Below are 132,839 nucleotides of genomic sequence, written 5' to 3'. Positions count from 1 at the left end.
TAGCCAATTGGAAGCCGTGCCTTGGTTGTCAAACGTTTTTGGAAGTCGAACAGACTTCCGGAAAGGATTTCGTTCGACAACCAAGGTACGACTGTACTCGTAAACCAAAGCCATCCTGACAAGCAAGCATCATATAAATAGATGATTATAATAGCAAGTGTGTGGTCACAGCAAACTAGAGCCACAGTTGCAAGGCCTTCTTCCTCGGGAATAAATCCTGTGTTCAACGGCGCATATTCCTTCAGGACTGCAGCCTAATTTCTTGATGGGTTACTGTAGCACACTGGGAAACAAAGGACAGCTCGAGGGACTGTGAAAGCCTTGCTCGGAAGCTCAGTGAGATGTGACTATGAGGCGTTGCCAAATACAGAAGTGGAAAGGAGAAGAACTGTGAACTCTGACCTTTTGAGCTGGGTCCTGGAGAACTAAGTGTCTTGCTGGCCCTTTCCTGGTGAATAGTAAGAGGGGAATGGGTGGGGAAACAAAGGGATTATTGGGGCACTGTGAAATACAGTCGTATCTCCGCTTACGTATCCCTCTGGATATGTAAACTTCGGGATGCGAACGTGGCAAACCCGGAAACCTTTTTCCGGGTTTCGCCATCCGCAGAAGCGCTCCTCCAGTTGTGAATTCCTCGGGATGTGGCCGGACCTCCAAAACGGATTCCATTTGCAACCGGAGGAAAAGGTAAAGGGACCCCTGACCATTAGGTCCAGTCGTGGCTGACTCTGGGGTGGCGGCACTCATCTCGCTTTATTGGCCGAAGGAGCCGGCATACAGCTTCCGGGTCATGTGGCCAGCATGACTAAGCTACTTCTGGGGAACCAGAGCAGCGCACGGAAACACCGTTTACCTTCCTGCCGGAGTGGTACCTATTTATCTACTTGCACTTTGACGTGCTTTCAAACTGCTAGGTTGGCAGGAGCTGGGACCGAACAACGGTTGCGGGGATTCGAACCGCCGACCTTCTGATCGGCAAGTCCTAGGCTCTGTGGTTTAACCCACAGCACCACCCACATCCCGAGGTACCACTGTATTATTATTGGATGACAAATGCCACTCTATTCTGCCTTGGTCAGACCACACCTGGAATATTGTGTCTGGTTCTGGGCATCACCATTGAAGAAGGCTATTGACAAGATGGAACGTGTGCAGAGGAGGGCAGCCAAGAGTTTGGAAATGAAGTCTTATGGGAGATTGAGGGAGTTGGGCATGTTTAGCCTGGAAAAGAAGAGACTGAGAGGAGATGATAGCCATCTTCAAAAATCTTAAGAGCTGTCACATGGAGGATGGAGCAAGCTTGTTTTCTCCAGAGGCGGGCCCCCAAACCAGCGGCTTTCAAGTTACAAGGAAGGAGATTCCAACTGAACATCAGGAATAACTTTCTGATAGTAAGAGCTGTTCGACTGTGGAACAACAGGCTCCCTCGGAAGATGGTGGACTCTCCTTCCTTGGAGGTTTTTAAGCAGAGGTTGGGTGGCCACCTGCCACGGATGATCTAGTTGAGATTCCTGAATTGCGAGGGGTTGAACTATATGACTTGAGGTCCCTTCCAACTCTGCAGTTCTATGATAAGGCTATGAGTGGCCTACCTCCACTTTCGGAAGCAGTACGTGTCTGAATACCAGTAGCTGGGAACTGCAGGTGGGGAGAGGGTGGTTATGCTCAGGTCCTGCTCAAGAGGCTTCCCACGATCATCTGTCTGGTTGGCTACTGTGAGACCAGGATGCTTGGCTTGGTGGGCCGCTGCCTTTTTTTTTTTTTAAATAAATTTTTATTCAAAGTTATAACAAAACATATTTTCCAAAAACATATCCTTATTTCCCCCCATTTTTCCTCCCTCCCCCCTCCCCCCCATAAAACCCATCCCCCCACCCCACCCCACAACTTCCCTCAGTTCCAGTCTTTGGTTTCTCCAATAAAGCTATTTTCTGCATGTTACTGAGTTGTATAGATCCTCCAACAGTTTAGCTAATTATTATCAGTAAGAAAATTGTGAATGTTTATTCAAAACCTGCCAAGGAGTCCAGTTCGCTTTGTTGCGTCTTTAGATACTTTGTGAAAGGTTCCCATTCATCCTTAAAGTCACAGTTATCCTTATTTCGTAGTTTATATGTCAATTTTGCCAGTTCTGCATAGTCCATCAATTTTTCTTGCCATGATTCTTTAGTTGGGGTTTCTTCAGTCTTCCATCCTTGTGCTATCAGAACTCTCACGGCCGTTGTCGCATACATGAAGATGTTTTTCAACTTTTTTGGCAGGTCTTTCCCTACAATCCCCAACAAAAATGCCTCGGGTTTTTTAACAAATGTTAAATGGAACATTTTCTTCAATTCGTTGTATATCATTTCCCAAAATTTTTAAATTGCAATCCCACCGTATATGATAAAATGTTCCCTCCGGTGGGCCGCTGCCTTGACCTAGCAGGTCTCTTCGTACACTCAAATCGCCCAAATTCGTGATTTACTTATGGGAAAGGAATCCCTTAAACCGGCCTTCAAAAGACGTGTTTTTAGAAAGCCAAGCCATCTGACGCAAGGGGAACGTCGGGCCTGAGAGAGCCCCGCGATCCAATCTGCATATTGTCCTGAGAGCAGCCAGCAGTTCAAATCGCACCGGGTTCCTGACGCGAACTCTTTTGACAGCCCGTCGTCCATCTTTGGCTAGCCCCAGGAGCGGTTAAAAGATCTGTATCTGAACATTCTCCCTCTGGGGAGATGTTACCCAGCCCCCTTCCCAACACACACACACTCCTGCCACGCTTCCTGACCTAGTTTAGAATAGAGCTTGTCTTGTCAAGAAAACTGGCCGCAGATGGGGCCCGGCTCTTAGAGGCAGAAAGATTATAATTAAAACTCCCAAACTCCCTTTGAGTAGGTGCCTCTCATTAGGAAGTGATGGGAAGCAGAAAGTCCAATTTCGTATCCGCTCGCTAAAGCAACGGGCATATTTTTATCCCCCCTCCCCCCGATAATTTTCCACCTTTGATCTCGTCTTGCGTAGGTGCTGTGGAGCAAAGAATATTCAGGGGAGATTTAGCTGAGATTCTTGCCGGTCACCCCAAAGACCTCCTTCCCCTTCCCAGCCCTCGTTCTTAATATGCTCCCGCTCTTCTTCTTCACATGCCAGGCCTCGCCTCGCTCAAGTGCAAAGCCGTCACCTCAGAGATAACAAGCCTGGTGAAGCAGAAGAGAGGGACGCCTGTCTCGGTTCAGGCCTCCACCTACCTGTTCGCAGTCTGGAAGCGTTGCAGGCATGCAATTAAACACCACGCAGCTCTGTGTGGTCGAGGAGAGAGAGTGGGAGGGAGGGAGACCTGTTTGTGCTCTGGAGAAGTCTGATTTATTAGTGAAACGCAGGTGCGAGCTCTGGTTGAGTTCGGTGCTTCATTCCCTCAGTGAAATTGATTGATTCCCCCCACCCCCAATAAAAGGCTTGACATGGTATAAACTGGGGAGACCTGTTTTCAAACCCTTGCTCAGCCATGAACCTCCCCAGGAGACCTCGGACCCTTAGTTATCTCTCTGCCTAATATTATCACCTCACAAGGTTGTTATGAGGAGAAAATGGGGGTTTGACCATGGGCATAGCCAGGATTTATGTTAGAGGGGGGCAGGACACCAACAGCTGTCTGGCTGTGTCCAGAAGATTTGGAATAATAATAATAATTTATTATTTATACCCCACCCATCTGGCGCAGTTTCTCCAGCCTCTCTGGGCAGCTCCCAGTCAAGTGTTAAAAACAATACAGCACCAAACATTAAAAATTTCCCTAAACAGGGCTGCCTTCAGATGTCTTCAAAAAGTCAGGTATTTCCTTGACATCTGATGGAAGGGCATTCCACAGGGCGGGTGCCACTACCGAGAAGGCCCTCTGCCTTGGTTCCCTGCAACCTCACTTCTTGCAATGAGGGAACCGCCAGAAGGCCCTCGGTGCTGGATCTCAGTGTCCAGACTGAATGATGGCTGTGGAGATGCGCCTTCAGGTATACAGGACCGAGGCCGTTTAGGGCTTTAAAGGTCAGCACCAACACTTTGAATTGTGCTCGGAAACGTACTGGGAGCCAATGCAGATCTCTCAGGACCGGTGTTATGTGGTCTCGGCAGCCGCTCCCAGTCACCAGTCTAGTTGCCGCATTCTGGATTAATTGCAGTTTCTGGGTCACCTTCAAAGGTAGCCCCACGTAGAGCACATTGCAGTAGTCCAAGCAGGAGATAACCAGAACATGTACCACTCTGACGAGACAGTGTGCAGGCAGGTAGGGTCTCAGCCTGCGTACCAGATGGAGCTGGTAGACAGCCGCCCTGGACACAGAATTCCTGCGCCTCCATGGACAGCTGTGAGTCCAAAATGACTCCCAGGCTGCACATCTGGTCCTTCAGGGGCACAGTTACCCCATTCAGGAATGAAATATGTTGACAACAGTTGTTTTAAATTGCTTTCTTTTGACTCCCAAGTGCTCAGAAAAACCTGTCAAAATCTTTCTACAATTTCTACTTTTAGTTAAGTATTTTTATTTATTTACTGGGCTTTTTTGGGGAAGGAGAGCTGCTACACCCATGGGTTTGATACATGCACACTGACCCATACACAGCTCTGAGCTGCTAGGAGGGAAGGCAGGGTGGAAGGATGATAGATTGTAAATTGGTGGCTTGGTTGCATGGCTTGTAGGCTATGCCTCTGCCGGTCCCCTCGTCCCCTGGAATGGATGGCAGTACATCTGAACACAGGTGGCACTGTGGTCTAAACCACTGAGCCTCTTGGGCTTGCCAATCAGAAGGTCGGCAGTTTGAATCCCTGCAACGGGGTGAGCTCCCATTGCTCTGACCCAGCTCCTGCCAACCTAGCAGTTCGAAAGCACACCAGTGCAAGTAGATAAATAAGTACCACTGCGGTGGGAAGGTAAACAGCATTTTCGTGTGCTCTGGTTTCCATCACTGGTTGCACCAGAAGCAGTTTAGTCATGCTGGCCACATGACCCGGAAGCTGTCTGTGGACAAATGCCAGCTCCCTCGGCCTGAAAGCGAGATGAGCATTGCAACCCCATAGTCGCCTTTGACCGGACTTAACCATCCGGGGGTCCTTTACCCTTTTACCTTGCATCTGAACATGCCAAGACATCTGAGCAGAGGAAGAGCCAATGGCCCATCTAGTCCAGCCTCGTGTTCTCACAGCGGCCAGCCAGATGCCTGAGAGAAATGCTCAAGCAGGACTCCTACACAAGAGCACGCTCCGTAAAAGGCGAAAGATTTATACGATCTGAGGAGAAACCAGAGTAAATGGGCACAAGACGTTGGACATAATATTATGTTTGCTGACTGGGAACAGTTGTGGACCACCGGGATTAAATTCACGGCATGTAATGCCTTAAGAGAGAATATTATGAAAATGATATATAGGTGGTACATGACCCCAGTCAAGCTTGCAAAAATTTATCATTTGCCCAATAATAAATGTTGGAAATGTAATGAAACTGAAGGTACTTTCTATCACCTTTGGTGGACGTGCCCAAGGATTAAGGCCTTCTGGGAAATGATATATAATGAAATTAAGAAGGTGCTTAAGTGTACCTTTCACAAAAAACCAGAGGCTTTTCTCCTGGGCATGGTAGGCCAATTGGTGTCAAGATAGGATGTTTTTTATGTATGCCACAACAGCAGCAAGAGTTCTACTAGCAAAGTATTGGAAGACACAAGAACTACCCACACTGGAAGAGTGGCAGACGAAGGTGATCGAGTATATGGGACTAGCAGAGATGACGAGCAGAATCCGTGACCAAGGGAAAGAGACGGCGGAAGAAGATTGGAAGAAATTTAAACTTTATCTTAAAAATTCTTGTAAAATTATTGAGTGTTAAAATGTCATGGGTAAAGCATAACAGATTTGCAGCGATAAATGATTGGTTAAGAGGAAAGAAAGAGGTTAAAGAAAGGAATTAATAAGTAATCTGGACCAGGGGTTGCTGAAAAAAAGCTCAAAACAGGGATGCAGAAAAGGGAGGCATGGGGAAGTCGCTGAAATTGGGTATATGAAAAAAAAAATTATGAAATTATACATGTTTATATGTTTGTTTGTTTGTGTTTGTCTTTTGTATTGTTTTATATTATATGTTGAAAAACCAATAAAAATTTTCATAAAAAAAACAACACAAGAGCGCGCTCCGCTCCTCCAATTTCCAGCCCCTGGAATTCAGAAAACCATGGAGGCAGAGCACAGCCATCACAGTGGGTAACCATGGGCAGCTTTATCCTCCACGAATCTGTCCTATCCTCTTTTAGAGAGCCAGCGTGGTGTAGTGGTTAAGAGCGGTGGACTCGTAATCTGGTGAACCGGGTTCGCTTCCCCACTCCTCCACATGCAGCTGCTGGGTGACCTTGGGCCAGTCACACTTCTCAAGTCTCAGCCCCACTCACCTCACAGAGTGTTTGTTGTGGGGGAGGAAGGGAAAGGAGAATGTTAGCCGCTTTGAGACTCCTTCGGGTAGTGATAAAGCGGGATATCAAATCCAAACTCTTCTTCTTCTTCTTCTTTAGACCCATCCAAGTTGATGATCCTCCCTGCCTCCTGTGGGAGTGAGTTCCACGGTTTAACTATGTGCTGCATGCTCCCAACAGTTGTTTGGGCAAAGGGCTTCCTCTGGCATCCAAGGATGACAGCTACATTTGCTTACTAATGTTCCAAATTAAGGAAGTGAGCTTCTGAGCGCTTCTCTTCAAGCCTAGGAGCGCTTCATCCCAGGTGGTTGCTGCTGGGGGAACGAGTGGATTGTGCCAACCGGTTGTGCCTGACATTGTTAGGAAATGCTATTTTATTTACCGGTAGTTTGGTGGTTTTTTGTTTTCATTTTTTGAATAATTTTTATTTGGTTTTACAAAACAAAAAATTATAACATTACATAGCCTTCTATTGAGATTTATCAGAATCTCCCTCACTTCCCACCATCCGCTCTGTGGGTCCAAATATCAGCATCTTCAACTACATATTATTTCATAATCCATATAAAGTGGTACCTCAGGTTACATATGCTTCAGGTTACATACGCTTCAGGTTACAGACTCTGCTAACCCAGAAATAGTGCTTCAGGTTAAGAACTTTGCTTTGGGATGAGAACAGAAATCATGCTCCGGCGGCGTGGCGGCAGCAGGAGGCCCCATTAGCTAAAGTGGTGCTTCAGGTTAAGAACAGTTTCAGGTTAAGTACGGACCTCCGGAACGAATTAAGTACTTAACCTGAGGTACCACTGTATATTATAACTCTCCATATTATCCATAGTATTTATTACACTGCAAGTGTTATTAAAATCATGCTAATGTTTTTATCTGCTTAAATAAATTATGAATGTTTCCCGTTCTTAAAGTTTTTGTCTTCTTGGTTCCTTAGCTTTCCGAAAAATATGGAACTCTTCACGAATTTGCATTCATCTTTGTGCAGGGGCCATGCTAATCATCTCTGTGTCATTCCAATTTTAGTATTTTACTGGTTCTTAACAGTGGTTATACTAAGGACTGTTGTGGTTTGCTGCTTCTATGTGGGCAATCCCAGCACCAGGTGTTTCTTCCATGTTATTAAATCAGCTACGCAATTTGTCCTCCGTGGCTGCAATGTGTGTTCACTTGGAGGAAGATTGTGCATGAAGGCTTTCTTTGACGTTTCTGCTTCAGCCATTCAGACAGCAGCTTTTCAGTTTAAACAAAGCACAAGTTCCCTCTTTCTGATGGGGAATAGGGAAATTTCATGAGAGAGAAACTTTAAGGAAGCACAGTGGTACCTCGGGTTGCATACGCTTCAGGTTACATATGCTTCAGGTTACAGACTCTGCTAACCCAGAAATAGTACCTCGGGTTAAGAACTTTGCTTCAGGATGAGAACAGAAATCGTTCTCTGGCGGCGCGGCGGCATCAGGAGGCCCCATTAGCTAAAGTGGTGCTTCAGGTTAAGAACAGTTTCAGGTTAAGAACCAACCTCCAGAACGAATTAGGTACTTAACCTGAGGTACCACTGCATTCGGCTCTTCAGCCCTGCCAGGGACTTATCGGTGCCTCTGGACCATGGTTTAAGTCTTGCCGCTTTAGAGTTTATTCTTTAGTTGCTGTGATCTTAGAGCTGAACAGTAGTTTTCAGGTTTTCCCTGGTATTCCCTGTTAGTAAAATTAGTTCTCTTACATCCAGCATCTCTCTGCCTGGCAGCTCAGGTTTAGCATAGTTTATCATGATTTGCAAAGGAGTAGAGGTGTTGCAAAGAGCCGCTGTGGCAGCCGAGCGGCTGTGCAATGTGTAATTTGCACTTAAACATTACAAAATGGTTTGCTTTGGTCCAGCGAGCTCTGGCGCCGCAGAATTTATTTTAACAGCTGATAGCGTTGTTAGAAGGAATCTCAGCGTACGTGGGCACTGACCAGACCAAAAAGTGAAAGCAGGAACCTTTCATTTAGTGCAGGCTAGTTGGCAGGTTTGCAAAATATCCTTGCGGTGCAGACTTTGGTTATGGTAAGGAGAGCCTGGCTGGTGACTGAGTGAAGTGAATCGCGAAGCACGTCAGCCCCCACCAGGCGTGGCTCTGGAGTGGAACTAATTCCTTCGCAATGCCCATTTGATCAACGGAGGCAATTAAGTACCCTGGCGACAGCCGAAATCAGTAAACAGATTGATGTGAGTCTTTTCTTCTTTCCAAATGAGGCAATAAGCAATCAAAGCGCTTCAAGAGGCAGGTAAGGTTGCATCTGATGGCCGGGGGGGCGGGGCTGATAATTGGAGAGAGGGTGCCCTCTCTCCCCCTCATATTCTCCCTCTGGTGAGCTTTCTGACGCTACTGAGAGAGGCAGAGGACCGCATTGCATGGGTCTTCATCCTTGTTCAACATCACTTTCATGCCCAGGTAGCAGACCATGGAAAGCCACCAGCACTCAGAGCAGACATTTCTGGTTGGATTGACCGTTGGTCTCTGCCTTGGTAGCATGGCACCTTCATAAGTCTTAGGTGCAATAGTTGATAACACAAAAAGTTGCACTTCCTATAAGGCTGGGATGGGGAGCCTGCAGAGCGCATTAAACATGGGGAAACAATTCAGCAAATTTCTTCTTCTTCTTCTTCTTCTTCTTCTTTGGCGGTCACTCGTAGCCGAGTAAGATTGTCTTCCATATCACAAGATTGTCTTCCCTGTCACACTTGACAGGGCTCTCATTCTGTGTTTGTTAAAGTATGAATCCTTACCAAAGCAATCTGTCGACTACAGAATGCCAGGATGATCCCAGGACATAGTCAGAAGGGAGATGAAGTGACCACTTTGCCGAAGTTGCACAGGTCTGGCCATAACCTGGATGGGGCCACAGGTATGCTGCTTTCAGTTTCATGGTGAAAGAAAGGCGAAATCTAAATGTAAGAAATGAATAAACGAATCCCGGGGAAGGGGTGGAGGAGACATTCAATTCTGTTCCCGTTCTGATACAAGATGCAAACAGAACAGAGCTGTTATGTACTGAGTTGAATAGGATCCAAATTGCAGCAGTATGATTGGTCCTAAAACAATAGGATTCAGAATGCAGCAGTATGATTGGTCTTAGAACAAGAGGATTCAGAATGCAGCAGTCTGATTGGTCCTAGAACAATAGGATTCAGAATGCAGCAGTCTGATTGGTCCGCAGGAGCCACCCAATCCAACTCCAGGTGGAAGTGAATCCGCAACCTGATTGGCCTACAGGAAAATCCCGGAATTAGCCAATCACGTGGGGCCTATTGTGTAAACAATGTACCGTATTTTTCGCTCTATAAGACGCACCAGACCACAAGACGCACCTTATTTTTTGGAGGAGGAAAACAAGAAAAAAAATATTCTGAATCTCAGAAGCAAAAAATACGGTATATAGAGCAAAAATATAGAGCAAAAAATACGGTATATAAAGCAGACAGTTCGGGGAAACTTCCATTCCTCACTACTATGAGCTGAATAAAGAGCATGAAATCCACACTCGGTTCTGAGTATATTTCAAGAGCCAATCTTCAAAACCCTCACTTCTCTAGTTCTCCAGCTGAGTAGCGTGAATAACAGTGCAACAGACCACTGCAAAGTGTGCATATCAATAAATCCACTGGTGAAAATAACGTACAAAAACACAGTATATTGGCGGGGATTGCTTTGCACAAGGATGCATATGGTGAAAATGTTTAGACACAAGTGTGTATATTGGGGGAAGCTCCAGCCGAAATGCTGATGAATTTTCATGAGGACTTTTCGGGCCCCCAACGCAAACTGATATGGAAATGTGGAGGACTGAAGTCAAGACTTGAGAAATGAGAGAAACCCAGTTTGACATGTTCAGCTATCGCTGGTTCCAGGGCAGATTCTCAGTAATGCAGAGCGCAGAGACCAGACCTGCCGGGCCTAAGCATTGCTCTGTGTGACTTGCATGTTGCAGGGGAAGATCGGGAGTGGTGGGCAAAGCAGCCTTTCGTGGAAGCTCGTCTGCCATTACTGATCTTGTCACTGAGGAGGGCCCGGTAATTCTGGGACGCAGTTTGAAAACTGCTGGGCTAAGCCAAATAGACCAAGCCCTTGCTCCTGAATTTTAATCTGCATTCCTGCAGAATAACTGTGAAAGCTTGTGGGTGTGGGACAGGGAGACATACGTACATCATGTTATAGAGTAAGTAATGCAGGGGTAGGCAACCTAAGGCCCGGGGGCCGTATCTGGCCCAATCGCCTTCTCAGTCTCAGACCGGCCCACAGCTGAAAAGGTTTGCTGACCCCTGAACTAATGCATTGTGTCACAATCCTTCCTAGGCTAGAATTGATTTCATGCTTGCGTGTGATGGCTTCTCTCCATTTCTCATCGTTCTAATCTTAAATGCAGTTTGCCCCATTTCTGCATCAGTTTGCAATTAAACAAAATCTGCAGGGAAATGTATGTGCATTTGTGTGCGAATTTATTCCAGTATACACATCATTGCATGAAATCTTGCCTAACTTGGACATTTTTGCATGCTGTTTTCCCACATAAAATACAGGCTTGTATGCTATTTTCCTTTTTTAAAAAAGTGTACTTTCCTCTAATATATGTGTTTTTGGGTTGGATAACGGCTGTGCAAAATTCAGAGAGCTGAAAATTCCAAAAGAAATTTGTGTTTTGGTTTACGTACAGGTTCAGGATGTGTGGTTCGATGGGCTCACGTGAAAATGTGAACCAAACACATTTTACCTCCATTCATCATTTCTGGGCATAGCAGCTAAGCATATAAGCAACAAGGCTAGCAATCCTGGGTTCGAATCTTCCCACCTAGCCTGGGAATGCACAAAACAGCCTGTGTGAAGCAAGTCGTCGTCTCTTCATCTCAATCCTACCCCTGCCATTTGCAACACGGGGATAATTCTGATAGCAGCCTACTTGATTCATTGGAAGGATTGCAGCAGAGCAATCTGAAGTGTGCTGTTTCATTTGTTTGCTATTATTTGTTAGCTCTGAGCGCCTCTTTTTAGACAGAAAGGCAGCATATGCATATTTGAATTAAGATACAGAGAACTGTAACTGCTAATTAGCATGATGCTTTAACAGCATAGAGAACCCATCTCCCTTTCCTGACATCATTTCTCAAGCTTTTTTCCCTTTCTTTTTTTGTATCTATCCTCCCCAATGGGTCAGAGGTTAGTTGGCAGCCCTTGGTAGACTCTCTTCTTGGAATAAGGGTCAAGTCACAGCCGCCCGGAGTTCTGATCTGCAGTCAAGCCTTTCCCAAAAGGCACTTTGATCCAGAGCAGAGCAGGTGAAATGTTCGATACTGACGACTGTTGGCTGCCACCTAGCGCTCGTCTGAAGATCCTGCTCATAATTCCATGCCTTTCCATCCAGGGCAGTAAATAGTGTTGCGGCCAAATAACCCAGCTGATATTTTGCTTTTTGGACCAATTACTAGAAAGGGGGATGGGACCCGGGTGGCGCTGTGGGTTAAACCACAGAGCCTAGAGCTTGCCGATCAGAAGGTTGGCGGTTCGAATCCCCGCAACAGGGTGAGCTCCTGTTTCTCGGTCCCTGCTCCTGCCAACCTAGCAGCTCGAAAGCACATCAAAGTGCAAGTAGATAAATAGGTACCACTCCAGTGGGAAGGTAAATGGCATTTCCGTGAGCTGCTCTGGTTCGCCAGAAGCGGCTTAGTCATGCTGGCCACATGACCTGGAAGCTGTATGCCGGCTCCCTCGGCCAGTAAAGCGAGATGAGCGCCGCAACCCCAGAGTCAGTCATGACTGGACCTAATGGTCAGGGGTCCCTTTACCTTTACTAGAAAGTGGGGGGATGAGTATATTTTTTAAGAAGCCCAAAACGTTTCTGTTGGGGATTATAGGGGCAGAAATCGCCTGCCCGCCCCTCAAAAATGTTAAAGTTGTTTATGTATGTAACAACAGTAGCTAGGATTCTATATGTGCTTAAAATGGAAAGAAGAAGAAGTTCCAACCAAACAACAGATAAGTAAGATAATGGACTATGCAGAACTGGCAAAATTAACAGCAAAAGTAAGTGAATCTAACGATTATTGCTTTATGGAAGAATAGATGCCTTTTTCGGACTATTTAAAGAAATCTTATAGTATGATGAACTCATAAGCAAGATTTGAGCTATGAGCGGCAGAAGTAATTAGATTATAATATTGTGGTTATTATTTGATAGATGTGAGACATGAACGCTGTATACAGTATAAGGTTGCAGGGAGGGGAGATGGGTATGTGGTAAAGTTTTATTCTTTAACTTAGGGCTGCCATACGTCCAAAACTTCCCAGACATTGCCTGGATTCATCCATTTAAAATGTCGTCCAGATGGAATTTTCAAAAATTGGTTAAAATGTCAGGGAAACCCCGGGTGTATGGCAGCCCATATTGGAAGTGTTGCTTTTTTACTGAACTTCCTAAAAAACAGAGGGTGTTGTTGTTGTTGTTGTTTAGATTTTGCCAAAGAAGCTCATTAACTTTTGTGTCCGGATTTTCACTTTTTGAAATATGGCAGCCCTAGCAGGGGTCAGCAAACTTTTTCAGCAGGGAGCTGGTCCACTGTCCCTCAGACCTTGTGGGGGGCCGGACTATATTTTGAAGGGAAAAAATGAACGAATTCCTATGCCCTACAAATAACCCAGAGATGCATTTTAAATAAAAGGACACATTCTACTCATGTAAAAACACGCTGATTCCCGGACCGTCCTTGATCTGGATTTAGAAGGCGATTGGGCCGCATCCGGCCCCCGGGCCTTAGTTTGCCTACCCATGCCTAACAGTGTACCTGTGGGGGTTTTGTGTCAGCGTCACTCAGGTAGGTTCTCTTTCTATTCATTACAGTGGTACCTCGGGTTAAGAACTTAATTCGTTCTGGAGGTCTGTTCTTAACCTGAAACTGTTCTTAACCTGAGGTACCACTTTAGCTAATGGGGCCTCCCACTGCTGCCACGCCACTGCCACACGATTTCTGTTCTCATCCTGAGGTAAAGTTCTTAACCCGAGGTACTATTTCTGGGTTAGCGGAGTCTGTAACCTGAAGCGTCTGTAACCTGAAGTGTCTGTAACCCGAGGTACCACTGTATTCGTTTTCATTGGCAAGTGAGAGAGGTTGGGGGGCCCAGGGCATGCTTGGTTTTCTTCAGTTGGCTGTGGTGAGATTTGTTTGCGTGTGTGACGTGGGGAAGGGATTGTCAGGTCAAGTTAACCATATTGACTCGTATGCTTTCGGTGGGTTCTTGTTGTTGTCTTGCAAGTATTTCTATTTAAGTTATCTTAGCATATTTGGCTAAATAGTCTTTGAATTTCATCCATTCCTCCTGGTACTCCTCCTTCTGGTCGCGGACTCTTCTGGTAAGGTCAGCTAGCTCCCAAAAGTCCATCATCTTCATCTGCCATTCCTCCACTGTTGGGACTTCTTGTGTTTTCCATTTCTTAACTAACAAAATCCTAGCAGCTGTTGTGGCATACAAAAACAATCTAACATCTTTCTTGGGCAATTCCAGACCTATTATTCCAAGAAGGAAAGCCTCTGGTTTCTTAATAAATGTATATTTCAACATTTTTTTCAATTCATTATAAATCTTCTCCCGGAAGTCTTTCACCTTGGGGCAGGTCCACCACATATGATAAACGGTACCTTCTTTTTCCTTACATTTCCAACATAGATTATCACTATTGTGATAAATCTTTGCTAATTTTACAGGAGTTATGTACCATGGGTTCTTGTTGTTGTCTTGTTGGGCTGTGTATGCAATGCAGGCGAGCTGTACCGGTAGGAAACAGCCGTACTAGAAAAGCTAACCAACAGACTGAAACTATAAAATCAAGCAGCAGATTAATCAACCAACGCTTTAGTTGATTAACCAGCAAGGAGTGAATTTGAATCAGTCTGGCAGAAAATAAAGGGCAACTGTGTCTGAGCAGGTATTTTAAGCTATTTTGGAGACAGTGTATTTCTGCCACAGGGACTGGCAATGTTAAAAGAGCCTTTTCATCGAACGACGAGGGGCGGTTCTTTGCTAAATCCTCTTCCATTAGTTCAAGCACTTGTACCGAAGTGCTGGCAACGGTAAAAAAACTGTTTAATGGATTGAACATATTAAGGGCAATTAAATTTGATTGATTGAATGGAAGGTATTAAAGGCACGAAAACGATCCTCGGTTGGTTTCTATAAATTAGTTGGAGCTGGTTCTTCTTTCACAAATCCGGGGGGGCTCTCTATTCTCTTGGTAGCGCAACCAACTTCCAAAGCCCCACCTCTTCATATCTGGCACCTTCGCTGAGCCCCCCACCAGCTCTGCCGCCCAGGAGGGTACAGAAAAGAGGCCATTCCCTGCGTCATTTTGGCTGGGAATAAAGAAAGCCTTGTGCTCTCCCTGCATCCTCATTAGTCCTTCGGATTCCCTTCAGCTGATTCTGATGTCATGGCGACCCCCCAGGCTCCCTGGCTGGGCTGCTACTATACACTATGGGGCTAGCGTAGGACACAGGCTCCACAAGACTCAGCGGAGGGAGCGGCCGGCTGGCCCCAAGGAGAGCCCCCCTCCCACCCCGGGTTCGAAATCCATCTGAACTCCGTCCTGAGGAAGGCCCAGCCTCCGGGTCCAGCTTGGCGCTAGTCTTTTTGCCCAACGCTGGGTTAAGAGGCCTCTCAGGTCAACAGTTCAAATCTAGCCCCAGGTAGTTGCAAAGAAAAGCCTGTTCTCCGTGGCTGCCTTTCAGGTTAAGCTAATTGGTCCCGGAGTGGCCATGGCAACTGTGAGACTGCCAGGATTAAAATGTTGAAAAACACAGCACTGTTCGTGTAGAAGCGATGGGGAAGATGGACAGGCAGAGAGGCAGACAGAGAGATGTGACTGGTCACTTTGAATCAACACACAAGATTCAGCTCAGCTGCTGTCGACACAGGGCTTGTCCACATTCCTGCTACGCCCTCCAATATTTCTCTGATGAAAATAGGGATGTCCTATTCATAATAATAATAATAATAATAATAAATTTAATTATTTTTTATACCCCACCCATCTGACTGGGTTGTCCGAGACACTCTGGGCTGCTTCTAACATATATAAGAACAGAATAAAACATTAAACAACTTCTCTATAGAGGGCTGCCTTCAGGTGTCTTCTAAACGTTACTGATCTCCTAGGTTCAGGGGTTGCATAACTCCATACCCTCCAACATTTCTCCAGTGAAAATAGGGTCAACCTAAGGAAAAGCGGAACATTCCAGGATCAAATCATAAACTGGGACAGCTTCTGTAAATCCAGGGTTGTCCCTGGAAAATAGGGACACTTGGAGGGTCTGTTCTTCTTGTCTGTTTGCCCCATGCTTTCTAGACATGGATCCAAGCTGTTTTGCCTTTATGCTGCTGCTTCCCCTTGGAAAACTCCTGGGTTCTCATCTAGCTATACAGTTCTATGATTCCTTAAGTCTGGGGTGGGTAGCCTGTAGCCATCCCAACTGCAAGTCCTATCATCTCTGACCATTGGCCATGCTGGCTGGGCAGATGGGAGTTGGGGTCCAATAACTTCTTGAGGGTCGCAGGCTCCACATCCCTGCTATAATGCATCACATCTTTAATCACTTCCTAGCGCAGGTCCCTGTTTCCCCCCACTTGATGGCATCACCCATCCCAACTGTTTCCCTTGGTGCCTGTTCAAGACATTTTGCCGCCTGAGGGAAAGGACTCCCATATTTCAGGTATAGAAACCAGTTAGACTGGCAGTGAATCCTGCATCAACACCTTCTGCTGCATCAGATACTGTCCTCCAGAACATTGCTGTTGTTTCCCATTGATGTCCAAACACACCCAGCATCTACCACCCGAGGCAGCCCAATGCCTCACTCTTCCTAATAGTAGAGCCGGTCCTTCTATCATTTTAGGAACAAAAGCAACCCAACCACAATTCCGATGCCCCACCCAACCCTTGTGATGACCAGTTTCACTATGTTCCTAGTACTCTCTGGGACTTAAGTCTCTCGTGTTCTCCTCACTCACCCCCCTCTTTTATTCAGCCAGTGCCCCTGCATACAAATCATCCCCGCACAATGACGCCTTCTCTGTAGCTCCCTCACCTTAAGCCAGGCTATGTAATGTTCCAGGATCCATGAATAGTCTTTGTGCTGTAGAAATGGAAGGGGTCATAAAGACATTGCCTTTTCCAGAAGAACTCCTGCTGCGGGTGAACGAGGTGGTCAAAGTTTTAATGAGTCCTGTAGCACAGGCAGATTATAAATCACCCCCTCCGCCCTGTCCCTACCATACGATCTCCCTGGGTAACTATTAGATCATAGGGAGGTCAAGCCAGCCTGATGGAGTCCTTGCAACTCAGCAGTGGCATAGCATGGTTTGCTGGTGCCAGGGGCGGCATATGCATGCACCTGGTCAGGGGGCGTGGAGGGTGAACAGAACCCACAGCACCAGCCCTCACCGCTGCTGCCACCAGAGTGACCCCCCAAAAAAGCCAAGCAGGGGGGAGCCCAGCCGGCCAATGCGGCCCTTGGGCGAATCCTCTTGATCCCTGCAGAAAGCAGTGCCGAACTTTGCCATGCTGGGGTTGCCCTTTGCCCACCTCCCTTTTCCCATGCCCACTCACCGTCCAGGGAGCACACCAAAGGGGAGCGAGTAGTACTGGCTGGACAGCCATTCAGCGAGGGGGCTGACGACACAGTGGTCAAGCCAGGCCAGGCCAGACTCGGGGGCCCAGAGACCCCTGACAGCAGGCAGGGAAGGATGGGGGGCCGGGCCCACGAGGATGTGCCTGGGCAGGATGGGGATCCCCACAGAAGCTTGGGGGCGCCCTGATTCATGCCTCCTTAAAATTGTGCACTTGGGACCACCTGCCCCCCCCCAAAGCTACGCCCTTGCAACTTAGTCTGTCCTGGCAATGTAAGGAAAACTGTGTGGTTAGGAGATGATAGATAGATGATAGATAGATAGATAGATGATAGATGATAGATAGATGATAGATAGATAGATAGATAGATAGATAGATAGATAGATAGATGATAGATAGATGGATGGATAGATAGATGATAGATAGATAGATAGATAGATAGATAGATGATAGATAGATAGATAGATAGATAGATGATAGATAGATGATAGATAGATAGATGATAGGGCAAGTGGTAAAGGTAAGGGTAAAGGGACCCTGACCATTGGGTCCAGTCGTGACCGACTCTGGGGTTGCGGTGCTCATCTGACTTTATTGGCGGAGGGAGCCGGCATACAGCTTCCAGGTCATGTGGCCAGCATGACTAAGCCGCTTCTGGCGAACCAGAGCAGCACACGGAAACGCCGTTTACCTTCCCACCACAGCGGTGCCTATTTATCTACTTGTACTTGACGTGCTTTCAAACTGCTAGGTTGGCAGGAGCTGGGACCGAGAAACGGGAGCTCACCTCGCGGGGATTCGAACCGCCAACCTTCTGATCGGCAAGCCCTAGGCTCTGTGGGTTTAACCCACAACGCCACCCGCGTCCGTATGACAAGTGGAACCTGCAACAATTTTTTCGCAGAGTTGGATGCTCTTATTTAGAGTTCCAGCCAGCCAGCCATGCCCTTTTCACTAAGTAGCCACTGAGCATATTTAGTCCCTTACGAGGCTGTCTTGGATTTCCCCCCACCAACACCACCCCATTTTAGGTTTTCTGTCCCTGAATTTTTCTATACTTTTCCAAAACTCTGGTTTTCTCCAGAACTACTGATACTTCCTTTTTGTTCACAGATGTCACAGGTGCTTGCCGGTCAGTAATCACACAGTTCAAATTTGGAGTTAACTCTTTCTTAGCAAGAACATGATCTCCACAGACTTGGTAGAGTGCCATGCCTCATGAGCACAGCAGCTCATTCCCTGTGGGTCTGACTCCATGAAATCAGTTGCCGCGATTGAAAGTCCCCACCTCCTCACAGTCGTCTGAGTCCCCTCCTCTCCAGCGCTTTTTCCAAGCAATCGGAGACTGCGCCTGCATGAGGCCAAACTCTCCTCCGCCCTTTGCATGCCTCTTCTGGGTCTGGGAGCCAGGAAGGGAGGGGAGTTTGTCACAGCAAGACACACACATGACTCTTGACCAGCCTGACTTATCTCTGCCTCTTGGCCTCCATTGCTTCAGCTTCTGCCCCGAGTCTGGACTTATCTCTGCCACAGATTTTCCCAGCTCACTAAGCCCTGTTACCTCTTCAGCTTCCGACACCTGCTCTTCCCAGTCTTCTCCCTCTGACAATGCATCGTTGTCCAATCACCACTCCCCGGGCTCTGAGCCCGCCCACTCTGTGTCCAACCAGCCCTTGACAATGGATGGTAATGTTTTGCCTACCATATTCAGAGGATCTGCACTCACAAAACGGAGTTCACTCTTTGTATATAATCTAGTAGGGGTAGCCAATGTAGAGCCCTTAAATATTCTTGGACCGCACTCTCATCAGGCTCAGCCAACCTGTCCAATGGTCGAGGATTTGTTTATTTATTTCATAAAATTTATACGCCACTTTGATTTAAAAAAACCACAACTCAAAGCGGCTTACGAAAAGATAAAACAAGGAAATCCAGACAAAATTACAATAAAACTTTAAAACATACAAAAGTTGAAATACTGAAACAGATTATAATCACCTCAACTTTCTAAGTATCCGGGTAAGGTTGCCTAAACGTGAATGTTTTCCGCAGGCATCGAAAGGAGAACTGTGGATTCTCAATAGGCAGGGAGTTCCCAAGTTTAGGTGCTGTCACACAAAACGATTGAGTTCTTACAAATGTGGAACAAATACTTTCATTGCTATGTACCGTAATAGATTGGGGGAGTGTTTCTGGAGAGTAGAAAATGTAGGGGTTTATTGTTTTTTGTTTAACACAATTAACACCCCGTTGCCCCAATCCCCAATCCCAGAATACTATTTTAGAGCTGAAGAAGGTCAATTTCCTCTGTCCTCTTCTCCCTCCTGACACCCCAACGAACTGTGGATTCTGTAAACTCACAATAACTTCTGTATCCAACTTGGTTTTTAATGACTTTTTCTTTAAATTTGCAAACTGATATATTTCTGCACACCAGACACTACCCCAAGTATATTTTTGGGGTGGTCCTGTTTCATTTCCAAACTACTGTGAAGCTTGGTATTATTAGAGGGAATTACTAACCCCTTTCTCTAGAACTGTAAGAGGAAAAACCCGTTGTTCACTCAGTTTTTATGCAGATCATTATAGTCCAGTGTTTTCTGTGTTCTTCTCCCGTTTTCCTTTGCCTTCAGAGCTTCCTGCTTACAAAATCAGACTGTTTTATTGATTCCTGTCGAGTTTGGCTGAGGTGTTACTGATCAATACCTCCTAATTGCACCTTGAATAGCCCATTCATATCAGTTTCTTTCCGACAAGAGATGAGTTTTACTTAGTTATTTCTTCCCATTTTTCTTCTTCATTTTTTAAAAGTGAAAGATCACCATTTCACAATATAAACATTAAAGAACTAAGAATAGAAAGGAATTGTAAGAACAGGAACTGATGTCAAAGGCCAATGAAGAAGGGATAGAATAACAGAACCATAGGGTTGGGAGGGACCCCAAGGGTCATCTAGTCCAACCCCCTGCAATGCAGGAATCTCAGCTAAAGCATCCATGACAGATGGCCATCCTACCTCTGCTTAAAAACCTCCAAGGAAGGAGACCCCTACAACCTCCCAAGAGAGTCCATTCCACTGTCAAACAACTCTTACTGTCAGAAAGTTCTTCCTGACATGCATAACGCAGACTAGTGTGATATCACTCATATGAAATATGAGAATAGCAGATTTTGAGTATTTCCTACCAACTGTCCATGATCACAGCCACTGTCGACAGCTGTGCCGTCTCCTTCCATCGGCCCGTGCTCCGACGTAAATCAGCGACCTGGGCTTCACAGCCAGGGCACACTATCAGCAGAGAGAACTGCGCACACAGAATAGGTGTGAGGCTTGTGGAAGCATACTACAACTACAGATTTATTAATCATAAATCAGGACAAAGAAGCATGTCGTCTCTCTCTCATGTGGTCTCAGAGAGAACGGGAAAAGCAAAAGCTATACACAATGGAAGTTCCCAGCATACTGTGCTGGAATGTAAACAGACATGTGACACATAACAATTCCACACATCTGTTCCTTAAGGTGGAATAGAAATCTCAACAGCCACACCTTACTGGGTACTGGTGAAGAGAAAGAATGCGCATTGTTATTGTGGCCCCTAGTGTGGATATTCACAATGCTCTCTCTCTCTCTGTGTGTGTGTGTGTGTGTGTGTGTGTTAAACATCTGGTTTGTGCACATTTCAGTATTTTTACAGCACAGAGAGAAATCTCACCATGGACAGCTGGATAACTCAGTGCTGATAATAATGCCAAGGTTGCAGGTTCAATCCCCGTATGGGATAGCTGGATTGCAAGGGGTTGGACAATGATGACCCTTGGAGTCTCTTCCAACTCTACAGTTCTATGACTCGACCTTTCTCGCTCCTGTGGCTGCAAAGCTTAGCTTGAAAAAATGTGTAGAAAGTGCCTGGTGACATCTCAGAAGCTAGAGGGTGGTCTGAGCAGGACTTGTCATGGTCAAGGAGGAGAGGGTTAAGGTTCCCACTCTGCTTTTGACACTCATTCAGATGCTGAACCAGATATAATAGCTGGGCTTGCACTCCACAGCACACTATGCCCAACCATGTTGTTGTTGTTTAGTTGTGTCCGACTCTTTGTGACCCCATGGACCAGAGCACGCCAGGCACTCCTGTCTTCCACTGCCTCCCGCAGTTTGGTCAAACTCATGTTGGTAGCTTCAAGAACACTGTCCAACCATCTTGTCCTCTGTCATCCCCTTCTCCTTGTGCCCTCCATCTTTCCCAACATCAGGGTCTTTTCCAGAGAGTCTTCTCTTCTCTTCTCTTCTCTTCTCTTCTCTTCTCTTCTCATGAGGTGGCCAAAGTCTTGGAGCCTCAGCTTCAGGATCTGTCCTTCCAGTGAGCACTCAGGGCTGATTTCCTTCAGAATGGATAGATAGGTTTGATCTTCTTGCAGTCCATGGGACTCTCAAGAGTCTCTCCTCCAGCCCTATGCCCAACCATGGCATAGTGCAAATGGCTGGCACCCAAGGAGGAGATCCCTGCCCTTCCTCATGACTTGTTGAGGGAGACCTAATTATGCAGGCTAAACAAATCTATACAAATTTGCACCACTGATTCATGTCACAGAATCCTGCTGCTCTTGATGCCACATTTGCATTCTATGGGTGTAAAGATTTCTGACACACACACCCTCAAACATGATGCAAAACACACACACACCAAAAAACCCACTTCCAGCTGCCTCAAAGAAGCATCCTTGAGCATCTGAGTTATCCCTCCATTGCTGAGCCTCACCTGATGGACCAGTCTTGTACCATTGTACCTGATGAAGTGGAGAGCAAGTGCAGGGGAGTTTCTCTTGCCCCCTAAAGTCGGCCTCTTTCTCTCTGCGGCTTAAGTCCCATTGTTTCCCAGAAGCAGACTGCGTTGTATGTGCTCTCCCTGTGGCGTGCCAGCTCCCCAGACATGCGGGATAAAGAAGGCTTCATTGCTATGCACAGACGCCTCATTCCCCTCCTGCCATCCCTTTCACCGCCCCGAACTCCTGTCTAGCAGCCAAACAACAACCTTTTCATTCTGTTCCAATGGGCGACACGGATTAAAAGACTCGGGAGCTGGCAAGCAACTACTTTGGCCTCTGTGTGCCAGGAGAGGGGACTTGGGCTGCAGCAGGCCAGGGACAAGGGGGATCCTGCTCATCCCAAGAGTTGTAGGGTTGTAAAACTCCGAGGGGACAGCACACCCGTCACCGTGGCGCTGGGGATGGGTTGACATGTGCGTGGGGCAGCCATGTCACGTTACGGATGGTGTACAGGGTTGGGCAAAGGCACAAGTGTCTATATGGCAGCAAGCCTGTGAGTGTGTGGGTGTGAACACCAGCAGGCGTGGAACAGTATTTGCAGCGTCCAAAAGGGCAGTTAGGGCTAAATGCTCTGATCTGAATGGTTTAAAATTGGATGGGGGGCACCTAGGGGTGAGGGAGACCATGGATTCAGCTTGCATTTAAAAGCGAACTCAAACTCATGTTCACTTTCCAAAACGATGCGCAAACTGAAACTCATCCACCCTTTGCAACGCACACTTCTCGGAATTTTGCGGTACATGGGACTACAACTCCCATCATCCCTAGCTAACAGGACCAGTGGTCAGGGATGATGGGAATTGTAGTCCCAAAACAGTTGGCGGGCCAAGTTTGGCCACCACTAATGTAATGTGTACAGAAATGCATCTATGCAAAGGGGAAGTATGCATATAAAATGCATGTTGGTGAAAATAACAAAGGGAAATGTTCTATATTGGGGAAACATGCCCTGGCAAAAACATGCGTATTAAGGGAAATTGCGTACAAAAAACGGGAGAAATTCACATAAAAATGCGGTTGAATTTTCACAGGGACTTTAGAAACAATAATGCGGGGATGCGGCAAAGTGAATTTAGAACTGGAACTATGAGAATCACGACCCGCGCACATGCAGACGCAGGTTGCGTTCTGCTCAGGATGCGAACGGGGCTCTGGAATGGATCCCGTTTGCATCCAGAGGTACCACTGTATTTCCTTTCTCCATGAGCCTGGGCAGCCCCTGAGTTGTTGGTTCTTTGGTGGTGGTGGGGAAGCGGTGCATGGTGGGTCAGGCATGGAAGGCGGAGAAGGAGGGCCGAGAGCGGCAACAGTGGCGAGGCTCGGGCAGTGCAATGCCTCCCTTCCCATCAGAGCAGCCCCAATCCCATACCTACTTGCGTGCAAGCAGGAGGGGCAGGGATCTCTCAGGCAACGTGATGCCTCCTTTCTCTGAGCCTGGCCTTGGGGGGGATACAAATAAATAATAATAATAATAATAATAATAATAATAATAATAATAATAATAATAATAATAGTGACTTTGCCATTCTGGAATTTTCTTGAGGAGTAATTTTTTTAAAAAAAACCCACCACGTGAGAGATGTGCTTTCTTCGGAGCTTGTATGAGAGCACGGTGCCCCCAAAACACACATTTTTGGGCGCCATGTAAAAAAGCCAGATATCCCAGTTTTATCAGAGCAGCTGAGGGATGCAAGAGAGCACCTTCCATTTGGAATTGCAACCCTTAGTCACCCACGAGGCCGGGCCACGATCCCACGTGTGCCCCCTGGAATCGCTTGCTGGGTCACGTACCCCCTGGGGGGGGGTCCAAAAGCTCCGCTTCTCAGAAGAACCTTCCAAGGCTGCTTTTAAACGATGGCTTTTTTTCTTGTTCACTTTGCGTTTCTTTTGTGTACCCAACCCCTTCCCAGGCCGGGGCTTTCAGGGACTGCGTGTTCCTGCAGCGGACCGCACTCCTCGCGGCAGAGCCGGCAGGGGGTATCAATCTTGCCACGACGAGCATGAAAATGGGACACCTTGAGACAGCGGCCAGAGCACAGAGCCCCTTGTGTTCTCAGCCAGGGGATGGCGGCATGGCCTCGGGCCCATTAATAAGGCCCTTTTGTGGGGATGACGGCTCCCGGCTCCAGAGGGACGCGCAGGGCTTGGTCAACAGAGGCTGCTTTCGCCAGGGGAGGGGAGGCCGAGCGAGGGGCTAGGGGGCTGGGAACCTGGCTGTGGGCCAGAGGTGTGGCAGGCGAGGTCATAAAAAAAAAATAAAGGTTTGGAGGCGGCTGGCCCGGCAACTACGAATGCTCCCCCTGCCCTGTGCGACTGCAGTGGCGTCTGGGGTGTGCCCAAGGCCTGTCCTCAGTTGAGATGCCATGGCAGCGAGGCTATCGTTAAATAAGTTGGAGTTCTTGTTATTAAATATACCAAGAAAAAAGCACACCAAGAACTCAGGCCAATATAAGTTTCAGTATTGGGAGTCGTATCTACTCGCAAATCAATAGTCAATTGTAAGACAAATTAATCCATTCAAAAGTATGTAGAATCATAGAATCATAGAGTTGGAAGAGACCACAAGGGCCATCGAGTCCAACCCCCTGCCAAGCAGGAAACACCATCAGAGCACTCCTGACATATGGTTGTCAAGCCTCTGCTTAAAGACCTCCAAAGAAGGAGACTCCACCACACTCCTTGGCAGCAAATTCCACTGTCGAACAGCTCTTACTGTCAGGAAGTTCTTCCTAATGTTTAGGTGGAATCTTCTTTCTTGTAGTTTGGATCCATTGCTCCGTGTCCGCTTCTCTGGAGCAGCAGAAAACAACCTTTCTCCCTCCTCTATGTGACATCCTTTTATATATTTGAACATGGCTATCATATCACCCCTTAACCTCCTCTTCTCCAGGCTAAACATGCCCAGCTCCCTTAGCCGTTCCTCATAAGGCATCGTTTCCAGGCCTTTGACCATTTTGGTTGCCCTCCTCTGGACACGTTCCAGTTTGTCACTGTCCTTCTTGAACTGTGGTGCCCAGAACTGGACACAGTACTCCAGGTGAGGTCTGACCAGAGCAGAATACAGTGGCACTATTACTTCCCTTGATCTAGATGCTATACTCCTATTGATGAGGCCCAGAATTGCCTTGGCTTTTTTAGCTGCCGCGTCACACTGTTGGCTCATGTCAAGTTTGTGGTCAACCAAGACTCCTAGATCCTTTTCACATGTACTGCTCTCAAGCCAGGTGTCACCCATCTTGTATTTGTGCCTCTCATTTTTTTTGCCCAAGTGCAATACTTTACATTTCTCCCTGTTAAAATTCATCTTGTTTGTTTTGTATTCTGACAAGGATTACAAACTCAAATAGAGATTACAAATTCAAACACAGATTACAAACTCAAACTCATAAGGATATGCATAACACAATAATTCATTACAGAATTAGAGATAAGAGTTTATGAGTAGAGATAAGTTCATGTTAGTCCATACTGTAGTCAGATTCGAAGTGAAGGTCTTAGTTTCAATCACTGAGCAGAAGTCAGAAGTCAATTATGGATCAGAAACTAGGACAGGGGCCTGTTTCGATGTATTCACCTTTATCAGCTAATTTTTAAGGGGTCGTGTAAGTTTGAAGAATTCGTATAAATATATCCTGTTATTTTCTACATTTCTCAGAGATAACAACTAAGTGTGGTTAGATCAACGTGTATCTTAAGCTTTTCTGTGAGAAACGTGAGTTTGTAATCTCTGTTTGAGTTTGTAATCTCCATTTCACATAATCCTCCTTACAAAACTTCTTGCAGTCCTACTAGCGTGATCTGTTTGTTGCAATTGCTTTTCAGATAATTCAGATATTTACTCCAGTCCTCTGAGAATCTCTGGTCCCACAGGTTTTCAATCCTTCCTGTCATCTTATCTAATTCTGCATAGTCCGTTAATTTCGTCTGCCATTCTTCTTTCGTCGGTAATTCTTCTTGTTTCCATTTCTGTGCCAGTAATATTCTTGCTGCCGTTATTGCATATAAAAACAATTTACTATTCTGTTTGTTAATATCCTCCCTCAACGATAAGCATCCTAAGGAGCCCAAGGAGAAAAAGCCACATTGCCTCCCCCCACTACTCCCCTGTAGAAAGATTCCCTGCCTTGCACTTGGGTGTAGCCAGGGGTTTTGTTAGGGGTGGTGGGACTTAAGTTAGGAGGGGCAGAACTGATGTGATTGGTCGGTTAGTTAAACATTTCTATTGTTTTACTTGATGTGGGGAGGGGGACTGCCCACCCCACCCCACCCCACCCGCTTGGCTGCACCCATGCCCTTGCACAATTACTGTATTTTTCGCTCCATAAGATGCAGCTGACCATAAGACGCACCTAGTTTTAATAATAATAATAATAATAATAATAATAATAATAATAATAATAATAATAATAATAATTTTTTATTTATACCCCGCCCTCCCCAGCCAAGGCCGGGCTCAGAGCGGCTTACAAGCAATAATAAAACAAGAATTTAGAGGAGGAAAACAAGAATTAAAAAAATATTCTGAACGAAACAGTGGGTGTATGGTTTTTGTGGTTCATGCTGTGGCCACAGACATGATATGTGATTTGACGGTGAGTTTGGGGTAGCCCAATGCAAAAATCCTGAGGATCCATGTGGATCCGTGCTTTGCGCCATTGCAGCCCCACACAACAGTGGGTGCATGATTTTTTGGGTGCAGGCTGTAGCCATGGGCATGCTATGTGATCTGATCGTGAATTTGGGGTGACCCAATGCAAAAATCCCGAGGATCCATGGGCTTTTACCTCCCGCCTCCGAGGCAGCCTCCTTTATCTCTAGCGTCCCTTATCTCCCTCCTGTTCGCTTGCCGATCAGCTGCTGTCTTTCAACACCCCCTTCCCACTTGTTTGCCTTAGTGTCTTTTCCTTAGCTGAAGCAGTTTTTTGTTCCTCCTTTGTCTTCTAATTTCTCTCCTCATTGCTTGTTTTAGTATTCCTGTGCCCTCTGCTTGCAACTTCGCTGTCTTTACCTCCCCCCTCCCAGGCAGCCTCCTTTATTTCTAGCGTCCCCTTACTTTTTAGGAGGGAAAAACTGTGTCTTGTGGAGCAAAAAATACGGTAAATGTTTTTGGTCACAGAGGCTGGAGGTTTCCGGGAATTAGAAGGGGGAATTCTTGACAAAAGAGAGTCGTGTTTTGTTGCTCTACTTTGCCCATCAGAGCCTTAAAGAGTTCTGCCAGCTTAGAAGCAAAGACTGATACACAGCTCTGAGGCACATCATCAGACTGTCCTACATCTTAGGTGCAGATAATTGGGGGGGGGCGGGGTGGAGATGCTTTAACCACTCCACTCTGCAGCCCTCTCTGAGCCAGGAATCCAGGAGTCTGCTTTAACCACCCTAATCTCCATCTACACGCAAACCTCTAAAGTTCAAAATTCTCCTTTCTGGGAACCTGACAGGGGGAACCTTGGTTCTTCAAATAACTAGTTTGGATGTCATTTCTCCCAAGCTTCACCTGATTTCTGTGAAGTAGTCAGTGCCTCTGAACATGTGCAGAGTGCTTTTTGGCAACCAGGCCCTTGCACCTTTGGGCTTAGCATAGAGGGCAGCTAAGTGAGGGGGTGCAGCTTTCAGGCAAGTGTTAGCTGCTCTGCTCCCCTCTGTTTATAAAACTCTTTAAACCCAGCATCTCTGCCCCTCCTCCCCCCCCCAACCTCTCCTCCAGCCTTGTCTCCTCTAAACAGCCATAAATGCATTTCCTGCTGACGCATCAAGCTGAAAAGAAACCAAGAAGTTTGCGGGAAAGAGTTTTTGGAATTTGCTGTCTTTAAAGAACCACTGGAGTGGAAAGCCAGTCAGGGGCTTTGAAGAGACATTTAATTGAAATCTTTCTTAATTAGCGTCTCAGCTGCCTGACTCAACCTGCCTCTGAGATGAATCAAAGATCTGTCATTTGGGCGCTTTTGGTAAGAACAGGCAACAGATTACCGGGGAAAAGGCAGCTGTGTGCTATGCTTCATGTCTCAAAAGATGCTGAAACACCAAGTGGAAGATAATACTTTCTGCCATGGAAGCCCTTTCCGTCCAGGCACTTTGAAAGCCAGCTGCAGAAAGTTACCCAGTGGAAAAGACACTCTGCACAAGCACAGGGGCATCCTTATATTATTATTTTTTACCTTTCCCTTGAGCATATGTAGAGTGCCTTTTCTTTTTTCCAGTTTTATTTTTCTTACATTTTCAAAAAAAAATCACATATACACTCCAATACATAATAATTTTTTTCTTTTGCTTTGTCAACTTCCTACCCCGTTCTCCATGGTGTTTTCTATTTCTGCCCCTTGCTGCACCCTATCCTCTCTCTCTTGTACCATAGTAACAATATGGTCATCTCTAATTCCTTCTGCTGTTCATAGTTCAAATCCTGCTGGCGAATTCATCATACTATAGTATTTCTTTAAATAGTCCGAAAAAGGCTTCCATTCTTCTTTAACCCAAACAATCATCATTGGGTTCTCTTATTTTAGCTGCCAATTCTGCATAATCCATCGCTTTATTTATCCATTCTTCTTTGCTGGTAGCTACTTATTCCTTCCATTTTTGTGCATGCAGAATTCTGGCTGCTGTCGTTACATACATAAACAGCTGCATCATCTTTTTTTGGAACTTCTGTTCCTATAGCCACTAAGAGAAAAGCTTCAAGTTTTGGGGACGGTATTATCACTTTTTTATCTCATCATATATCACGTCCCCCAATCCCCTCGCTTTCTTACAAGTCCATCACATCGGAGTGCCTTTTCTTGACCACTGAGTAACCACTGCTTACACTATTATATCTGGGATCGGGAGATGAGAGGTCTATATCAAGAGATATGGCTCTCAGGCAGAGTTGATTCCAAATACAGCACTTCTCTTGACGTGCACTTGGTGTACAGCACGTCGCCTAATCTCCCTGCGAATAAATAAGGATGAATGTTGAATAAACAGGTTGTCTGGAAGCAGCCCTGTTTTGCTTTTTCAGACTCTTGAGAGTCCCATGGACTGCAAGAAGATCAAACCTCTCCATTCTGAAGGAAATCAGCCCTGAGTGCTCACTGGAAGGAGAGATCCTGAAGCTGAGGCTGCAATACTTTGGCCACCTCATGAGAAGAGAAGAATCCCTGGAAAAGACCCTGATGTTGGGAAAGATGGAGGGCACAAGGAGAAGGGGACGACAGAGGACGAGATGGTTGGACAGTGTTCTTGAAGCTATCAGCATGAGTTTGACCAAACTGCAGGAGGCAGTGGAGGACAGAAGTGCCTGGCGTGCTCTGGTCCATGGGGTCACGAAGAGTCGGACATGATTAAACGACTAAACAACAACAACTTCTTCCTTCCATTTTTGTGCATAGAGAATTCTGGCTGCTGTCGTTACATACATAAACAGCTGGATCATCTTTTTTTGGAACTTCTGTCCCTATAGCTACTAAGAGAATAGCTTCAAGTTTTGGGAAGGGTATTATCACTTTTTTATCTCATCATATATCATTTCCCCGAATCCCCTCGCTTTCTTACAAGTCCACCACCTCGAAGTGCCTTTTCTTGACCACTGAGTAACCACTGCTTACACTATGATATCTGGGATCGGGAGATGAGAGGTCTATATCAAGAGATATGGCTCTCAGGCAGAGCTGATTCCAAATACAGCACTTCTCTTGACGTGCACTTGGTGTACAGCACGTCGCCTAATCTCCCTGCAAACAAATAAGGATGAATGTTGAATAAACAGGCTGTCTGGAAGCGGCCCTGTTTTGCTTTTTCCTAGAACCTCAATGTCCACCAGGTACAGCCAAGTGTGAAATAGTGGCTTAGAAAGAGGAGTGTGGATATACTTAGAATTAAGGAAGATGGCACCTCTGACTACAACTTAGTACAGGTATTTGTTTTGAGTTTTTGAGCTCACGTTCTTTTCCATATAAAAATCCATGCCTGATTTTCCCTGCCCCTTGCTTTGTTTCAGCAGCCTAATTTGGTGAATCGTTTTTATTGATTTTCCAAATTTTACCAAATCAGCCACAAATTAAGACAAATTTAATTCAACTTTTCCAAAATTTGCTTTCCCGCATTCCGTTCTTGGTGTGTCCAAAGTTTCCTCTTGTTTCTGCTTTATTTTCTTAGTTGTTTCTAGTGCACATTCCATTCCTTACAGTTAACCTTATAGTACAATAATTTTGGGGTTTTTTAAAACTTATTTATCCTTAACCATCAGCCAATTCCTGCACATACAATATTTCAACATTTGCAATATCGACAAGCTGCTATTGTTAAACAACTGGGAATCATGAATGCTTTATGAGCTACCACAAATCTCCTGAAATCCTGGATCTACCATCTGCCAGGCACTGGTGTACAGAATTTACATCGCTGGCAGACTTGAGTACCTGGGAGCCTCTCTAGATCTAAGCATTTTGTGTAAAACGCCTGGTTGTTTTGGTCATACAGAACAGCATGCAAAGGAGTGACATTTGTTGTGTGAATGAGCTCTCTAGACAAAAGTAGGTTTTGCATTTTCATGAACCGCTTTGGCAATCTGGTTTCGCTGCTGTATTTTTGTCATGCTCTTGCCTGTGATTCTGGGGCAAATGAGATGTTTCCCTTCCTCTTTTTTCATCTTTAGCAATCTCACAGCTGCCTGCCGTGTGTTGTCATATCACTGCTGTTGCAGGGAGATCGTGGCCATCATAGGTGGGCAAGGACTCTGACCTCGTCCAGGAGCATTTGCTCTCTTCTCCCATCAAGAACGCTCAAAGCTTCTGCCCAATGACTTTCTTTTGTTGCTTTGCCAGGGCACAGGGCACTTGGCATGGGAGATGTGAGATGTTAAGGCCTGGCGTGAACCCCATTCCCCCTCCCTCCTCCAGCCTTTCACACGCATATGCTCTGGCGATGGCTAACCCTCTTGTATAAAACCCCTTGCAGCACACAGAACGAAATCTGTCTGAGTTTGCAGAGCCTGGAGGAGAAGCCTGACCATGGAAGGACAACGGCTCTCATCCTACGGAAGGCGTTTCGGCGCGCAGACTTCCTCCATCCACCACGCCTTGAGGTTCTCGCCAGGGCGCAGGTACCTGTCTTCAGGCGCCGGCACTCGGCTCTCCGTCACCAAGCTGAAGACCTCCAGCCTCAGCTTCCGTGCTGGCCCCAAGTTCTCCCCAGACAAGGTGGATTTTTCCCTGGCCGATGCCCTCAACACCGAATTCAAGGAGACCCGCACCAACGAGAAGGTGGAGATGATGGAGCTGAACGACCGCTTTGCCAGCTACATAGAGAAGGTCCGATTCCTGGAGCAGCAGAACAAAGTCCTGGTGGCCGAGCTCAACCAAATCCGAGACAAGGAGCCCACCAAGTTGGCCGACATCTACCAGGAAGAGGTGAGGGAGCTCCGCCACCAGGTTGACCAGCTCACCAACTCCAAGGCCCGTCTGGAGATCGAGAGAGACAACCTGCTGGAGGACCTCAACAATCTCCGGCAAAAGTAAGGAAGCTCCAGGGTCTCTTTTCAAGTTTTGACTGGGCTGGGTGGGGTAAAAGGTAAAGGGACCCCTGACCATTAGGTCCAGTCATTGCCGACTCTGGGGTTGCGGCGCTCATCTCGCTTTATTGGCCAAGGGAGCCAGCGTACAGCTTCTGGGTCATGTGGCCAGCATGACTAAGCTGCTTCTGGCGAACCAGAGCAGCACATGGAAACGCCGTTTACCTTCCCACCAGAACGGTACCTATTTATCTACTTGCACTTTGACGTGCTTTCGAACTGCTAGGTTGGCAGGAGCAGGGACCAAGCAATGGGAGCTCACCCCGTCGTGGGGATTCGAACCACCGACCTTCTGATCAGCAAGTCCTAGGCTCCGTGGTTTAACCCACAGCGCCAGGGCTGGATGGGGAAGCACCTGCAAATAGAGAATGAGGCAAGGAAGCAATATGCATAAGCTTGGGGAATTGAGGATTTGGAGGAGATATGTGAGGTACATCCACATCATGCATTTTAAACACATGGGAACAGGGAATTTATCCCTCACGGAGCTACATTTCCCAGCACACTTCACGAATTCCAGTTCTCAAGATTCTTGGGGGGACGGCATGTCCTTTTAAACGCATGGTGTGGGTGGGTCCTTTGTGAGTGGGCTTTGCACACTCAGGGTCTTACTGGCTGCCTTGTTTGGCTTTGGAATGGGATTTTTTTCCCAGCAGGTCGTATTGGCAAATGAGTTTTGGGAGAGGTACATTGGCCTTCCTTTGTGGCACATGGCTAGGCTTGGTTGCTTGACCCATCTGGAGCAGGGAATGTCAGATCATGCATCTGCGGTTCCCTGGGGTTCCTCAGATGATTATTAGTTTTCCATTAAAAAACTGGTTATGGGAGTTGAACTTCCCTTGATGACAGCTTACAGTCTTCCCTTCCAAGCCAGAGCTGCAGGGGAGTGGCATATAATCCATAGCACATTCTCTATTAACAGAAAAATATAATTAGGCCCAAGCATAGGCGCCAACGCCTAGGTGCCAAGGTCCCTTTGTCTTCCCCCAGTAAAATATTTGGGGTGGCAGGGCCTTCCCAAAGTTGATGGGCATTGCCATTCAATTGGTTTGTGTGCTCTGCATCTTGTGATTGATTATGAGGGGTGGGGCTTACCTGGGCCCCCCAATATTTCATTCAAGTTGGCTCCCTTGGGCCCAAGAGGTCTGGCCAGTATACCATGTGAACGTGGAAAGTTTCCGCAAAGGCAGGAAGCCTGAAAACTGCTAAACTATTGTTATTTCTTCTATGGGCATTTTTTAGTGATCTGCCAGCTCTTTGATTGCAGACTAGGTTCACTTCCAGGGCTACCCCCTTTAGGTAAGGCAAATCCCTTGCCTCAGGCGGCAGACCAGGAGAGGCAACCTCTAACTACCTGCCAGTCCACCGCACATTACCATAAGCCTGTCGGTTGTGTGGCATAGCCTCCAGGAGCACTCCTAAAGTAATCTCTGGCGTGCCAGTAGTAAGTTGTGTGAAGCGCTAAACAGTATTTGCCACTGCCACCTTTCCAGGGTTCTGGCGGATCGACTCCACCCCCATGCTTCCTCCATGAGATATTGTAAGGAAAGATGGCCACAGAGTAAGGTTACCAGATTTTTTTCAAAGAATCCAGGGACACATTTAAAAAAGAGAGAGAGAGAGAGAAAAGTGATATAACAAAAAGTAGTAATATCTTCTCTTCTGTCATATCCTCTGTCACGTGGCCTTCCTCTGGGCCCCAGCCTGCAATCTTGGAGCACTAGCCGCCGTGGAGTAGGCTCAGGTCGGGCCTGGGCTCGGCCACATGTCCTTGCCCTCCCGGTGCTCTCCTACCTATCCTCCTTAGCGGTGGCGCAGCAAGGTCGGGCTCCCCTCTTTTTTCTCCTTCGTCTTTCTCTCTATTCCTTCTCCTTCTCCTCTCCTCCTTCTCCCTGCGTCGGCTCCGGGGCTTTCCTGGCTCCACAGCGCCTCTGGGCAATTGGCCGGGTGACTGGGTGCTCTCGCTCCTGGCTCGATTTGGGTCATGGGAGGGAGTCAGCAGTTCCCCCAGTTGACGTGCCAGGTGTCCCCAGTTCCCCCTCAGCAGTGGCAGCAGCAGTCTCAGCAGCCCAGTGCCAGCCTGGTAGCGCTGTTGGCTCTTGCTGGCTTCAGGAGCTGCTCACTGCCATGGTGTCCACCATTTCGCCTTGCTGGAAGTCCCTATATGACATGTGTTGTGCCGTTGAACCAATCACGCAACATTCCTTCCCTAGTAATAAATCTACAACACTTAAAATATAAATCTGGGGACATTAAATGAAATCCAGGGGCGGATTTTGTCCGGGGACATATTTGTTAATCCAAGAACTGTCCCCAGGAAACGGAGACGTCTGGTAACCATACCACAGAGGGTCTGGAATGCCGCTGCTAACATGACGGCAAAAATGACCACAAACACAAATAATTTTTTAAATGACCTCAGAGGAGCAGTGCTGGCTGGTGCCCATTGAGGCTGGTAGGGCGGAAGGCAGCGACCCCAACAGTACGTGGCACTAGAAAGCCAATGACATCCAAGTTTTGTCCCCATCCTCTTCCCTGCTGAGTTCTGCAAGGGCAAAACTGAGACAGGAGGAGGAAGCAGAAATCCAGAGCCACCCTCTGGATTTGATGTAAACACAAAGGCAGGTGGTCTTCCAGGAATCAGGATGGAGGTTGATGGGGCAGTGCCCCATTTGCCATAACGGAGCATTCTCCACAGTGGAGGAAGTGGGGGCAGCAACAGCGCCAGGTGCCTCTAACAGCGTAATGTTTTGTGCTAGCATCTGCCCTGGGAGGGTGGTTCATACCAACCGCTGTTGGATAGACCAGAGTCATAGTATTAGAAGAGATCACCTACTAGTCCAATCCCCTGCTTAGTGAACGATTGACAACGTAGCATCCCTGACTGATGCCTGTGCAACCTCCCCTTAAAATTTCAGCCCAGGAGAGCCCTTCCTAATCTCTTATTTTTTAGAGCAAGTGTAGCAACCTCCAGAAGTTGCTGGACTACATCATTCCTGGCCATGTTTGCTGAGGCTGATGGGGGTTGGAGCTCAGCAACGTCGGGAGGGGTTCCCACACCCAGTGGTTTTTTCCCCTGAAGGTACTCAAAGTTACCCAATACCGGCACCTCTTTTTTCTAGCAGAGAAGCACTGGTTAAATGTGTGGCACTTACTGTAGCAACTTCATGGCAAGGTTGCCAGCTTGGCTCTGCGACTGTGGGTGCCATGCAGCGTGCATGGCCCTGGCACTGAAATTTGTGGGTGCCCAGTCCCTTCATGGGGAATTTTGTGGGTGCTCAGGCACCCAAGGCGCCAGGGAGTTGGCACCTATGCTTCACGGTAAGTACTGTCACCTTTCCCCCTGGAAGAAAAGCACTGCCAACATCTGCTTTAGAAGACCCCCAAGAGAGGAACAGTTACCAATGTGAGAGAATCTGAGTTCAGCAACAAGGAGGCACAGATCCATCCATTTTGGGTGGACAGTGAGACATGCGCCCACCATCTTGATCAAATGCGATTCCCAGGAACTCTCATTCAAGGTTGAAAATTAGGGGTTTGCTGTGTGGTGTGATAACAGAGACAATTTTAAAAAGCAGGTGAGGCAGGAGTTGCAGGAAAGCTAGCCATTGGTCTGGTTGCCTGTGGTAAGAAATCAACTCTATACAGTGGTACCTCAGGTTACATATGCTTCAGGGTACATACACTTTAGGTTACAGACTCTGCTAACCCAGAAATAGTGCTTCAGGTTAAGAACTTTGCTTCAGGATAAGAACAGAAATCGAGCTCCGGCAGCGCGGCAGCAGCAGGAGGCCCCATTAGCTAAAGTGGTGCTTCAGGTTAAGAACAGTTTCAGGTTAAGTACGGACCTCTGGAATGAATTAAGTACTTAACCCGAGGTACCACTGTACAATTAACAGGAAAGGTTTCCAAAAGTTGCATATTTTATTGCTTGAGGCCACAAGTGAGTAACACAAAGATGTGGGCCAATAAATTTGGTTATGGGTTAGTATAGCGTTTATGGACTTAACTGCAGGTGGAACATCTAATAGCTCCTGGGGAGATGGAGAGATGAATTCTTCCTTGCAGCATAGGAAGGATCAAGTAACATTACCTCTTGCTTAGCATCCAAGCTACAGACCTGTGGCATAGCCAGCCCCAAACCTTTTCCACCAATATCCTCTTTCCATTTAATAGCACTAAAGCACTCAGGGGCAGAGCTGGCAACCAGCCCTAGTGTTCCAATAACAGCGCAGGCCCAGGGTAGCCAACATGGAGACTTCTAGATTTTGTTGGACTCCAGCTACTATTGGCTCCAGCTGGTACAGTGTATTCCTAACAAGATCAGCAAATAAAACTGCCAATATCATAATACTGTTGTGCAAATCAATCATGTGGTTGTGTGTACAGTCCGGGTTGCCACGCCTTAAAAAGGAGATTGTAGATTTAACATAATTTGGAGACTGTGGATAGAGATAAGTTCTCCTCCGTTTCTCATGACACGAGATCCCAGGGTCATCCGATGAACTGGATGTTAGAAGATTCAGGAGGGACTGAAGGAAATGCCTTTCCACACAGTGGTGGTCACCAACTTGGAAGGTTTTAAATGGGGGTACAGACAAATTCATGGAGGATTAGGTTTTTAGCGGTTACTAGCGATGGGACGCGGGTGGCGCTGTGGGTAAAAGCCTCAGCGCCTAGGGCTTGCCGATCGAAAGGTCGGCGGTTTGAATCCCCGCGGCGGGGTGCGCTCCCGCTGCTCGGTCCCAGCGCCTGCCAACCTAGCAGTTCGAAAGCACCCCCGGGTGCAAGTAGATAAATAGGGACCGCTTACTAGCGGGAAGGTGAACGGCGTTCCGTGTGCTGCGCTGGCTCGCCAGATGCAGCTTGTCACGCTGGCCACGTGACCCGGAAGTGTCTTCGGACAGCGCTGGCTCCCGGCCTATAGAGTGAGATGGGCGCACAACCCTAGAGTCTGGCAAGACTGGCCCGCACGGGCAGGGGTACCTTTACCTTTACCTTTAGCGATGGCTACGCTTTGCCACCGCTGTCAGAGACAGTATGTGCCTCTGAATACCAGTTTCTGGGAATCGGAAATGGGGAGATGTCAGGGACTGGACTGAAGAGGAGGAGGAATGGTGGAGATCACCCACCCCCTTTTCCTGTAGCTGCCAGAGAAGAGAGAGGCAGTATTGAATTACAGAAGAACTAGAGGGAGATAACAGCTCAGAGACAGGTGAACAGCAGAGTTATGAGGTGTTAGGAGAAGGAGGGGGCAGAGCAGCCAGTTGACATGTCATCAGAGGCGTCTTACCCATAGAGGCTAGTGGCGCCTCCACCACGCCACGCCGAAGCAGCGCTGCGCCCAGAGCCTCCGTCTGCCATAGCCACCATGGCACAAAGCAGACAGCTGAGCCGGGAGCCGCCGTGCCCAGCCTCTGCCTCTTTCCCACTGGAGGAGCTGCCTTCCAGCCACTGCCCGCCTCCTCCAGCCCTGCAAAGCTGGGTGCGTCGCTGGCAGCACTGTCCTCCCTAAAAAATGTTGGCAACACTGGGAATCAGGGGGCGGGGCCACCAGAGGGATCTTTGCACCACGGTGCCGGATATGCTTAAGATGGCCCTGCATGTCATTAGATAGTATAGATGATCCATCGTCTCCTACAACGCGGCGTTCGTTAAGAGTGCAAGAGCAACGGACACAGAGACATTTGACCACCGGGGGCCACCGTAGGGCCAGATGCTGCTGCTAGAGAGGAAAATTGGAGGGGCTCAGAGTGAACAACTCCTTCATGGAAGAATGACTGGATTCTTTGTCTTCTACCGTGATCACTGAATAAATTATAAGTAAGAGCTTTCTTGTTTTCTCCCTGCTTCTTTAAACCATCGGAAGGAGGGAGAGAATTCTGGTTGGCTCCCCAAGGGCGGTTGGCCCCCAGGAGAACAGAATGTTGGCCCTTTAATCTGATCCTGCAGGACTCTGTTCTTATGCTAATATTATCGCTGCTTTTGTTATTGTTATTTTGTTGTATTAACTGCCTGCAAAGCCTGAAGGGTTCAAAAACTTGCAAATAAACGGTGCAGAATTACAAAAGGTCTGAGGGCCTTGTGAAGCCTTTGACCTTGACATATTTTTTCCCCTTGGTTTAAGCCCCTTGCAGAAGGGAACCGATAATTCAGCATAGCTTCCTGATTTTCCCATCTCTCTCTCTCTCTCTCATTTAAGGTTACAGGACGAGATTAATCAGCGCCTTGAAGCTGAGAACAATTTGTCTTCCTACCGACAGGTGAGGTGGAAAAAATGACGAATCCCATCTTGGAACTATGGGCAGAGAATGCAAGATGGCCTTGTAGCTTGTAACTGATCTGAAGTAGTTTTCTCCTTGCTACATCATGTGCATGCATGTATGTGTCTCATGGAAGGGCTGTAGTTGGGCCATCTGTAGCACATGCCAGGGCAACCCGCTTTCACTTCTTCTTCTTCTTCTTCTTATTATTATTATTATTATTATTATTATTATTATTTTATTATTTATACCCCGCCCATCTGGCTGAGTTTCCCCAGCCACTCTGGGCGGCTCCCAATTGAGTGTTAAAAACAATACAGCATTAAATATTAAAAACTTCCCTGAACAGGGCTGCCTTCAGATGTCTTTTAAGGATAGGATAGCTACTTATTTCCTTCACATCTGAAGGGAGGATATTCCACAGGGTGGGCGCCACTACCAAGAAGGCCCTCTGTCTGGTTCCCTGTAACCTTACTTCTCGCAATGAGGGAACCGCCAGAAGGCCCTCGGAGCTGGATCTCAGTGTCTGGGCTGAATGATGGGGGTGGAGACGCTCCTTCAGGTATACTGGACCGAGGCCGTTTAGGGCTTTAAAGGTCAGCACCAACACTTTGAATTGTGCTCAGAAACGTATTGGGAGCCAATGTAGGTCTTTTAGGACCAGTGTTATATGGTCTCGGCGGCTGCTCCCAGTCACCAGTCTAGCTGCCGCATTCTGGATTAATTGCAGTTTCCGGGTCACCTTCAAAGGTAGCCCCACATGGAGCGCGTTGCAGGGGAGAGAGAGCATGCAAGAGGTTCCGTTTTCCTCCCTGTACATGACGTTAAGGGCCAAAACAGATAAAATGTCCTTCATTCTCTCCTCTCAATTCTTAGGACGTTGATGATGCTGCGTTGGCCCGGATAGACCTGGAACGTAAAATTGAATCACTTCAAGAGGAGATCAACTTCCTAAAGAAGATCCATGAGGAGGTATGGAGTACAGGCCCAAGCTGAAGCTCCTCCATTTTGAAAGGCAGTTGGGGGAATAGGCCGGATTGAAGGCCCAGATCCACAGTGTGGCTTGTGCTCTGTTTTCCCTTTAACGCCTGCCAAAAAACCCCCCACCTGCGAGAGGGAGAGAGACATACTGAAAACTGGTTATTCGGTCCCATTGCTGGGAAAGCCAACCAACTCTTCATCTGGCTCAGAGGCTCTGGGTTCTTAACTGCATTTTTGTGAGGCTCGTTTTTAATGGCGTTTCTCAATTTCATTGTATGTTAACAGGACTGTATGGGCCATTCAGGTTGAAATGCAGCTTGCAAATTTTAACACCAAGCAAGCAAACAAACCTAGACCTTTGATCCTGGAGATGTTATATTTCCCATGTATTCCTAAAGGCGTCCAGGTTTCCTAATATGGCACATCTTCCCTCCACACACAAAGGAAGCAAAAATATGCCCACTGCATCTAAACAATGAGCAGGGAGTGTCCGGCACTGCTTAGGATCCTAAGAAGCCAGCAGAACCCTCGCTGACCATCAGTGCAGCCTTCAAAGGCTCACGCCACCATCTTGATTCAAAATGGCATCCAACAATATCCTAACATAGACAAAATCCTGTTCCCTGATCTCAGGAACCATCGTGCCAAAGTTATTTAGCTTGTCCGAAGGGATCACTGCAGTCTTGAAAGACTGAGTCTGCCATTTTGTTTCAAAATGGTGCCCAGTGGTATCCAAAGAGTTTAGCAGCTGACCTCCTTCTGCCCCCCTCGGCGATGAATAGACCACACACTGATAAGTAAGTTTAAAATTGCTTTACTTACAGTTTCTAGGTCTCAATCATGCATTGTCTTATGCAGCAATAATAGATAACACATACAACATATTCTTGGGTAGAAATACAGAAAAGTAGCTTCAGACGAATGTCTGAAGCTGGGAGCTATCATAAGGCACATCCTGTCTCCATGACTTGCATCTTGAAGAAGATAGTGAGGAAAGGAAGAGAAGAAACACATCACCTCCAGAGCTTTCCCCACAAAAACCCACTCTTTAAAGCTGAATCGAAGCAAATGCCTATTCAGGGTTTATACAGATTACCATTTGCTCCGATTCAGCTTTAAAGAGCAGTTTTTCACAGGCAAATCTCCGGGTCAAGGAAAGGGGCACTTGGACATGGAGCTCAGACCGTGCCTGGAAAGCACAGAGGAAAGGTAAGTGTGGATAAGTCCTACATTTGTGAATTTGCCCTGATCTGTTCCCCAAAGTCTTAATTGGTCCAGTTTTTGGGAAACCCTGCCCCGTGCATGAAATTTATGGATTCATGACACTTCTGTCCCCTTCTCAGGAGCTTCGGGAGCTGCAGGAGCAGCTGCAGCAGCAACAGGTCCACATTGAGATGGACATGGCCAAGCCAGACTTGACATCTGCCTTGCGCGAGATCCGCATCCAGTACGAGTCCATGGCCTCAAACAACATGCATGAGACTGAGGAATGGTACAAGTCTAAGGTATGGGAACAGGGTGGAGCCCAAGGAAAGTGAAAGACGGAGGATTCCCACTCCAGCACAGCTTTGACTAGCATTCCAACTGAATGGGGCTGCCACTCAGATTGCCCATTCTAGACGAACAGGGCCTTGCACCATTGAGATGCTTTGGAAGGTGACAGTAAGAGATGGGAGGGATGTTGTAGATGAGACTTCTGATTGCATGCATGGCTAGTGACAATTTTCAGTGCTTGAAACACAGGATGCATGTGTAACTCTGGTCTTTTTCTTCACTATTCAATATGAATCATGTGCATTTTTAAAATTTAATGACATTTCTAGCCCGTACCAGCAATGGTTGCTCCAAACACCCTGTGATAACAGGTGCCTTTTCTCCAAGATACTTCCTGTTTTGAGTTCTCTTTGGGTGCTTCCATTTGGTGGAGAAACCATAGACTTCCTTATCGCCTGAAAATTCAAGCACAATTGCCCTGTCAGGAAGGGAGGTGAAGGGTTTGAAGGTCACAGTGGTGATCAGGTATAAGCTCTGGCGACACAACCTTTTCAACCAGGGGTTGATAAACCCCAGCTTGGGGGCCTAATCCAGCCCCTCTCAAAAAAAACAAAAACAAAAAAACCTTCCCCTCAAGATCTTACTGATCTTGGCAGCAACAGCAAAGCGGGAGGGGGGCATTAAAGTAGATAACAGTCAGTATCAACAAACACATTTGTAAAGTTGGGCTATTAGTCAGAAGCAGTAATTTAGATGTACAGTGGTACCTCAGGTTAAGTACTTAATTCGTTCCGGAGGCCCATTATTAACCTGAAACTGTTCTTAACCTGAAGCACCACTTTAGCTAATGGGGCCTCCTGCTGCCGCTGCACCTCTGGAGCACGATTTCTGTTCTCATCCTGAAGCAAAGTTCTTAACCTGAAGCATGATTTCTGGGTTAGCGGAGTCTGTAGCCTGAAGCATATGTAACCTGAAGCGTATGTAACCTGAGGTACCACTGTAGTCAGTACTATTTTTCTAAAAAAAATAGGTGGCAGAACCGAGCATAAACACCTCCCTTGTTCTCTTAGGATGGCAATGGTGCCCACCTGAGAGGTGCCGGAACTGAGTTCAGCGGCGGAGCAATCGGATTGGGCTCCCAGGGCAGCGCGTGCCCTGCGCCCAGGGGTGGGGCCAGCCATCCTTGGGGGCGGGGCCAGCCACCTGTCAGGCAGGGCAAGCCAGGGCAGTACACTCCATGGGGCCACTGAGGAGTCTGCCTGCTTCCTCCCACTCAGCACCCTACAGCTGAGGGGCAGGCAGCGGGCAGACCATTTGGGGCAGCTCGGAGCCTGCAGGTGCCCAAACCACCGCATCACTCCCAGGAAAGACGTGTGGCTCGGCCGCGCTGCAGGCCCTGAGTGCCACCCGGCATTTTGTCACCCCCCTCAGTGGTGACACCCGGGGCGGACTGCATCCACCACACACCCCTTCCTCCATCCCTAAGTTCCAGCAATTCCGGCTGAAAAAAAGGCCCTGCATACAGTACTGGGGTGGGAATAGCGCACTTATGTGGACACAAACTTCCCTCTCCCTGGTCATGTGATTGATCATGGATGAGCAGAGAGGGGGGCAATAACAGCCCGCCCACCCCCATAGCTGATCTGCCCAGATCAGCTGTGGAGAGAGAGAGTTGTGGGCTGGTGTGAGTGCCCAATGCGAGTGAATGTGTTCCTTGAGCCATGAAACAGAACGTTAACCTGACTTCCGCCTGGTAGTTTGCAGACCTGACTGATGCAGCGGCACGAAACATTGAGGCCCTGCGTCTCGCCAAGCAAGAAGCCAACGAGTACCGCCGGCAGCTGCAGTCCCTCACCTGTGACCTGGAGTCCCTGAGGGGATCGGTAGGTGGAGTGGATGTGGAAATTTGGAGAAGTGAGTTTAATATTGGGGGAAATGAGAAATGGAGAGAAACCAGAATCATTAGGTTCATCCGTCTCCGGTTCCCGGCTAAGCCCAATGGAGAGGGCCTCACCTCTCCCTCCACTGCAGTCAAATGGAATTGGCCAACAATGGAGGTAGTTCTAGGAGGCGAGGAGACAAATGGCAGCTGGTCTCAGCTGAGCCGGTGGAGGAGGCCTGGTTCTCTCAACTCACTGTCTGATGCAACCAGTTGGAACGGATAACCTTTACCTCCCCCCTCCCCTGCCCCACATGACTGGCATTCCTTCCTGCCCACAGACACCACTCCATGAAAATTCATCAGCATTTTGCTGTAAATTTCTCATAAGGTACACCTTTTTAGACACTAATAGGATATTCCCCCCCTAATACCTCCCTTTTTGCACAGCTATTCTCCCTAATTGAGACGCGGGTGGCGCTGTGGGTTAAACCACAGAGCCTAGGACTTGCTGATCAGAAGTTTGGCAGTTCGAATCCCCGCGACAGGGTGAGCTCCCGTTGCTCGGTCCCTGCTCCTGCCAACCTAGCAGTTCGAAAGCACAAAGTGCAAGTAGATAAATAGGTACCCCTCTGGCGGGAAGGGAAATGGCATTTCCATGCGCTGCTCTGGAACGCCAGAAGCGGCTTAGTCATGCTGGCCACATGACCCGGAAGCTGTACGCCGGCTCCTTCAGCCAATAAAGCGAGATGAGCGCCGCAACCCCAGAGTCGTCCGTGACTGGACCTAATGGTCAGGGGTCCCTTTACCCTTTACCTTTTTATTCTCCCTAATATAATGCAATTTGGTATATTATTTTCATTCACATATGCATCTGTACACACACTTTACTCTTACATTATTTTTGCCTGTGTTACTTGGCTGGAGAATGGTGTTGCAAAATTCAGATAGTTTGTTTTCCCCCCCATTTCGATATGTTGTTGTTGTTGTTTTTTGAAAAATCACAAATTGGGTAAGTTTGTTTCTAAGTGCAAATTGAATCAAATGTCTCCCCAATCCCTAACTGGGGCAAGCTGCTATTGGGTATTCCTCTTCCACCATTGTCTCCTAGGTAGAAAGCAATTGTTCCACCAAGTTCTTATGTAATGCCATTATGCAATAATATGAAAGGGTTGGCTTGTTCCTGAGTGTGCCTCATCTCCTCTTCCTTCCCTGTAGTAGTAATAATAATAATAATTATTATTATTTATTTATTTATACCCCTCTGGCTGGGTTTCCCCAGCCACTCTGGGCAGCTCCCAACAGAATAATAATAATAATAATAGCGATAAAACATCAAACGTTAAAAACTTCCCTAAACAGGGCTGCCTTCAGATGTCTTCAAAAAGTCAGGTAGTTTATTTCCTTGACATCGGATGGAAGGGCGTTCCACAGGGCAGGTGCCACCACCAAGAAGGCCCCTCTGCCTGGTTCCCTGCAACCTCACTTCTCGCAGTGAGGGAACTGCCAGAAGGCCCTTGGAGCTGGACCTCAGTGTCTGGGCTGAATGATGGGGGTGGAGACGCTCCTTCAGGTATACTGGACCGAGGCCGTTTAGGGCTTTAAAGGTCAGCACCAACACTTTGAATTGTGGTCGGAAACATAATGGGAGCCAATGTAGGTCTTTCAGGACCGGTGTTATATGGTCTCGGCGGCCACTCCCAGTCACCAGTCTAGCTGCCGCATCCTGGATTAATTGCAGTTTCCGGGTCACCTTCAAAGGTAGCCCCGCATAGAGTGCTGTTCCTTATTGCTTATGCCTCTTCGGCTTGTGAGCCATTATTGGTCAACTGCGAACTGCCTTGAGTGCTTTGGCAGAAAAGCAGGATCTGAATGAAGTTCATAAGGGAAATGAGCGAAAGGTATATATTCCCAGAATGTATGTCACTTTCAGCCTCCAAGCTGGGTCCAACATGGATGTTGCTGACATGGCTTATAACCTCCCCACGTCAGCTGTGGGCTCAGGATGTCCCTTCCCCTTTGCAGGTTAGTAACAGACCACTTGTTTTGTTGCATTCGCCAGTGACGCTTCCCTTGTCCTCATTACAGAACGAATCTCTGGAGAGGCAGCTGAGGGAGATGGAAGACCGCTATGCCCTCGACACTGCCGCCTACCAGGACACAGTGATTCGGCTGGAGGAAGACACCCGCAGCCTCAAGGAGGAAATGGCTCGTCACCTCCAGGAATATCAGGACCTCCTCAATGTCAAGCTGGCTTTAGATATTGAGATTGCCACCTACCGAAAACTCTTGGAGGGGGAGGAAAGCAGGTAGGGCCCAGAAATTCCCATAGCCATAGTGTTGTCACATATTTTACATGGAATTGCTGGGGAGCCTGTCAGAGCAATACAAAGCTCCTTAACAGCCCTGCGTGTTAGGCTTGTTCTACATATATGCAGCCAAATGAGGGGGCTGAGGCTTGGCGGTGAAATGGACCGTACCACTTCAGATTACAGGTAGGGGGTCCCATTTTAAAGGTTAAAGGTAAAGGGACCCCTGACCATTAGGTCCAGTTGTGGCCGAACTCTGGGGTTGCAGTGCTCATCTCGCTTTATTGGCCGAGGGAGCCGGCGTACAGCTTCCGGGTCATGTGGTCAGCATGACTAATCCGCTTCTGGCGAACCAGAGCAGCGCACGGAAGCGCCTTTTACATTCCTGCCGGAGTGGTACCTATTTATCTACTTGCACTTTGACGTGCTTTCGAACTGCTAGGTTGGCCGGAGCAGGAACTAAGCAACGGGAGCTCACACCGTCACGGGGATTCAAACCAACGACCTTCTGATCGGCAAGTTCTAGGCTCTGTGGTTTAACCCACAGCGCCACCCGCATCCCATTTTAAAGGTTAAGGTAAAGGTAAAGGTACCCCTGCCCGTACGGGCCAGTCTTGACAGACTCTGGGGTTGTGCGCCCATCTCACTCAAGAGGCCGGGGGCCAGCGCTGTCCGGAGACACTTCCGGGTCACGTGGCCAGCGTGACAAAGCTGCATCTGGCGAGCCAGCGCAGCACATGGAAACGCCGTTTACCTTCCTGCCAGTAAGCGGTCCCTATTTATCTACTTGCACCCGGGGGTGCTTTCGAACTGCTAGGTTGGCAGGCGCTGGGACCGAGCAGCGGGAGCGCACCCCGCCACGGGGATTCGAACCGCCGACCTTTCGATCGGCAAGCCCTAGGCGCTGAGGCTTTTACCCACAGCGCCACCCGCGTCCCATTTTAAAGGTTAGCAGTGTGTTAAATACACACAACTCCCCACAAGTAGGGAATCAGCACAATGGGAAGTGGGCTGGGCTGTGAACACTTACGAATTGCAAGTCCCACCCATAATCTAAAGTGGTATAGTCGACTCTTATTGTCTTAGGAGTCTTCTAGTTCATTCTGCTTCAAGGAGAGACCAGGCCTCCCTCGAAACTTGGATGGGTCTCATAAGTGTAATTTTAAAAAATGAGCCTCCAAGTCAGCTTGTTGTTAGTCAGACGACGGGGTGAGCTCCCGTTGCTCTGTCCCAGCTCCTGCCAACCTAGCAGTTCGAAAGCACACCAGTGCATGTAGATAAATAGGTACCACTGTGGAGGGAAGGTAAGCGGCGTTTCCGTGCGCTCTGGTTTCCATCATGGTGTTCTGTTGTGCCAGAAGCGGTTTAATCATGCTGGCCACATGACCCAGAAAGCCTTCTGTGGACAAATGCCATCTCCCTCAGCTTGAAAGCAAGATGAGCGCGCAACCCCATAGTCGCCTTTGACTGGACTTAACTGTCCCTTTACCTTTTTACCTAGTCAGGCTCTCTGGTTTAATAATGGAAATATTACCAAGTACTGTTGCTTTGAACCTGATCTTCCAGGGCACCAAGCATTCCTTGATCCAGTGTGTCACTGTGTAGGTTCTATATCCAGGATCCACTGTGCTAAAACCCTCCAGTAGACCCGGGGATGACTCGTACCAAATAGCATTTGAATATGACCAAGCGATTCCTGTCAAGCCTCTGTTTGGTGTTGTCAGAAAAAACTGTTGCTCTTTTCCACCTCAAGGCATTTTGGACTACTGCTCCCATCATCCATGACCATTGGCCAGGTTGGCTGTGGCTGATGGGAGTGGTAGTCCAAGACAAGATGGGTAAGGGTGTTGTTTGCCATGTTACTTCTGCCGGATCAGCCATTTTGTGAGATTTGTGCTTCTCACCCGAGCTCCTTTGGCTCTGCTGCTTATCCAGTACAAAACCTGGAATTAATTAATTAAAGATGCAAGGTTGGGGAAGGATTGAGAGAATTAGGACGGATCAGGGGCAGCTCATCCTGATTCGCCACCGGGCGAAACGGGAAGGTGGTGTCCTGCACTCGTCACCAAAGCCACCCTCATCTGAGTTGTGTGGCAGCGCCTGCAGAGCAGCAGCAATGACGGTGGGTTCTGGTGAGATCTCTTGAAGGTTCAAATGGAGCACATGAGATCTCTTCAGATTTTGGCACGGTCTTGCGAGATCTCAGCGGCTACTGTTGCCTCCTCTTGAGGTGCCACTGCCTGAGGCTGCGACCGTAGCCTGCCTCCTGGGTGGGCTGGCCCTGGGACTGTTTCGAAACCCCACTCTCTTTTCCTTTTCTTCCTTGTGTCTTTGCAGGATCACCATTCCAGTGCAGACCTTCTCCAACCTTCAGATCCGAGGTAAGGAACCCATTCTGTCATGAGGATGGCTGTTGCCATGTGACCACACACAAATGAGGCAGCAACTATACGTGGGCTGTCCCGTGAATCCACTGGATGACATCGCGGAAGAACGTTGCCTCAGGAGAGTGAGGAAAATTCTCAGGCGTGATTCACACCCTGGCCGGCGCTTTCTTGATCTCCTGCCTTCAGGCAGAAGATATAGAAGCATGATTAGTCGCACCAACAGGGTAAAGAACAGCTTCTATCCATGGGCTGTTAGGCTGCTGAATGAAAAGATAAAAGGGCAACTGACTTTTGGGTTTGGTGTGTGTGCGTCAGTAAACGAGGGGAATCAAGACTAAGAGAGCTGAGTGGGGGGTGCTTGTGTAATCTCACTGTATACAAGTTGGACAAGTGACAATAAAGTATTTCAATTTCAATTATAGTGTGAACCACTAAGTGTGGCAGGCTGTGTGGCAGCAGAGGAGGTGGGGCAGGTGGCGGCAGTGGCAGGTATGATAGTGGCAGCAGGGCAGGGCAGCACTTTCTGTCTTGAAACAAGCAGCGAAATGGCATGTGCTGCCGCTTCGCCTAATCTAGTCTGAAGGTAGAAAGACCAATACATATTGGAAAACTTCTATTGTCTTCTGCTTTGCCGATGCCTTTCTCCACCGATACCACCATAATCGTATTCGTGCCTTTCTGGATCAATCCTAAAGGCCTTCATTGTTCTATTTCTGGCCTCTAAGATGCCTTTTGGCAGGCTAGAAGCAGGATGAGGAAGGGGTTGCAAGTGGGTCGCGCAAGATATGGGTCATGGGAGCTGCGAATATCAACAACAGGCACACATTAGCAAGAGGAAGGAAAGGGGAGAGAGGTTGTATTCCAAGCCTCTGGCTCCTATCTATTTTACTATTTACCGTATTTTTTGCTCTATAAGACTCACTTTTTCCCTCCTAAAAAGTAAGGGGAAATGTGTGTGCATCTTATGGAGCGAATGCAGGCTGCGCAGCTATCCCAGAAGCCAGAACAGCAAGAGGGATTGCTGCTTTCACTGCGCAGCGATCCCTCTTGCTTTTCTGGCTTCTGAGATTCAGAATATTTTTTTTCTTGTTTTCCTCCTCCAAAAATTAGGTGCGTCTTGTGGTCTGGTGCGTCTTATAGAGCGAAAAATACAGTATTTTTGAAAACCAGTGGTGCCATTGGAGGGACAACGTGGGGGGCAGAAGAGCTGGGATCCCACCCAATGGAATGAGCAGGAGGGACCCCAAACTCAGTAGGATTACCACGTTTTGAGTATAGCAATACATATTGCCATCTAAAAGCTCCCCACCCCTATAAGAACATGCAAGTTCAGAGTCTAAAATAATCCACCTGCACTGCAGAGAGAAGGCTCTTTACCTCTCCTTTTTCAATACAGGAAGGGAAGGAGCGTGGGTTTCTAAACCTAGTACCCAATGAAATGCAGATATCTGTAAGGTGGGGCATGTGCAATCTAGGAGAGGCTGCAAAGAGGAGCTGAGCAGGAAAAGCAAACAGTTTCCCTACGCACTGCAGTTTTTCGATGGGGTATTTACTGACGCCTCTTGTGTGTGCTGTAGGAGATACAGGCAAATGTAGCAGCTGCGTTGGGGACCCCTGGATTAAAACAGCTTCCTATATGCCAAAAAACCTTCCTAAAACTGAAGTCTTTGGAAATTAATTGGGATCCAATGAAGGCGTTTCCTACACTCCTGTCCTCCTGAAATCCATCTCCCATCAGCAAGGCTTATTTCAAGGCCACGGCTAATACTAGCTTCGAACCAGGAACTTCCCAGCTCACTCTTTGACTGATGTTCTGTGCATCTTTACTTGTCTTGGGGAGCAGGTCCCATTGGGTACAATAGTAAAGGTAAAGGACCCCTGGATGGTTAAGTCCAGTCAAAGGCAACTATGGGGTTGCAATGCTCATGTCACTTTCAGGCTGAGGGAGCTGGCGTTTGTCCATAGACAGCTTCCTGGATCATGTGGCCAGCATGGCTGAACCACTTCTGGTGCAACTGAACCGCTTCTGGCACTGTGACGGAAACCAGAGAGCGTGCAAACGCCTTTACCTTCCTGCTGCAGTGGTACCTATTTATCTACTTGCACAGGCGTGCTTTCGAACTGCTAGGCTGGCAGAAGCTGGGACTGAGCAACGGGAGCTCACTCCATAGCGAGGATTCGAACCGCCAACCCTCTGATTGGCAAGCCCAAGAGGCTCAGTGGTTTAGACCACAGTGCCACCCACGTCCCTGTTTACAATAGTACTTAACTCCAGTAAACATAACTAGGGGTACATTGTTAGACACACCAGTTCTCTTCTGTGCCAGCTACTGCTAGATTTCATTTCATTGCACACCTCTGTTCCACTTTGATTCTTCTTTGTGATCACTTTGGTTGTTCTTGTTGCCATATGGGAGGCTGCTTGGGAAAGCCTCTGAAAGGAAAACTCCTTAAAGAGGAATTTGTATGCGTGTTACTGAGATGTTTGTTGGTCAAGGTCAAGGTGCTACAATTTAGGATCACTTAGATCTAGCGATGGCTCCCTGCTACCTAGCAAGTTCTCTCCCCCCTCCCCTCCTTGACTCTGGTTGCCCTTCACTGCAGCTGCATCAGAGCGCAGAAGGAGCTGAGTTTTAGCTCACTGTTTGATACCGTTCTCTCTCACACACATTCTCCCAGACCCATAGCATTTCCTTCTGTTTCTTTCCTTGTGGTCTCACGGGCCAGCTCAAAGTCTATCACAGATGAACACTGTGTGCCTTCTGCAGGTCACAATTCAGTAACTACCACACTATGACAATGACTGGGCTGTTCTTTCCCTCCTCACCAGAGACCAGCCTGGACACAAAGTCCGTTTCTGAGGCCCACCTGAAGAGGAGTATTGTGGTCAAAACAGTGGAGACAAGAGATGGAGAGGTAGGCAAAAGCTACCCAGGCCTTGGTTTTCTGATCACATGATTGAAAGATCTAGCAATCCAACCTTTTCTTTCCAAACACCTGTAGAACCTATGGACATGCCTGTCCCACTCTTTTTATTTTTAATCCTCCAGGAAATAGATTCCTCAGTCTCCTTCATCATCATGCTCTGTCGCTAAACTGCTCATAGTTAGGAAATTCTTCCTAATATTCAAACCTCCTTCCTCTCTGTAGTTTTAATCTTGTCACTGGTGAGTGACTGTAGCCCTTTTAATCTTCCAATATCTCTTGGCTTCTTGGGACTATATATACCAGCCTCCTTCGGCCTTTCCTGGTAGGATTTGTCTTCTAGAACCTCTGCCTATCATCTTTCAATGATTCTCTCTGCATCCTATTTCAATTTATCAGCATTTTCTTTCTTTCACTGTGCTATTCAGGGCCCCAAATGAGCACTGAGAAAAGGAGTGTTATTATCTGTAACTTCTTACGTCTTGGGTCCGATGTTTCTGTTTGGAGACAACCAACCAGCAATGGTGTTGGGCATTTGAGCTGAAGCACCACATGACTGGCATCTTTTTGTTATCCATTGGAGACTACGCATTTCCCTCAGGCATGCTAACCAGTTGTCCTTGTGCACAAACTGGGGTTCCTTCTTCCTTTGTGTAACACTTGATATTTCTTGTTGGCATTCATCCCCTTGGGTTTCTCTGCCAATGCCTCTGGTTTACGATGATGGAAACATGAGGGAGATTTATAACTTACAATCAGGCTTGTGGGCAATAGAAAATAACTTTTCTTCCTTCCAGAATTGGTGTCGAGATGGATGGCTGGAACATGAGTCAAAATGGATGGGAGAATGAATTCTCTAACATGGTCACAGCAAGCTTTTCCAAGTTTGGTGTTTGTGGAATGGTTTGCCCATCAGCATAGATCTATGCATCTTGATGGACTGTATTTCAGTTCCTGTTCTAGTGTCAGTAAAAACAATAGCAAATAAATTATTTAAAAAGAAAAGAAAAGAGTGAGCAGGCACTTGGGAATAAGTAATTCAAGTTCTGATGCTATAGAGACAGTGTGTGCCATATGGCAGAATACAAGCCTGCTTTTCTGCCTTGCCTGCTTGTGCCCACAAAAAAAATTAGGCAGTGTTGGTCAGCAGGCAAAAGTTATACTGCAAGGATGAAGCTGTGCTCATGACAAGACTTTATTCCCTCAGTGAGCACTCTGTTCAGCCTGAGATACTACATAGCTCAGACCAAAGGTCTTGCAAGCTGACTTGAGGAAATACTTAGTCTGGAGCATTGAACAGAGCAGAATAACAAACCTGGAAAGTATCGGGCCATAATTATAATTATTATTATTACTTATACCCCACCCATCTGGCTGGGTTTCCCCAGCCACTCTCAGTGGCTCCCAACAGAATATTAATAATAATAATAAAGCAATAAAACATCAAACATTAAAACTTCCCTAAAAAGGGCTGCCTTCGGATGTCTTCTAAAAGTCAGATAGTTGTTTATTTCCATGACATCTGATGGGAGGGCATTCCACAGGGCAGGCGCCACTACCGAGAAGGCCCTCTGCCTGGTTCCCTGTAACCTCACTTCTCGCAGGGAGGGAACCACCAGAAGGCCCTTGGAGCTGGACCTCAGTGTCTGGGCTGAACGATGGGGGTGGAGACACTCCTTTAGGTATACTGGGCTAAGGCCGTTTAGGGCTTTAAAGGTCAGCACCAACACTTTGAATTGTGCTCGGAAACATACTGTGAGCCAATGTAGGTCTTTCAGGACCGGTGTTATAATGTCTTGGCGGCCACTCCCAGTCACCAGTCTAGCTGCTGCATTCTGGATTAGTTGTAGTTTCTGGGTCACCTTTGAAGGTAGCCCCACGTACAGCGCATTGCAGTAGTCCATATCTTCCCACTGTGCACAGAAGACATGTGTGTGATAGGGTGTAAATAGTTATTTGGGATAATCCTGAATATTTACCTAGTTCTAAAGCGCTTCACGTATTGTTGCGTTGTGAACTGCCCTGAGATCTATGGATATGGGGTAGTGTACAAATTTAATAAATAAAATATAGCATCTTGTTATAATTCTCACAGTGGCCTTATAATGGTAAACCAGTACAGTGGTACCTTGGTTTACAAACTTAACCCGTTCCGGAAGTCCGTTCTGAAACCAAAGCGTTCTTAAACCAAGGCGTGCTTTCCCGTAGCAGCGGGGGACTCAATTTACAAATGGAATGCACTCAACATGTTCTGCTTCCAAGGCACAGTTCACAAACCAAAATACCTACTTCTGGGTTTGCAGCGTTCTTAATCCCAGTTGTTCATAAACTAAGCTGTTCTTAAACCAAGGTACCACTGTACTATTATCCCCATAATGTGGATGAGAGGCTTGGCTAACACTGCTTAGTGAACAGGTTCGTGGCAGATTCAAATTGGAGACTTCCTGTTTCGTTGCTTTGTCTCTTGTGGCTGATAGCTACACCAGCCCTTTTGCTCCTTACTATGCAGTTAAATATACATATAGCTGAACTGCTGCAAAGGCATGTACGTGCCTGAAATTTGAGCTAGGCCCTCATTGTTTCCTTCTTTCTTCTCCCGCCAGGATGGGGGCTTAAATCTCTCCTTCGCTGGTACATTTTCCAGATCTGCCCTGCTGGTTTACTTCCATCCAAGAAAACAAACTATGACCTTTTAGGGTTAAATAGATATAGCTAAAACATAAAAAAGAAAGCTTGCTTTAAATACCCTCCAGCATTTATCCGATGAAAATAGGGATGTCCTATTTAATATTATTAGGTAAAGGTAAAGGCACCCCTGACCATTAGGTCCAGTCGTGACCAACTCTGGGGTTGCGGTGCTCATCTCGCTTTATTGGCTGAGGGAGCCGGCATACAGCTTCCGAGTCATGTGACCAGCATGACTAAGCCGTTTCTGGCGCACGGAAACGCCGTTTACCTTCCCACCAGAGCGGTACCTATTTATTTACTTGCACTTTCGAACTGCTAGGTTGGCAGGAGCAGGGACCGAGCGATGGGAGCTCACCCTGTCGCGGGGATTCAAACCTCTGACCTTCTGATCAGCAAGTCCTAGGCTCTGTGGTTTAACCCAGAGCACCACCCGCGTCCCTATTTAATATTATTATTATTACTACTATTATTAATAATAATAATACCCTGCCCATCTGACTGGGTTGCCTCAGCCACTCTGGGCAGCTTCCAACATATATTAAAACATAACAAAATATTAAACATTTTTAAAAAAACACTTCCCTATACAATCATACCTCGGGATGAATACGCTTCGGGTTAAGCATTTTTGGGTTGCACTCCGTGGCGACCTGGAAGTAACGGAACACGTTACTTCTGGGTTTCGCCGCTCGCGCATGCGCAGACGCTCAAAATGCCATCACACACATGCGTGGAAGCAGCAAAACGTGACCCACGCATGAGCAGTCGCGTGTTACGTTCGCTTCAGGATGTGAACGGGGCTCCAGAATGGATCCCATTTGCATCCAGAGGTACCACTGTACAGGGTTGCCTTCAGATGTTTTCTAAACATTGTAGAGTTACTTAGCTCCTTGGCTCAGTGGGTCGCATAACTCCATAACTTCCAACATTTCACCAATGCAAATGGGGTGTCCCAAGGAAAAGTGGGACATTCCAGGATCAAATCAGAAACCAAGACAGCTATCAACCCAGGGCTGTCCCTGGAAAATAGGGACGCTTGGAGGGGCTGTGCTTAAATTTTCAATTAAGTGTCACCAGTATTGGCAATAATCTTGTGCATCAACCATCAAGTTACTAGTTCTGTGCTGCCATAGACCCTGCTTTGATTTTGATTTTTAGGGGACAGGTGGGAGTAAGCAATGGGAACCTGAAGCATTTAGAAGGGAGCACACGAAGTCTCAAAATGAATAGGAGCTGTTTTGTGGTCGCTGAAAAGCTAGATTAAGACCCAAGCAGGGCGAATAACTTCCCTCCCATTCTTCTCCCCACTCTGTCTGCAGGTGATCAAGGAGTCAACCCAGGAGCACAAGGAAGTGGTGTGAAGCCAGTGGCTGCGAAGTAAAAGCCACGCTAGCGAAGGGAGGGAGGAGACGCCTGTAGCTGTAGGACGCTAGGAGAAGCTTGCCTCCCTTTCTGACGCTTCAGGGCTATGGCCCCAAAACAGCTCCGCACGCTGCTCCGAGGGGTGGGAAACATTTGCAAATTTAACTATTGCTGGGAAAGTATAACCGGCTGCTGCCTCTTGGGCCTCAGTTACCTGGTGCTTCAGGTGGGGTTTGGGGCCCACCCGCTTTCTCGCATCTTGTATGCTTGCCTCACTGTGTCCAAATGAGGCACCGTGTTTAGACTGGGCTGTAGCTCTCCTAGATGTTATCTGTCTTGGGCTTAACACCAAAACCTGCTGCTTCTCAATAAACCTACTAATGAATAGGATCCGTGTTTACTGTTGCTGCTGGGAGAGGTGTGTGTGAGAGAGAGAGGCCTAGAAGGGAGGTATTTCAAGGGGAACAATGGTAGGACGTTAGCTTGTCTCCCCAGAAGTATAACACGTGTCCTTAAGAAACTGAAATATACTCGGAGTCGAGAGTGGATTTCATGCTCATAATGGTGAGGAGGAATGGAAGTCCCCCCAGAATGTCTGCTTTATATACATTATTTACACAATGGGCTCCATGTGATTGGCTAATTCCGGGATTCTCCTGTAGGCCAATCAGGTCGCAGATTCACTTCCACCTGGAGCTGGATTGGGTGGCTCCTGTGGACCAATTAGACTGCTGTATTCTGGAGCCTATTGTTCTGGGACCAATCAGGCTGCTGCATTTTGGATCCTATTCAACTCAGTACATAACAGAAACGCATGTGACAAGATAGCAATTCATCTTGCAAATTATCCCAAAATAGTGAAAACGGTCCCGCAAAGCTGTTAAAAATGTCTTGTTGAGGGGGAAATTGGGAGCTTCCCTCCTAGTGCTAGTAAACACTGTGGGATAAAGTGGGGAGTTATCAGGACCACATCAGGAGAGGGGTCTTTGCTGTTCTTCCCATATGACAGCTATTTAAAACCTTAAAGCTGTCCCTGTCAGCTAGTTTGCTCCTGCATTGGATGAGTTTTGTTCATCTATGAAGTTTTTCCCCCTGCTAGATTTGGAGTTGTAAAGGAATGCCAGTCAAAGTTGGCTAGTGACTGCAGTTTCCACCCCACCCCTGGGCCTCCACCGCAATCTCTTCTCATGGTCTTATCTGCGGCAAGGTTGGTGGCCCAAGGTGTGCTTCCTGGCCAAGCGGGATTTGAATTTGGGTCTCCCCAGTACTAGTTCAATGCTTAACCCCTACAGCAGCCTTTGGGCACCTTCTAAATCGATGCAACCTGTGTTTTACATATAGCCAAGTACATGTGTTGGAGCTTCTCACACCCCAGACCCCTCAGAACTTAGGGCAACTGCCTCCTTTTCTGCCCTCCTGTCAGACTATAAAAGCCTTAAGAACCTAGTCAACAAATACACACTTCTTTTATCTTCTTCCTTCAAGAGGCAGCCTCTGCTTTTTGGGGGGTTTCTCCTCTGCCCTCTTTCCATAACTCCCTCTGAGGTTTATAAGCCATCAGGAAGAGTCTGGAATTTCGCAGCCTCTTATCAACCTTAGGTTACCCACTGGCAACGCAGCCAGGCCAATTACTAGCCAAGTAATAGAGGAGAAGTGGGATTCAGAAATGATTTAAAGGGGAACTTGCCAAAACCACACTTTTCAGAACACTTTGCAAACGGAAACATAGCCATCCTTTTCCATTCCCCAGCCGAATAATGTGTACAGATATGCACATACCGGGGTAAAAAGTGCGTAAAAGGGCATAGGTAAGTGAAAAGATCATGCAGAAATGCATATTAGGGGAAATTGCTGTGCAAAAATGTGTACATTAGGAAGACTATACACTAAAACACTAATGATGATGATTATAATCACATTATTATTATTATTATTATTATTATTATTATCATCATCATCACAAACAGATGTGGAACTGTGGGGAACTGGAAAAATGAGAAATGAAGAGACACAAAATATGTCAGGTTCACTCACCCCTGCTAGTTGAGCTCCTTGTGAGCAAGCAGCTGGTCTCTACACCCCCACACCCCTTGACCCAAGTCAATGCGTGAGGCCAGTGTATTATTGTGAGGGCTACTAGCCATTTAAGCAATCTGCAGAAAATAGTGTCTCAATAACATATAGAGGGATGCCGTGCCATGGAAAATTTTGAAGGCTGATGTGAATGATACTGAAGGACGGAGGTGTGGCAGAAGAGAGAGAGAGAGCCAGAGAGAGAGAGAGAGAGAGAGAGAGAGAGAGAGAGAGAGAGAGAGAGAAGAAAGAAAGAAAGAAAGAAAGAAAGAAAGAAAGAAAGAAAGAAATTAGGGCATCCGGGAAAGATAGTGACATATTGCAAATAATCAGGTGAGCAAGTCGCCTCTATAATTACTGATCTAGGAGACCAAGTGTAAAGATCAAAGCTTGATAGAACTTGCTACAGGTTTAGCCTAGTAAAAGGAATATAAAATGTGGTTGTAATCGTCTTCAAGCATTTTAAAAGCTGCCCTGAATGCTGGCGCACTCCATTCTGAGTAAGTCATATTGAACTCAGTAGGACTTGCTTGGAAGTGGACAGGCATAGAAGAGGACAGGGAAATTATGTGCTCAACAGTTTATCCAAAATACCTTTTTGATACCACCTGACCTTTACCTGTGTGCCCATAAAAGCAGATAACTAGCCCTACTAAAACCACTACCACAGAGACTGTTATTGTTAGATACAAAAAATGTTAAACTCAGATGTTTGTAACCATTGCTGGTACCTAAACAATCTACAACTTTTCTGCTGTTCTTTGTGTACTGCCGAATATATGTACGTTAGCCTCTCAATATTACCTGCATATTTCCAAATATCAGGTCAGTTTCTAATGCTGTATTTAAACCCTTTGCAATCACTAAAAGTATTATGACGTGAAGCGGTGAGTTTTTTATTTTCTTTTATGAAAAATGCACTCCCACTTATTTTAATCTCCCTTTTGAAAGTGTTTCATAAAGTAGCTTCTTTCCCAATTTTTTTCATCATTTATAGGAGGTATTTATATCCTGCCCTTCAATGAATTCCCAGGATGCCTTACAGAAGCAAATACCTATGTGTGCATATATACAAAAACAGTTACAGTACATAAAAACACATATAAATAACCACACACACACACGTACGTGCAGCAGAAAATCATATGTGCTGAGTTAAAAAAAAACCATAATGGAAGTGAATGGAAAATAAAAGATCTGAGGAAATACAAATATATTTGCCTGGGACAGGAATTACCGGTGCATTAATGTAGGTTTGGTGTGCCAAGGAAGCCTCCTTGCAGAGAATGTTCCAGGTTAGGACATCACAGCGGAAAAAGCCCTTTCTGTAGTACGTTCCCATGACTTTTGGAAAGAGCAGTGTGGAAACAATACTAAAAGTGCACATAAATAGGAAACGTTATATACAACTTCCAAAAGGTGGCTGACAAATTCAGGCTGACTCTGTTGTGTCCCAAAGTGTCTGCCGATAGCATTGATAAGGGCTCACCATTCTCCTCCACTACGTCTTCCCATTTCCTTTTCCTTTATCAGGGCCTTTGTAGCAACTCTGGCGCAATATACTGTTCCCTGCCCTCAAATCACCTACTGTATTTTTTGCTCTATAAGACTCACGTTTTCCCTCCTAAAAAGTAAGGGGGGATGTGTGTGCGTCTTATGGAGCCAATGCAGGCAGCGCAGCTATCCCAGAAGCCAGAACAGCAAGAGGGATAGCTGCTTTCACTGCGCAGCGATCCCTCTTGCTGTTCTGGCTTCTGAGTTTCAGAATTTTTTTTTCTTGTTTTCCTCCTCCAAAAACTAGGTGCGTCTTGTGGTCTGGTGCATCTTATAGAGCGAAAAATATTGTATTCTGAAGTGCAACCACAGCAGACATCAAATGTCTTCTACCCATTTCCAACACCAGCCACTGGAGGAACCCATGTCAATAAATCTGCAGAGCTGATTAGAAGCAAAGAAGATTAAAGCTTTAAACACACTTTGCATTTAAAGCACCCAACACAAGAATCCTGGAAACTGTAGTTTGTTGCCTTTCTACCCGAAATTATTCTAAAAAGGGGAGATCCCAAGGTCTGGAGATTGGAACCCGGGATCAGATGCAGGCAAAGCATGAATGATTTGTCACTGTGGTTTTCAAAGTTCTTCTAACTACCGTATTTTTCGCTCTATAACACACACCCGACCATAACACGCACGTAGTTTTTAGAGGAGGAAAATCCGCAGGCATGCCACCCGTAGGCATTCCCTCCATAACACGCACAGACATTTCCCCTTACATTTTAGGAGGAAAAAAGTGAGTGTTATGGTGCAAAAAATACGGTATATGTAAAAATCGCTGGCAAACCACTGAAATTGAGAGATAATGCTCTGTTGATTTCAGCATTTTTAAATTTAGAACTTCCACAATCCAGCTGGGTTTTGAGCTTGTTTGCAAACTGGCAACAGATTGCAACAGATTACATTTTGTATCCTCCATAGTTGATGAAAAACATTAAAGGATTGCCATTCCTTCTAGGAATGTGAAGATGACGCTTGTTTTAACAAATTTGAAAGCTACCCCACATAGGAGAAAAAAAACCTCCAAAAAGGCCCTTATTCAAAGCTTTTGAAATACGTTGGTTAAGCTCAGTTGGTTAAGAGCCAAGACAGTTGATAAATTAAATATTTACTAGATCAGTAGGTAAATGGGTTAACAACAACAAATTTTAAAAGTGAATAAATTGAGCCCCTGAAGAGTTTTCCTGGCAGGTGCTATTCCACAGATGTGCACCTGAAGGCATAAACACAGCAGCGGACAATGTGGATGCTGACAAAGAGGAGGGTGATGAAGACATAGCTTGTGAAGATGGCCTTGATGGCGTATTGTGTCTCAGGATCATCAATGCTTCTCTTGTGGCGGCTCTCGTACACAACAGCGAGCCGAAAGCCAGCCACCAGTTGTCCCTCTCGCCAGCAGTAGTAGACACCTCTGTCATCCATCTGGGCAAAGCGTATGTGCAGATGGTTTCCGTGGTCAATGAAGACCCGCATGCTCTTGTTGACCCCGGTAAGGAACCTAGTGAGGTACATCCGGGTTGAGTCTTTGTCCCAAGCCACAGCATGCTCTGGCCTGGCACCAGGGCAGGCTATGATCAGCCCAGTACCAAGGGATTGCTTGTGGAATTGGATAGGGATGTCGGGGACCCAGGGTTTTTCCCCAAGCTTGGAGATGACATCTGAGATGGATGCCTCTCCCATGGAGGACATCTTTTTCCTGCAAGGTGCCATGCAACTTCGGATAACAACCTCGGGCTTCCTATTCGGAACCCCCCGAAACTGCTTTGGGACAGACTTGGAGCCGCAGGAAGCCACCTCTGGTATGGTAGTACGGTATCGCCTGAGTAGATAGGGACTCTGCACATAGCAAAGCCCAACTCTCCGCTGCTCACCTCTGACATCGCAGCGATTGCACTTGGTCCATTCCCAGAAGACGGTAAAGACTACAAAGTGTGTTCTGTTGAAGTCCTTTTGTGGGTGCTGATCCTCATCTGCAAAGGCAACAGCTATGTTTTTGGAAGTCTGCACGTCTACATCGTAGCCGTAGAAGAAATCCCCTTTCTTGGTGCCACAAATGTAGTGCCCTGAATCTTCCACCTGAACGCGGAAGACAATGAGGCTGAACATCCTGATGCTGAAGCGCCGGAGCATGTCAACGCCTCTCTTGATGTGGCTCGAATCCACAACCAAAGTGCCATCAAAGTCTGTCAAGACCTTAGTCCGGTGTCTGCCCATGTTCTTCTGAAAGTACCAAACCACAGAAGTGACCTCCTCGGGCTTGCAATTGCAAGGCAACTCAAAGCTCATGTCGGCCAAGTAAGCAGCATTTTCAAACATCAGAAAAGCTGGGCAAGGGGTCTTCTTGAACACATCCTCCTTCTCTATAATGGCAAATGCATGGAGAACATCAGCAGTGCCAAGGACTATCGCAATTCCAGCCAACCCCGTTGAAGCCATTTGATGGTGGTACACTTTGGTCAACAGCTTCCGCATTGGTTGATTACAAGTTCTGTAGCTCAATTCTGCTTCATTGCTCTTTTAAGTAGGCAAACTAGGTAGGATACTAAACAGTGTGTGGAGGAACGAAGACTCCAGAACCATTTCCATTTTTGCTCACACAAGTTCTAGAATGCAGTCTCAGCTCCAGAAGTGGTCGCATGAACAACTAGCTGTTATCCCATTGTGTGTGCGTGTGTATGAAGCTGACTTATACTGGCTTTTAGTATTGTCTGTTCAGATTGCCAGCAGCCCTCCAACATGTCAGACAGGGTATTTCTCAACCCAGCAACATGATATGCTTTTAACTGGAGATACCAGAGATTAAACTTGGGACAGGCAAACCAAGCACTGGAGGACCAAGCCATTGCTCCTCCCCAATTATATACAAACACCCACACTACTTAATACGACCAAGTTTATATTAAGCCTGGATGGACAGCAGTATCTTCAGGTTATTGTTACCCATGAATGAGAGCCTTAACATGGCCAACTCGTTCTGGGGCTAAGCCCTGCTGAGTCCTAACTAGAGCAGAAGTCAATAGCACAAGTGCCATGAGAATTAGGAGATAAACCACAGCAAAAATCGATCCATTACCAAATATTATTTATTGACAATGCACTATCTGCCTTGTTGGAGAAGGCAGAGCTCACCTAAAAACACTGCAAACAGGTGCAGGTCCATCAGTAAACAGGTCCATCCACCATTCAACAAATGTGTATTCTATACAAGTTGTACTGAGATTAACTGGAGATGTACAAGAATTCATGTGTGCTCTTCATAATCTCCCACTCACCTTAATGGGGATTGATAGAAGATGTTCCTAGTGGATGTTCTTATCCCCTGTATCTTCTCCATTATTTCCCTATGTGGTGTGGCTTGTGACACAAGCTCTAGCTTCCTTTAGGTGACTTTGTAAAGGTGCATCAGTTCCATCAATTTTATTTTAGTTGGTCCATCTGCTTGGCAATGGATTTGGGTACCAGGCACACCTTCCCCCTCTGTGGCATGTGAAAAGTCAGGAGGATTGCTAGGGTCAGTCCCCATCCTTTGCAGTTTCTCAAACAACTGTCGACAGTTTTTCTTCTCTTGCTCACTCATGAGTTCCACATTCAATCCAAAGCGTTTGGTTCCTGAAAAACTCTCCAAAATCTCCAAGACAGAGTCCCGGTCTTTGAGACAGGTATTTTCATTGAACACTGCTAGGAATTCACCTAGGAAACCAAAAGCAAGGTCTGTTTGGAAGATTTGGCCCAGGTTTTGGGATCCAAGTTGGAGCAGGAGCTGGTAGCGTTCTTGGCTGTTTTTCATGCATCTGCGCCAATCTCTGTAGAATTCTGCAGACGTCTTGGGCAGCTGTTCCAACTCCTGGAGGAGGAGAACAACGTCACAGATCCCAACACAAGTGGATCCTGGCCCACTCTCCACCCCACTGGAGAAAGACCTTAACTGACCTTAATGGTGATATTAATTTATTTTGGTAAGGAAAATTGTTCCTATATGTTTAGTTCTCAATATCCCTTTCTACTTTTATTTTATCAGGGATTTGCTGTTATGCTTTGTTATGTCCCAAATAAATAAACGTAGATAATAAAATAAGAAGTATTGCTCAAAAGGAACCAAGGCTCTCCAAACTCCTGGAAAGGAGCAATCTTACCTGAGACAGCTGTACCTCACTCTCTTGTTTCAAGTTTGCTTTAACTGCATGGGAGTTCCACAACACATTTCTCTTCTTCCCCACCTTGTCCTTTTTCTCCAGAGGCCTTAAATGTGATGCTAAAACAATATCCCTGCAAGCAGGAGAGAAAGGGGCATTACAGTAGTACCTCGGGTTACATAAGCTTCAGGTTACACACTCCGCTAACCCAGAAATAGTGCTTCAGGTTAAGAACTTTGCTTCAGGATAAGAACAGAAATCGGGCTCCGGCAGCGTGGCGGCAGCAGTTGGCCCCATTAGCTAAAGTGGTGCTTCAGGTTAAGAACAGTTTCAGGTTAAGAACGGACCTCCGGAACGAATTAAGTACTTAACCCAAGGTACCACTGTATTGCAATTTGGAGGGAAATTCAGCAGCTGTAGCTCAGCTAGTATAATGTTGCAAGGATGAGAAGACATGTATCTGCTGAAATTTCCTCTACATACGTAATTGTTAAAAGTACAGGAACATTATTATTGCATTTACCCTACCTATGCACTGTATGGCCCTGGACATCTGAAACTTTGAGTGGCCACTGGCTGCTACTGATATAACAATATTTGCTGCCTGTAGCTTACTGTGGTGCACAATGCAACATGGAAACAGGTCATAGGATAAGGCTCCATCACTGCCCCATTTTATCTTTGGGGTGTTTTCAGAGATCTTTTAAAAATGCAATCAGTCTTCTTTATCTCAGACATCCAGAAGTCAAGAGTGAGGTCGGGAGAACTGGTTGTATTTCTTTGATAAGACACATATAAGTAATGAATGCACATGACTTTTGCAGTATGCATAATCTGCAGCTGCCTGCCACGTGACTGCATGTTCATTGGGTTAAATTCACAAGCAGTTGACCTCATGGATAAACAGATAGCTGCAGTGCTATTTTCTGGGGGGACGCATTCACAAAACGTTTAGGGGTATGCGTATACCCCTAAACATTTTGTGAATCTTTGTACTTTTGTCCATTTACTGTATTTATTTCCCCCAATTTGAGCTATAAAATGGTGATTTTCTTGAGTAAAAATGAGAGCACCCTTAAACATATTTTTTTTAGAAAAAAAAGCACTGGACAGCTGTACTGCCTCTTGCATCACATCAACTAAAGGGACCAATGGAATTTGAGAAACCTGAATTCTTCATAAGTCGCCACTTTCTGGTGCACTGCTCGGAACTTGGCTTCATTCTCTCTCTGGTACTTTTCATCAGCAGCAATAGCTTCTTCCAACTCTTTCTCCAAAGCACGGAAGTCGATCACACCCTCCATCTCAGGTTATCTAGAAACAACAGGACATTTAAAAAACAAACAACTCTTATCCCGAAGAACTCTAGAAACACATCTCGTGGGAATCAAAGCATTGGGGGGCACCCAAGTGCAGAGAAATTAAGCTATGCTACTAAATGCTAATCCGCGAATATCGCTATGCAGTTCCCACCATAGCTGTCAACGTTCCCTTTTTTTGCGGGAAATTCCCTTATTCCAGCGCTATTTCCTGCTGCTTCCCGCTGCTATCCCGGATTGTTAGATATCCCGTAGACTGTCCGGGACAGGTGAGGCTGTTGATCCCTTATTTTCGAGGCTGCTGATCCCTTATTTTCAAATCTGAAAGTTGACAGTTATGCTTCCCACTACCCCAGGGGCCAAAGGTTCCAGGAGTGGAGATGCACCAAGGGGTTTTTGCTTTCTTCGGAGAGCGAGAACAAAACATTTACAGTAGCTTTGCAATATTTGCTTGATTTTTACAGCAAAGAGCACTGCAGAAGCATATCAATATGGCAAAGCATCGGGTTCTCAGAGGAAGCCCCTGCGCCCTGAGGTGCAGGGAATTTCCCGTGTCCCTTTTAGCTCGGGGTGGGGTGGTATCTCATCCCTCAATTCTAATGCGTCATTCCAAGGACTGGTCGGGTCTACGTGGAAAAACGACCCTGGGTACCACTCCCAGATAATGAGGAACTGAGGTTATTTATTACACCGGTTTAGGGCTCTGCCGAAGTCGTCTCCAAATCCACCCCCGCTTTCCCCGTTCCCCACCCCGCACCGGCTAGGCATCAGGTTTCCATAGCAACGAGGCCTAGGTTTGGTTTCCATAACAACCAGACCACGCCGGGACGCGAAGGACCCTCCGAAGAAAGGAGTTGTCTTCGCTAGTCGCCTGATTATAATCTTCATTCTCTGCCCTCCCACGTCTATATAAGAATCAGAAGATTACGTGCCTCCCCGAACACCGGTATTTTATTTTATTTTATTTTATTTAAATGAAGGGGGAAAGCGACGAATCGGCCAGGCAATAGGATAGTCAGCCTCTTTCGGAGGAAGCGGCGGAGGGCCTTTCCACGGCAGCGTCGCAGCGGCGCGCGACGGAAAAAGAAGAACGTCGCGAGCAACGCGCGCTTCTTCTCTCAGCGAGGGCTCCGTTCTGTGCTGAGAAAGGCGCCGCCGAGGAGGAAGGGAAGGCAGATAAGGTCGCGTAATATTCGGCATGCGTGTGATATAGGCGTTTCTCAGCCGCACCGTGTTTTGTTCCCCAGGCCCCTAAGGACTAGAAACTTGATTTTTAGTAGTAGTAGTAGTAGTAGTAGTAGTCTGTGGTCTTCAACGCCTTTCCTTAAGCGGGGTGGGGGAGGCCGAAGTCCCACTGAGGTCAGGGGTCTATTATGAAGCCTGATGGGCTAAGAAGGGGCACTTGAGTAAACTAGAAGGTACAAATGAACTGGAAATAAGGGCCAGGTGCTACTGTGATGGACAGCTGTGGAAGTTTCTACAGGCGAGGTTCACAATAAAAATAAGCAAATAAGCTGTCAAAAACACAATAAGCAGGAAAACACACTCACACTCCTACACTCCTTATATCTATACTGAATAGCTAGCAAAATTCAGCAATACAAAAAAAAAACAAAACAAAACACACACACACACACACTTTCAGGATAAAAACTGACCTTGCTATACTTGTTTCAAAGGCTTTTCTTCTTTCCAGGGTCCGGCAACATGGATACAGATCTGTATGATGAATTTGGGAATTATATTGGCCCAGAGCTTGATTCTGACGACGATGACGACGAGATGGGTCGGGATTCAAAGGATCTAGATGAGGTATGGGGATTATGCTTCCTCTAAATGTTAACTATACTAAAGGCCACCCAATGGTTTTAGTTAAGGCTGTTGGATGATTGAATATTTGGGTTATTCATTTGGTTAAGTAGTTAATTTAACTTTTTAGGATCATGAAAAAAAGGTGTCACGCTCATTCAAGGAAACTAGCCATGTTACATGGTCGCTTCAAAGGCAACTGGGTGTCCCATGACACTTTGAAGTCCAACAAATAAATTGCACACGCAGGTCCCATTTTACAAATGCTCACTGTGCAAAAATTCACTTACCCCAACACAAGGGATTAGTACCCAAACCTGCCTATGTGCACCACAGATTTTGTGGTCGGGGACGCATTAGAAATTTTCCCATAGAAATCAATGGAAATCATTAATTCTTTATGTGAACATTCACCTAACAATTTCCAGAGAACGCATTGTGTTCATGACGCAGGACCTGAGTGTATGAACTTTTGCAAGCTTGATGTTGCCATCATCAAGTGATGAACATGCACATGGGAGCCAATCCCAAGTTCCATAATTGGGACTGCACTGGATGGAAATTGCTAGAGACCAGCTGAAGGCCCTTTATTCTGTTTTCAGCTCGATGAGGACGACGACGATGATGACATTGGAGACCACGATGATGACCACCCTGGGATGGATGTGGTGCTGCATGAGGATAAGAAATACTATCCAACGGCTGAGGAGGTTTACGGTCCAGAGGTGGAGACCATTGTGCAAGAGGAAGACACACAGCCTTTGACAGGTGAGAAATTATAGAACCAGCTTGTCAGGGAGAAGGCAGGAGTCTTCTGCATAGCATACTGGATCAGCAGTCATTCAGTTGAGCACCTATCTGCAATCTGAAATGGGAAAGCCAAGAAAAATTTTTATTTCCATTGGATTGCTCCATCTGTACTGTTTGCACCCAATGACTGGAGGTAACTTTCGAAGATCTTTCCAAGCCTTAACAGAGACTTCAGTCACAGATACCAGGAACTGAACCTGGGATCAGGGACACGCAAAAAGTTTGTGTTTTGCTCCTTTTTTCTACTTGGCTGAGTGTTGAGGTAGGGCTTTTCTGCTTTTCTCTTTAAAGGGATATTATTTCTTGTGTTTGTTTTCAGAGCCTATTATTAAACCCGTGAAGACCAAGAAATTCTCCCTCATGGAGCAAACATTGCCAGTCACAGTGTATGAGATGGAGTGAGTATAGCTTGTTTGTTCTCTTTTTCTCTCTTTCCCTGTGCAACTCCCTTCTGTTGGTACTTCTAGCTCTCTCACATCTACAGACAAGCAGAGGAGGAGTTAGTAATCATGTTATTCCTCTAAATTTATTCCCAATTCTATTTTGTGGCCTTGGGGCATATTAAAGGTAAAGGGACCCCTGACCATTAGGTCCAGTTGTGGCCGACTCTGGGGTTGTGGTGCTCATCTCGCTTTACTGGCCGAGGGAGCCGGCGTACAGCTTCCGGGTCATGTGGCCAGCATGACTAAGCCGCATCTGGCGATACCACAGCAGCGCACGGAAACGCTGTTTACCTTCCCACCGGAGCGGTACCTATTTATCTACTTGCACTTTTGGTGTGCTTTCGAACTGCTAGGTTGGCAGGAACAGGGACGAAGCAACAGTTAATTCTCCTTACAGTCCAAATAATACAAAGTCTTAACCAGATGTGTTTACTTATTTCTCCACACACCCACTTACAGAATTATCCCTCCATCACATATAAACTCGTTCCAATTACCAGTTCACGGGTTGGGAACCTGAGGCCCTCCAGATGTCATTGAACTACAACTCCCATCGTCTATGACCATTGGTGGCAGGGGCTCATGAGAGTTGAAGTCCAACAGCATCTGGAGGGCCATAGGTTCCCTGCCCCTTTATCTTAATGCTTCTAAAATTCAGGATAAACACCATGTGGTCCTGTTGGTTCCCCCTCCCCTTTCCAGTGATGTGGAAGAAGGGTTTGGAAAGGCAGAGCTGTGGATTAAGCTTGAGAGGTGAAGGCAACTAAGAGTACTTTAAAAAGATAGTGACTGAACTATCAACTAAAAATCAAAGTAGATTATGAAAAGCTTTTTCAGTATATCAGAAGATACTGGTGATTTTGGTTTCTGTGGCAGGGAGGGGGTTGTAACTCAGATAAAGAGAATTATTTTACGTTACTTGGCAGCGTGTATAACTGAAAGCTTCCCTGTTCCTTTGGTCTTCTCTAGTTTCCTAGCAGACTTGATGGACAACTCAGAGCTGATTCGGAATGTTACACTTTGTGGGCACCTGCATCATGGCAAGGTTAGCATCAATTAATATATTTAAGGCAGCTCAGGAGTAGCTGTGGTCCATTCCGTAGATGTGGCAGAATTCTGATGTACTCACTCAGTACATGTGTGGTTCTTGTTTTTGAATAAACTGGATTCAGTGTATGGTTCTCCAGGTTAAATGTTTTAGAGTTCCTTGACGCCCTTCCAAGACTTTGGGCCTCACAGAGTTAGTTCTGTCTACGAGAGCAACTCCTAACACACATACTTCTCACACTTGAGCTGCAGTTATGCCGGAATGGTGTCATCATTTTAGCTTGCTTACTGATTTTTTGAAGCCAGGGCAGTCAATTTAGATAAACTATTAGGGAGAGTCTGCAAGTGTTGCTGGCTTCTCAGTTGCCAGGTCTCTATCCTATCTTCTTTTGTTCACATTTTTATAAAACGGGATAGGGTTGGTGCTAGAATTTATTAATGTTTTTACTGGATATGGAATAACGGTTGTTGATATAATTGTGAGGAAATTGCAAAAGTGCATTGATTGTAGTTCTGAAATTGGGAGTGGGAGTTCAGATTGGGAGTGGGAGAGAGGCAGAGATGCAACATCCTTATGCTTCCTGGACTGGTCACATTTAGCTAGCTAATTCATGCCTTGCCAATTCATTTCTTTTTGTTTCTCTGGCTCCTTCCAGACTTGCTTTGTGGATTGCCTGGTTGAACAGACTCATCCTGAGATCAGAAAGCGTTATGACCAGGATGTAAGTTACCTTTATACTTTGTTTTTAATCCTTTAAGAGGTAGGTTTACGATACTGTTGTCTAAAGATTTAGATGCATATGGGCTAACTGTCAGTTAAAGAGATCTTAGTCGATTCATCATGGGGTTTGTTTGTTTGATTAATAAATCAATTAAGTGTGCATCAATTTGTATACAGTGGTACCTCTGGTTACAAACTTAATTCATTCCGGAGGTCCATTCTTAACCTGAAACCATTCTTAACCTGAGGTACCACTTCAGCTAATGGGGCCTCCCGCTGCCGCTGCGCCACCAGCACATGATTTCTGTTCTCATCCTGGGGCAAAGTTCTTAACCCGAGGTACTACCAAGTTAGTGGAGTCTGTAACCTGAAGTGTTTGTAACCCGAGGTGCTACTGTACGTATATGTAAAAACAGTAGTTTTGAAGCAGATTAAAGATGATGTGTCTTATAAACTTATCAAAGGATGGAGTTTGTTTATACATTTCTAGAACTCAAAACACCAGGAAAATTATCAGCCATATGCTTTGATTAAATTAAGTTGAAGTGATTTGAAGTCTTCATTTTTCTTTCTTCATCCATTATTGATTGCTTTACTGATTGTTTATTTATTGTATGCCTTTGTTGTTTTGTTTAGAATCCTAAACATATTACTTTAGTGTTTGTGTGTGTATGTGTGTGTGTGTGTACACACACAAACACACACAGACAGCGCGTTTTTTCTGGGGGGATGCAGGGGTACGTATACCCCTAAACATTTTGTGAATCCAAGTTTGGCCTCATTGAGGGGCAGTATTTCAATATGAGTAGGAAAATGAGAGTAGCACTAAACATTTTTTTTAGGAAAAAGCACTGTGTGTGTGTGTGTGTGTCTGTGTGTGTATGTAGAGAGAGAGGAGGGGAAAAAAGAAAAAGATGACGTGGAAGAACATACTCCACCTTAAATGATCTGGCTGTTGAGTAAATTTTTTTATTGTTCCTTTCAGCTTTGCTATACAGATATACTCTTCACTGAGCAAGAGGTAAGTCTATCTGCTGCACAGACTTCTCAGCCATTATGAAAGTGCAATGTGGGGGGAGATACAGTACAAGGTGTTGCAGAGAGGTCTGAAATGCATGCACCATGTGTGCTGGATCTCTTGTTGTATTGCTAGTGTCTCCGGTACTCACAGGAAAAATCTTGAGCTTGTATCCAGCTATGTTCTGCTCAGTGTACATCTTATTATTGAAATTATTACACCAAAGCTAGCATTGCCCTTAATTTCAGTGGGTGTATTCCAACTAAGACTAATGCCAGGTGCAATCCTTTGTCTCTCTGCTTGAGTTTCTCATAATGTCAAATTCCATACCAGGTAACCATTTCCCGTAGTTACATGTCAGTATTGTAGTCTGAGGAATGCATACTGTTCTTGGTCATGTCACTGTCCTTTGCCCTCTACGCTGTGCCCTCTAATGTCATGGGCCGCATTTTCAGCCCAAACTCTCAACTTTCACCCCTCTCCCATCTTGACCTTGGTTTCTTTTCAGAGAGGAGTTGGGATCAAGAGCACGCCAGTGACCATTGTTCTCCCAGACACAAAGGGCAAATCATTTCTCTTCAACATCATGGACACACCAGGTGAGTTTGGGTGTCTGGGAGACTCGCCCCATAACATAAAAACTGGCAGGAAACACAGGATAAGGTGTTTTTAAAAAGACTGTTTTCAAAAACAGGCTAACAATGATATAGAGAAATTTATATTATGAAGAAAGTGCAATAATCTCAGACGATGCTTTTCGACCACACACATCTTTTTTGTCTTTTGCACAGCCTGAAGTGCTTAGTGAGGAATAAATTGCCATTTGCAAGCCAGGTCCTTATGTGAATAGCCTCACGGTTGCACTGGAAATGGAGAATTTAAGCATACTTCATTGTGAGCTGAATTGTGGCCAACCCTTAAAACCACCCTCCCAAATTTGACTGGCTTGGGCAGCTGTGTGGTTTTGGGGGTTTGGGTTTTTTGCACCATTCCTTGTAATGTTAGCTTGCTTTCATTCCAGTTGAGGTTTCCATTATAGCAGCACTTACCCCCACTTACTAAATTTAATAGAACTGACTTCTGAGTACAGTAGACGGGCATGGTTAGGATTCTGCTGGAAGTATGTCAGCTCATATTGAATGCAGGATCTGTACATCAAGGAAGTTGCCTCCTACTCCCCAGTACTTGGCTAGATTTGTGAACCCCTGAAAAGGGGCGAGCATTGGGTCACATCCAAGTCATTGTTATGATGCCAGAACTCTCCTGTGGGCTTCAGGTGCTGCAGGCTCTTTCCATCCTCTTCTTTTCTATCATGCTACTCCTTCCCCTTGAACTCTGTCTTGAGCTGTCTCTTCCTTGTCATAGGGCTGTGCAAGGGATATTCCAGATAACCTCTTCTCTGTGAAGCACATACTGCAACTTTCCACTTCTAGATGATTATAAATATATATATTTTCACTCCCTAAAGGTCATGTAAACTTCTCCGACGAGGTCACAGCAGGTCTCCGCATTTCTGACGGCGTCGTACTCTTTATTGATGCTGCTGAGGGAGTGAGTATATGTGGGCACGCTTTTTCGTGGGCTCAGCTATTTCCATCCACACAAGGAGATGTATTGCACAGAAAGGTTGCAATTAAGAGGATTGCTTATGAGAAGCTAGCACCTTTTACTAAGACTCATATCCAGGGCCCCTGGGATTCTGCACCAAGAAACTGGAAGAAGCGGACAGATTTTTAAACTGGAGTGCTGTCGGACATAAATTATGAGAATTCAGCATGCTTCAGATGTGAGAGGGAGGAATTGTCCGCATTATCGACAGAAGACAGGGAGTAAGTTCAAATGCCTGGAAGGCCTTAATCAGGAAATTTTTGGGATTTCCTTCTTTCAAGGCCAGGCATCTTTCAGAGGGGGCCTTAAGGCCTATAATATCACATTGAGGCTGCAGGCAGAGCTAGACATGAAGAAAAGCTATCTGGCAACAGCTGCTTGATGATGACGTTTCTTTGTTGTCTGGCTCTGGTTGGTGTTCTTTCTACAGTAATAGAATCATTTGTTGTTGTTATTAAAGTGTGTTTAGTTTGTCCTATTTTTCAGGGCTTCATATCCTTGAAATTACGTATTTGATTTTAATTTTCATACTGATTCTTTCAAGGAGTCTCCCCCTCAAAACTCATAACGAGCCACACGTTCTCAGTGTCCTCCCACTCCTACCCCATTTCTGGTCTTGAAGAAAAACAGCCCTGTGTCTCCCCCACCCTTAAAAAAAAAACTAATCAGCAAACTACATGACATGATGTTATTTTGCTTCAGGTTTCCCTGAATGCGTAAGTAGCAGCCATGGAGTAAAGATGGGCAAAATTCAAAAGTGTGGTGACATCACACAACTTCCATTTTTCTTTCTAGATGTTCCAGGGAGAAAGATGTGAGGACTGTTTTTTGGTGGCCGTTGCCTATCTCGTGCAATGTTTGGTTCCATCGTTTCCTACAGATCACCAACTGAGTCTCAGTGGTGCAGAGCACCTTTCACTAGCACATGGGCACAGTTATCCATGTCCTGGTAACCTCTAGTGGTGTGTGATGAAGTTTTGTAGGACCAGTTAATAGTACAGTGAATACATCCTTAGTTGGGCAACTTGTATGTACTGCTGCCTGATCAGGGTTGTTCTGAGTGAGGAAGGGATGCCCCTCCCCTTTAGTATCACTGAAGACCAATAGCCCTCTCTGTTAACCAAGAGGGACTGCCCCATCTCAGATTGCCCCATCCTTTCTCCTTGTAATAGCACCAGTTTCCTCCATTTTAGAGGGGTATCTTCTGCTTCTCTCTGCATTTATGTGCTGCTGCACCATAAAATTTAATCTTCCTCCCTCTCCTGCATGTTCATTTCCCCATGTGATTAAGAGCTTTATTTTTGTCCATTGGATGGGGCAGGCTTAAAGGAAGACAATGTTGCATTAAACACATTTTCTAAATGTGGACCTCATGCCGATTGCTGAGCATACACGTTCCTGCAGGCTGCTCTCCCAGCAGGGAAGGGTCAGCGCCCGATTCCTCACGCCCCACCTGGCATCATCTTCTATTGTGTGTCCCCGTAGGTCATGCTCAACACCGAACGGTTGATCAAGCATGCAGTGCAGGAGAGGCTGGCAGTGACCGTGTGCATTAACAAGATTGACCGGCTGATACTAGAACTGAAATTGCCGCCTACTGACGCTTACTACAAGCTGCGGCACATAGTGGATGAAGTCAACGGCTTAATCAGGTATAGCAATGCCAGCATTTATAACATGCATTTGAGAGTTAAGTTAGTTCCATTGACACTCACCATTGGATATAACCATGGATGCAAAGCCACACCCAGCTCACTCTATTAAAAAAAGAGAGACCAACCAAATTTGGGGATTCTTACACCTAATCCTTTTTTTAGGGAATCCCCAATCTTCACCCAGATTTATATTTGCTAAAGTTAGAAGTCCCAGTGTTGGATATAGGTAAAAGTCTACTGAAGTATAGGCACCTAACCTCCATGAAAGTTAAACTTTCATTTCTTCCCCATCACTCCTTAAAGGGGAATTATAATTGTGCCAAAGTTTTTGTTCTCTCTGCTTAACTGGCAGACCTAATTCATTCAATCATTTAAAGAATTGGTTTTTTTTAATATAACTATCAAACATGTATTTACATTTAATCGATTAATTGTAAATGTCAATGCTGGAGTATCCCTGGTGTGTCAGAATTGTTGTTAGACTTCATAAATGAAGTTTTCTGAAATGCTTTGTTATTGTAGCAGCTGAAACTGCTGCCTTTCCCTTTGTGTGTGTCTTGATAGCAGTGCTGCCTGGTTCTGTCTTATTTTAAAACCACTTCTTTGTTTGCAGCATGTATTCCACAGATGAGAATCTGATTCTTTCACCACTCCTGGGCAATGTCTGTTTTGCCAGCTCCCAGTACAGCATCTGTTTCACGCTGGGTTCTTTTGCCAAGATCTATGCTGACATGTACGGTAAGCATTAGCCAAAATGTTCGTGTGCATGTCAGGGGACACCTTGGCTCTTGACTCCTTCTGAAAGGTTCACACAGCCTTGCAGTGAGGATGTGTCTGCTATGTTTGTAGCCTTTTCTGCATTGAAAATCATCTGTGCTTTTTCTGTATGCAACTTATCTATGCCAGTTCTCAAGGTTTCCATCGCGTTCTAGGGGAGTCCTTGGGCTCTGCAAATGGCTGGAGGCGTCAGAGGCAGAGATCTGGTTTGTTTGCCACTTCAGTGATGTCCCTGGGTGCACTACTTTCTCCCATGTAACTAAATGCTTTCCATTCACTCCTCCTTAGTCGTAACAGAGACTGTATTGCCTGCTGTGATCTGCTTTACATACAGCTTATAAGATAGCAATGCAGTTTAGTTAAGAATCTGTCCATCTCTCGATGAAAAGCCTATGTATAAATGCTGCTCCCCTCTGGTCTCCTATATAGGGCCATGTTAGTCCCTTGGCTTGGAGCACACTTCCCATCTCTTTTGAGCCAGTGGGCAGAGATGGATCAAGTGTTGTGAGGACTCCTGGGGGGGCGTTGTTGTTGCACCACATAGATCATACCTTCATCAAGTCCTTCTCAGTGGATGCTGTTAGGACTAAGATGGCGAGGAGAGGTTAGACAAGCTTTGCGCCTGCCATGAAGGTCTTCCAAGGGCAATGCTTTATTTTTCCTAAAGGCAAGAGTGGCAGACATTTGCTTATATGGGAAACTGTAAGGTCAGGACACATTTGGGATGGGGGTAGCAGTGTCCTCTGTCCTTGATGGCCCTAGAGTTTTGTAGGGACAGATTTTGCTCCTCCCCCTCAAGTTGCTGATTTGACCCCAGTTAACTTATGCTATAGGGACGCGGGTGGCGCTGTGGGTAAAAGCCTCAGCGCCTAGGGCTTGCCGATCGAAAGGTCGGCGGTTCGAATCCCCGCGGCGGGGTGCGCTCCCGTTGCTTGGTCCCAGCGCCTGCCAACCTAGCAGTTCGAAAGCACCCCCAGGTGCAAGTAGATAAATAGGGACCGCTTACTGGCGGGAAGGTAAATGGCGTTTCCGTGTGCTGCGCTGGCTCGCCAGATGCAGCTTTGTCACGCTGGCCACGTGACCCGGAAGTGTCTTCGGACAGCGCTGGCCCCCGGCTTCTTAAGTGAGATGGGCGCACAACCCTAGAGTCTGTCAAGACTGGCCCGTACGGGCAGGGGTACCTTTACCTTTAACTTAAGCTATACAATTTGATGGGAACCTGGTGTGCTTGAATTGGATGGCCATTATGTTCTGATAATGTATTTTATGAAATTTTGTACGCCAGCTTGAAGGCAGTATTTAAATAGGTAGCCATAAGTGAAGTAATAATTGAGAGCAGAGCTATTTATGTTTACAGTACCCCACCCATTTATATAGTTTTATGTTGTGTTCCTATAATTTTCTTAGACTGAAGTGATTTTTTTAAGGAACTGGTTAGCATCCATATAGTTGTAGCTGCAGTGATGTACTGCCCTCGTTGTTCTAATTTGCATTCTAATTAATTGCTTCTTTTTGCAACATCAGCATATCCAGGGCAGGTCCAAGCTGGGTACGCAATGGAAGGAATTATGCAGCTTTAAAGGAAACTGGTTGAAGATAAAACTGTCAGTCTGACTCTCAAAATTCACTATATGCTTTAAATCATGTGGAAAAATATGCCACAAAAGCTGTATAACTGGACCCCCTGCCTTCTGTTCATTTTAGGAGACATCAATTACCAGGAGTTTGCCAAGCGCCTTTGGGGAGACATCTACTTCAACCCCAAGACGTAAGGAGCTCTTGCTTTTTATTCTTACTTCATTGTCCTTTTCCATTGCAGCTTTACCTAAACAGTGTAAATTAGCAACCCAAAATAGCAAGTATCTTAAGCATACCAAATGCTGAGATAAAAGACAGAAAATAAGTCAGGTGTTCTCTCTTTGGTGTAAGGATGTTGTAGAGTTCTGTTAACATCAGCCCACTGTTCCGAGGTGAGTCAACACCTCCCAGGTGTGCAGAATAATATTTAAACCAAGTAATGTCATGTGTAGAAAAAAGGTGGACTGTGTAAATAACTCTGGATTGTTCCAGGAAGCAAGCCAAGTTGCATGCTACTGAAAAACGGCTTCCCTATCCCAAATATGGCCGTCTCCTGACCCTGAGTGTAACTCATCTACATAGTCATCCCAAGAGAAAAAATATAGATGCAGTTTCACACTACCCAACATCTAGATTCAGGGGTTGGTCATCTCGTGCATTAGAGGATTGTAGAGCAAAAAAAAATATGGCACTTCTAGTAGTAATAATTCATATTCGTTCCAAGCTTTCTACTCTCCATGGTTGGGAGAATGAAAAAGTGCACACACATGCTTTTTTCCAGTTTACCTCTCCTGGTCCGTGATTAGAAATTTTCTCAAGCATGCAGATAATGGCCACTGGGAAAGGCTTTTTTAACTAGTCTTTAGAAGCACTTAGGTGTTGACCTTGTGTGTTTTTTTAGGAGAAAATTCACCAAAAAAGCCCCAACCAGTAGTTCACAGCGGAGCTTTGTGGAATTCATCCTTGAGCCTCTCTACAAGATACTAGCTCAGGTATGTTTTGGATTCCCATGGATGGATGGATGGATGGATAACACCTGACTGTGAATACACACATACAGAGTATTTATCCAAGAAAATATAGCGATTAGAATAAGAGAATTTATTATTATTAATATTTATTTTATTTTATTTTATTTTGACAAAGTAATAATCATAAATAAATAAGAATAAAAATTGTAACTATCCAACCTCCCAAAATTTCAACACCTCTTGCGATGGTTTGACCCCTTTCCATTTTAACAGTACAAATTCTACAAACACCCTCCATAGCTCCTCAAAATCATTTCTTCTGCATATTCCCCATCTTACCTTAAAGGCACATGTTAATTTATCATTAATAGCTATATCCCACACCTCTTTATACCATTCTTCCATTTTGTATTTTGCTTGCCCCTTCTGCTTCCTAGTATAATATTTTGTGCAGCTGTCAATAAATTTGTGAGCAAGTCCTTCACAGCCTGCGAACCTTCCACCCCATCGTAAATGGATAATAATGCTACCCCTGGACTTTCGGTTAGCTTTAACCTGGTGATTTCTCTTATCTCCTTAAACACCCTTTGCCAAAAAAAGGACATATTTACACCAGTTTAATTTTTTAAGGCAGAGATTTAAATAAATGCTAAAAAAAGCTTTTTTAAAAAGTTAAGCTGCTCCTGGTCTAGAACCTTCTCTGCTTCGATCTTCCGCCTGCTCACTTCCTCGCTTCTGCCCAGGTTGTTGGGGATGTTGACACCACCCTCCCCCGGACTCTGGATGAACTGGGGATCCACCTGACCAAAGAAGAGTTGAAACTCAACATCCGCCCCCTCTTGAGGCTCGTCTGCAAGAAGTTTTTTGGGGAGTTCACAGGTAGGCTTCATCGTACTTCTCTTTTCTCACAGCGTGGTTAATCTCCTTTCCAAAGAGGACTGCCAAATGCATGTGTTGAAGCAAGCTACCTCTGGCTGAGGGATTTTGAGGAAACCCCTTTTTTGGCGTTGAGTTTCAGTGCTGCATTGCAATTTAATAATAATAATAATAATAATAATAATAATAATAATAATAATAATAATAATAATTTATTTATATCCCACCCTCCCCAGCCGAAGCCGGGCTCAGAGCGGCTAACAACTGTAAAAAACAACAACACAGTTTAAATAAAATCAATCAATTAATTGAAATACATTCTAAAATCAATTCATTCTAAAATCAATTCAGAGCCAAATTAATGGCAACCATTGGGCTAGAGTTCTGTGCTGATTACCAAAGGAGGGGGTCAAACTGTGCCTTGGCCAAAGGCCAGGCGGAACAGCTCTGTCTTGCAGGCCCTGCGGAAAGATGTCATGTCCCGCAGGGCCCTAGTCGCTTGTGACAGAGCGTTCCACCAGATCGGGGCCACGGCCGGAAAAGCCCTGGCTCTGGTTGAGGCCAGCCTAACCTCCCTGTGGCCCGGGATCTTCAAGATGTTTTTATTTGAAGACCAGAAGGTCCTCCGTGGGACATACCAGGAGAGGCGGTCCCGTAGGTACGAGGGTCCTAGGCCGTATAGGGCTTTAAAGGTTAAAACCAGCACCTTAAACCTGATCCTGTACTCCACTGGGAGCCAGTGCGGCTGGTATAGCACCGAGTGAATGTGATCCCACGGCGAGGACCCTGTAAGGAGTCTCGCCACGGCATTCTGCACCCGCTGGAGTTACAATAATCAAGTCTGGAGGTGACCGTCACGTGGATCACAGTGGCTAGGTCAGGGCGAGAAAGACTGGCCTTTTTAATTCCAGACAATATTAACCCAGAATAGGGTGGCCTAGTGTATCAATCTAGGACTGGGAAGACATAAGCTCAAATACCCATTTGGTTGTGACGTTTGCTGGGTGACCTTGGGCTAGTGGCTACCTCACAGGGCTATTGTGAGGGTAAAGTCAGGACATCTTGGCTCTTGACTCCTTCTGAAAGACTTGTGTGTATTGTGAAACCCAACCTTGCTTTATGAGCGTCTTGGAGGAGGGTAAGATAAAAGGATCTTGAAAGTGCAGCCACTGTGTTTATTTCTCATTTGCTGCACCCTCCTGCTTGTGAGTCTTAATGGAACCGTAAGGACTGGAGAAGGAGAGTTTCATGCCAGTAGCAGTGAGTTCCACCGGCTAATTATAAGTTATGAGAAATGGTATTTCCATTTTGTCTGTCTTTATATTTGCTGTACCTCAGCTACAGTGGATGATGCTACGTTTTTGTGTTTTGAGTGAGAATTATTAATTTAGAAATCCGCTCCCTTGTGTTGTTTGATCTTGGGGAGACAGCAGGAGGAATCCATGTGTCAAGAGCTGCTAGCTTAGTTCAAGAAGAGTTGGAAGATATCAGTTTTGTCTGGCCTTATCCATCACGGCTGCAGACCTCTGTTTTTCAGAGCGCATGGTCAGCATGCTGCATGAACAGAAAGCACACGCTAGAACAAATTCCAGCGTTTAAGGCTTAAGACGAGTCAATGTGGAAAGTGTTCCTTACAGGTACAAAGTTGAAGCCAGGTGAAAGTTGAAAACTAACACAGGCTTCCTCTTCCTGAAAATCATGCCAGTGTGGTGTAGTGGTTAAGAGCGGTAGTCTTGTAATCTGGGGAACCGGGTTCGCGTCTCCGCTCCTCCACATGCAGCTGCTGGGTGACCTTGGGCCAGTCACACTTCTCTGAAGCCTCTCAGCCCCACTCACCTCACAGAGTGTTTGTTGTGGGGGAGGAAGGGAAAGGAGAATGTTAGCCGCTTTGAGACTCCTTAAAGGGAGTGAAAGGTGGGATATCAAATCCAAACTCTTCTTCTTCTTCAGTTTTTGAACCGCTGCCTCACTCAGTTTTGTTCTCCCAGGCTTTGTGGACATGTGCGTGCATCACATCCCCTCCCCAAAAGCGGGCGCAAAGACCAAGATCGAGCACAACTACACAGGCGGAGTTGACTCGGACCTGGGAGAGGCCATGAGCGAATGTGACCCTGATGTAAGACTTCCGTCTAACTCCCTTTCTTTGTTAATGGTAGTAAGCCCGGCTGCCCGGCTTGCAGGAGAGGGGAAGCGCCATCCCTTCAGACGTTGCTGAACTACAAGTCCCATCATCCCCGGCCATTGGCCATGTTTCCTAGGGCTGATGGGAGTTGTGGTTCAGCGTCATCTGGAGAGCCAAGGGTCCCCCAGTCCTGTTGTGGATGAAGAGCTTCATTTGGCACGTCCTGCTTGTGGACGTCCCACAGGCTGGCTGCGGTGAGAACAGGATCCTGGAGTGGATGGGCCATTGGCCTGATCCAACAGGCTCTTCTCGTGGCAGTAAAAAAATGAAGTTTGGTATTAAATCAGAACTTGGCTCTACTTGGAAGCAGTCTTCTGTATGTCTGTTTTGATTTGGTGGTTTGTCCATCACTGTGTAGATTACAGTGGTACCTCGGGTTACATACACTTCAGGTTACATACGCTTCAAGTTACAGACTCCGCTAACCCAAAAATCGTGCTTCAGGTTAAGAACTTTGCTTCAGGATAAGAACAGAAATTGTGCTCCGGCGGCAGCAGGAGGCCCCATTAGCTAAAGTGGTGCTTCAGGTTAATAACAGTTTCAGGTTAAGAACAGACCTCCAGAACGAATTAAGTACTTAACCCGAGGTACCACTGTATTTTTTTAAGTTATGCAGTTGCTTAGGGTCTATCACCTAATCCATATTACAGTTGTACCTCAGAAGTCGAATGTTTTGGCTCCCGAATGCCGTAGTCCCGGAAGTGATTGTTCCGGTTTGCAGATGTTCTTTAGAACCCAAAGATCCGTCGCTGCTTCCACGGCTTCTGATTGGCTGCAGGAGCTTCCTGCAGCCAATCGGAAGCCGCGCCTTGGTTCCTGAACGTTTTAGAAGTAGAACGGACTTCCCGAACGGATTCCATTCGACTTCCAAGGTACGATTGTATAATTTTATACTTTATGTACCACTCTTTGCACAACCTGTGTGTATGCGAACAAATCTCCACTGTCACAGGGGGAATTTTCAACGTGTTCCCACACTGCATTTATAACATGTATGTAAACTGTTTCTAAGAATGATCTGTGCTGAAATTGACTAAGAGCCCCCAGATGGGAGGGGTGGCCAAACATTGAAGTTTTATTTGTCAGCCACCCAAGCTAGTGGGTCAGAGAAACAGGAGACGCCTGAAGGGAAGGGAAGAGGCCCTTGTGTGCACTCTGAGCTTAAACCCTATTCAACTGTCATGGCTGTGCCAAGAATAGATTTTGCAAATTCTGTCAGGGAGCTAAGTGTCTTAGGTCAAGCTTGATGTGACGGCAGCAGCCACCCTTGATTGTTCATGTCTTTGCCTTGTTCGTGGGTGAGCTGCAGTAGGCACTGACCTCAAAGGGCTGCACAAAAGATGAGAGCGGAACTTGGTGAAGTTGCTTCCCCGGGCTTGAGTTTGGAATTGGAGCTAGGCTGAAGGGGAAAGCAGGCGGGCTGCGAACTTGTGGGGATCTCACTCTCCTCAACATGTGTTCTTCCGGGTAAAATCAGACCTAGCCCTCACCCAGGACTGACGTATGGATAACAAGCATTAACTGCTGCCATTACATCTGTCTGTCTTATGTGTTTGATGTACAACCATTTGAGACATCTGTAACAGCTCCTACATTTCTTTGGAGATCACAGTGCCTTCTACACCCAACTCACAATGCCATAGGTTTGTTATTACAGTGGTACCTCAGGTTAAGTACTTAATTTGTTCTGGAGGTCCGTTCTTAACCTGAAACTGTTCTTAACCTGAAGCACCACTTTAGCTAATGGGGCCTCCTGCTGCTGCCGCACCGCCAGAGCACGATTTCTGTTCTCATCCTGAAGCAAAGTTCTTAACCCGAGGTACTATTTCTGGGTTAGCAGAGTCTTTAACCTGAAGTGTATGTAACCTGAAGCGTATGTAACCCGAGGTACCACTGTATATGAGTCCCTAGAATAATGAACTGAATGGGTTTGGCCCAGGTGTTCCCTCAGCCCAGTATTGGCAGCCTCGTCTTGGACAGCAGTGTCTGGATTTGGTCGATCAGATTTCCAGGAAAGAAATCTGCAAAGCAGCTGTTTTTCCTCTGGACCGTGGCCACTGTTTTCATACTCCTTTGCCTGTATCCGTGGTACACAAAGGCTGATCTTTGTCAAAACCTTTTTTGTCTGGAAGGGCCCGCTTATGTGCCACACCACAAAGATGTACAGTACGGACGATGGGGTCCAGTTCCATGCTTTCGGCAGGGTGCTGAGTGGGACCATCCATGCAGGGCAGCCTGTCAAGGTCCTCGGAGAAAACTACACCCTGGAAGATGAGGAGGACTCGCAGATTTGCACGGTGGGGCGCCTCTGGATCTCTGTAGCAAGGTAGGCAGTTCTGGGAAGGCTTTGTTAGGATATTTCCGTTCCACCTTAAAAGGGAGCAGGATGTTTGTGTCACAGCCTGCGCATTTCCTGTCTCACAGGATGTTTATGTTGTCTGTTCCTTTCGTTTTCTGCTGTTTGCCTGAGCAGTCGGAGCAGACGGTCATGTCTTCTTTTGTTCTGACCTACGCTGACTAAACTGTAAATATGCTGTCCTGCTGTGCAACTTTTGCTGTGTGAATTCTGCTGAAAGAGTGTGCACAAGCCTGAGGCTTCGTGTCGCTAAATTGCTGATACTGCGTGACTACGGGAGATCGATGGAGCTTGGGGCTCAGATGGACTTTATCTCCCTGGCAGTATCCCAACAGGCTTTACGTAGGATCCCTGCTTTGCACTCTCCATGCAGTTTGGGGTGGCAGGTGCAGTGTGAAACCCAACAAACAACACAAGCAACACGATGACCAGTATGCTAGATAGCACTGCAATTCTTATTGCATAATATACGTAATTTAGTACAACAAAAACAAAATGTGTACGCTTGTAAATTCTCTATTTCAAATCAAATGAACATACGTCTGACAATCTTTGAAAGTCTGTAGAAGTATAATAAGTCTATAGTTGAAGCAAAGTAATAGATGCTATCCTATGGGCTAAGCGGTAAAACTTTTTAGGCATTTATGGTGCTGAAGTAGTAAGTGAATAACAATGTTATTACATATCCTTATGACCACTGCTCCTTGTGCATTTTTCTAACCTGTGGGTTGTGCTGAAGAAGATTCCAGCAAAACAGTCAGATTATCCGGGATCACTGTCCTACGTTGTTATTCACTTACTACTTTGGCACCATGAACGCCTAAAAAGTTTTATCGCTTAGCCCACAGGATGGCTTCTATTACTTTGTTTCAACTATAGACTGTTTATACTTCTACAGACTTTCAAAGATTGTCAGACGTGTGTTCATTTGATTTCAAATATATTAGAGAATTTACAAGTGTACACATTTTGTTTTTGTTGTACTAAATTATGTATATTATGCAATAAGAATTGCAGTGCTATCTAGCATACTGGTCATTGTGTCGCTTGTGTTGTTTGTTGTGTTAAGTTTGCAACACACGGGTTTGTTGTTCTGTAGCAGTGTGAAACCCAGCACACAGTCTGGGATTTCTGCTGTTGTTGAAAGTAGCTGCAGAGTGTGGGAGGGCACAGGTTGTGTGCTGGGCTTGACCACCATTAGTCAGGAGCTGTGCTGTTTTAGGGGCTAGCATGATTTGTGGTCCCCACGACACTTTCCCCTTGTCTCTTCTCTCTACATGGCTGGCCTGCATCTGTGTGGTTTCCCACTTTCTGACTAACTGTTCAGAAACAAACTAGACTGATTACACACACACACACACACACACACAGTGCAGAAGTCATAGTTATGGACAGCCAAAAACAGTGTATTCCTCGGATGGGAAGCATGACTTTTTCAAAGGTGGAAAGAAGTCATGTGTATTATGGGCTGTCCCGTGAATCCGCTGGATGACGTCGCGGAAGAACGTTGCCTCAGGAGAGTGAGGAAAATTCTCAGGGGTGATTCACACCCTGGCCGGCGCTTTCTTGATCTCCTGCCTTCGGGCAGAAGATATAGAAGCATGATTAGTCACACCAACAGGGTAAAGAGCAGCTTCTATCCATGGGCTGTTAGGCTGCTGAATGAAAAGATAACAACAGGGCAACTGACTTTCGGGTTTGGTGGGTGTGCGTCAGTAAACAAGGGGAATTAAGACTAAGAGAGCTGAGTGGGGGGGGTGCTCGTGTAATCTAACTGTTTACAAGTTGGACAAGTGACAATAAAGTATTTCAATTTCAATTCAATGTGTCTTATTTCAGGTATCACATAGAGGTGAACAGAGTCCCTGCTGGCAACTGGGTGCTCATTGAGGGAGTGGACCAGCCTATTGTGAAGACAGCCACCATCACTGAGCCCAGAGGCAATGAAGAGGTAAAGCAGCCATCATCAACATCTCCCTTGTCTTGTGGGTAATGGAAATAGATACGAGAACAGCATGGTGCCTGCCCTCTGCAGCAGACCAATGTGGCATTCTGCATTGACACTGTCTCCTTGCCTGTTCTTCCATCCAGTCTGTTTTAGCCAAATTATATAAAAGGCTCCTCCTCAGCTGTGTGTGTATGTCTTGGCCAGCTTCAGGTGTGCTTTAAGTGTTGAGTAGACCAGGACCTTAAGAATCTATACGTAATTTGTTTTTCTAGTTTGTTCTTGTGCTGGCATAGAGCTGGTTAAAACATAATTTCAGGTTACTAAATCATGGTTTATTAAGCAGAGAGCAAGTGTTGGGCCCACACACTCCTCCTCCCTCATTCCAGCTTCTGTTGTGGTTTGTTTAAACCATGGTTCATCTGAACTGGGAAATTGTGATTTAATCTCTGTTTGCTAACCAGCATATGAAACCAAAATTCTCTTATTTTTGCCATAGAGGATCACTGTTATAACCCCAAGTCTGCCACTTGGAGCTCTTTGGAAGAAAGGCAGAACACAGTTACTGATTATGGTTATGATAATTATCTTCTTGTTCTGTTTCAGGCTCAGATCTTCCGCCCTTTGAAATTCAACACCACATCTGTCATTAAAATAGCTGTTGAGCCTGTCAACCCCTCTGAGCTCCCCAAGATGCTGGACGGTCTGCGTAAGGTTAATAAGAGCTACCCATCTCTCACCACCAAGGTGTGTGCGATTGCTTTGGATGGGTGGGATGGAGAGGCAGTACAAACAGGAGCAGACTGCAACTTTCCTTCTCCACACTATCAAGTCCCCTTTAGGGCAGAATTCTAGGCAATCAGAAAACCTCCTGGGGCAAGGTTTTAAAAAGCACAGCTTTGAGGCGTGAGCCAATGACAAGAGTACCTGGGAGGCCAGATTCATGGCAGGAGCTCAAGGCTCTGTTTCATTTCATTTCCTTTTTATTGGTAGGTCTTTGCTGAGATGTGCTTTTTACACTTCTGCTGTATGGCAAAGTCGAAAAGCGGGATGTGCTTTGTATAGGTGCCTCAAAATGTACCGTATTTTTTTGCTCGATAACTCACTTTTTCACTCCTAAAAAGTAAGGGGGGATGTGTGTGCGTCTTATGGAGCGAATGCAGGCTGCGCAGCTATCCCAGAAGCCAGAACAGCAAGAGGGATGGCTGCTTTCACTGCGCAGCGATACCTCTTGCTATTCTGGCTTCTGAGATTCAGAATTTTTTTTTTCTTGTTTTCCTCCTCCAAAAACTAGGTGCATCTTGTGGTCTGGTGCATCTTATATAGAGCGAAAAATACGGTAGTTACAGCGACAATGTGGGAAACAGCAATACTCATGGGTTGTGGGCATTAAGTTTGAGTGTATTACTTGGCGTGTGTTTCCTTGTGCACTGATTCTGTCTTAAATGCACATTATCAGTTGCTGGTTGCCATTGGGGGTGGGGGCTAGGGATTCGGGGCTGTTCTCCTTAGGGCCTGGCTTTTTCTACACTCGGAAAAGATGGCTGTGATATTCCTTGTTTGTTCCCAGCATCCAGCACTCTGATCTACCCCAAAAGGTTCAGTCAAGCCTTCATATTCTGCTGTACGTTCCAGCTGCTAATGCAGCCCATATGAAGTTCTGAATGGTTGTCGGTTTTGTTAAGCTTATCTTGTTCATGTGCCTCCAGGTGGAAGAATCTGGGGAACACGTGATCTTGGGAACAGGCGAGCTGTATCTTGACTGTGTAATGCACGATCTGCGAAAAATGTATTCGGAGATTGATATCAAGGTACAAAAAAGATTCTCTTTCTAACTCTGATATGTTGATTTGGGGGGTGGGTGGCGTTTTCTATCTTCATCTTGGTTTGCCCATCAGAATTGAACAAGGGAGGTTGGGTCTATCACTCAGTTTTTTTTATCACCTCTACCCCATTCTTCTATTCACTTTTCAAAGGTAGCTGACCCTGTTGTCACATTCTGCGAGACGGTTGTGGAAACCTCTTCCCTGAAGTGTTTTGCCGAGACGCCCAATAAAAAGTAAGATCTTTGATGAGAGTCTTAAAATACGAGCCACAGGTGTGGTGCTATTACAAAAAAAGCTAAGGCACCATCTTGCACTGAATGAACTGGCTTGGCCCTTGGGCAGCCAGAGTTGGATATGCTGTGTTTAAAAAGTTTCACGTAACCTGGGAGGGAGCATGACATGATAGCCACTTGAAATTCCCTCCAGTGGCAATTGTTTTCAATTCAGCAAGCTGTTCATATTTTCCCTACGGGTTGGGATATTTTCTTTATGCTGCCATAGGCAATTTTTCCAGAAGCAGAAGAAGATGTATAATTTTGCCTAGAAGGAAAGCAAGCATTTTGTTTATGTCCGCAGGCCTTTATTGCTTGCAGTTGCTATTTTGAACGAATTTGCTCCTTTCAGACTAAACTGCAGAGGCAGGAGATGCAGTAGAACAAGGTGGGACCTGTTGGGTAGAACCCCATTGGAAAATAATCCCTGGAATGGGAGTAGAGAGCCTGTGGCCCTCCAGATATCATTAGACTATGACTCCCATCATCCCTGACAGTTGGCTTTGCTAGCTGGGGCTGATGGAGTTCGGAGTTCAACACCTGGAGGGCTATAGGTTCCCTACTCTTGCCCTAGAGAGCAGATGATTAAGAGAAGATATATTGGCCCTCTTCAGTTCTTTAAAGGATCTTGAGTTGAAGAGGGCAACAACTGTTCACCCTTATCCCCTAACAGCAGAACAAGAAAACAGCCATTTCAAACTACCAGAGCAGTCGCCTTCCTACTTTTAATTGGCTTAAATTGAAGAGCAGTTTCCCAGCGGACCAGCATTGCTTTTACCTCTTCCTCTCCAGCTGAATTGACATATGTCTTTCTGTTCCAGGAACAAGATCACAATGATAGCCGAGCCTTTGGAAAAGGGTCTGGCTGAAGACATTGAGAATGAAGTGGTGCAGATAACATGGAACAGGTATGGAGTTTGCTGAAGAGTTAACTGTGATAGACAAGTACACGTACACACACACACACACACACACACACATTTTCTTTGCCTTCAGACACTAGGAAGTTCACCTCAGCTCCTTAAGAGAGGGACTTCATCACTCTTGCTTGCATAGGGCATCCATATCTGAAACCTGCTAATGCACAAAATCATAAGAAAGCCAGGCCTTTGGAGTCAGAAGAGACAAAATACTTCTATTAAAAATAAGTTTAAAAATAAACAAATCTACGTCTTGATTAATCAAGGCCCCACTTATTGACCTAAATGTTTCTCGTTGATTAGCCAATTAATTTAATAAACATTACAGCCATATAAAACAGTTTCATACTTTAGAATGGTTACAGTCAAGTTTCCAATGGAAGCAGTACATTCTTACCCAGGGGTCAGCAAACTTTTTCCGCAGGGGGCCAGTCCACTGTCCCTCAGATTTTGTGGGGGGGCGGACTATATTTTTTTTTGGGGGGGAGAACAAATTCCTATGCCCCACAAATAACCTAGAAATGCATTTTAAATAAAAGCACACATTCTACTCGTGTAAAAACACCACAAATAACCCAGAGATGCATTTTAAGTAAAAGGACACATTCTACTCATGTAAAAACAATGTCCGTGGGCTGGATTTAGAAGGCGATTGTGCCGGATCCGGCCCCTGGGCCTTAGTTTGCCTACCCATGTTCTTACCTAATAAATGTGTACGGGGAAAGTAGACAAGTGTCTATCAGATATGGATTCATTGCACATTTGGAGAGGGGTTGGTGAGAAGGTTAAACCAGTTAGTACTTGAGTTCCTTCAATGTTTGCATATCTCTTCCCTTTAGGAAAAAGTTGGGTGAGTTTTTCCAGACCAAATATGACTGGGATTTGCTGGCTGCCCGTTCCATCTGGGCCTTTGGGCCTGATGCTACTGGACCAAACATCCTGGTGGATGACACCCTGCCCTCAGAGGTAAGGACCCTGCCAGAGAGATTTGGGTTGGTTTTTAGCCTGCAGTGGTCAAATGACTCTTACCTAGGACTCCTTCAGTTTTGCAGCCCAGGTATCAAGAGATTTCACATCCAAGAATTCTCAGATCCTGTGAACCCTGAAATAAATTGTGCAGATGATGCTCATGGAGAATTGGGGTGGGGGAATCACACGGCTTAGGAAAAGCTGTATTTGTCTTCAGAATTTCTCCCTACGTGTTGCAAGCCAGTGGTCCAGAACACTGGCGTGCTCTGCACTCCACCCAGACAGACTCATTTGAAGAAAGTCTTGGCTCGAGGCGGGACTAAGAGATGACTCCCATTTCGCCCCTGAAGCCAGCCTTTCTCCTGCTTGTATGGAGATGCAAGCAGGTCACCTGGTCTGCTGCACTGGTAGAGCAAGCAGATGTGAAAAAGGAAGGACACTCTGTCTGTAAAGCCTTTTAGCTCCAACTTCCTAAGAGACCTTGGACTGACCTCGTGGCTGTGTTTCACCACTCTCTCCCCTGCCTGTAAATTTTCTGCAGAGGGAGCTTCAGTGCCACATATTCCAGTTCACACACAGAGAGATTAACTTCTCCTTGCTGCTACTTGCTACTTCAGCTGCTATGTGTGTTTTTCTTCTTTTACAGGTTGACAAAACCCTCTTGGGTTCCGTGAAGGACAGCATCGTGCAGGGCTTCCAGTGGGGGACCAGGGAAGGGCCCCTTTGTGACGAGTGTAAGTAAAAGATCTAGAAAAATTAACTTGTCCTAGGGATTTTCAGATCCATCCCACCCAAGCTGCGTTTTCTACCAAAAGTGAAACTGTCGCATCTTAGTGGGTCTCAAATGACAGTGACTCCAGGCTTTTCTCAGCAGCGGCCTCGTGACTCGTTCCCAGATTCCTCTAGGGAAATGTGAACTTTTCCCAGAGATTAATCCAGAGCCTTTTCCTAATTTGTTCTTGTTTGGACTATGGCTCAGGAATGCACAAAGAAATTGGAGACAGAAGCAAACAGAGGTTTAGCTTGTGTTTGGTTTTATCAGTGGTCAACGCGATTCAAAAAGCCTTTGAATAATTGGGGGGCTTCTGAACTCTCTGTTGTACCTCAGGAAAAAAAGACTAAGCAGCAGAGAGTTCACTTGTGTAAAATTTAGAATGTGAGATTCAGCACAAAGGGCCTTCGGGAAGTTCCCTCACTGCAAGAAGTAAAGCTACAAGGAACCAGGCAGAGGGGCTTCTCGGTAGTGGTGCCCGCCCTGTGGAATGCCCTCCCTTCAGATGTCTAGAAGATGAGTTACAACCTTTAGAAGACATCTGAAGGCAGCCGTGTTCAGGGAAGTTTCTAATGCTTGATGTTTTATTATGCTTTTCTATTTGTTGGAAGCCGCCCAGTTTGGCTGAGGCAACCCAGTCAAATGGGCGTGGAGCAAATAAAAAAACTATTATTATTATTCAGCTGAGACTCACCTAAAACAACAAGGAAAAGGATATGGTTAAAGTCTCCTGCAAGTCCCTGGTAGATGTCAGGGGCTGGACTGAGGAGGAATGGTGGGGACCGCCCCCCCCCCTTTCTCCTGAACCTTCCCAAGAACAGGAGGGCAGTGTAGATTTACAACAGTGGTTTGGAGAAGGTCAGAGTTCAGAGGCTGCAGAGGGGAGAAGCTGGGAAATATTGGGAGAGGAACAGAAGGAAGAAGAAAAAGAACCAGGGGAGAGACAGCTGACAGATTCAGTTTCTTTGAAAAGCATTCCTGACCCCCCTCTCCTGGGACTAGGTGGGCATTGAGAGTAGTAGAACAGAAAGGTCAGATCAGCTGACGCAGGGATGACATATAATAGGAGAGACGGGGGTGGGGCTTTACTCAGAGCATCGCCATTATTCTAAGGACTGCATTCCTTTGTCTTTCTGTGTGAATATTGAATAAATGACTTGGTAAGAATTCTTCTTGTTTATCTGCTTCTTGGCTGCCCACTGTGGGAGAGATCGGAGTCCCTGCAGCCTGAGCGTAGGCTTGCCAGCCAAAACCTTTCCAACCCCACATCTCTCATGGTACCCCTTGCTTCCTTTCACCCCAGTGATCCGCAATGTGAAATTCAAGATCCTGGACGCTGTGATCGCCCAGGAACCGTTGCACCGGGGAGGTGGGCAGATCATCCCAACAGCCAGGCGGGTGGTGTATTCTGCCTTCCTCATGGTAAGAACCGCCCTGCAGTGCCTCGCGTGGAGGGAAGGGAAGTAAAAGATCAGGCTGAATTCAAATTAAAGGCCAGGAGGAATAGCTCTGTCTTACAGGCCCGACGGAAGGAGGTTAAATCCTAGCAGATTTTCTCCTTTGAGGTTGTTCTTTTGGCACAGCTGACTAGCACCAGCAGGGAAATGGGCGCAGTAATGTCCTCTGAGCTGGCCTTTGCAGTTCCCTTGCCGCCCCTCTGAAAGATAACTTGTTTCCTGTCCTCGTAATGTGCAGCTCTTGGAACTCTTTGCTGTGCAAAAGGCACTTGGAAGCCACTCCCCACCCCCCAAATCTGATCAGGGCATGTTTATTAGTGCTGTCTGCTAATAGCAGCAATGGAGACAAGAAGGAGCTCCTGAACCCAGAAGCTGCTGTCACCTGCTGATGCTAAAGACTCCTTCCTTCTGTCCTCATCAGGCCACCCCACGGTTAATGGAGCCATATTACTTCGTGGAAGTCCAGGCCCCTGCGGATTGCGTCTCTGCAGTATACACGGTCCTGGCCAGGCGCAGGTGAGTGGCAGCCATGTTGGTTAACTGCTTAGTTTCTGTGTTGCTTTAGGTTCGAAATGCTCCCCTTTAGCTTGTTCTCGGAGATCTGTTGCCTGCCGACATTTGGTGGAAATTCAGCTGTTGAAATGTATAGTCCGAAATATATTGGTACCTCGGGTTAAGAACTTAATTCGTTCTGGAGGTCCGTTCTTAACCTGAAACTGTTCTTAACCTGAAGCACCACTTTAGCTAATGGGGCCTCCCGCTGCTGCTGCCACCACACGATTTCTGTTCCCATCCTGAAGCAAAGTTCTTAACCCGAGGTACTATTTCTGAGTTAGTGGAGTCTGTAACCTGAAGCGTCTGTAACCCGAGGTACCACTGTAACAGTAGGAAAGCGGTTGGGTGTCCTTTTCTTGTCTGCATGAAGGAAGAGGAGATGGGACTCTGTTTTTTTGGTTTCCTCCACAATAGCTCATTCTGACCTGAGTACCAGTTACTGGGATCAAATGGAATGATTGTCTCCACCATGCCTTGCTTGTAACCTTTACTGGGCATCTGATGCTGGAGGCAGGGTGTTGGGCTGGTCTGCCTCAGATGTTTACATTCCTATTCTTTCTCCCCCAGAAATCCCAAACATCCCATTTCAGTTCTGTGTTTTACTACACGTGTTGTAATTGCATAGCTCTGCTTGTGAGTCTTTCCTATTTGCCCACTTCTCTGCTGAAACTTGCCATCTTCCTTTGTACCCTCTGGGGCAAGTCTCCTGAGTTGGGATTGGGGCATTTTGGCAAGCAATCAAGGGGGAAACTAATGTCTTTTTTTTCTTTTGCAGAGGCCACGTGACCCAAGATGCACCAATCCCAGGTTCCCCTCTGTACACCATCAAAGCCTTCATCCCAGCTATTGACTCCTTTGGGTTTGAGACAGACCTCAGGACACACACCCAGGGACAAGCATTCTCACTGTCTGTCTTCCACCACTGGCAAGTAAGTGGCGCAGGGGCTTGTTGGTAGATAGCAAAGGAAGAGGCCAGCGCTCCAAGTCTCAAGCTTTGCACTCGAATTCCCAGGCTGCCAAGTTCTTTAATTCACAGGCAGGTTCTCCCCTGTTTGAGCAGCAGGAAGTCCACCTAACTTGAACTGTGCGCTCCTTGCACCCCATATTCTTTGTCAAGAAAAGGTGAATTCTGGAAGTGGAAGGGGCAAGCAGAATATAAAATGGAAGAAAGGTATAAAGAGGTGTGGGATTAATGATAAATTAAAATGTGCCATTAAGGTAGGACGTGGAATATGCAGGAGAAATTATTTTGAGGAGATACGGAAGTTGTGTGTAGAATTTGCACTGTTAAAACGGAAAGGGGTCAAACCACCGCAAGAGGTGTTGAAATTTTGGGAGGGTGGATAGTTACAATGGAATGGTCTCAGGGGTGGGGTGCACATTTTTATTCTTATTTATGATTATTACTTTGTATAAAAAATTAAGGATGCAAAAAGAAAAGTTGGATTCTATATCCTGCTTTATATAAATTGGCACATTTGCTTCTGTACATTTTGCTTTTTTGCAGCAATTTATTCCACTTAAGGGACGTGGGTGGCGCTGTGGGTTAAACTACAGAGCCTAGGGCTTGCCGATCAGAAGGTCAGCGGTTCGAATCCCCACGGTGGGGTGAGCTCCCGTTGCTCAGTCCCTGCTCCTGCCCACCTAGCAGTTTGAAAACATGTCAAAGTGCAAGTAGATAAATAGGTACCACTCCGGCAGGAAAGTAAATGGTGTTTCTGTGTGCTGCTCTGGTTCACCAGAAGCAGCTTAGTCATGCTGGCCACATGACCCGGAAGCTGTACACCGGCTCCCTCAGCCAGTAAAGCAAGATGAGCGCTGCAACCCCAGAGTCATCCACGACTGGACCTAATGGTCAGGGGTCCCTTTACCTTTACCTTTTCCACTTAAGGGAGTGGGTAGAAAAGTGGTGTGCAGCACTGAATTCCTTACCTCCTTATTTCCGTGGCTAGGGGAAGGTCCTTTGCAACCTGCCCCACTGCTTTTCTCCTGCCTCTTTTGTCCTTGTGAAGATGTCGGCAGCAGTGGAAGAGCGTGATGCTTCCTGCAGCCTGGGCTGCAAATATTTCAAACCTTGTGTCGTCATAACCCCTCTGGACAGGCCTCTCCTGCTTCCTTCTGTCTTTCTCCATTCCTGTGATCCATATAAATAGCTGGTTGATCCCCTTTTTAGTAAAGCCCTTTTTTAGATGTAAAACAGTAAGAGGTTGCGAGGCTGTAGTGTGATGTATGATGTGGAGAATGCTGTTCAGAGTGGGGGGGGGGTGTATCCTGTACTAAGACTTTTCTGGTCCCTTCCAGGTCTGTAAGTCTATTAAAATGACTTTGGTGATGCTCTGGAAGCCTTCCAAGATTTCCACTTAACGTGCCGTGTGAATCATGGATATTTGTGGATTCTCTGTGCACCTAGGAATCCAAGATACTTAAAATTCCTTAACACACACTGCGTGCCCCTTACATTTCAGATTGTGCCTGGTGACCCCTTGGACAAGAGCATTGTGATTCGACCTCTGGAGCCCCAGCCAGCCCCACATCTGGCCAGAGAGTTCATGATCAAAACCAGGCGCAGGAAGGTAAGTCTTAGGGTTTGCCTCCGCTGGCCTCTGCAGCTCTTGCCCTGCAATGAAGCATAAAAACACACACACACACCTCCTCTTGCTTCCAGTCTAATGCTTTGACATCCTATTCTCCCTCAGGGGCTAAGTGAGGACGTGAGCATCAGCAAGTTCTTCGACGATCCTATGTTGCTGGAGCTGGCCAAACAGGATGTGGTGCTGAACTACCCCATGTGATCAGGCCGCCCCACCCCTACTGGGCAGCAACATTTTCCCAGGCAAGACTCCAGTATCATCCTCCTTGCCATGTTAACTTCCTGTGTGTAAGACATTGCTGTGTGTCTTTCAGGGCTGCAGTCCTGCTGCCAAAGCAGCTGTTTGCCACAGAAGTTTTGTGTTGTCAAGGCAGGCTCCCTGCCGTGTTGTGAACAAACTCCACTGATCCTTCTGCCTTCTCTTGGCCAGACTTCAGATTTACCAAGTATGTCTTGTGCATCCCCATAAACCTGCCTCTGTGAGGAGAACTCGGTCTCTTGGGAGATTTGATCCTTGAGTCATCCTAGCTTCCCACAGTGATCCTCTTTTCCCTAATAAAAGCAGCTTTTTATTTTTGTTTCCAAAACATTTCTGCACGCTGTGCTCATCCATCCGCCTCCCAAGCAGCACTGGCAGAGCTGATCAAATATTTTTGGGGATTGTAGCCTTTCCCAGTCAGACTGAATTGTGACTTCATGCTCTGCCCCCTGATGGAGAGGTGATTCCTTGCCAACCAGTTCCTGTTTGGATGGCGAACAGGGGCAAGAACCCACCCCAAACACTTGGCTATTTAAAATTCTTCAAGTGAGCATGTGCTGCCATCCCTGTACAAGCTTCGGCAGAGGCCTCCTCCTTTCGGTGAAGCTGCCAGCATTCTGAAGTTTGATTTTGTCCATTTGATTGGGTGTTTGGCATGGAGGGGGGCCAGGAGTGTACAGAGAATAAATATTTTTTACTTAATTGTAATAGGTGACGATAAAACCATTCTGGTCTACTTCTTGGTTCTTCTCTGTGCCTGTTGGTGTGAGTGAATGAGTGAGATCTACTGCACATGTGTTGTCTGCTCTCTCTCCTTTTCCTGCCCCACCCCAAGCTTCCCTGGAAATCCCACATGTCCACTTCAAAGTGTTTTGACCCAGTTCTTGAGTTTTGTTAGCAATCTCTTCCAAATGAGAAGGATTTTGCAGAGGCCTTCTGCTGAGTCAGCCTTCCTAGCCCAGCACATGCAGGTCTCACTATCCCAGTGGTGTCCAAACTTTTTTCAAAGAGGGACAGATTTGATGAAGTGAAGGACCGTGAGGGCCGACCAAAGTTGTTATCCTTTTTTTTAGGATTGAAGTTGTTGAACTTTTTGTATGATTTTACCCCAAGAAATGGGACGTGGGTGGCGCTGTGGGTTAAACCACAGAGCCTAGGTCGGCGGTTCAAATCCCCGTGACAGGGTGAGCTCCCGTTGCTCGGTCCCTGCTCCTGCCCACCTAGCAGTTCGAAAGCACGTCAAAGTGCAAGTAGATAAATAGGTACCACTCTGGCGGGAAGGGAAACGGTGTTTCCGTGCGCTGCTCTGGTTCGCCAGAAGCTGCTTAGTCATGCTGGCCACATGACCCGGAAGCTTTATGCTGGTTCCCTCAGCCAGTAAAGTAAAATGAGCGCCGCAACCCCAGAGTCGGCCATGACTGGACCTAATGGTCAGCGTCCCTTTACCTTTACCCCAAGAAATAAACTGCCCCAGGATTGAACCAACCAGATTAGGCCCCCGAAACGGGCTTTGGGCATGCCTGCACTATCCAAATGAAAATTATACAAAAATTCACTTATCCAAACAATGAGGAATTAGTATCCAAGCCTCATTATACAAACCATAGATTCAGTGGTACTGGACCCGCACATAGTAATGTAAACAAATAAGCAGCCTTAAACAAGTCTTATTTTATTGTGTTTTGCTTGTTTGATTTTTCCTTCCTTGTTTGCCTTTTGCAAGGTTTCAGAGGAGTTTTTTCATCATTTGGGGGTCAAAATTCCGTGGCTGGGAACGCATTGGAAAATTTTCCATAGGAACCCATGGAAATGGTTGGCTCATTATGCAAACGCTCACCTGACAAATGATTTCCTGAGAACGTGTCGCGTTCGGATGGCAAGACTTGTGTATACAGTGATACCTCGGGTTAAGTAGTTAATTCGTTCCGGAGATCCGTTCTTAACCTGAAACTGTTCTTAACCTGAAGCACCACTTTAGCTAATGGGGCCTCCTGCTGCTGCCACTGCGCCACCACTGCACAATTTCTGTTCTCATCCTGAAGCAAAGTTCTTAACCTGAAGCACTATTTCTCGGTTAGCGGAGTCTGTAACCTGAAGCATATGTAACCCGAAGTACCACTGTACTGTCTGCTCTGAATAACAGCAGCTCCCCAGGCCCTGCTTTTAACTCGGAAGTTAGGGGTAAGCCTTGAGATGACACCAGCAAATTGTTCAGGGTGGCAGGAACAAAAAAGGATGGTTGCCAGGAGCTCCGAAAGGATCTCTTCAAACTGGGTGAATGGGAAGTGAATTGGCAAATGCAATTCAATGTAAGCAAATGTAAAGTCATGCACATTCAGGAAGAAACCCTAACTTCACATAAATGCTTATGGGATCTGGGCTGATCATGGACTATCCAGGAGAAAAATCTTCCTTTGTGTAATGGGTCGCTTGATGGAAATGACGCAATTGTGGAGCTGCTGTGAGAGATCTGAATTCCGTGTTATGGATAGTGAGGAAAGGGATTGGAAATAAAACTGCAAAATACCATAATGCTACGATACAAATTGTGGTGTGACCACACTTGAAAGTTCTGGTTACTATACCTCTAATTGGATATTGTAAAAGTGATAAAGGTTTATAAAAGGACAACCACAATAAGGGGTGTCAGGGAACTGCCATCTGAGACTAAGGAGGTGAAAGGGCTCATGGAGGGTGAGAGAGACCATTCAGCGGAGGAGGGGACCAGCAGGGGGAGAAGTGGAGTTCCAAGGGAAAGTGAGTTGGAGGGAGGGCTCAGAGACACTTCAAGCGGGAGCAGCGGGGAGATTTCAGGACCTCCTGTAGGGACACCCACTCCTCGGCGGAAACTGTCACGCCGAGAGTCCAGAAGACGCGTTTCCGTTAAGGAGCTTTTATGCTGGAAGAAGTTCCGTAAACGCCCACTGTCCGATTCAACGAGCGATTGATGGAGTCATGTTAAAGGAGCTCCATCACAGACAGAGGTTTGGGGACTTAGCCAAACTCTGAGGGATTAGGATTTTACGCACAAGCAGCTCATCATCCCATCACAGCAATCGGACAGTCCCTGAAAGCAGCTTGTGCAGAGAGGCATCATGAGTAACCCAGCCGGAGCCGGAGGAGCAGCAGGAGCTGGAGAGGGTCCAAGCCTGGAAGAAAGGTACAGAGTGTTGGAACTCCAGCTAGCAATGCAAACGGCGAGGCTAGAAGAAAGGAGGGCGCAGGATGCAGAAAAGGCAAAAGGCGCTACACTAGCAAGAAAGATGCCAGGAATGGTGCAGAAGTTTGGGGGGGACCCCAGGAACTACCAAGCCTTTAGGACAGAGATGCAGTATGCTCTTGAACTGCAGTTTAATGACTTTCCCGACGAGGCATCGAGAGTGGCGTTTGTGATTGGCCATCTCGAAGGAGGGGCGAGAGATTGGGTCAGACCCCTGATGGCAGGGAATAGTGACATGCTGAAGGACGCGAGGAAGTTTTTTCGCGCCATGGATTTGATGTTTTCCAGCGAGATTGAACAGGGGCTGGTGCGCAGACAATTGATGGCGTGCAAACAGGGGAGCCGATCGGTTCGTGAGTACTGGACTGAGTTTACAATGTTGATACATAGATTGGGGTGGGACCTTTCGGCGGAACCCATTCAAATGCTCTTTGAAGAGGGGCTTTCTTCGGCGGTGAAAGATGAACTTTCCCGGGCGCCCAGGGCGGAGTCTATGGACCAGCTGACCAAATCAGCGCTGACCATTGGAGCACGCCAGGAGGCAAGAGCCTTGGAGAAGCGGGAGGGGAAAGGAGAGCGTTGGAGGGATTTCCGCATTCCAGAGATTCCAGAACCAAGTTTCCCGCCAGGAGAGCCGATGGAAGTTGGAACAGCGCGCGCGCGCGCAGTTTCAAATCCCAGTGAAGGGAGGAAGAAGGAGGGAAAGAGCGCCAAGAAATGTTATCTCTGCCAGCAGCCAGGTCACTTTGCCAGAGTCTGCCCGCAAAGAAAGGAATGGCAAGGGATGGCGGGAGCTGTTGGGGGAAGGGAGGAGGAAGTCCAGGAGCCAGTAAAAGCCAACGCCTGTCTGCCTCTGTCAGGGCACTGCAGACAGGCCAAGGAGCAGTAAAAGTGCCCACTCCGGAACCTCCAAGACCAGCCCTAGTAATAGAGGTGTTGCTAGAGCTGGCAAACGGATACCCACTAAAGACTAAGGCGCTGCTGGACTCAGGCAGCTCCTGTAATTTTATGAGCAAGGAGTTTGCAGCTGAACACCAGATACAGACACTCCCTTTAAGCAACCCCCTGCAGGTCACCACGATCGATGGGAGGGAGCTGCTGGGAGGAGAAGTCAGCCTACAAACCGTCCCAATGGTTATGAGGGTGGCCAGGCACACTGAGAGGATAGCGTTCAATGTAGCCACCCTGGGAGGGGCTCCAGTCATTTTGGGAATGAGCTGGCTAGCGTTGCATGACCCGCTAGTGGGCTGGCATCAGAGAGTGGTCTCCTTTGGGTCAGCACATTGTCTGGAACACTGCAGAGAGGGAAAGGTGCCAGAAGGGGCAAAAGCCTCTCTAGCAGGGACGGAAGTGGCAGACAAAGGGAAGGTGCCCAAACAATACGCTGACCTGAGCAAGGTCTTCAGTGAAAGGGAAGCAGATAAATTACCACCGCACAGAGACTTTGACTGCCAAATTAATCTGGTCCCTGGGGCCCAGCTCCCCGTGGGCAAGCTGTACGCCATGTCAGACAGGGAAATGCAGGAGTTAAGGGAGTTTATTGATAAAAACCTGAAGAGGGGCTTCATCAGAGAGTCCAGAGCGGTGGGGGGGAGCCCAGTGTTTTTTGTGGACAAAAAAAACACGGATAAACCGAGATTGGTCGTGGACTACCGGGCCCTAAATGCCGTGTCAGAACCAGTGACTTTCCCCATGCCCAGGATTGATGACATTTTGACCAGGGTGAGGAAGGGAAAGATATTCACGAAACTGGACCTGAGAGGAGCATACAACCTGATACGAATAAAGAAGGGGGATGAATGGAAAACCACCATGTTCACCCCTTTGGGGGCGTTTGAATATCTCGTTATGCCATTCGGATTACAATCAGGCTCCGCCTGTTTTCAATCGCTCATGAACCACGTACTGGGACCTTTGCTCTACAAGAATTGCGTGGCCTTCCTCGATGACGTGCTGATATATTCAGAGAATGAGGAGCAGCATGTAAAGGATGTCAGGGAAGTGCTGAGCCAGCTGCAAGCAAACCAGTTGTGGGTGAAATTGGAGAAGTGTCAGTTCCACACCAAAGAGGTGGAATTCCTGGGGTACCGCTTATCAGACAAGGGATTAGCCATGGATCCAGGCAAGGTCCAGGCGGTGCTGGAATGGAAGACACCGAAAACGAAAAAAGATGTGCAAAGGTTCTTAGGGTTTGGGAACTTTTACCGTAAATTCATCAAGAACTTTGCCCACTTAACGGCTCCCATCACGGACTGTCTAAGCAGCAAGAAGAAATTCGTTTGGACGGCGGAGGCGGAGCATGCTTTTGAGGAATTGAAAAGGGCATTCGCTTCGGAAGAACAGCTCCTGCATGTGGATTTACAAAAACCCATGAGAGTGGAAACTGATGCCTCAGACCGGGCGGTGGGGGCGGTGCTGCTTCAGCCAGGGAGCAATAAGTCGGAATGGAGACCGTGTGCCTTCTTTTCGCGTAAGCTGAACAAATCCGAGAGGAACTACACGGTATATGACCGAGAACTACTCGCCATTCACGAAGCGTTCCGGAGATGGAGACACTTACTAATTGGCGCACAACATAAGGTGCAAGTGTGTACGGACCACAAGAATTTGGAGTATTGGAGAACGGCACGGGTGCTCAACCAACGACAAGTGAGATGGGCCCAGGAGTTCTCCAAATTCCATTTTGAAATTTGCTATGTGCCAGGTCCAGAAAACATCAGAGCGGACGCTCTCTCTCGCAAACCTGAATATTTGGAGGGAGAGGGAGCGCCGGAAGAGAGACATATTATCCCAGAGGACCACTGGGTGTGTGGTGCGGCCTGGGTGGGGCAAAGAGAACTGGTAGAGGGAACGGTAAATGATGAGTACGCCCAGGACAAGCTCAGAGGTCTAAGGAGAGAGGGAGAAGACCCCGGGGGTTTTGAAGAAAGAAACGGGGCATTGTATTACAGAGGGGCGCTATATATACCCGAAGGGGAATTGAGGGGGAGAGTACTCAAACAGCTGCACGACAATCCCACAGCGGGGCATTTTGGGCAACACAAGACCATGTGGTTGGTGACCAGGGAGTTTTGGTGGCCCAAGGTGAGGGAGGATGTACGGGAGTATGTGAGAAGGTGTGACCAATGCCAGAGAGCCAAAGGAGAAAGGCGGGCACCAGCGGGGTTATTAGAACCGTTACCCACACCAGAACGACCGTGGGAGGCGGTGTCGATAGATTTTATGACTGATCTGCCCAAATCCCAGGGGAAAACCGCCATACTAGTCGTAGTAGACCTGTTAACTAAGATGGGTCACTTTGTAGCTTGCTCACATGCAGTCACGGCGGAAGAAACAGCGAAATTGTTTGTAGAACATATTTTCAGACTGCATGGCGCCCCCTTGAGGGTGGTTTCCGACAGAGGGAAGCAGTTCACGTCCAGATTCTGGAGGAAACTTATGAGCTTATTGCACGTAGAGGTCAACTTTTCGACTGCCAGGCACCCTGAGACCAATGGGCAGGCGGAGAGAGCAAACGGTATTCTCCAACAATACCTGAGGTGTTATGTCAATGACAGAGAGAACGATTGGGTCGAAAAGTTGGCACTAGCGGAATTTGCTTACAATAATGCTGAGAATGTGTCCACCGGGATGAGCCCCTTTTTGGCTAATTATGGGTGCCACCCCAGGGCGTTTCCAGGGGAAGGAGGGGAAAGATGGAGTGTTCCGGCCGCGGAACTTTTTGTAGAAGAAATGGAAGCGATCCATCGTCAACTCCAACTCAACTTAGAAAGGGCCAAGGAAGAATATAAGAGGCAGGCAGACAAGAGCAGAAGGGAAGGTGAAACAATTAGGGTGGGGAGTCGGGTCTGGCTATCAACCCAAGGGTTGCCGTTCAAGGGGGGTTGCAAGAAATTGAGACCCAAAAGATTGGGACCATTTGAGGTCATCCAACAGGTCAACCCAGTGGCGTTCAGACTCCGGTTACCGAACCACATGAAACTGCACCCAGTATTCCACAGGTCATTACTGTCACCATACAGGGGGGAAGGTGAAGGGGTATCCACACGGGGGCCAGCCATAGAAGAAAGGGAAAGCCGCAACCATGTGGCGGAAATCATCGACTCCAGGTGGAAGGGTAATCAGGTGGAGTATTTGGTCGCGTGGGAAGGGGAACCGGAGTCGGAAAACACCTGGGTGAAGGCAGAGGAGGTCCGTGACGAGATCTTGATCGAAACGTTCCACCAAAGGTTCCCCAGGAAACCTCAGCCAGTAGCGAGGTTTCGGAGGGAGTACTTTGGCACCACCGACGATGAGGAGGAACTGGAGGGATTCAGGGAATCGGAGTTGGAAGGAGGAACAGACTCCGATGAGGAGGAGTACTTGGAAACCGGAGACAGCAAAAGGTGGAGGGAAGTGTTCGAAACTTCGGAAGATGAGGGAGGTTCCTTCAGGGGTTTTGCTCCCTCGCCTCCCGCGGAGGAGGGGAGGGAAGGGGGTGAAGGGGGCCCTGGAGGGGAGGTGGATGTCAGGGAACTGCCATCTGAGACTAAGGAGGTGAAAGGGCTCATGGAGGGTGAGAGAGACCATTCAGCGGAGGAGGGGACCAGCAGGGGGAGAAGTGGAGTTCCAAGGGAAAGTGAGTCGGAGGGAGGGCTCAGAGACACTTCAAGCGGGAGCAGCGGGGAGATTTCAGGACCTCCTGTAGGGACACCCACTCCTCGGCGGAAACTGTCACGCCGAGAGTCCAGAAGACGCGTTTCCGTTAAGGAGCTTTTATGCTGGAAGAAGTTCCGTAAACGCCCACTGTCCGATTCAACGAGCGATTGATGGAGTCATGTTAAAGGAGCTCCATCACAGACAGAGGTTTGGGGACTTAGCCAAACTCTGAGGGATTAGGATTTTACGCACAAGCAGCTCATCATCCCATCACAAGGGGGTTGGAACAGCAGCTTCCCTTTGAGGAATTAATAATAATAATAATTTATATGTCACCAATCTGACTAGGTTGCTTCCAGCAAATTATAAAACCACAGTAAAACATCACACATTAAGAACTGCCTTCAGATGACTTCTAAAAATCAGGCAGTTGTTTATTTCCTTGACATCTGATGGGAGGGCATTCCGCAGGGCAGGTGCCACTACCGAGAAGGCCCTCTGCCTGGTACCCTGTAACCTCACTTCTCGCAGTGAGGAAACCGCCAGAAGGCCCTCAGCACTGGACCTCAGTGTCCGGGTAAAAGATTACACCATTTGGCACTTAAAAGTTTAGAAGGAAAGGGAAGTAAAGCAGGAAATGGATGTATAAAAATCAATACAAAAGTGGACAGGGCAGGGAGCAGATATTCCTGCCTCTTAAAATACTTGAATACTCCCTCCCCCTGCCCCATGCAATTCTTTTCATTTCTACCATACAGCAAAAAAAGTCTACTTCTGTTTCTGTGGCATTTCACTAGTTGGGTGTGGATTTATATTCCTCCATGTCTCAGCTGTATAAAAGCACTTAGCCAGCCCTGTCATCTTCTATTAATTTTCCCTACTCTTGGAATATCACATTTCCAGAAGGTCTGCTGAAAATATTGGTCTGTCTACAAATGTACACATGCAGAAATATATCAATGTCCAAAGAAATGTTTATTCGAATGAATAATGGCATTGTAAGCCATCTTACCAAATATGTGCATTTTAATGCCTTTTCAAGCAAGGTAATTTTTAAATTGTATTTAAAATAGTGACATTGGATGTTAATATTGCCCTTAATACATATACAGGACAGAGCTGCTATAAAATGTGCTTAGGTGCAGAGGTAATTTTTAAAAAATGGAAATTATACAGCAGACACTTCACAAAAGCAGTTCAGTTTGCATTAAAATGGGGATTATTTTTGCAGCCAGAGTCAAGCGAATCTTCACTTGTCAGTGTGAATTTCCTTTTTATGCACACCCGTGCTGGAGTCGCATGCTTTATTATGAATTAGATTTTGTAGCATTTGGAAAGGGTTTGTTTTGCCTCTTTAGAAACTGCAGGGTAGGGACTTCAGTGTGATGAAAGATGGCAATTGTCACACTTAGAATGCAAGAAGGGGGACATGGCTTCAGGAGAAGCAGTCTGGGCAACTGTTATCCTCTCCTTGGGCAAAGGGAAGCGTTAGCTACTTGATAATCCCTCGAGGGTCTTTTGCAGTCCTCTGTTTCCACAAGGATTCCCTTTCACTTCTCAAAACTTTAAAAATATATGCATGTACATCAGGATTTTAGGGGAACATATATAAGCTGTATCAGTAAGTAGCTGCGGCTGCAGGGGACTTCTTTCTCTTGCTAGAGCAAACCACATGATCTCGCAGCCCTGCTGGAGTCGCCGCCGGGGTATTCAGATCCGTTCAGGGAGAAGGGACAAACCAATGCCATCCATGTCTCATCTATTTTTGTTTGGGGAAGTGGTCTTTGTACATGCTGTAGACAGCGCCTAGGAGAGAGAGCAAAGGAGTTGGCGCAAAGGAGACAATCGGAATACGGCCTGTAGAGAAAACAGCTTTTTGTCTCCAACATGGAAGTTGGCTTGGTGCTGCTTTTGCTAGTCAGGAGGGGCAAGGAATTATGCAAAGCAGCAAATGGCCACCCCTTTCTACCCTCGCAAGCCTCGCAGGGCGATTGGATGGCTCCCTTATTCCCTCCTGGCATTTCTGACTCCTTTTCAAACTGAGCTTTCCAGCTCTAATGGCTAGAGAAACGTTTTCTAAATGCTGGAAGTCTCGGCATTCTTTATCCGGCGCAATATTGCCCGGTGCAGTCTTGGGCCCGATTGCAGAATTGTCTTAACAAAATGTTCTTGGTCAGAATCGAACCTGGCTTCTGCTCCTCTGGCTTTCAAGGAAAACAGCAAATCTTTTCTACAAGTTATTTTCTGTTTCGTGGGCGGCCTGCTGCAGTATTTCCTTACTCTCTGCTGTTTTATAAATTTTTAAAAAATAAATAAATATTAAAACACATTTATTCAAAAGTTACAATATAGCTTTTTTCCACTGCCATAATATCACAGAATGACACTCCAGTCCTCAGTTCCTCATCACTGTCCTGTTGGCTCGCCAGATACCCTCAATAGGAACCCAACTGCCAATCTCTGATTTACTAGACATTTTCAATTCAGACTCGTTGGGCTTTCACGGTACAGGAAGTGCCGCTTCCAAACCTAGATGAGTGAAGCTTAATTAATCTTGACCACTGAGGGTACAGTACACTGAACTGTCCTTGGAGGGGCACTTTCCCCACAGAGGCAAAGAACTGCACCCCTCTCCCAAGACCAGTGTGGAAGATAAAGTTTAGTTTGCATGTTCAGCAAACTGACTTGGATGCTCTGTCTGTGGCAGGGAGTCACGTTGGGCCATTTGCACACTGAGGAATGATGTTTATGTGAACCAAAGGGTTAAAGGCTCAGCGCCCCCCCCCCCCGGATAATCATTCCAGAAGACCTGGTACCCATGCAAGACCTTGCCCTCTGGCAGTCATTGCAGTTGCAAACTCAGGTCCTCTCCTGCTCCCACGCCCAGTGCTTAACGCCTCCCTTCTCTTCGTCCCCGCCTTACCAAGTGTTATGGCTCCAACCACACAGGCCTGGGCAGCTACCCGAGTGTGAATCAGGTGGACAGACATCTTCATATTCCCCCTTGCCTTCAGCCGGTAAATTCCGTAGGCTGCCACAACCACAAACCCCATCATGCCTGCAAGGTCAAAGAAGCCATAGAACCATATCTCTGAAGAAGTCCCTGTGCAAGTCCAGTAGCCTGTCCCACCTCCTTCGGGTAAGGCACTTTCTATACTGCCTATACCTAAAGACCTATACCTTCCAACCTAGCAGTTCGAAAGCACATCAAAGTGCAAGTAGATAAATGGGTACTGCTCTGGCGGGAAGGTAAACAGTGTTTCCGTGCGCTGCTCTGGTTCGCCAGAAGCGGCTTAGTCATGCTGGCCACATGACCCGGAAGCTCCCTCGGCCGATAAAGTGAGATGAGCGTCGCAACCCCTGAGTCGGCCACGACTGGACCTAATGGTCAAGGGTCCCTTTACCTTTATACTGCCTATACTAACTCTGATCCTCAACCTCCTTTTCGTTATGGGGTATATTTGGGAGAAGAAAAGCTTAAGGAGTAGATAAGGTAAAGGTAAAGGACCTCTGGATGGTTAAGTCCATCGCTTTCAGGCCAAGGGAGCCGGCGTTTGTCCACAGACAGTTTTCCAGCTCATGTGGCCAGCATGACTAAACCTCTACTGGCACACGGAGGACCGTGACAATTGCCAGAGCACAACAAAACACCGTTTACCTTCCCACCACAGTGGTACCTATTTATCTACTTGCACTGGTGTGCTTTCGAACTGCCAGATTGGCAGGAGCTAGGACAGAGCTCACCCCGTCACAGGGATTTGAACCGCTGACCTTCCGATCAGCAAGCCCAAGAGGCTCAGTAGTTTAGACCACAGCGCCAGCCACTGTACTGCCTTAACTCTGATCCTCAACCTCCTTTTCCTTACGTGGTATCTTTGGGAGAAGAAAAGGCTAAGGAGTAAACCCTACACAGATCCAGAGCAGAGTCCCGATGGCGACATGCATGCCTCTTTCTAGCAACTCCTGCAGCCAAGCTGGTGCCAAACGTATTGCTCTGCTTTCCTTTGGAGCACATCAGTGAAGTCTTGTTGTCTCGGCAGTCCAGGACCTCCATACACCCTACCCAGGCTTGGGCCCTAGGGAGGTCACTTCAGTGCTGCTAATGCAGCAGTTTGGCTTCTTCCTTAGAGGCACACTCCATTGTCTCTCGAGACAGACAAATGCCAGGATATACTGCCAGTAGACGGGATGCAGGTGGTGCTGTGGGTTAAACCATAGAGCCTAGAGCTTGCTGATCAGAAGGTCAGCGGTTCAAATCCCCACGACGGGGTGAGCTCCCGTTGCTTGGTCCCTGCTCCTGCCAAGCTTGCAGTTCAAAGCACGTCAAAGTACAAGTAGATAAATAGGGACCGCTCCGGCGGGAAGGTAAACAGCGTTTCCGTGCGCTGTTCTGGTTTGCCACATGACCCGGAAGCTGTACACTGGCTCCCTCGGCCAATAAAGTAAGATGAGCGCCACAACCCCAGAGTCGTCCACGACTGGACCTAATGGTCAGGGGTCCCTTTACCCTTTACTGCCATCGACAGGACTGATACTTGTCCAAACTCCAAGGAAGAAAGCATCTGACCCTCCTTTTAAGCAGCCTATTGCAATACTAGGCTCGTTCCCCACTTAGGAGACTCACCTGAATAATTTCTTTATTGCCTATGTGTTGAATGGTTGCATAGAACACCAACAAGAAATGAGCTTGAATCTAATGCTCAATGTAGTTTTAGATGTCTGGCTATTCATATCTTTGCGTGGATTGTTTCTCCCTTTGCTGGGAGCACTGTAAACAATTAAAATATTTGCAGGCTGTTTATCCATGATTTTTGGTGAAGATAGAACTGTGTCCAGCTCTCCCCAACCCCCTTTTTCCTTTTTGTATCATTCAGTTTCAGAGAAGAAGTTTTTTGGGGGGGTTGGGGTCAAGGCTGTTTGCCAGAGACAGCAAAGAGCAACAGCAAATATGCTTTGAAAGCAACTGAAAGAATGCAGTGGCAAAGGATGTACTTTGTAGTAGTAGTAGTAAGAAGAAGAAGAAGAAGAAGAAGAAGAAGAAGAAGAAGAAGAAGAAGAAGAAGAAGAAGAAGTTGTTGTTATTATTTATACCCTGCCCATCTGGCTGGGTTTCCCCAGCCACTCTGGGCGGCTTCCAACAGAATATTAAAATACAATAGTATATTAAACATTAAAAGCTTCCCTAAACAGGCCTGCCTTCAGATGTCTTCTAAAAGTCTTGTAGTTGTTTTTCTCTTTCACATCTGGTGGGAGGGCATTCCACGGGGCGGATGCCACTACCGAGAAGGCCCTCCGCCTGCTTCCCTGTAACTTGGCTTCTCGCAGTGAGGGAACCACCAGAAGGCCCTCGGCGCTGGACCTCAGTGTCCGAGCTGAACGATGGGGGTGGAGACGCTCCTTCAGACGCTTTGTAGGCAGAAGGTCTTAGGATTCAGCTGAGGCAGATAAAGGCTTCCAGTCTTGGAAGATCATAGGCAGGAGCGAAACTAGGCTTTATTTCCCCCGGGTCAAAGACCCAGTTTGGCACCCCCCACGTGCATTTACGTGTGCACACAGGCTGGGAACTTCAATGGCACCCCTCTCGAGGCTCCACCAGGGCAAAAGAACCTAGCTATCTCCCCTCATAGCTACAGCACTGTCAGTAGGCAATGTTGGGTTAGATCAGGGCTGAGGAACATCTGGCTCCCCAGATGCCAGCTTGCCTCAGCCACCATAGCCAATGATCAGGAGTTGTGCATGCACAGGGAGGGCCACAAATCTCCCACCACTAGGCTGAATAGACCAACAGTTTGTAAAAAGCAGTTTCATATGTTCAAAAGGCCACATTTCCTACACGGCACACCTGTAGTCCCATTAAAAGACCCCGGTTGGATCAGGCCAGAATTCCAGACCCTCCAAGTGTCCCTATCTTCTTGGATTTGCAGAAGCCATCCCAGTTTCTGATTTGATCCCAGAACATCCTGCTTTTCCTTAGGACATCCCTGTTTTCATCAGAGTAATGGGTTATAGAGTTATGTGACCCCCACCCCCAAGCCAAGGAGATAAGTAAACAGCCTCAGCCAGTATACTTGAAGGAGCGTCTCCACCCCCATTGTTCAGCCCGGACATTGAGGTCCAGCTCTGAGGGTCTTCCGACGGTTCCCTCCCTGTGAGAAGTGAGTTTATAGGGAACCAGGCAAATTGCTTGACTTTTAGGAGACAACTGAAGGCAGCCCTGTTTAGGGAAGTTTTTAATGTTTGATGTTTTATCGGGTTTTAAATATTTTGTTGGGAGCCGCACAGAGTGAGTGGGGAAACCCAGCCAGATGGGCAGGGTATTAATAATAATAATAATTTATTATTATTAGCTATACAGCCTTTAGAAGACATCTGAAGGCAGCCCTGTATAGAGAGGTTTTTTAATGTTTAATGTTTTATTGTTTTTGTATATATTTCATATATATTGGAAGCCACCTAGAATGGCTGGGGCAGTCTGGTTAGATGGGTGGGGTATTATTACTATTATTATTTATTGAATAGGTAAAGGTAAAGGGACCCCTGACCATTAGGTCCAGTCGTGGCCAACTCTGGGGTTGCGGCGCTCATCTCGCTTTATTGGCCGAGGGAGCCGGCATACAGCTTCCAGGTCATGTGGCCAGCATGACTAAGCCACTTCTGGCAAACCAGAGCAGCACACGGAAATGCCGTTTTACCTTCCCGCTGGAGCGGTACCTATTTATCTACTTGCACTTTGACATGCTTTCGAACTGCTAGGTTGGCAGGAGCAGGGACCGAGCAACGGGAGCTCACCCCATCGCGGGGATTCTGATCGGCAAGTCCTAGGCTCTGTGGTTTAACCCACAGCTTCACCCGCATCCCTATTTATAGACTAGGACGTCCCTATTTTCATCAAAGAAATGTTGGAGGGTGTGGAATCCCATCTAGTCTAACTTCCTGTTTCACAGTGGCGAACCAGATGTCTCTGAGAAGACCAGAATCAAGACCCGATTGTAGCAGCAACAGTCTCTGCTTGTGATCTCCAGCAACTGGCAGAATATAGCCATCATGGCTAGTAGCTTTATCCTTAAAATAATAATTTGCATGTTACTCTTTTAAACTTTTCCACTCCCACCCCACCCCTCTTGGATGCCTTACATAGATCTGAGTTGTAGACGTGAGTCTTCAGACCACATTTGGTTCCCTGCCTTGGTTCTTCCTCTGCAATTGAGCTAAGAGATCACACACAGATTCCTACAGAGAGGCGCTTCAGGCTCCCCAAACTTACCAGCTGGCACCAGAGGGCTGTTCCGTGCCTTTTGAAAGAGTTTGGCACTAACCGTGGTTTCATGCTCTGGAATCCAGCTGTCCTTGTCAGTTGACATTGAGCGCTGTAGAAATCAAATTCAAAGATACAGAACCGAAGAGAAAAATTACTACCCAATCTTTGTCAAATTTCACTGTAAAGATCCTTGCGTCGTCGTCATTTCATGCGTAGGCCACCTTTCCACAGTTAAAAGCATAGTTAAAGTGTACATAACATAACAAAAGTAGTCCTAAACAATTAATAAAGTGCATGAAAAACTTCACAACGAAACTTAACAATTCCTACATACGTCATAATAAGATTAAAAAATGAAGATTCAAAAATTGGTATCAATAACAGCAACAAAATACCCAAACAAAACCCATTAAGGTACTTCCATAACAGGCAGGAAACTGATGTTTGGTCCGAATGGAATATGCAACCCCCCCATAGGAGCCAACTTCTAGGGCCGAAGGAACTTCAGCCCCCCAATAAAATATTTGAGGGAGCTGGGGCCCCCAAAAAACTGATGGGCATTGCCATTCAAATGGTGTATGTGCACTGCATCGTGTGATCGATTATGTGGGACGGGGGCTTACCTGAAACCCACCCTGCAATATTTTCAAGTTGGCACCCCTGCAACCCTAATTGCTATAAATAACTCAATGTTTGTATAAGCATCTCTTGGAACAAGCCACATGAAGTCTGCTTAATATCTGCTAGGACTCAAAAATAATCTGAATTATCCCAGGCATGGATGAGCTGGAAAATTGAAACGGACTAAGACTGGGAAAAGGGTGGGAGCTTCCACTGGCAGCCAGGAACATCTCTTATGTTGGAATATTAAAAAGCTATCAACAGATCCTCAAGCTGAGGCTCCAATACTTTGGCCACCTCATGAGAAGAGAAGACTCCCTGGGAAAGACCCTGATGTTGGGAAAGATGGAGGCCACAAGGAGAAGGGGACGACAGAGGACGAGATGGTTGGATAGTGTTCTCAAAGCTACCAGCATGAGCTTGACCAAACTGCGGGAGGCAGTGGAAGACAGGAGTGCCTGGCCTGCTCTGGTCCATGGGGTCATGAAGAGTCGGACACAACTAAATGACTAAACAACAACAACAGCAACAAAAGAACTACCCAAAAGATAGGTAAGCTCCAATATAGGACAGCACACACACTGGTCTTTCCAGATCTTATCCAATTGTGTCCTCGTGTCAAGGGCTCCAGTTAGGTGACCCGTCATGCGTTACCATAGAGAACGGTGGTCCCAAGACAGAGGAAGCATGCCATCTAAAGAAGAGGACGTCATTTTGCACGTGCTAAGCAGATAGATGCCAATTTAGAAATAATTACCATGATTGAAATATAAATAGAATCCCACTCACCTCGATGCAGAAGACTGCTGGATGGTCTGATGTGCAGGTGTGAACAGCTGATGGGCAAGTTCAGAACACCAACTTGTCCTATGTTTTAAAATAAATTTTAAAAAAATTAAAGTGGACCACGGTCTGGGGAGCCCTTCAAAGGCCAGGACTATGCAGTTGGGCACATAGCCAACCTAGCTCCCCTGGAGACTTACCTGCTTCCTTAAAGTCACCGGCCTGTTTGATGGGTTGCTGCCTTGTCGGCTGCTACAGAGAGATCTCCCCGAAGTCTTTTGGAAATACGGTTGTTTTGACAAGGGCTGCTTGGGTCTCTTCCCATCCTCGCACTTTAAGGTTACAACAAAGTCCCCACACTAGCTGTTTCCTTGAAGTTTAAGTAAAGAGATGGGGAGATGGCTGGCAACTTGCTATCTGCTTGCTTGCTCCTTAACCCTTGTTCTGCCCATTGTCCTCCACAGCAAAGCTCAGTTGGTTAGTGTGTAGTGCTGATAACACCAAGGTTCGATCCCATAAGGGACAGCTGCATATTCCTGCACTGCAAGGGGTTGGGCTAGCGGTTCTCAACCTGTGGGTCCCCAGATGTTGTTGGACTACAGCTCCCATCATCCCTGAGCTCTGGCCTTGCTAGCTAGGGGTGATGGGAGTTGCAGTTCAACATCTGGGGACCCACAGGTTGAGAAAGGCTGGGCTGGATGATCCTTGGAGTCCTTTCCAACTCTATGAAACACGTTTTTTCTCTAAATTAAAAGTGTAAAGCATTCCAGGCAATAGAGAGAGAAAACATATTGTTTCACTTGATCCAGGGCACAGCAGAAGCTATTTGCAATGCGGGAAATGTGAAATTATAATCTGCTCATCACTCTGATATGATAAACCAGCCTCTTACGTCTGAGATCAGGGAGAGTTCCAGGTTTGGGGAAGGATATGGAGTCAATCAGTGTGATATGCAGACAGGCATAGAGCCCCAAATGTTTCATTTTAGAAGTTCACTGACAAACTCACAAGAAGGCAAGCAAGAAATAGCAGCAACCTTATCTTCCACCCTGTATTCAATATATTCTGTACGTAGGCTAGAGGAGGGACTTGCTGAAAGCAGTTCCACATACCTTTTCTGGAAATACTACTTTGGAAAACACTCCGTAATTGCACAAGGCTCAGATGAACATGCTCTGACCCAGCCAGAAACTGCTGCAGCTTTTAATGAGTGAATGCAGGGAAATAGTTAATGCAGAGTTTGTCGCAACATGCACACAAGCCATCCTCCCTCCATCTTCCCAATCCAATTCATAAAAATAAATGTGGAAAGATTAAGTAAAGATAACATATATATTTATTATAGAAAAAGACTCACACTGTGTTGTCCACTGTTGCTTCCTTGCTTGCTTGCTGTCTCTCTGGCAAGAACACAAAACAAATATTACAGAAAACAAAGAATTCCTCAAAGTAGAAAACAATCCTTGCTGCTTCTCTGGTTACCAGAACATGCTGTTAAGTTATGAGGAGACCTTGCCTTCAAGGAAACAGTTCTGAGCATGCTCAAGGTGCTGGGCTGCTCTTCAAGGCTTTCAAGTACAGTGGTACCTCAGGTTAAGTACTTAATTCGTTCCGGAGGTCAGTACTTAACCTGAAACTGTTTTTAACCTGAAGCACCACCTTAGCTAATGGGGCCACCTGCTGCCGCCGCGCCGCTGGATCACGATTTCTGTTCTCATCCTGAAGCAAAGTTCTTAACCTGAAGCACTATTTCTGGGTTAGCGGAGTCTGTAACCTGAAGCGTATGTAATCTGAAGTACCACTGTAATGCTTCCTAATCTGATATGTTGGCTGCTGGATAGCCCTCAAAAGAAACAGGGAGCCTTCCCAACAGAGGCTGAAAATCTGAGAGACCTCCTAATATTCAATAATCCAAATATCCTAATGTCAGTCGCATGGTTTTTCTGCCCAAATAACACATAGGTAAAGGTAAAGGGACCCCTGACCATTAGGTCCAGTCGTGGATGACTCTGGGGTTGTGGCGCTCATTTCGCTTTATTGGCCAAGGGAGCCGGCGTACAGCTTCCGGGTCATGTGGCCAGCTTGACTAAGCTGCTTCTGGCGAACCAGAGCAGCACACGGAAACACCATTTACCTTCCCGCTGCAGCGATACCTATTTATCTACTTGTACTGGTGTGCTTTCGAACTGCTAGGTTGGCAGGAGCAGGGACCGAGCAATGGGAGCTCACCTCGTTGCGAGGATTCGAACCACCGACCTTTTGATCGGCAAGTCCTAGGCTCTGTGGTTTAACCCACAGCGCCACCCGCGTCCCTCAAATAACACATAGGAGGGACCTATTTGCCATTGCTAAGGTTAGTTTTGTCTGAGTGATGCAGAGAGCTGGTTGGAGCTAAGTGAACTATACAACCTTTAGAAGACATCTGAAGGCAGCCCCTATATAGGAAAGTTTTTTTAATATTTTATTTTGTTTTTCTATGTGCCGTAAGCTGACCAGGGTGGCCTGGCCAACTGAGTCAAGTGCAGAGTACAAACAATAAATAATAATAATAATAATAATAATAATAATAATAATAATAATAGGCTAGCAAATTAAATTCATGGAAGTGTAAAATATGCACGGGGCAGGAAAGAATGTGTGGCTTTGAGATTTTGAGGAGGAAATCCTTTGTTAAAAATAGCTTGATAATTTTCATTATGAGCGCTGTACCCTAGTGGAAGAGCCTCTACCGGTTGCGGTAACCAAGTATTGTTTTATGAAGACGCGTTAGTTCAGTCCTGCTTAAATTGCAGCTGCAGTAAACATCCCAATTTCTCAAAATCATAATGCAATTTATTAGTCAATGGTAAATATGAGCTAAAAAAATATTGATCTACATTTAACATAGTGTTAAGGTGAACATTCCAGGATTTCTCCTTGTGCAATGGAACGTTTCCTAACCCCCTCCTCCCCACACGTACTGCCTAAATCTGCTATGGACGTTCCCTTTATAGAGAAGGGAAAATCTCATCTTCTACCTCCAGCCAATTCCTTGCAATTTACTCCGAATGTGAAGGAAGCCCTTGCTCAGGACGCCATGTTACCCAGATTTCACCTCTGCTAAAATCTTGAGTTTGGAACCTTATCCCTTTTCTTATTTTAGCAGCCAAGTCTTTCCACTTGGAAACACGGCGAATCTTCATTGATTAAAGGATGGTGCGATAAGAGAGGGAAGTTTGGACGATGTCTGGATCTAGCGATAGGAAGCCCTTCTCTGAGGGCCTGTGACTCATGAATGAAGACCCAAAGGCCGGATTATCTGGTACACCATGACTCTCTGCACATGCTCCATCAGGAGACCAATGCTGGGGCCTTTCCTGTGCTTGTACCCGTAGGAGGCAACCCCTAGGAGCTGAGGTCCCTTGGCCCCCCCAATAAAATATCTGAGGGAGCTGGGGCCCCCCAAAGTTAATCGGCATTGCCATTCAAATGGTATGTGTGTGTTGCATCATGTGATTGTTTATGTGGAGCAGGGCTTACTTCCCCCCCCACAAAAAAAAAATAACAATAGAGTGTGCATCCTTGCTTATACCTCATTTATGGAACTCCCTCCTGATCCACCTGGCACCTTCCTCATTTTCCCTTGTGTACCAAATGCATATGCTAAAATAGCTGGTTTGGCTTCTGTGTTAATATGCATGGTATAATTGCATGGTGTAATGCGGGTTGCGCTGTGGTCTAAACCACTGAGCCTCTTGGGCTTTCCAGTCAGAAGGTCGGCGGTTCGAATCCCCGCGACGGGGTGAGCTCCCATTGCTCTGTCCCAGCTCCTGGGAACCTAGCAGTTTGAAAGCACGCCAGCGCAAGTAGATAAATAGGTACCGCTGCGGCAGGAAGGTAAATGGCGTTTCCATGTGCTCTGGTTTCCATCACAGGAGCCAGTTTGGTGTAGTGGTTAAGAGTGGTAGACTCGTAATCTGGTGAACCAGGTTTGCGTCTCCGCTCCTCCACATGCAGCTGCTTTGTGACTGTTATGTACTGAGTTGAATAGGATCCAAATTGCAGCGGTCTTATTGGGCCTAGAACAATAAGATTCAGAATGCTGCAGTCTGATTGGTCCTAGAACAATAGGATCCAGAATGCAGCAGTCTGATTCGTTCGCAAGAGCCACCCAATCCAACTCCAGGTGGAAGAGAATCCGCAACCTGATTGGCCTACAGGAGAATCCCGGAATTAGCCGATCACGTGGGGCCCATTGTGTAAATAATGTATATAAAGCAGACATTTCAGGGGAACTTCCATTCCTCACTACTATGAGCTGAATAAAGAGCATGAAATCCACACTCGACATATTTCAGTGACCTTGGGCTAGGCACACTTCTCTGAAATCTCTCAGCCCCACTCACCTCACAGAGTGTTTGTTGTCGGGGAGGAAGGGAAAGGAGATTGTTCGCCACTTTGAGACTCCTTAGGGTAGTGATAAAGTGGGGTATCAAATCCAAACTCCTCTTCTTCCATTGCGGCAGAAACGGTTTAGCCATGCTGGCCACATGAGCCAGAAAGCTGTCTGCGAACAAACGCTGGCTCCCTCGGCCTGAAAGCGAGATGAGCGCCAGAACTCCATAGTCGCCTTTGACTGGACTCAACCATCCAGGGGTCCTTTACCTTTACCTTAATTGCTGATGTGATTTCTGTAGTTTATTGCTCTGTCTGGTGTCTTTTGAAATTGCCCTGAGTTTTGTTTATCGGCTGCTCTGACGCATTTCCATTACTCCTGGTGATTCTTTCCCCTATTTGTTGTTTTGATCTCTGTTTATCCACCTGGAATGCTACCTTATAGAAATGTGGCATAAAAGCATTTTAAATAATGGCATGGCGTGACCGGAAGCAGATTCCTCAACCGAGCGCTGGCTCATTCATGCCCCTCCTTGTTTTCGAATCGCCGGTATAGCTTGTAGCATTCTGTGCATTGCAGATCGCAGGTGTTTGCCAAAAGAGAATCTGGATGAAAGGGAACATTTCTGTGGAAAAAAATGTGACAGCTCGCTTATCTCCCTCAGCTTCTCTTTTCCTCTGCCCGCCTCCCTCTCCTTTATGGTCTCTGGGTTCCCACCAGATCAGCGCTGGGACACATTTCTCACACAGGATGTTTATAGCAAAGGCAGGCTCGGGGATCCAGCTGTTCACATCCAGTCCCCCATGCTTGACCAATGCAGTGGAAAATGCTGACCCGCTTTCAAATTCCAGGTCTGACGGATGGAGCCAGGATGCCAAAATATGGAAGAGAGACTTCAAAGATGCCGTTTGCAAAAAAATAAAAAAAAATTCAGAGAATCATTCAGAAAGCAGATCAGACCACCAGGAGTCAAGAAGGGCTCTTTTTTTCCCCTGCTGAAACACACAGGAAGCTGCCTGGTCAGATCCACAAGTCTCTGTCTAGCTCAGTATAGTCTACACAGACTGGCAGCATCTCTCCAGGGCTTCAGAAGAAGAAGAAGAAGAAAAAGAAGAGTTTGTATTTGATATCCCGCTTTATCACTACCCGAAGGAGTCTCAAAGCGGCTAACATTCTCCTTTCCCTTCCTCCCCCACAACAAACACTCTGTGAGGTGAGTGGGGCTGAGAGACTTCAAAGAAGTGTGACTAGCCCAATGTCACCCAGCAGCTGCAGGTGGAGGAGCGGGGAATCAAACCCGGTTCACCAGATGACGAGCCCTTCACTGCATCAAATCTGGCCCTCTTTGAAAAAAGTTTGGACACCCCTGATTTAGTCCATGGGTAGGCAAACTAAGGCCTGGGGGCCGGATCCGGCCCAATCACATTCTCAACCGGCCCACGGATGATCCAGTAATCAGCGTGTTTTTACATGAGTAGAATGTGTCATTTTATTTAAAATGCATCTCTGGATTATTTGTGGGGCTTAGGAATTCGTTCATTTATATATATTTTTTCATAATATAGTCCGGCCCCCCACAAGGTCTGAGGGACAGTGGACCAGCCCACTGCAGAAAAAGTTTGCTGACCCCTGATTTAGTCCAACCCTGTGCAATGCAGGAATATGCAGCAGCTGCCCCATATGGGGATTGAACCTGCAACCGTGGCGTTATCCGCACCACGTTCTAACCAACTGAGCTTGCTGCTTTTGCCTTCCTCCTCCCTGCTGAGTTTTACAAGGGCAACCCTGAGACCAGGGAGGAAGGAGCTGACAACCAGGCATGTCCCCTGGACCAGATGTAAGTAAGAAGGCAGGCAGATGGGTGAGAGCAGACTGAGGTTGCTGGGGCAGCGAACCATTTGCCCTCATGGACCAGCCTCCATCGCATGACTTTTTCTTATGTGTGTGTCGCTCAAAAGAACAACTACTGGTTGGAAATAGCTGTTGTTGGCATCCATCTGGGACGCAGGTCGACAGTTCGAATCCCCGCGACAGGGTGAGCTCCCGTTGTTCGGTCCCTGCTCCTGCCAACCTCGCAGTTTGAAAGCACATCAATGTGCAAGTAGATAAATAGGTACTGCTCTGGTGGGAAGGTAAACGGCGTTTCTGTGCGCTGCTCTAGTTTGCCAGAAGCAGCTTAGTCATGCTGGCCACATGACCTGGAAGCTGTACGCCGGCTCCCTCGGCCAATAAAGCGAGATGAGTGCCGCAACCCCAGAGTTGGCCACAACTGGACCTAATGGTCAGGGGTCCCTTTACCTTTACCTGGCATCCATCTGCCTCAGGAATGTACCTTTGGGTGTGAAGTCAAACCGTTGGAAGGTTGCAGTTCCAGCCGTGGCTGTAGGGACCGATATGGGAAAGACATGTTTTGTTGCAGCTGGGGCAGATAAAGGCATCCAGTTGTGCTGCTGCAGATGCACCATGGTGTTTCTTCTCTCTATGCTCTTCCCAGCGGTCATTCCTCCTCTGGTCACTGCTATAGATGCATGACCTGTTTCCAGGCACTGTGGTCATCTGCAAGGGATTCCCAGACAACAGCGTTGATGTTGCCACTCTTTGTGTTACATTTGCAGACAGAATTGGTCTGCCAACAGGCCTGGTTCCGGAAGCCAGCTCTTTGGAAACTGACATTCCCCACCTTCATAGCTGTCAAGCGCCCCTTATTTGGCGGGACAATCCCTTATCCCAGCGCCATGTCCCGCTGCTGTCCCTTATTGATGAGGCTTCATTTGGCTGCTGGCTGGGCTTTCTGCCTTTGGCTCAGAGGGGCTCAGAAGTTGAACATAGCTGTGCCCGGAAAATCCCTTATTTTGGCTGCTGATCCCTTATTTTCGAGGCTGCTGGTCCCTTATTTTCAAATCTGTAAGTTGACAGCTATGCACCTTCCGCCAAGCATATCCTAGCCTTTTCTAGACTCCCCCCTTCAATGTATATTACTTAAAGTGGTACAGAAACTGAGTATCGTTACAAATCTCTGCAGCTTCCAAGATTTGTTCTCCTCCACTTGAGCTTATAGCCATGTTTTTTTCTAAATCAGTTTTTGAACTGACAGATAATGCACTTGCTGAAATCGGCTTGATGCTCTTCTCATGAGTCCCCCTAAGAACTGTACTTATTTTCCTCACATGATCTGGCAGCGCCTCCGTGCATTTCAAGTCAGACTGCAATCCGGAGACCAAAATAATAATGTTTATGAATTATCCTGCAGATTTAAGGACTCAACAAAGGGTCTGTTGAGCTTTGTAAAACTGCACGATACGGTAACGTTAACTGGTCATTAAAATAGTTGATAAAAAAAGAGTACAAAATAATTTGAGCTGTTCAATGACGGTTGCTTATTAAAAGAAGGAATTCATAGATTCAGACACATGACGAACTCTATCATCTGATATATATGGTCTCTCATTTTAAAATTACATGGTAATGTGACATTGGAGCCATCACAGTGGCTCCTGAAGAACCATATAGCCTGGAAGAAGCAGATACGGCTTTTTAAAAATTGTTTTGATTTTACTATAAAAACGTCATGATATCGATGCTTACTGTAATAATTGTTTATCAACCAATCTGTTGAGGTCTACCTGAAAAGCACTACATAAATATTGTCATCAAGATAAAATAGACACCAGGATTCCCTTTGTAATGCAGTTAAAAAGAGAAGATATGAATCACCAAAGATCATATTCAAAGGTGCCATCCTTCTACGTTCTGTGCACCTGATGGTGTAGTTTACTTTCTTAGTTGTCGTTGATTTGGTTAAAGAAAATAGAAGTGGTTTAAAAAAAAAAAATCCTGGATGCCTAGATCCAGGTTTGGAGCAAGTATTTTTTGGTAAGAAAACCCCAGCAGAGATGTCAAATCGCAAAACATGCAGTAAAATGTGGAATTATAGGATGTTAGACTTTTAAAATATCCCCTTCCAAGTTTCTCTCAAAGTTACCCACTTCCCTTAGCATAGGAAGAGACCAACACATTTGGTAAGTTAAACATGGTTTACTTACTAACTCTTCAAAGGTCAAATTCATGTGCTACCTGAAACTTTTAACTGGAGATACAGAATTGAAGCAGAGTCATTTTACTTTTAACGTGTGTGCTGTACCAATGAATTTTTGCTAAACCTGGACCAGGTTCAACTCTTAGTTGCCAAGATCACTTTGAGAGTCCAAGACACAAACTCACCTCTGTACACACCCACCCATCACTGCCTACCTTTCCCCAAATTATCAGCTTTAGCAGCTACAAGTCTCCATGGTCTGGTGGTTGTCATCTTTCTTTTGGGAAAGAGACTATACAGTGGTACCTCAGTTTAAGAACAGTCCTGTTTACAAACGATTCAGTTTACGAACTTTGCAAAACTGGAAGTAGTGTTCCAGTTTGCAAACTTTTCCTCAATCTACGAACGGAAGCCGAATGGTGGAAGGGCACCAGCGGTGGGAGGCCTCATTAGGGAAAGTGCACCTCGGTTTAAGAACGGTTTCGGTTTAAGAATGGACTTCCAAAAATCGGCTTCCAGGTGGAGAAGTCAAAATTAGAAACAGAATTGTTAGAACCCAATACGAAGAATCTGTCTAGAATGTACAACTTGCTGCTGAAATGGAATACACAGGATGAAATGGTTAAATCAGCTATGATTAAATGGGCACAGGACATTGGTCATGACATTATGTTTGCTGACTGGGAACAGTTATGGACCACCGGTATAAAATTTACGGCATGTAATGCCTTAAGAGAGAATATTATGAAAATGATTTATAGGTGGTACATGACCCCAGTCAAGCTTGCAAAAATTTACCATTTGCCCAATAATAAATGTTGGAAATGCAATGAAACTGAAGGTACTTTCTATCACCTTTGGTGGACGTGCCCAAGGATTAAGGCCTTCTGGGAAATGATCTATAATGAAATTAAGAAGGTGCTTAAGTGTACCTTTCATAAAAAACCAGAGGCTTTTCTCCTGGGCATGGTGGGCCAATTGGTGTCAAAGAAAGATAGGATGTTTTTTATGTATGCTACAGCAGCAGCGAGAGTTCTACTAGCAAAGTATTGGAAGACACAAGAACTACCCACACTGGAAGAGTGGCAGACGAAGGTGATCGATTACATGGGACTAGCAGAGATGACGAGCAGAATCCGGGACCAAGGGAAAGAGACGTCGGAAGAAGATTGGAAAAAATTTAAACTTTATCTTAAAAATATTTGCAAAATTATTGAGTGCTAAAATGTCATGGGTAAAGCATAACAGATTTGCAGCGATAAATGATTGGATAAGAGGAAAGAAAGGGGTAAAAAAAAGGAATTAATAATAATTTGGATCAGGGGTTGCTGAAAAAAAAAAAGGTTAAAACAGAGATGCAGAAAAGGGGGGCATGGGGAAGTCGCTGAAATTGGGTATATGAAAAAATCTATGAAATTATACATGTTTATATGTTTGTTTGTTTGTGTTTGTCTTTTGTATTGTTTTGTATTATATGTGGAAAAACCAATAGAAAATTTTATAGAAAAAAAAAAAGAATGGACTTCCAGAATGGATTAAATTCGTAAACCGAGGTACCACTGTACATTGGAACATTTGATTTAGCACTGAGCATGTGCAACATACAACTTGATCTTACCTAAACAGTTGGGTGAAATAGGGATTTTACAAACCTAACATTTTTATTACTATAAAATAGATTATCCCCCCCCCCAAAAAAAAACAGGAAGATAAAGACTGCAATTTATTTCAAGTTTTGAGAGGCTCTGAAGCAGCAAAACAGAAGGTCTGTTATGGGTGCTAACAGAATATTTAAATTGCTTTCGGCCATTGCATCACATTTATTGTATTTATTTATTATTTAACAAACAAACATTTGGCTATTTAATACCATTCACATTTCCTGCCAAATTTCAGACAGTTTGTCTTCATTTTACAGAGATTAGACATGTTCAGTCATTATGACGGCAGAATACCATTGGACCCTTCTGCCCTCAAGCACTCCTGGACCTGTGTAATTTACTTGTGAGTAAAACCCACCGAGGGACACGGGTGGCGCTGTGGGTTAAACCTCAGAGCCTAGGACTTGCTGATCAGAAGGTCGGCGGTTCGAATCCCCGCGACGGGGTGAGCTCCCGTTGCTCAGTCCCTGCTCCTGCCAACCTAGCAGTTCGAAAGCACGTCAAAGTGCAAGTAGATAAATAGGCACTGCTCCGGCGGGAAGGTAAACGGCGTTTCCGTGCACTGCTCTGGTTCGCCAGAAGCGGCTTAGTCATGCTGGCCACATGACCCAGAAGCTGTCTGCGGACAAACGCCGGCGCCCTTGGCCTATAGAGCGAGATGAGCGCCGCAAACTCAGAGTCGGTCATGACTGGAACTAATGGTCAGGGGTCCCTTTACCTTTTACTAAAACCCACTGGATGTTTATGTCACAAAATATACAGGGATAGAAGGGAAGGAGGGGAAATTTAACAGCGGATGATGGAGCACAGAGTCCAAGAACAGAAAAATCAACGGAGGGAAAGCATCAGAAGAGGAAACACAAATCTTTTGTTTTACATTCAATATTTTTTAAATGTAAGCCACTGTGCATATTAAAAGCATTCAACTGAAACAAATGGCCCACAGGGAGCCCTTAAGGTGGGGTTTCCTGGCAGGCTTTGAGCCCCACCACCTCCTCGTTTTGTAAATTAAACGCTGCAGAGAGGGCAAGGATTGATTCGTTCTGCGCTGGCTCCTGTTGCCAGGCTAGGTTTTGTTGGGAGCTCCCTGACCCCTTGCTGAGCATCCTGATTTCCTTTCACAGTACGTTTCCTGGCTCTGTTTCCCATCATCAAGTTCCCCACAATGGGAGACAGTGCGAAAAAGCGGGTGGTCCCACCCTCACCATCCTGCACATGACCCTAGCTACACCTGAAAGGCCAGCTGGGAAAGTTTTTGCAGGCCCACTATTGCGTCATCGCCATACCTTGCTGTTGATGTCTGTCACTGGGAAAATATCGCCCTTACAACCTGTGGCCGTGAATTGCATAGGTTAACTATGCCCAGAGTAAACAAGTGCCCCTTTTATCATCTCTTTCACCTGCTGCCAATTTACATCACTGAGTAATCCCATGGGTTTACCAGTGATTAGATGGTTTGGTCTTTCCTCCTCTTTTTTTTTTTTTTTTTTTTTAGGATAACTGACACATATTTTATCTTAAAACCTGAACCTACAACTAACAATATCCCCTTCTAAGTTGCTCTCAAAGTTTCCCACTTCCCTTAGCATCATCATCATCATCATTTTATTTATTTTATTTAAATTATTATTTAATTTAATTTAATTTATTATTTGTTTAATAAATTATTATTAAATTTTATTTATACCCCGCCCTCCCCGGTCAGAGCCGGGCTCAGGGCAGCTAACACCAGTAAAATTACAATAAAAACATAATTGGGGGGGGGAACCAATTTAAAATACAGGTTAAAATGCTATTTAATGCAATTTAAATTGCAGCCTCATTTTAAAAGTAGCCCATAGATCAAAACCATAAGGGGAGGGAAACATAAGGGTCAGACCAAACCAAACCAAAGGCCAGGCAGAACAGCTCTGTCTTGCAGGCCCTGCGGAAAGATGTCAAGTCCCACAGGGCCCTGGTCTTTTGTGACAGAGTGTTCCACCAAGTCGGGGCCAGTACTGAAAAGGCCCTGGCCCTCGTTGAGACCAATCTAACCACCTTGCGACTTGGGACCTCCAAAGTGTTGTCATTTGTGGACCTTATTTTTTTTTTTTTTTAGTATTTTTATTAAAGAATTTTTTATAACCACAAAAACATAACAATACAATACAATAAACACAACAAATACACAAACAGACAAAAACAAAAACAAAAACAAGTACAATTTCATATCTTAATTTCTTATACCTTTCTTCTCCGACTTCCTCATGCCTCCCTTTTCTGTATTCCAATTTCTAGTCAATTATTCAGCAAATCTTCCCTTATTTTAATTTAATTTAATCTTCCTTATTCTCCTTGTCTTAACCATTACTAATAGTAACCATTTATTTTCTAGTCCAACATCATTCTAACTTTCATTAATTTTGTAATATTTCTTTAAATAGTCCTTAAATTTTTTCCATTCTTCTTCCGCTGCTTCTCTTCCCTGGTTTCGGATTCTGCTCGTCATTTCTGCCAAGCCCATATAGTCAATCACCTTCATCTGCCATTCTTCCAGAGTGGGTATCTCTTGTGTCTTCCAGTACTTCGCAATGAGTATTCTTGCTGCTGTTGTAGCATACATAAAAAAAGTTATATCCGTCTTTAACACCCCTTGGCCGACAATACCCAAGAGAAAGGCCTCTGGTTTCTTAGGAAAGGTATATTTAAATACCTTTTTCAGTTCATTATAGATCATTTCCCAGAATGCCTTAATCTTCGGGCACGTCCACCAGAGGTGAAAAAATGTGCCTTCCTTTTCCTTACATTTCCAACATTTATTGTCAGGCAAATGGTAAATCTTTGCAAGCTTGACTGGGGTTATGTACCACCTATAGATCATTTTCATAATATTTTCTCTTAAGGCATTACATGCCGTAAATTTCATCCTGGTGGTCCACAACTTCTCCCAGTCAGCAAACAAAATGTTATGACCAATGTCCTGAGCCCATTTAATCATACTTGATTTAACCGTTTCATCTTGTGTATTCCATTTCAGCAGCAAATTATACATTTTTGACAAATTTCTAGTGCTGGATTCTAACAATTCAGTCTCCAATTTTGATTTTTCCACCTGGAAGCCAATTTTACTGTCCATTTTAAACACTTCATTTATTTGATGATAGTGCAACCAATCTCTCACTTTCCCTTTTAGTTTCTCAAAACTCTGCAATCTCAGTCTGTCCCCTTCCTTTTCCAGAATTTCCCAATATCTTGGCCATTTAGACTCCATATTTAACTTTTTAACTGCCTTAGCTTCCATTGGTGACAGCCACCTTGGGGTTTTGTTTTCCAACAAATCTTTATATCTAGTCCAGACATTTAGTAGTGCTTTTCTGACAATATGGTTTTTAAAACCTTTGTGTGCTTTAACCTTGTCATACCACAAATATGCATGCCACCCAAAAATATTATTGAAACCTTCTAAATCCAAAATATCTGTATTTTCAAGAAGTAGCCAATCTCTTAGCCAGCAGAAAGCTGCCGCTTCATAGTACAGTTTAAAGTCTGGCAGGGCAAATCCCCCTCTTTCCTTTGAATCCGTTAGTATCTTAAATTTAATTCTGGGCTTCTTGCCCTGCCAGACAAATTTAGATATATCTTTTTGCCACTTCTTGAAACAATCCGTCTTATCCATTATTTGTAATGCTTGGAACAAAAACAACATTCTTGGCAATACATTCATTTTTATAACTGCAATTCGACCTAACAAGGAAAGCTTCAAATTTGACCAAATCTCCAAATCTTTTTTCACTTCTGTCCAAGTTTTTTCATAATTATCTTTAAATAAATTCACATTCTTAGCTGTCATATTTATTCCCAAATATTTCACTTTTTTAACCACAGTCAACCCTGTCTCATTCTGAAACCTTTCTTTTTCAAACTGTGTTAGATTTTTCTCCAATACCTTAGTCTTTAACTTATTCAATTTAAATCCTGCCACTTGACCAAACTCTTGAATTATTTCCAAAACTCTTTTTGTGCTAGCTTCTGGCTCTTGTAATGTAAGTACCAGGTCATCTGCAAATGCTCTCAATTTATATTGTTTAGCTCCGACCTGAACCCCTTTAACCAACTGGTCCTTCCTAATCATATTTAGCAAAACCTCCAGGACCGATATAAAGAGTAGTGGGGAGATAGGGCACCCCTGACGTGTCCCTTTTTCAATCTTGAACTCTTCTGTAACCACATTATTTACAATTAATTTTGCTTTCTGTTCAGAGTATATTGCACCTATACCATTTTCAAACCCTTGGCCTACCCCCATCCCCCGGAGGTTCTTCAGCATAAAACTCCAAGATATATTGTCAAAGGCTTTCTCGGCGTCCACAAATATCAAAACTGCCTTAGTATTTATATTCACTTCCAACTTTTCCAAAATGTCAATTATATTCCTTACGTTATCCGACAAGTGCCTTTTCGGGAGAAAGCCCGCTTGGTCTCCGTGAATCTCCTCCATCAAAACTCTTTTCAGTCTCTTTGCTAAAATATCAGCAAAGATTTTGTAATCCACATTTAGTAGCGAGATGGGTCGGTAGTTCTTAAGTTGGGTCTTTTCAGTCTCTGTCTTTGGTATAAGTGTGATGTAGGCCTCCCTCCACGTGTCGGGTGCCCTTCTCCCCTGCATAATCTCATTACAGACTTCCTTCAAGGGTTGTAATAACCCTTCCTTCAAAACTTTATAATATTTGGAAGTCAATCCGTCCGGTCCTGGAGATTTGCCCAACGTCATACTTTGGATGGCACCTTCTATTTCTTGTGCTGATATTTCCTGATTCAAAATTGTCTTGCTTTCCTGAGAAATCTTTTTCAGCCCATTTTTGTCGAGGAAATGTTGTATATCCATTTCTTTCTGCGGCCCTTGTGTATACAATTGTCTAAAGTAGCTCTGGAAACAGTTCCTAATCTCAGCTGGGTTGAATATGTTCTTTCCATTCACTTCTAAGTTTGTTACCGTGTTGAGTTTTTGTCTCTTCTTTATTTGCCAAGCCAATAACTTGCCACATTTATCTGCAGATTCAAAAGTCTTTTGTCTCATTTGTTTAATTTTCCATTCTATTTCTTGATTCATTAATTCCATAAATTGTGTCTGGTATAATTTAATTTCTCTTAAGATCTCTTGCGATTTTGGTTTCGATCTTAGTTTCCTTTCCCCTTCTTTTATCTTTTCCAGGATTTTCTCTTTCCTCTCATTTTGACTTCTTTTCTTTAGTGTATTTTGTTGTATCAAAAATCCTCTCATCACGGCTTTACTTGCGTCCCATATTATTCTTTTTTCTACTTTAGTCCTCAAATTGATTTCAAAGTAGTCCTTCAAAGTTTTTTGGGCCCTCTTACAAATCTCATCATCTCCAAGTAAGGTGTCATTCATTCTCCATCTGAAGGAACCAGTTGTTGTTTGCTTCATCACCATCTTTACTGCGTTATGGTCGGAGAAGGTTTTTGGGCAGATGTCCACTTTCTTTATACTCGACGCCATACCGCTAGTCACCCAAATTTGGTCAATCCTTGTCCATGTCATTTTGGCTTCAGAAAAGAAGGTTCCCTCTCTTTCTAATGGGTGTTTTATTCTCCAAATGTCAATCAAGTCCATATTGTCAGTCATTTCAAAGAAAGTTTTTGGTAGTCTTCCGTCTTTTGTAACTACCTGTCTTTGTGATTTGTCCATATTTGTTGAAACTACTCCATTCATATCTCCCATCATAATTAAGTTGTAATCCATGTAGTCCATCAAAGTCTCATGCAACTTCTTAAAAAACTCAGCTTTCCCCTCATTTGGTGCATAGATTCCCACTATCAAGAACTTTTCTCCTTGAGATTGAATTTCAATTGCCAAATATCTTCCTTGATCATCTTTAAAAATTTGTTTCGGTTGCAATTTTTCCTTTGCATAGATCACCACTCCTCTCTTTTTTACTCTATCTGAAGATATAAATTCTTGTCCCAATCTTTTATTTATCAATAATTTTCTATGTGCTCTTGTCACGTGCGTCTCTTGTAAACAAATCAAGTCCAATTGGTCTTTCCTTAAGACATGAAATATATTTTTCCTTTTTCTGGGGATATTTAGTCCATTACAATTCCAGGTTAGAAGTTGCAGAGCCATGATGGGGCTATTTACTCTTTCCTCCTACAGCTCCTAGTTGTTGTTCCTCTTTTGTCGGTGATTCCGTATCCGTATCTAGTGGTCCCTTGCTTGAAGGATGCCCTTGTCCCGGAGACACCTCCTTCTGTAGGTCTTCTTCGTGTTCTCCTAAAAACTTGTCTTTATCACTCACTGTCTTTATTCTTCTTTTCTTCCCCTTGTATTTAAAAGACAAGCCTTGAGGAAACTCCCACCTGAATGGTATGTAGTTCCTTTTCAGCAGTATCACCAAGTCCTTGTAAAGGCCTCTTGCATCTAAAATGTTTTTGGGAATATCTTTGAAAATCTCAATGTGAAAATCTTCAATTTGAAGGGTTGTTTGATAGTGCAGGTTCAGTATTTTGTCTCTCTCCTCCTTTGATCTCAAAGTTATTAAACAGTCTCTGGGTCTGTTCTTCCTCTGCCTTGTTCCCAGTCTAAATGCGCTCTCTATCTTAAATTCTTCCTTGTCCAGCTCCTGCTTCCAAAAGTCAGAGAATTCTTTTGTCAAAAAGTCCACCAAGTTATCTCCTTCCTTTTCCGGCACAAGTCTAATCCTTAAGTTCCTCTCCTTCCATTGCATATCCTGCATAGAAAGTGCCAAATCATGCTCATCTAGTTTCTTAAACACCGGTGGAAACTTTTCCTCAGCAGCCGTTGCAATTTCTTTAGCTTCCTCAGCTATCTGTCGTGTAGTAGATGATTCTTCCAATAGTTTCCCAATTGCTTCTGCATTAGAGTTCACTTTATTTCCAAGGTCAGTTATACTTTTTGTATTTAAATCAATTTTCCCAGAGATTTCTTCAATTTTCTTATTTGTTTCAGCAACTTGTACTTTAGTTTCTGCTCCTTGCTTTTTTAGTTCCTCCAAAGAGTCGTTTATTTTCCCCAATACTTTAGCAAGTGCTTCTTCTGAAAACATAGTTTTCACCTTTGTCTTTGGGACAGCTGCAGTTCCAGAGGCTCCTGATACAGAAGCCCTTCTTTGCATAGAAAGATCAACTTTGTATTGTCTACCAGATCTCAAAGTTGTTTCTTGTGAATCCTCTTTCTCTTTACCATCTGCCATAACGAAATCTTTCACTCAAGGTCATTCCCACACTCTTAAGCTGTCAAACAAAAGTTCTCAAGTTTTAAAGTCCACTTGTTGCTGAAACTATTCACAAGTCCTCTAGAGGGCGCAGAACAAATTCTTTGCCTTCAAATCAGTCCCACACTTTCCAAAAAAAAAAAAAAGCCCTCCGAGTCCCTTTCAAATATTTTTAAAAGATCCAAATCAATAGTGTCCTGCGTATAACTTTGCAGTGCAACAAAGTAAAATGTTTCTAAGTTGAGAGTAACCAAAGTCAATATCTCAGTTACTTTTTTACCTTCATGTAACAACAGTCCTTAGCTGGTTTCCTTTTCTCCGGCAGTCCGATCCCAGGTTTAAGAGCAGCGGTAAACAGTCCAAATTCTTTTTTAAATAGGCAGGAAGATACTGTAAAATTTTCTTCCCCCCCCCTCCTGCCTTCGGGGAGGGAGCTCTCTTTACTTTGGTGGTGGATTCCTTAATTCCCACGATCTCCTTTCAAAAGTTACAGCTTGAATGCCTTTTGCTTTGATCTTACTACAGAACGGAAAGCAGACTTCCTTTTTAGTGCTTGTCCGTCTCGGTGCCCAATTTCCTTAATTTTAGCGTCCAATTAATCTTTAAGGTTCAATCCTACTCACGGAAAGTTGTTTCTTATTAGTCCAATTCACAGGAAGAAATCAGCGCTCTCCGCTAATGGCGACGCGGCTTCACTTCGCAGGCTGGGTGAAAGCGACTCTCAGCACCGCTCCACACACCCTCCGCTGTTCCGTAGCCTTTAAAAAGGCTCCTTCACAGCGTCAGGGGGGCGCAAAGGTGCCCGCCGAGTCTCCGGTTCACAGGCTACGCGCCTGTGATTTTTGAGGGTCCCCGCTCCGCCGTAGCTGCCGGACCCGAACCCACGAAGCAGATCTCTCTCGGGAGCTCCGGGAGAAATCCGCCATTAAGCGCTGGCGCTGACCGGAAGTCGTCATTTGTGGACCTTAAGGTCCTCCACGGGGCATACCAGGAGACGTGGTCCCTTAGGTACGTGGGTCCTAGGCCGCATAGAAAGAGACAAACACATTTGGTAAGTTAAACATGGTTTACTTACTAACTCTTCAAAGGTCAAATTCATGTGCTACCTGAAACGTTTAACTGGAGATACCGGAATTGAAGCAGGGTCATTTTACCTTTAACATGTGTTCTGTATCAATGAATTTGATGGGCATTGAACTCAAAATGTTAACTGGTGAGGCAGCGGTAAGAAAAGTTCACCTTTTGAATTCTACCTGTTGCACCCAGTGCTATTGTTCTAGAAGAGGAGGTGCTGGAACTCACAATGAATGGCAACAGTGCCCACCTGAGATGTGTCAGAACTGAATTTTGGCGAGTTCCAGCTGGAAAAAAGAAGCCCTGGTCGTACCTATCATGAGACATCCATGTTATGGATTTTGACGGTCATGTTTAAAAGGCTTTCTTTCATTTACAAATTCTCCAGAGAACCACAGATCAGTTGCAAGAGATTTATGCTAACTCATGGATCACTTAGTGAGAAAGTGTTTTACAGATGGATACTGTTACGAGTTGTGTTGAGGTGGCCTTCTGGGAAATAATAATAATAATAATAATAATAATAATAATAATAATAATAATATCTTTATTGTCATTGCCCCCTCTCGGGGACAACGAAATTACTTGACTGCTCCATAAAAACACTAATTAAACAATACAGTATAGTACAGCAAGGAAGATTAGATGACTTAGATTAGATTAGATGATTAGATAACAACAACAACAACAACAACAACAATAATAATAATAGGAAAATGGGGGTAACCCTTGCTTTGACACATCATCAACCCTCCCCACAAACAAATCAGAATGAATGCTCAATAAATAGTCAATGTTGTCTGGTTTCCCTTCAGATGTATCGGGATGAATGCTGAATAATCAGGTTGTCTAGATTATTGTGTCCCATACACACAAAACAGTTAATTTTATTGCAGACCTGAAGGACCTTTTGGGTCCATACACACAAATCAGGTTTGGGTCCATTCACACAAATCAGTTAATTTTATTACAGACCTGAAGGACCCAGGATAAGCACTGAAGAAAGCAATCAACAAACATAAGTTTATTTTCTTCGGGATTGTAGGACCTTCTTTGACTTTTTTGCTGTGCTGCTGAGCCCAGCCCTTTATTCCTCCACTGTTTCCAGGACACTCGGATGATTAGGGTCCCCTTTGTTCTCGAAGAGGTGTCTAATTCCCTGCAGTTTTGTGCTGAGCGAGCGAGGGACACAGGATCCGAAGGCTGCGGATGTCAGGAGTTCTTACGCTTATTTGCCACATTGGCTTAGGGTGCAAGCGCTGTCGGGGAGTGAATGAGGAGGCAAGAAGCAAGGACCCTGGGACATCTGTCACCATTGCTGGAGTCAAAGGGAGGGGAACTGGGGTTGTGCCTCTAACAAGGGACAAGGGCTATTGCACTGTGAAGGATCCATTTGTTCCCGCTAATTACCCACCCAAGGTGACACAATGCCATGGCTGCCTGCCCGTGATAAACTGCCCCGTAAGGCCTCTTAACAGGGAGTCTTGGACGCTAAATTTAACAGGGAACGACTGTTACGTGGCTTTGCACCCCCGTCGCTGCCAGCATTCATTTTAATCCCCCTTCTAAGACAGAATTGCCGTCCTTGCGGCCGACTTGCTCATAACTTTCAAGAACTGCCAGCCTTAACCTTGCTGCCTGCGAACCAACGGCGGGTAGGTTTGCCACGGGATTCAGCCAACGTTGCGATGGCTCGTGCGGTCCACACACACGCCTGTGGGTTGTCCTGACTGGACATGCCTTGGCCAAGCATGGGAACCAGGTTATAATGCACTCTAGTAGCAATAACCCAGGCCACGCCGCCTCTCGCTGCCCCGGAAATGTTGAGGTCGTCGCAAAAACCCAAGCCATCACAGCTTCTCACTTTGCCATGCCCAAATTCCCATCTTCGTTGACATACGCCAGCCGGAAATGGATTAACATTGGCAGAAGCAGGGGGAAGAGAGAATTGCAGACAAGGGCTGTCTCCTCCTCCTCCTCTTCCTCAGCTCCTGGGAGTTGAAGAAGGCAGGAATGGGGGGAAGAGGGAAGAGTTTTGTGGTGGGTACGAGGGAGGGAGCCAGGCCGGCTGGACAGTGAAGTAGCAACAACAACAACAACATCTTAAAAAGCAGAGACATCACCTTGCCAACAAAGGTCCGTATAGTTAAAGCCATGGTTTTCCCAGTAGTGATGTATGGAAGTGAGAGCTGGACCATAAAGAAGGCTGATCGCCGAAGAATGGATGCTTTTGAATTCTGGTGCTGGAGGAGACTCTTGAGAGTCCCATGGACTGCAAGAAGATCAAACCTCTCCATTCTGAAGGAAATCAGCCCTGAGTGCTCACTGGAAGGACAGATCCTGAAGCTGAGGCTCCAATACTTCATGAGAAGAGAAGACTCCCTGGAAAAGACCCTGATGTTGGGAAAGATGGAGGGCACAAGGAGAAGGGGACGACAGAGGACAAGATGGTTGGACGGTGTTATCGAAGCTACAAACATGAGTTTGACCAAGCTGCGGGAGGCAGTGGAAGACAGGAGTGCCTGGCGTGCTCTGGTCCATGGGGTCACGAAGAGTCGGACACGACTAAACAACAACAACAACAAATAATAATAATAATTAAAAAATTTATTTATACCCCGCCCTCCCTGGCCAGAGCCAGGCTCAGGGCGGCTAACAACAGTAAAATTACAGTAAAAACATGATAGGGCAAAAAACCCAACCAATTTAAAATACAGGTTAAAATGCAATTTAAAATGCAGCCTCATCAAAACCATAAGGGGAGGGAAACATAAGGGTCAGACTGAGTCCAAACCAAAGGCCAGGTGGAACAGCTCTGTCTTGCAGGCCCTGCGGAAAGATGTCAAGTCCCGCAGGGCCCTGGTCTCTTGTGACAGAGCGTTCCACCAAATCGGGGCCAGTACTGAAAAGGCCCTGGCCCTAGTTGCGACCAATCTAACCACCTTGTGACCTGGGACCTCCAAAATGTTGTAATTTGTGGACCTTAAGGTTCCTTGCGGGGCATACCAGGAAAGATGGTCCCATAGGGTTCTAGGGCCACATAGGGCTTTAAAAGTCAAAACCAGCACCTTACTCTGTACTCCAGAGTAAGAGTAAGAGTACCCTGTACTCCACCGGGAGCCAGTGCAGTTGGTAAAGCACTGGATGAATGTGATCCCGCAGCACGGACCCTGTAAGGAGCCTCGCCGTAGCATTCTGCACCCCCTGGAGTTTCTGGGTCAGCTTCAAGGGCAGCCCCGCGTAAAGCCAGTTACAATAATCAAGTAGTGGGAAGTTTCTGATGTTTGATATTTTGTTATGTTTTATATCTGTTGTAAGCTGCCCAGAATGGCTGGGGAAACCCAGCCAAATGGGCAGGGTATAAATAATAACATTATTGTTATTATTATAGGAAGTTGGAATGAGGCAACGGGGCTGCCATCGCCCCACTGTGTGAGGCTACGACTCTCTGGCTTAGTGGACCCCCAGCCACCCCTCCAGCTGGCCATGCCAAATAAAAACAAGAAGGAGAAAGAGCCCCTGTTCAGTCCTGAATAGATGGGGGCTTGGAGGAGACTCTGGGCAGGAGCAGGCCGTGCAGGGGGCTGTGGGGCTGGTGAGGTGCAAGCAGGCCTGCAAGGTACCGTATTTTTCGCTCTATAAGGCGCACCCGACCATAAGACGCACCTAGTTTTTAGAGGAGGAAAACAAGAAAGCAACGTAAAGTCTCTTGAGTAAAGAGGGAGGAGCGCTCCCGCTGCGCTCAAGAGGCTTTGCGTTGCTTTCACAGAAGCCTGTATTCACTCCATAAGACGCACACACATTTCCCCTTACTTTTTAGGAGGGGGAAAGTGTGTCTTATAGAGCGAATAATACAGTAACTGGGGAGCAGGGGTGTTATGGGGCTTCGAGGGGAGGCGAGGGAGTTAGCTGGGCTTGGGGGGGTTGTCCGTATCATGAAAAACTTAAACAAATGTGCAAAGAAAAAGAACTTGAAAATTTATTCAACGAAGAAGCATAAATCAATGAACAAGAACTTAATAGCTCTCTCCTTGCAGGGCTGAGTTGGCACACACGCTCCATGAACCCTCCACACCCTGTGTATTGTGCCCGGTGGTGTTGGCGAGGGCTGGCCTGGCACATTGGTTCTGTTGACGTTCCATGCCCCACCGTTGCCTGGCGCGCCCCAGATGCCAAAAAGGATGCAACACCACCATGCCGTTTCTTCTCTCTTCCCTCCTCCCAGTTGACGTTGCCACCCTTCAGGTCATGTTCGCAGACATCTTTGTAGCACAGAGTTGGTCTGCCAACCGTCCTGGTGCCTGAAGCCTGTGGAGCACATCCTTGGAGGTCTGCCAACTTCTGTGGACACGGTGACCAAAATGTTTGACCAGGGGGGAGAGATAGGGTTAAAAATATAGACCAATAGGAAAGCCGGAGGCGGAGCCTACCTGTGTATAAAAGGGCTTAGCCCAAGGTTTGTGTTAGTTGTTGCTGGGAGTTGTTGGTGGGTAGTTGGTTGGTTTTAGTGGGTTGGCTGGTTGGGAAAGGCAGTTGGAGAAGCAGTTGGTAGGCAGTTGGTAATAGAGAGACAGGGCAGTGGGTTCTTGAGTGAGGGGAGGTAGAAGAGATGTTATTGTTGTTGTTGTTTAGTCGTTTAGTTGTGTCCGACTCTTCGTGACCCCATGGACCAGAGCACGCCAGGCACTCCTGTCTTCCACTGCCTCCCGTAGTTTGGTCAAACTCATGCTGGTAGCTTTGAGAACACTATCCAACCATTTCATCCTCTGTTGTCCCCTTCTCCTTGTGCCCTCCATCTTTCCCAACATCAGGGTCTTTTCCAGGGAGTCTTCTCTTCTCATGAGGTGGCCAAAGTATTGGAGCCTCAGCTTTAGGATCTGTCCTTCCAGTGAGCACTCAGGGCTGATTTCCTTCAGAATGGAGAGGTTTGATCTTCTTGCAGTCCATGGGACTCTCAAGAGTCTCCTCCAGCACCATAATTCAAAAGCATCCATTCTTCGGCGATCAGCCTTCTTTATGGTCCAGCTCTCACTTCCATACATCACTACTGGGAAAACCATAGCTTTTACTATACGGACCTTTGTTGGCAAGGTGATGTCTCTGCTTTTTAAGATGCTGTCTAGGTTTGTCATTGCTTTTCTCCCAAGAAGCAGGTGTCTTTTAATTTCGTGGCTGCTGTCACCATCTGCAGTGATCATGGAGCCCAAGATAGTAAAATCTCTCACTGCCTCTGGTAGAGGAGATAGAGAGAGGAAAATAAGACTAAGAAAATAAAGAGCAACAACGTTTGGAATGCCGTAAAAGTTTGTGTCTGAAATAAAATACACTCTTTATTAATTGAGAACCTGACTGAGGCTGAAGTGATTTTACCGGGGAGGACCTGGTTGGTGGCAGCGGATTAGTGGTGTACGGGTCAATAGTCCGTGAGACGACCGGGGGCTCCGTACAAACGCCACACACATCCTTGGAGGTCTGCCAACTTCTGTGGACACGGCGACCAAGTCAGCATAGATGTCGCCGAGACAGAGGCAGGGGTGAAGTGGGGGTGCCAGGGGAGCCATGGTGCCGGGGACACAATTTTTGTGGGGGTGTGAACCAGGTGACCCCACGCAGGCAATCCCAGTGCAGTCTGGCCTGGTACATATCTCTGTCGGCCAGCTGGGCTCCCCCTGCTTTGCTCTGGTAGGGGT

General features: G+C 46.1%; 5 protein-coding genes and 1 non-coding gene across 9 annotated transcripts; 2 read left to right on the top strand and 4 right to left on the bottom strand.

The window, feature by feature from the left end:
* Positions 1-7,388: 7,388 nt before the first annotated feature.
* On the bottom strand, positions 7,389-7,493 carry LOC128401077 (U6 spliceosomal RNA). Its single transcript, XR_008327426.1, has one exon. It is a non-coding gene; the product is annotated as a U6 spliceosomal RNA (small nuclear RNA).
* Positions 7,494-30,650: 23,157 nt separating this feature from the next.
* On the top strand, positions 30,651-53,881 carry GFAP (glial fibrillary acidic protein). Of its 2 annotated transcripts, XM_053361646.1 has the most exons (9): positions 30,656-31,411; positions 37,671-37,731; positions 38,608-38,703; positions 40,056-40,217; positions 41,964-42,089; positions 44,174-44,394; positions 46,732-46,775; positions 49,612-49,697; positions 53,714-53,881. In XM_053361646.1, exons 1-9 carry the CDS (start codon positions 30,909-30,911, stop codon positions 53,753-53,755), a joined length of 1,341 nt encoding a protein of 446 aa, XP_053217621.1. In that variant the 5' UTR covers positions 30,656-30,908; the 3' UTR covers positions 53,756-53,881. The 2 variants fall into 2 exon arrangements, with proteins under 2 accessions (XP_053217622.1, XP_053217621.1); XM_053361647.1 differs by lacking the exon at positions 49,612-49,697 and having other exon boundaries at positions 30,651-31,411.
* A 4,598-nt stretch (positions 53,882-58,479) lies between these two features.
* FAM187A (family with sequence similarity 187 member A) lies at positions 58,480-60,338 on the bottom strand. The gene has a single exon (XM_053361972.1). It carries the CDS (start codon positions 59,853-59,855, stop codon positions 58,578-58,580), a length of 1,278 nt encoding a protein of 425 aa, XP_053217947.1. The 5' UTR covers positions 59,856-60,338; the 3' UTR covers positions 58,480-58,577.
* A 110-nt stretch (positions 60,339-60,448) lies between these two features.
* On the bottom strand, positions 60,449-63,628 carry CCDC103 (coiled-coil domain containing 103). Of its 2 annotated transcripts, none has more exons than XM_053361974.1 (4): positions 63,593-63,628; positions 62,684-62,830; positions 61,517-61,649; positions 60,449-61,227 (listed from the first exon to the last, which is right to left on the bottom strand). In XM_053361974.1, exons 2-4 carry the CDS (start codon positions 62,818-62,820, stop codon positions 60,763-60,765), a joined length of 735 nt encoding a protein of 244 aa, XP_053217949.1. In that variant the 5' UTR covers positions 62,821-62,830; positions 63,593-63,628; the 3' UTR covers positions 60,449-60,762. The 2 variants fall into 2 exon arrangements, with proteins under 2 accessions (XP_053217949.1, XP_053217948.1); XM_053361973.1 differs by having other exon boundaries at positions 63,525-63,599.
* A 259-nt stretch (positions 63,629-63,887) lies between these two features.
* On the top strand, positions 63,888-92,987 carry EFTUD2 (elongation factor Tu GTP binding domain containing 2). Its single transcript, XM_053361296.1, has 28 exons — positions 63,888-64,016; positions 64,532-64,647; positions 65,247-65,412; positions 65,774-65,852; positions 66,867-66,942; positions 67,601-67,666; positions 68,651-68,686; positions 69,192-69,282; positions 70,152-70,234; positions 71,777-71,943; positions 72,560-72,684; positions 74,428-74,491; positions 75,203-75,293; positions 76,016-76,151; positions 78,137-78,264; positions 80,463-80,656; positions 82,526-82,637; positions 83,238-83,378; positions 84,341-84,442; positions 84,608-84,690; positions 85,551-85,637; positions 86,489-86,615; positions 87,265-87,352; positions 88,694-88,812; positions 89,269-89,363; positions 90,178-90,331; positions 91,868-91,975; positions 92,099-92,987. The coding sequence occupies exons 2-28, from the start codon at positions 64,543-64,545 to the stop codon at positions 92,192-92,194; spliced, it is 2,919 nt and encodes a 972-aa protein (XP_053217271.1). The 5' UTR covers positions 63,888-64,016; positions 64,532-64,542; the 3' UTR covers positions 92,195-92,987.
* Positions 92,988-101,065: 8,078 nt separating this feature from the next.
* Positions 101,066-110,423, bottom strand: HIGD1B (HIG1 hypoxia inducible domain family member 1B). Of its 2 annotated transcripts, none has more exons than XM_053362002.1 (5): positions 110,129-110,423; positions 108,778-108,855; positions 107,374-107,476; positions 103,033-103,167; positions 101,066-101,915 (listed from the first exon to the last, which is right to left on the bottom strand). In XM_053362002.1, exons 3-5 carry the CDS (start codon positions 107,468-107,470, stop codon positions 101,869-101,871), a joined length of 279 nt encoding a protein of 92 aa, XP_053217977.1. In that variant the 5' UTR covers positions 107,471-107,476; positions 108,778-108,855; positions 110,129-110,423; the 3' UTR covers positions 101,066-101,868. The 2 variants fall into 2 exon arrangements, with proteins under 2 accessions (XP_053217977.1, XP_053217978.1); XM_053362003.1 differs by lacking the exon at positions 110,129-110,423 and adding an exon at positions 108,972-109,432.
* Positions 110,424-132,839: the final 22,416 nt, after the last annotated feature.

This window comes from Podarcis raffonei, chromosome 13, assembly GCF_027172205.1.
Source record: "Podarcis raffonei isolate rPodRaf1 chromosome 13, rPodRaf1.pri, whole genome shotgun sequence".
NCBI lineage: Eukaryota > Metazoa > Chordata > Lepidosauria > Squamata > Lacertidae > Podarcis > Podarcis raffonei.
The sequence above is the reverse complement of the archived record's forward strand: the minus strand, read 5'-3'. Positions and strand labels throughout refer to the sequence as shown.

Excerpts from the sequence above, each read along its gene's own strand:
- CCDC103 (XM_053361974.1), bottom strand. The coding sequence starts at position 62,820 with ATGGAGGGTGTGATCGACTTCCGTGCTTTGGAGAAAGAGTTGGAAGAA. Across the intron at positions 61,650-62,683 it reads GCGACTTATGAAGAATTCAG|GGATATTGTTTTAGCATCAC; the intron begins GTTTCTCAAATT and ends TCCTGCTTGCAG. Across the intron at positions 61,228-61,516 it reads GTGAGGTACAGCTGTCTCAG|GAGTTGGAACAGCTGCCCAA; the intron begins GTAAGATTGCTC and ends CTCCTCCTCCAG.
- HIGD1B (XM_053362002.1), bottom strand. The coding sequence starts at position 107,470 with ATGTCAACTGACAAGGACAGCTGGATTCCAGAGCATGAAACCACGGTT. Across the intron at positions 103,168-107,373 it reads CAGCCCTCTGGTGCCAGCTG|GCATGATGGGGTTTGTGGTT; the intron begins GTAAGTTTGGGG and ends TTGACCTTGCAG. Across the intron at positions 101,916-103,032 it reads GGTTGGAGCCATAACACTTG|GCGCTGTCTACAGCATGTAC; the intron begins GTAAGGCGGGGA and ends TCTCTCTCCTAG.
- EFTUD2 (XM_053361296.1), top strand. The coding sequence starts at position 64,543 with ATGGATACAGATCTGTATGATGAATTTGGGAATTATATTGGCCCAGAG. Across the intron at positions 72,685-74,427 it reads GATCTATGCTGACATGTACG|GAGACATCAATTACCAGGAG; the intron begins GTAAGCATTAGC and ends TGTTCATTTTAG. Across the intron at positions 80,657-82,525 it reads CTCTGGATCTCTGTAGCAAG|GTATCACATAGAGGTGAACA; the intron begins GTAGGCAGTTCT and ends GTCTTATTTCAG.
- GFAP (XM_053361646.1), top strand. The coding sequence starts at position 30,909 with ATGGAAGGACAACGGCTCTCATCCTACGGAAGGCGTTTCGGCGCGCAG. Across the intron at positions 31,412-37,670 it reads CTCAACAATCTCCGGCAAAA|GTTACAGGACGAGATTAATC; the intron begins GTAAGGAAGCTC and ends CTCTCATTTAAG. Across the intron at positions 49,698-53,713 it reads TGGAGACAAGAGATGGAGAG|GTGATCAAGGAGTCAACCCA; the intron begins GTAGGCAAAAGC and ends CTCTGTCTGCAG.
- FAM187A (XM_053361972.1), bottom strand. The coding sequence starts at position 59,855 with ATGCGGAAGCTGTTGACCAAAGTGTACCACCATCAAATGGCTTCAACG.